The 108,951-nt window shown below is 51.2% G+C and overlaps 1 protein-coding gene across 2 annotated transcripts; it reads left to right on the forward strand.

Annotated features, from left to right (window-relative positions):
• The first annotated feature begins 36,546 nt into the window (after positions 1 to 36,546).
• tmtc4 (transmembrane O-mannosyltransferase targeting cadherins 4) lies at positions 36,547 to 108,701 on the forward strand. Of its 2 annotated transcripts, none has more exons than XM_072476059.1 (18): positions 36,547 to 36,614; positions 39,958 to 40,171; positions 77,755 to 77,870; positions 79,554 to 79,770; positions 80,389 to 80,476; positions 81,332 to 81,429; positions 81,678 to 81,770; positions 84,178 to 84,339; positions 86,532 to 86,734; positions 90,725 to 90,899; positions 91,001 to 91,132; positions 95,127 to 95,206; positions 95,333 to 95,440; positions 97,163 to 97,304; positions 98,612 to 98,726; positions 101,660 to 101,772; positions 103,300 to 103,369; positions 106,166 to 108,701. In XM_072476059.1, exons 2-18 carry the CDS (start codon positions 40,010 to 40,012, stop codon positions 106,306 to 106,308), a joined length of 2,217 nt encoding a protein of 738 aa, XP_072332160.1. In that variant the 5' UTR covers positions 36,547 to 36,614; positions 39,958 to 40,009; the 3' UTR covers positions 106,309 to 108,701. The 2 variants fall into 2 exon arrangements, with proteins under 2 accessions (XP_072332160.1, XP_072332161.1); XM_072476060.1 differs by lacking the exon at positions 36,547 to 36,614 and adding an exon at positions 39,558 to 39,650.
• Positions 108,702 to 108,951: the final 250 nt, after the last annotated feature.

Genomic DNA, 108,951 nt, shown 5'->3' on the forward strand with positions numbered 1-108,951 from the left:
TGGAAGAGCTTGCATTTCTAATGTGGCATTTCACACGCTTAGGACAACCCCCTGAACTACTCACAACCAGTCAGCAGTACACATCGCTGTTTCATCAGAAAGTGCAACCTCATTTTACAGTTGCGTGGTTGGTTCATTTGGTTTTTTTTTGGGGGGGGGGGGGGGGGTTTCCCCCTCCTTCATGTTTTCGGGGGATGTGCAAGTTGTCCAATCCTAATTGCCCTGGAGCTGAGTGTCTTGCCAGGCAATGTAGGGCAGATAAGAGCCAACTACATTACTGTAGATCTTGGGTCACATGTAGGCCAGACCAGGGGTGGGATTCTCCCCTACCCGGCGGGGCAGGGGGTCCCGGCGGGATGGAGAGGCGTGAACCACTCTGGCATCAGGCCGCCCCAAAGGTGTGGAATTCTCCGCACCTTTCGGGGCCAAGCCATCACCTTCATGGGCTAGGCCCGCGCCGGAGTGTTTGCCGTCCCGCCTGCTGGCATGGAAGGCCTTTGGCGCCACGGCAGCCGGGGCCGAAGGGACTCCGCCAGCAGGCGGAAGTCCGCGCATGCGCGGGAGCATCAGCAGCTGTTGACGTCATCCCCGCGCATGCGCAGGGGGAGGGGTGTCACCTCCGCGTCAGCCATCGCGGAGGCTATGGCCGATGCAGAGGGAAAAGAGTGCCCCCACGGTACAGGCCCACCTGCGGATCGGTGGGCCCAGATTGTGGGCCAGGCCACCTTGGGGGCACCCCCCGGGGCCAGATCGCCCCACGCCCCCCCCCCCCCAGGACCTTGGAGCCCGCCCGCGCCGCCTGATCCCGCCGGTAAGGGAGGTGGTTTAATTCACGCCGGCGGGACGGGCATTCCAGCAGCGGGACTTCGGCATATCGCAGGCCGGAGAATCGCGGGGGGGGGGGGGGGGGGGGGGTGGCGCCTGCCGACCGGCACGGCACGATTCCCCCCCCCCGCCGAATCTCTGGTGCCGGAGAATTCGTCGGCCGGCGGGGGTGGGATACACACAGCCCCCCGGCGATTCTCCGACCCGGCGGGGGGTCGGAGAATCCCGCCCCTGGTAAGGAGGGCAGATTTCCTTCCCTAAAGGGGCATTAGTGAACCACATGGCTTTTTTATGACAATCATGATAGTTTCATGAACACCATTACATTTTTAAAATAAATTTAGAGCACCCAATTATTTTTTTTCCCAATTAAAGGACAATTTAGCACGGCCAATCCACCTAACCTGCACATCTTTAGGTTGTGGGGGTGAAACCCACGCAGACACGGGGAAAATGTGCAAACTCCACATGGACAGTGAGCCAGGCCTGGGATTCGAACCCAGGTCCTCAGCGCCGTGGGGCAGCAGTGCTAACCACTGTGCCATCGTGCAGCCCATGAACACCATTACTGAGACTACCTTTGTATATTCCACATTATTACTTAATTGAATTCAAATTCAATTTGTTGATCCAAGCGAGAATTTATCAACATCAAGTTGAGGAGGGATGGCTGGCTCCATGTCTTTATTCAACCCCCCCTGCTGGTGGCAACAGGATTTAATCTACCAAGGTTCCCTTTCCCGCAGATACTATTTCCAGATCAATAGTTATGATTAAAAATGAGCCAATTTAATCAGACTTTCTTGAGTTAAGATAGATTGAGTTTATTAACTACTAAAAAGGTAAGGAGAAATATGGTAAACCACAGGCACATGTATATATATTCATACACATTAGAAGTGAGAATTGAGTCCAATAGTAAGTAAATATAACTATAAAGGTCTATGGAACAGTCCTTGATTTGTGAGGAATAGATGGTGAAGTGTGTGCAGCCATTATGATTTGATTCAAATAGAGTTGATTTTGGTCGGCAGAGAGTCAGCTTAGATCTTCCTGTGGAGTTGACCTCAGCAGGCGAATAGTTGGTTCTTACAATAATAATCTTTATTGGTGTCACAAGTAGGCTTCCATTGACACTGCAATGAAGTTACTGTGAAAATCCCCTCGTCGCCACACTCCGGCGCCTGTTCGGGTACACCGAGGGGGAATTCTAGTGTTCTGTGCTTTGGCTGGAAAACTCACCAGTTCCAAATTTCAACTGGGATCCTTTTGCTGCCTGAGCTGCCTTTCACATGCAGAGAGAGAGATTCGGGATGTATCGGCAAAAATTGATGTTTTGCAGGGGCACTGCCGGTACACACACACCCTCAGTGCGAAAAACCTCCAGCTGCCTATCCTCACAGAGCACACACACACAGATCCCGAGACAACTTTCTTTGCTGATTTTAAACCCAACCTTTGTATATTCCAAGTGGATAGTGAATCCACAATTCCGTCTAGGCATTGCACACAGGATTTCTTGAGGTGCGGTGGCCATTACGTGCGTTTGTCTTTACTGGAGATGGTAATCAGGCTCTGGTTCCTTATAGAATTACCTTGTCTGGAAACAGGAAGGGGTTCGATTGTCCCTTAGAGAATCACCCTGCAGCAGTCTTTTTGTCAGTGGCTGGCGGTACATTCTCAGCCACCTTTGGGGTTTGCGTCCATTTAAAAAAAATATCACGTCCAATCTTTCCGCACGTAATTCTGCGTTTTTCTTAATCCGTCACCGTGACACACTGCAGATTCCCCTTCTTCAGGTCCCACCTAATTCCCTTTTGAAAGCCTCAATTGAATCTGCCTCTCTCTTAACCATTCACTGCATTAAAAAAAGTAGTCCTCATGTCACCTTTGGTTCTTTTGCTAATCACCTGAAGTCTGTGTCCTCTGGTTCATGGTCCTTCATCCAATGGGAACCGTGTTTCCCCCAACCTGTTCTGTCCAAAACCTTCATGAATTTGAATGCCCCTATCAAATCTCTCAACCTTTTCAAGGATTACAGCCCAACTTTTCCAATCTATTCAGGTAACGCAAATCCCTCATCTCTGATCCATTCTCATCAATCCTTTCCACACAGTAACATCCTGCCTAAAGTAATTAGAAGAAGTCATTCGGTAGGGGCATCATCTTAAAATTGGAGCTCGCTGTTTTTTAAAATAAATTTAGAGTACCCAATTCATCTTTTCCAATTAAGGGGCAATTTAGCGTGGCCAATCCATCTACCCTGCACATCTTTGGGTTGTGGGGGCGAAACCCACGCAAACACGGGGAGAATGTGCAAACTCCACACGGCCAGTGACCCGAGGCCAGGATCGAACCCGGGACCTCGGCGCCGTGAGGCCGCAGTGCTAACCCACTGTGCCACCCTGGAGCTCGCTATTTTGATGGGTGTTGCCAGAAAGCATTTGTTTTTCCACACAAAGTGGAGATTTGAAACTCCGCCCGAAGGCTGTTGAAAATTGTACAATTGGTGTACTGCAGAGACGTGAGAGTGAGCATTTTCCTCTGTGGAATCAAAATTTCGCAGAACAGGAGGAGGCCGTTTAACTCCCTCATGTCCCTGGCAACACGTTGGTAAAGGAATTGAAACTAATCCCGCAACATTGTTCTCTTCTCACAGCCCTGTCCCTTACTCTGTGGTATTCAGTTCCCTCTATACATGCCGGGTGTATTTCCTGTGCATTCCCTTGTATCGTACTTCATTTGAAATCGGTTGTGATTGAATAGCTTTGTCACAGCTTGTGGTCTAGAAATTTCTGTTTAAATGTCCTGTCCAATCTACTTTGGGAGGCAGTATACTGCTGTTAATCCGAGAGAGAAAACCTCCGGGCAAGATAAGCCGTTTTTAAACAGATAACATTTGGATTCTGGGCCAAGCCATAGTAAACTGTAAATCGTATATCATTTTAAGCAGTCACTGAATCATCAGCCGCCTGAGGCAGTGGTTCATAGACAAGGCATTAAATCCTCCATGCTCGCCGTGTCTGAAATCGGATGGTGCGAAAATGGTGAACACGGTCTTTCTTTGCCTTCAGCTGCTCCGAGTACTCGGATTGAAATACTGTCCGAAGATCCCATACAGCACAGAAACAGGCCGTTCGGCCTAACTGGTCCATGCTGGTGTTCTTGCGCAACACCACCCACCTCCCACCCCCTCTTCACCTCACCCTATCAGCATAGCCATTGAAATCCTCTCTTCCTCGTGTGTTTATCCAGCTTCCCCTTAAAGCTATCGATACCATTCACCTTAACCACTCCCTGTGGGAGCAAGTTCCACCACTCTCTGGGTGAAGACATTCCTCGGTCGTACTGAACTTGAGTATTGCTGAAAAAGACAATTTTTGTCGAAGCTTTTCATCTTGCACTCATCAAGACATTTGCAAGAATACAATGCAAGGGAAATTGGCAAATTTATACTCTAATGGAAGAGAATGCTGATTGGTTGGCAAGTGGACTCTGATTGGTAGAACATCGTCATGGTGCATGCACCAGTTGATGGTAGCCGACAGTTAACTGTCAAGCATTGTTTCAAATTGAGCCACACTGCAACCAGTGAAGGTAGGCTTGAAGTAGATGGTGGTAGAGAACCCCTTTGCTGGTCAATTTAGGTTTCTTACAGTTCCACAAGGTATAAGATTGGCCTTATCGGCAACCTCGTAAATGGGGCCCCAAGCCATTTGCTCACTATGCAAGCTCGATGCTGAAATCATTCACACCAAAGGCCTCCTGGAGGGTAATGACTGCCCTGAGCAGATCATTTCACACTGTATATTGAGCAAACGCATGAATGGGCCTAAGGCCATCAATTTTGGTTTTGAAAAGTGGCCAGCCCACTTCAGATTACCCTGTAAGGACAAGGGGCGAGATTCTCCCCCAACGGCGCGATGTCCCCCGACTGGCGCCAAAAATGGCGCCAATCAGACGGGCATCGCGCCGGCCCAAAGTTGCGGAATGCTCCGCATCTTTGGGGGCCGAGCCCCAACATTGAGGGGCTAGGCCGGCGCCGGAGGGATTTCCGCCCCGCCAGCTGGCGGAAATGGCGTTTGTTGCCCCGCCAGCTGGCAGAAATGGCGTTTGGTGCCCCGCCAGCTAGCGCAGAAATGCGGCGCATGCGCGGGAGCGTTACCGGCCGCCGACAGTTTCCCGCGCATGCGCAGTGGGGAGAGTCTCATCCGCCTCCGCCATGGTGGAGGCCGTGGCGGAGGCGGAAGGGAAAGAGTGCCCCCACGGCACAGGCCCGCCCGCGGATCGGTGGGCCCCGATCGCGGGCCAGGCCACCGTGGGGGCACCCCCGGGGCCAGATCGCCACGCGCCCCCCCCCAGGACCCCGGAGCCCGCCCACGCCGCCTGGTCCCGCCGGTAAATACCAGCTTTGATTTACGCCGGCGGGACAGGCAATTTCTGGGCGGGACTTCGGCCCATTCGGGCTGGAGAATTGAGCGGGGGGGCGCGCCCGATTCCCGCCCCCGCCCAATCTCCGGCGGGGGCGGGATTCACGGCGGCCAACGGCCATTCTCCGACCCGGCGGGGGGTCGGAGAATGACGCCCCAGGATCTTAAAAATTTGATCAACGGGTGAAGCTTGCTTTTTCACACAGTTGCTGTGCAGCCGCAAGACCAGTGATATTTGCCACTGTCAGGCCAAAAAAGGTGTCCTATCTATCACATAAATGAGTAATGTGATATATGAATTTCAGTGCCAGTGTGAACAAAGAACAAAGAACAATACAGCACAGGAACAGGCCCTTCAATCCTCCAATCCTGCGCCGACCATGGTGCCTGCCTAAACTAAAGCCATCTGCACTTACGGAGTCCGTATCCTTCCATTCCCACCCTATTCATACATTTGTCTAGATGTCCCTTAAATGCCGCTATCGTACCTGCTCCCACCCCCTCCCCAGGCAGCGCGTTCCATATATTTACCACACTCTGTGTAAAAAAACTTGCCTCGCACATCTGTTCTAAACTTTTCCCCACGCACTAAATGTGTGATGCTGGGGGTGTGGACCGTAAGTCCCAAAGATCAACAGTATGTCCCAGCCGCTGTTCACAATGGGCAAATAACAGACCGTACCCAAACAGGCCGTGCTTGCAAAACTCAAAACATCGCAGCCAACATTAGATATGACTCTGCGATTGCCCAGCATTTACTAAATAATCCTGGGTGTGCTAAAAATTACACTGACAACCAATTTAAGATCGTCAGTTGGGCTCCACATGTGATGCATTTGTGTGCACTGGAAGGTACATATACACAGGACCCTGTTCTTTGCAGACAGAAAGAACGTGTACACACATTGTGACTGTTTTAGCTAAACAAAATAAGTGGCAGCCCACTGGTTCATTCCTCATGGCCAATCAGAGTGGAGCTGCATGGTTTAAATTTCAGACAATGCTTAGCAGTTAACTGTCAGTCATCATCAACTGGTACATTTTCCTTCGCAATGCCTCTACCAGTAAGAGGGTCCACTTGCCAACCAATCAGCACTCTCATACAGTATAAATTTGTTGATTTCCCTTGCACTGTATTCTTGTGAATATATTGATGAGCGCACAATGAAGAGCTTCCACAAAAAATGTATTTTTTACAGCGATAAAGAAGTTTCTCCTGAATTCCCTGTTGGATTACTCGGTCATTATCTTATATTTATATTACCAGAAATTGAAACAGCGGCCACAGTTCTCCCAAAGTCTGGTCTCCCCAGTGGGAAATGAGGTGCGATTCCCGCCGGTTGGATTAGCGTGATCTAGACCGCAATCCACCCGCACTTAGAAATTCTTTTGGACCCAGGAGTGATTTTCGCCGTGGGGCCCAAAGAGGCCAGCAAGGCCAGATCCACGGAGATCAGGGCACCATTTTGTAAGAGCACCCCAATCTCAGAATAACACTGCAGCCCCCTCCCCCTCCCACAATCACAGTCTGGAATTCGCTGCCCGAGTTGGTGGTGGAGGCAGAGACCCTGAACTCATTTTAAAAAGTACCTGAATCTGCACCTTAAGGGCTGTAAGCTGCAGGGCTAAGGACAGGGTGCAGGAAGGTGGGGTTAGAAAGGGCACCTGGGTGTCCTCGGGCTGGCATGGACAATATGGGCCGAATGGCCTCCTTCGGTGTAGCTTTTCTATGATTTTGTGGGAATCACTGATGGCCCCAACTTGGGACCACCTCCCCCAAGAGCTGCCGTGCCCCCACTTGGCCAAACTAAGATGAAGTTGCTGGCGCACAGCTACATATGGTGGTGTGGCATCGAGAAGGCTATTGAGGGCTTGGTAATGTAGTGCACCCCATGTCAGACCCAGCAGTCATTACCTCCATCAGCCAGCATCCACCCTGGGAATGGCCAGTTCATCCCTGGACCAGGGTCCCTGTAGACTATGCAGGACTTTTTCTGGGCCTAATGTCCAGGTCGATGCCCACTCCAAGTGGTTATTGGCTCAGCTGGTGGGCCGCACAATCTCGTCAGCAATGGTCGCCACCTTACATCATCTATTTGCAACTCATGGTATGTCAGAGTCCATCGTCTTGGATAATGGGACTCCGTTCACAGGGATCAAATTCCAATTTTGTCCCGGCTAATGGGATCCGGCACATAAGCTGGCGTCACACCACCCTTCCTCCAATCGGTTGGACGAAAAGGCTGTGCAGACTTGTAAAAACTCAATGTGCAGGCAATCAGATTGGCCGCTACGCCTGCGACTTTCCAGTATTTTACTGTCCTATAAACCACCCCCCATTCAACGACGGGCTTGACACCCTCCAAGCTCCTGATGGGCCGCAGTCTTCGGACTCACCTAAACTTGGCGGCGAGGGTGGAGGACGCCAGGCCTCCCAGACGGACCAGCATCCGGCTAGAAAGGAGACAGGTTGTTGTGGGTGGGGGACCCCGTTTCTCTCTGGAATCTTGCCTCGGGACCACCTTGGTCAGCCGGGTTCATCGTGGCCCGCTCAGGACCTGTTTTGCGTGTTGTTAAAGAGGTTGGTCGGACATTTAAAGAGCATGTGGACCGCATAAAGGGTCAGAGGTCGGCGGCACCTAGTCCAGAGAGGGGGAATCCTAATGTTGTGGCTGTCCCTGTACAAGAGGGGTGAAGGGTTCAGGAGGCTGCTTTGCCTGTTGTACCTACATCGAGGGGTGAACTTGCTGGTCTGCTTACTGGATGCTGAGAGAGGAACACCGCTCCTGCTTCGGAAGTTTCGACTGTTCCAGGGGTGAAAGACCATCTGTGTTGTTAAGGAGATCAAGTAGGATCCGGAGGTCCCCAGACCGATTGACTCATTAATGGACTGACCCTCTTTCCCTAAGTTGTTATCCCTAATGTGTATCATATTGTAAATAGTTATCATGTTGTTAAGTAAGGGACTAAAGGTGGGGAGAGATGTGGTAGCGTGGCCCTTTAAAGGGGTGGTCTCGTGGGCCCATGTGACAGGGTCTGAGCCAATTATACAGGAGCACACAATCCCCGGCAAATAGTGGCCAATAGGGAGGGTGGTTGCGTGGCCATTGTCTTTGGTGAATTATGCAGCGTTGCCATCTCCTCGCAATCCCATAGGGTTGGAATGTGAAATATACAGTCATGGTCGATTCATGGCAGCCATCTTGGAGCATGTTGGAATCACTTTAGACTGTTTTTTAAAAAATTGTCTCTTTAGAAGTTCAAGTCCTGTTTCCTACCAATTAATTAAAAATCAATATAATAAACGTCTTACTCAAAGAGGTCAATTAAATGCTCATGTTTATTGCAAGGGAAATGGAATACAAAAGCAGGAATGTTTTTCTGCAGCTGGACAGGGCTTTGCTGTGACCACATCTAGAGTATGGTGTATCATTTTGGTCTCCTTAGTTAAGTCAGGATTTAACTGTTTGAGAAGCAGTTGCAGGCAAGATGGGCTGAATGGCACGACCATAGCAATTATGTTATTCGGTGATTCAGTTCAGAAAAGGTTCACCCAACTGACTTCTTGCAAGGAGAGGTAGTCTTCCGAGGAAAGGTTTGGCCTGACTCCATTGGCGCTCAGAAGAATGTGGGGTGGTCATACTGAAACAGATGTGATTCTGAGGGGGGTCATCAGGCTGGATGTTGAGAGGATGTTTCCCTTCATGGGAAAGACGAGACCAATGCAGAGTCTCCCATTTAAGGCGCATTTGAGGAGATCTTTTTTATTTCAGAATGTCCTGAATCTGTGGAATTCTCTTCCCAGAGAGCAGTGGAGGCTCCGTCATTGAAGATCTCCAGGCCTGAGTTAGATTATTGATGGACAAGGGAGTCAAAGTTTATCAGGAGCAGGCAGGAAAGAAGAGTTGAAAGTAGATGCTGTAATCAGATCAGTGATAATCAGTCACAGGGGGCATAGTGGTTAGCACTGCTGCCTCACAGCAGCAGAGACCTGGGTTCAATTCCGGCCTTGTGTGACTGTGTGGAGTTTGCACTTTCTCCCCGTGTCTGTGTGGGTTTCCTCCCACAGTCCAAAAATGCACAGGTTAGGTGGATTGACCACGATAAATTGAATCTTGGTGTCCAAAGGTGTTCAGGTTAGGTGGAGTTATGGGGTTAACACAGGAGAGTGGGCCTCGGTGGGGCTCTTTCAGAGGGTCGGTGCGGGCTCAATGGGCCGAATGGCCTCCTTCTGCCCTGTAAGAATTCTATAAATGTACCAAATGTTGAGGCAGGCTCAAGGGGCTGAATTGTCTAATCCAGCTGTTTATATGTACTGCTTGGGGGAGTTGGTGATGATGATGATTTGGTGATGATTTGATTTATTGTCACATGTACCCAAGTACGGTGAAAAGTTTTTTTCTGCGGCCGAGGGAACCGTACACAGTACGTACACAGTAGACCCAAAAATAATCAACAGAGAACATTGACAAATGGTACATCGACAAACAGTGAGTGGTTACAGTGCGGAACAAGGGGCCAAACAAAGCAAATACATGAGCAAGAGCAGCATAGGGAGTCGTGAATAGTGTTCTTACAGGGAACAGATCAGTCCGAGGGGGAGTCGTTGAGGAGTCTGGTAGCTGTGGGGAAGAAGCTGTTCCTATGTCTGGATGTGCGGGTCTTCAGACTTCTGTACCTTCTGCCTGATGGAAGGGTCGGGAAGAAGGCAAAGCCTGGGTGGGGCCTTCCTGAGGCAGCGGGAGTTTGCAGTGCGTAGCTTAGCTGCCATGTTTGAAACATGACATTACTCACTGTTGTAGACTAGCAAATGCTTTGGAATGTTTCAAAGCCGTGGAAGGCACTACAGAAACTATTTTCTTTTTTCTTTTATTGAGACATTGCAATATACAATGAGAAACTGCTACAGTCTGTATGGTGTTGGGTCTGCCACCCTGCTGTTAGGGGGTGGGGGGGGGGGGATCGGGATCCCAGGGTTTTGACTCAGGGACAGTGAGTGATCGGCGATATATTTCCAAGTCAGGATGGTGAGTGGCTTGGAGGGGAACTTCCCAGCCACACGTCTTTGTACGCTCTTAGTAACGGTCAAGGGCTGGATTCTCCGCCGGCGTGATGGCCCCACAATGGGAAACCCCATTGACCAGCCAGCGTAACGGAGAACCCCGCCGGCGGGGTGAAACAGAAATGTGGCACGGTGGGGCGGAGAAACCAACCCCATGTTTCCGTTTGAGAAGTGTAGAGGAAGGGGAGATTTTCTTCACGCTGTGAACCTGATGTATGTTGCGTCAGCTTTTTGGGCAATTATTGAATTTGTGGTTCAAGAACAGAAATGTTCCTGTAATATTGTTTTTATGCCAGTAAATGGCACTGTTGCCCTTTATGAAACATATTGCAATTTTTTCAAAGTGTTCGGACAAATTTTAATTCCCAGTTTGATACTCAATGTGTGCCATCAATAGTTTATAGAATTACAGAGGAACACAAGAGGCCATTCAGCCCATCATTCTTGTGCTGTCCCTTTGAAAGCACAGCCAATTAGACTTGCTCACCTCTAATTTCAACATCACCCTCCAAATTGGTCCTGTTCAAATATTTGTCCAATTCCCTTTGGAAAGTGACTATTAAATCTGCTCCCACCGCCCTTTAGCACCGAGCATTCCATAACTCGCTCTGCTAAAATAAATTTTCCTCATCTCTCCCTCTGGTTCTTTTGTCAATTCGTATAGAGGAGGGGGAGGAGGCGGAGGGATATCCTGTTCTGCGGGGGCATCAGAGGACACCTTGTCCTCTCTCCTGTCTCTCCGCCTTAAATGTATTCAGCGATGGAGCATCCACAGCTCTCTGAGGTAGAGAATTCCAAAGATTCACCAGCCTTTGAGTGAAGAAATACCTGCTTATCTCAGTCCCAGCACAGCACTCGATCCCTGTAGATTGGTCTTGAGAGTATTTCCAGAATAAATGTTGGTGAAGTGTTGACAAGGTGTCTGGGAAACTCTCGTGGTGTGTTTTGAACGGTACGTGAACAGTAAAACTCAACTGGCCTGCCAGCAGCACATGAACCCCTCAGCTACCTGAGCAAAGATTAAGCTCAATCAGTTGGTCACTGTTTTTTTTTTAAAGAAATTTTAGAGTACTCAATTCATTTTTTCCAATTAAGGGGCAATTTAGCGCGGCCAATTCACCTACCCTGCACATCTTTGGGTTGTGGGGGCGAAACCCACGCAAACACGGGGAGAATGTGCAAACTCCACACGGACAGCGACCCGGAGCCGGGATCGAACCGTGAGGCAACAGGGCCAACCCCACTGCGCCACCGTGCTGCCCAGTTATTAAGAAGTCGCTGGGCCACTGTCCAGCAAACATGCTGTGCATCTCATCAATGAGCACCAGTACACAATGCAAGTGACAATCAATTACTTAATGATCCTTGGAGGAAGCAGCCCGAGGCAGCCCCTCTACCAAGGCGGCATCTTTAGACTAAATCAAGAGCTAAAGTGACGATTCTGCTCAAGACCCCAAATTGGCCACAGAGGTTCTTTAACACCTTAACCGGCTGTTGAAAATCCGCTTTTGTAACTCGCAACGGAACAATTCATTAGCAGGGAATTTCTATTGAAGAGCAAGGAATCATAAGTGTCTCACTGTCAGTGATCTGAGAAGCGCTTTGATTCTGCTTAATTGACTCCGAGAAACAAAAGCCATTGACGGCCGGAATCTCTTGCTGCTAAAACAAAACTGTGATGGCCTGGGTTTGACCACACGGTCAAAACAAACAAAGAAGTAACTCAGGCACGTAGGGCGGGATTCTCCGCCCGGCCACGCCACATTTCAGGTTCACCCCGCCGGCGGAGAATCCAGCCCCCAGAGTCTGGCCACATTCACTTTCACTGTCAGTCCTGATTGCGCCCATAACAGTCTCAGTATGAAAGAGATGACCACAAACTGCCTCTAAAAAGCTGAGGTAACCAAACATCTGTGGTATTATCATACATGAAGGTAATGCAAGAGTTAATGAAATATATACAGACAGCCACTAGAGGAAGCTCGTCGTTTGAGTATATAAGGGATGATGCTTAGTCTTGTGGGACAGAAGGTTGGAGAAGGTGGTAGCAGAAGGAGTGAGGAGTTAGCTAGACAGACTGAAGATAGTGAGAGAGAACAGATAGTCGTTTAAACTGGTAGTGAGTTTAGTTGTCGATGAGAGTAGTTTATTAGTTATTTATCTACGGGATAAGTGTTGAATCCAGTTAGTAGTGTTAAATAAAGTAGTTTTTTTTTAACAAAGCTTGCTGCTCTTTGATCAACACTACGCAGCAAAACACATGACGGCGGTGAGGATGAGCAAGTTTTTCGGGGTAGAAGATAGATGTGCGAGGTGCGCGGGAACCCCGGCAAACCATGCCCACATGTTCTGGGCATGCCTGAAGCTCAGGGGTTTGCGAAGGCAATGTCCACGGTGCTAGAAACACGGGCGGTGCCGGGTCCTTAAGTAGCGATCTTTGGAGTGTCAGAAGATCCGGGAGTTCAGGGAGTGACAGAGGCCGACGACCTGGCCTTTGCCTGTAGCCATCTGGGATGGCCACGTCCCGATTACAAAATGGACACTTGGGGAAATTGGACAATACCGAAAAAGCAAGCAGGTGCAAGGTCTGTCTGTTGATTAGAGCTGTAGCTCTCAGACAGGACCGGTACTGCAGAACCATCTACATACTAATGAGCCATCCCCGGGAACAAAAGGCAACATTTAGGTAAACAATGCTAAGACAGACATCCCGGCGCTAGAGGAGACTAAAACAAAGCAGACCAACGGCCACCTAGGACACGCCCAGCAACCAGGGAATCCACCCCTCCATTGGAGGAAAATCTCTAGGAATGATTGGGAAACGGCCCAATTAATTGGGGCCAAGTTCAAGGCTCGCCCAAAAGCGCGCGAAGCCCTTTTGGGTATAAGAAGGATTCCCCAAGACAGAATCGCTCTCTTGGCCTTGGCTCTCAGCGAGGAGAGACCTGCCAAAGCTGCTCCAGACCAAGTAAGCCCCAAGTCAACGCACATTACGAGATAGACACTCCTAGTTGCTACCCCTGTAAACAGCTCAACCCAGCAGCCTCAGAACCAAACAACGGCCATTGTTCCTCTGACTGAGTGGGCACCCGAAGCTAAGTATAGGCTTTTAGCAATAGTGATAGTTTAGGTTGCAGTGTTTTATGCATGAGTATATTTGACTGTGTGTAAATAAATGAGCATTGCTTTTGAACTTACTAACTGGTGTATCGAGCCTTTGATCAGTATTCGGTTCTGAACCTTGTGGCGGTGTCGAAAGATACCTGGCGACTCTTGAGCAAACATAATTAAACAGAGCAAAGTTAAGAGACAACAGCAAGTTAACAACATGCCTGCCTGGTAGCCCGGAGACGGATCCTTTTAATGTGGAGGGACTCGAAGCCCCCGAGCGTGGAGACCTGGGTCAGTGACATGGCTGGGTTTCTCAGACTTGAGGAAATAAAGTTTGCCTTAAGAGGGTCAATGTTGGGGTTCTCTCGGAGGTGGCAGCCGTTCCTCGACTTTCTCGGGGAAAATTTAACTGTTGGCAGAAGCAGCATTCTGAAGGGGGGGGGGGGGGGGGGTGGTGCACGAGGATCGGTGTTAGATGGTTGAGGTGTGAGAGGATTGGGTCGGGTGGGGAAATGTTTATTTTACCGTGTTAATGTTATTGTTTTTGTTATTGTTATAAACATTTTTGCAAATACCTTAATAAAAATATTTTTTTTTCAAAAACACTACGCAGCAAAGCCATCGGGGTAAAGTAAAGCAAAGAACAAGACAATACCCTCCATTCTGACAGGGCGTTTTGTGAAGTCTATGAAGGTAGCTTCAACTGACTCCAGAACCATGTACCTTTTCCGGATAGCCTAAAATAACTGCACAGAGTGTTTTCTCCTGCTGTCTAACGTGGTGACCAGGTGCATGTCGAGGCCGCCATGGAATATTAATCAAGGCTATTTTATTTTCTGCTCCATTTTTCACAGGAAACAAATGGAGTTTATCGAATTATAAGGTGAGAATGCTTACACTAAAAAAACCCGAAAGACCAGCACATTTCAAGAGTTGAAGATTTCCCAAAATGCTTTATAACCATTATAATAATTTTCTCATAATCTGTATTAGTGTCACAAGTAGGCTTACATTAACACTGCAATGAAGTTACTGTGAAAATCCCCCCGTCGCAACATTCCGGCACCTGTTCAGGTACACAGAGGGAGAATTCAGAATGTCCAAATTACCTAACAGCACGTCTTTCAGGACTTGTGGAAGGAAACCGGAGCACCCGGAGGAAACCCACGCAGACACGGGGAGAACGTGCAGACTCCGCATACAATTAAAATGTATGTTCAATTCCCGGCTGGGTCACTGTCTGTGCGGAGTCTGCACGCTCTCCCAGTGTCTGCATGGGTTTCCTCCGGGTGCTCCGGTTTCCTCCCACAGGTCCCGAAAGATGTGCTTGTTAGGTGAATTGGACATTCTGAATTCTCCCTCTGTGTACCCGAACAGGCGCCGGAATGTGGCGACGAGGGGATTTTCACAGTAACTTCATTGCAGTGTCAATGTAAGCCTACTTGTGACAATAAAAATTAATATTATTGTCATTATGTGGCTGAGCATCTAATTGTGTTTGATTACACGCCTGTGAAACATCATGGGAAATTTTATTAACTTAAAGGCACAATCAATGCATTATATTTTGAAAGGACGAAAGAGGGGCTGCATAAAATAAATCGTACGATTGTGAAGGAGGTACATGAGCAGAGAGACACTGGAGACGTAGGCATACAAACCTCTAAAGGGGGCAGCACAGGTGGGAAAATGTGTTAAAAAGTACATGGGATCTTGAGTTTATGAATAGAGGCATCGCATACAAATCAAGGAAGATACTGTCATGATATTCAAACACACACATCATGATGGACACACTAACAGGCAAATCAGAGTACACAACACCACAACCAATCACAGACAAGAACACCAACCATATAAAAAGCACGAGCACGACACCTGGTGGTCAGTAGGTCTGGGGAGAAGGGAACAAGAAAGAGCTGTTAAAACACCACAAGCAGGGAACCCCCCACGTGCAGAGTGCAAAGACCAAACTGTAAATAGTAAGTTTAAATAAAGAAGCGTTGTACCATATGCAACTGTGTTGGCTCATCTGTGTGTCAGAACACCCAACACCACATGGTACAGGAGTGGATCGATACCTGCCTACTAACCTGCCATTCTGGACATGGACCACACCGGCAAACCGCAGCCGATGCAAGTCACGGGGAACCTAGGTACCAACTGGAAGCTCTACAGGCAGCGATTTGACCTGTACATCCGTGCCACCGAAAAACAGAATGTCTCGGATGACTCGAAGATTGCAATGCTCCTCTTCTACGCAGGTCCACACGCAACCGACGTTTTCAACTCGCTGGTGTTTGAAGAAGGCGAAAACCAAGCCAAATATGACACGGTCATCCTCAAACTGGACCAGCACTTTCAAGTTGAAGTAAATGAAAGTTTTGAAAGATACCTCTTTCAGCAACGCCTGCAAGGTAAGGAGGAGCTTTTTCAACCCTTTTTGACGCACCTCCGGATTCTAGCGCAGTCCTGCGGTTACGGCACCACCACAGAGTCCATGATCAGGGACCAGATTGTTTTTGGCGTTGCCTCGAGTGGCCTACGCCAGCAGCTTCTTAAAATGAAAAGCCTCACCTTAGCGTCTGCTGTGGAAGCCTGTGTCCTCCACGAAAATGCTACCTGCCGTTTTGCCCGATTTCAGGCGTCCGAGTTGGCACGGAGGGGGTCCCCAGCCGTCGAATCGGCAAGCCAGGCCGCCCACGACGTCGAACGCATCCAGGCCGTCGATTACTTCCCGACCCACGGCCCGGACGACAGCGGCCGCTTCCCGCGCTTTTCGCGGTCTCCCGCGCAGGTGCGCGCCAAAAATAACGGCCACAACGAGGGACGCACTGCGCAGGCACGCCCACCGCAAGATCGCACTGCGCATGCGCAGTGGCGCAACGAACGCCGTGACGTCATGACGTGCGGCAATTGTGGAGCTCTACATTTAAAAGGGCAATGTCCTGCAAAAAACCGACAGTGCCACAGATGTGCCACGATGGGCCACTACGCAGCCCACTGTCGTTCGGCTCAACCCATGGATCCGGCGCATCCTCGACAACCTCGCAGGCGAGTCAGGACCGTCCAGCCCACGCATCAAGACTTCCAGTTAAGTGATGCAGATGACCAGGATGCCTTCCGAGTTTCCGTCATTGATGTCAACAAGGTCAATGCCATCAATCCAGCCGATGAGTGGTGTGCCACCCTGACGGTCAACCTGAACTCGTCGCAAGCCCATTAGACTGGACTTATAATACCGTTCATATGTTTAACAAGTTGCACAATTTTACATGATAACCTGTTGTTGTTTATCGTTCCAGAGGTCGTCTGACTGGACAACTGTTCAAGTTTTTTTTTCTTCTTCTCTCGTTCGCATTTATGTTATGTTATGGTACAACTTGGCTCATGTGACGCACCCGACATCGCCCCATGTACATAGTTCCGTCATATGCACATGCTGCACACGACACACACACACTCCTAGATGCACTCACGACACGATCATATTTATCACCACGTAGGCACATATCTTTGTAAAAAGGGGGGATGTCATGATATTCAAACACACACATCATGATGGACACACTAACAGGCAAATCAGAGTACACAACACCACAACCAATCACAGACAAGAACACCAACCATATAAAAAGCACGAGCACGACACCTGGTGGTCAGTAGGTCTGGGGAGAAGGGAACAAGAAAGAGCTGTTAAAACACCACAAGCAGGGAACCCCCCACGTGCAGAGTGCAAAGACCAAACTGTAAATAGTAAGTTTAAATAAAGAAGCGTTGTACCATATGCAACTGTGTTGGCTCATCTGTGTGTCAGAACACCCAACACCACAGATACTATCCTTTATTGCACAATGCGTAAGTCTGAGTTGGGGTAATGGGTCTGATTCTGAGCAGCAACTTTAAGAAGATATTAAAACCTGGCGCCTATGGAAAGGCCCTAGGGTAACATTAATCACCGATGAACAGATATCAGGAAATGCTCCCCTGACTCTATGAGCGTTGTGATCACACCCCCCTTTCCCATTCCTCACTCTGATCATCCCTCTCCCAGGACTTGCCTGGGAGCCTTGTCTGGGAAGGTAAGGGCAAACCCTCAGTTGGAATTGTTCCTGAATGTTGCCCCCCCCCTTCCTCCAACAACACTGGATAGTCAAAGAATCTAACCTTCAATATTTCTATCAGAAACAAAAATGTCCAAAGTGAAAAAATAAAACACATACGTTCATTCCTCCTTCCTGCAGACTGACTCCCCCGACACCTGACCCCTGCCGTCCAGTTAGGTATCATCAGCCTCAGCTGCCCTGCGTCGGATAATGGACAACGTCTGACCCATTCATCCATCAAAAAAAAACGTTTCTCAAACTACCCTACTGGTTTCAAAACCCAGTATTAAACAAACGTACTTGAAACATAACACGCAAAACAGGGGAAATATGATTTACCCAACCAGCATAAGTTTGATTCCAGTCTGTTTCCCAGCTTCCGTCCCAGCTGTATCTCTTGTGTGAGCATCTTGGCCCAATCCCCAACTCTGGACCTTCTGGAATCAGGAACTCCTTTTCAACTTTTGGAAAGTTTCCTTTGCTTTGATTTCCTCAAGTACACCAGGAGAAAAAGGAGGCTGCAGTCTCTGTAAACTTCAGCTCATCCAAACAGTACTGGTCTGTATCAGGAGGCCAATCAGCCCTTCAACCTGTTCCACATTTCAATGAGATCATGGGTGACCTGTATTGTAGCTCCGTTTACCTGCCTTTGTTCTGTATCCTTAATCCCCTTTGTTAGGAAATTGAGTTATTTTAAATAATTTATATTTTCATTGTGTGTTAGGAGTAAGGTATGAGTTTAAATCTAAGCTTAATTTGTGTTTCTGTACTTGTGTGCTAAGAAAGAGCCGAAACCTTAGTGTAACTTCATGTTAAGCAAAGGTGCCTGCATGGCTATAGGTTTTAGTTTCACTTTAAACTTTGCCTGTAATCAGGTTTTATGACCCTTAAAGCAAACACAGGGCTTAAAACAAAAACAGGCTGTTGCTCAGCAACCAAAGGCCATAGAAAAGCAGAAGCATTTGAGTTCAGTCTGGAATCAGGTAACCCAAAAGCAATAAACTTTCCACAGAATTTGACTGCACAGGCAGGATAATGGAGTAAGGGGCAGAAAGCAAGTCCCAGAATCTAAAGACCAGAAAGTTGCAGAATGAATATCGAAGTCCCAGGATACTGAAGTCCAAGGGACAAGGAACCAGAATCTGAACAGGGTACTGTTCACTGAAGATAAAAAAAGGGACAGAGAGAGACCTCCAGTTAAAGACAGAGCTGAAAGGGGCAAACCTGGAAAGGTGTGACGGCTCATAAGGCCGCGCTGCTCCCCCCCACCCGACTGCAACACCCGACTGGATGGCTGGCCGCCGCTCAGCCCCGAGGTTCGAGTCACGGGATGTGGAGGCGCTCCCGGACGCGGTGGAGCAGAGGAGGGACGCCCTGTATCCCGGGCACGGCCGCAGAGTTGCCCCACGCCACAGCCAGCGTCTGTGGAGGGAAGTGGCAGAGGCCGTCACCGCTGCGGCCCTGACATCACGGACAGGCACCCAGTGCCACAAGAAGGTGAACGACCTCGTCAGAGCAGGCAGGGTGAGCCTCCCCATATCCCCCCTCCCCATATCCCCCATATCCCCCCTCCCACATATCCCCCATAATCCCCCCTCCCCCATATCCCCCCTCCCCCATATCCCCCCTCCCCCATATCCCCCCCTCCCCCATAACTCCCCTCACCCATATCCCCCCTCCCACATATCCCCCCTCTCCCATATCCCCCCTCCACAATATCCCCCATATCCCCCCTCCCCCATATCCCCCCTCCCCCATATACCCCCTCCCCATATCCCCCCTCCCCCATATACCCACTCCCCCATATCCCCCCTCCCCCATATCCCCCCTCCCCCATATCCCCCATATCCTCCCTCCCCATATCCCCCCTCCCCCATATCCCCCCTCCCCCATATCCCCCCTCCCCCATATCCCCCCTCCCCCATATCCCCCTCCGCAATATCCCCCATATCCCCCCTCCCCCATATCCCCCCTCCCCCATATATCCCCTCCCCCATATCACCCCTCCCCCATATACCCCCTCCCCCATATCCCCCTCCCCCATATACCCCCTCCCCCATATCCCCACTCCCCCATATCCCCCCTTACCCATATCCCCCCTCCCCCATATCCCCCCTCCCCATATCCACCATATCCCCCCTTCCCCATATCCCCCCTTCCCCATATCCCCCATATCCCCCCTCCCCCATATCCCCCCTCCCCCATATCCCCCCTCCCCCATATCCCCCCTCTCCCATATCCCCCCTCCACAATATCCCCCATATCCCCCCTCCCCCATATCCCCCCTCCCCCATATACCCGCTCCCCATATCCCCCCTCCCCCATATCCCCCTCCCCCAAATCCCCCTCCCCCATATCCCCCATATCCCCCCTCCCCCATATCCCCAAGTGAATCCAGCCCTAACCTTAACCTCTGCAATGCACGCGCAACCGATGGCGTGCATTCATATACCTGCCTAACAGTGTTGCCTTTTACCCCTGCCACCCCCCCCCCCCACAGGAGAAGCGCGCACACAACAATAGGGAGCATGTGAGGACTGGAGGAGGCCCCGCTGATGAGAGGCCACTGACCGAACACGAGGAAAGGGCCCTGGAACTGGCTGGCGGACCTGACGACCGGGAGGTTGCTGATGCAGAGGTCGGGGGCGGAGTAGCAAGTGAGCCACCGACAGCCCGTCCCCATATCCCCCCTCCCCTATATCCCCCTCCCCCGTATCACCTGATCACTGCCTGATGTCTAACCATGCATGCTTCATTGTGTATCGCAGGACCAAACGTCCAGGCACCCATCCCCGCAGATGCAGACCGCCCGCAGGATGCCCCTCGGAGGCCACGGGAGACGGAGAGACATGAACCCTCCAGCATGCGACGCCCGCAGGATGCCCCTCGGAGGCCACGGGAGACGGAGAGACCTGGAGCAACAGGGAGACGACACCCCCGTCACGTGCGGGAGCGACCACCCAGCGACGAGGGGGGCAGCCACAGGCCCCCGTCACATCCGAGCCAGGACACCACTACCCAGGACACCACTACCCAGGACACCACTACCCGGGACACCACTACCCGGGACACCACTACCCAGGACACCACTACCCAGGACACCACTACCCAGGACACCACTACCCGGGACACCACTACCCGGGACACCACTACCCGGGACACCACGACCCGGGACAGCACTGCCCAGGACACCCCTACCCGGGACAGCACTACCCAGGAAGACGAAATACCAGACAGTGACTCAGAGTGGATGGGTGGAGACGAACCCCCACCCCAAAGTGCCATGGACTCAGAGTGGGACGAAGAGCACGACACAACGCCACTGCTGTCACCAACACCCTCCACCATCGCAGAAACACTCACCTCGGTTGGGCACTTTAGTGATGAGGCGTCTGGTACACTCACTGGTGCGCACAACACAGCCGTCCCGGTACAGCAGGTGGAGGTAGGAGCAGCAGAGGGGCCGGGCGGTCGGAGGGCAGCCCAGCCCAAGCGAACATCTGCCGCCCAGATGGATCCCGGGTTCCTGGAGTTACCACACCCACACATAGATCTGATGCAACCACCGACCCGGAGACGAGCGAAGAGGGTGACGGGCGGCTTGCGGCGGCTGCAGTCGCAGGTGGAGGAGCCAACCCGCGTCCAGGAGCTGGGAGTGGTGCCGGTCATGCGTGCCACCCAAGCTGACACCGCACGGGTGGCGTCCGCGGTGGAGGCAATGGGTGCGACGGTGTCAGACATGGGGAACGGTTTGCGAGGCCTGGGGCTTTCCGTGCAGGCGGCGTCTGTGGCCCAGGAAATGGCTGCCCTCTCACAGGAGGCCATGAGCCAGTGCCAGCGCCAGATGGCAGAGGCGCTCAACGCCATAGCCCAGTCTCTGCAGGCCATGGCCCAGTCTCAGCAGGCCATGGCCCAGTCTCTGCAGGCCATCGCTGAGGGCATCGGCGCCAGTGGCCATGTGCGAGCCGGCGTCGCACTGTCACAGACAGGGTTTGCCAGCCCCCTGGGCTCCATGGCTGCAAACCTGCAGACCCCTGTCGATACCAGCACGGGCCTCCAGGACTGGCAGCGCCAGATGTCGGGGGGGCGTCGAATGGCCAGTCCGTTCGCATCCCCCACCCATGTAGAGGCCTGGGGGCCATCGGGCACCCCGAGGGAGGAGGAGGTGGTGTGGTCCGTCCCGGCTCCCCCTGTAGGGGAGGTCCCGGTACACCGCGACACCTCGGACTCCCCCCCTTCCGTCCCAGGTGCATCGGGTGGGCAACGGGCAGGACAGGCTGGCAGCTCGCCATCCCATTCGCCCGGGCCGCAGCCTGGCCCATCTAGGCCAGGACGCCCCAGGAAACGGCCGCCAAAGGGATCCAGTGTCAGAGGGCAGGAATCACAGGAGTCCACCTCCAGTTCTGCTGTACCATCTGGGGAACCACGTAGACGTAGTCAAAGGGCCCGTAAGGCCAAACAATTAGACACTGAGTAAGTTGGCACGGGTGCAGGGCACAGATGAGTTTTAGGGGCTAGGGCACGTGCATGAACGCCTTTGGTTATTAAAGTCAATGTTACACCTACCGAAGCTGCCTTTGTGCTCTGTCCAAAGCGTGCGGGGGTGTCATGTACGTTGAGTGCAACTGTGTGTGTGAGGGGTGGTCTTACCTCAGCCCCAGGTGAGTCTGCCCCCTTCCCCCTGGGCCGCCATCAACATCCCCCGGGCAGAGGACGGGACCGTGCGCTGCAGTGTCACAGCCGCATGCAGGGATGGTCCGGATGGATGGTGGTACTGTGGCCATGGGTCAGACATAGTCCAACGATGTAGAGCCAGGAGCTCACCGCAGGGCGGGTTGTCATCATCCTCCATGGCCTGCAATAGACACGCGTCCGCCCGCAACTGTGTGAGCCCGGCCCGTTGTGCCGCAGGTGGATCGGCAATGGGGGGGTGGTGTGCATGCGGGTGGGGTGGGTAGGGTTGGGGAGGGGGGTGAGGGTGCTGGGTGGGTGGATGGGTGGGGGATGGGGGTGGTCGGCTGTTGCCATGGTGTGCGGTCTGTGGCCATACTACCCGATTCCCATGCCCATCTAGTCAGTGAAGCGGGCGTCTATCAGTCTGTCCCGTGCCCGCTGGGCCAGCCGGTAACGGTGGACAGCCACCCGCCTGTGTCTACCCCGTCTGCCCTGACCATTACCCCCATCCCCCTCATCTGGGGAGGACTGCGCCTCTTCCTCCTGCTCCTCCACTCCGCCCTCCTCTGCCTGCGGCACATCGCCCCTCTGCTGGGCTATGTTGTGCAGGACGCAGCACACCACAATGATGCGGCCGACCCTATCTGACCGATACTGAAGGGCGCCCCCAGAGAGGTCCAGGCACCTGAAACGCATCTTCAGCACGCCAAAGCACCTCTCTATCACTCCCCTTGTCGCTACATGGGCATCATTGTAGCGGTTCTCCGCCTCATTGCGTGGCCTCCGTATAGGCGTCTTCAGCCACGATCACAATGGGTAGCCCCTGTCGCCCAGCAACCAGCCCCTCAGCCGGGGATGGCGTCCCTCGTACATGCCGGGGATGGATGACCGCGACAACACGTATGAGTCGTGTACACTGCCTGGGTAACGGGCGCAGACGTGCAGTATCATCATGCGGTGGTCGCAGACCACCTGTATGTTCATCGAATAGGTCCCCTTCCTATTGGTGAACACGGCCCTGTTATCTGCAGGTGGCCGCACAGCGACGTGCATCCCATCGATCGCGCCCTGGACCATGGGGAACCCGGCCACGGCAGAGAAGCCCACGGCCCGGGCATCTTGGCTGGCCCGGTCCACGGGGAAGTGGATGTAGTGGTGCGCCATGGCATATAGGGCATCTGTCACTGCCCGGATGCACCGATGCACCAATGTCTGCGATATGCCGGACAGGTCCCCACTCGGTGCCTGGAATGACCCCGTTGCATAAAAGTTCAGGGCCACCGTAACCTTGACGGACACGGGGAGAGGGTGTCCCCCACCAGTGCCACGCGGTGACAGGTGTGCCAGCAGGTGGCAGATGTGTGCCACGGTTTCCCGCCTCATCCGGAGTCTCCTCCTGCATTCCCGGTCCGTGAGGTCCTGGTATGACTGCCAGGGCCGGTACACACGGGGCGCCCTCGGGTGCCTCCGTTGCCGTGGGGCCGCGACGTCCTCCTCCCCCTCCTCGTCCTGTCGGTCAGGTGTCCCTCCAGCCTGGGCGGCTGCCGCCTGTCCCTCTGCGGCAGCCTGCGCCGCCTCTCTGGCACGCTCCTCCTCCTCCTCCTCCTCCTCATCCGGGGCAACATAGACATGAGCAGCTGCCGCCACGGCGGCCAACATCGCTGGATGATCGGAAAACATGACGGCCTGGTGGGGGGGAGGGGAACGACGACATGTCATCATTGCCCATATCCCCTCCTCCCCCCAGCCAGGTGGCATGGACCGCATGGGTCCAACTGTTGGAGGCTGGCACCTGGCCAGGTGGACCAACTCACTTGCCCTCGCATCCCCCTCCCCGGCACGGACCCCCCATCCCCCTCCCCGGCACGACCCCCCCCAACCTCCACCCCGGCACGGATCCCCCCCCAACCTCCACCCCGGCACGGACCCCGCCCAACCTCCACCCCGGCACGGACCCCCCATCCCCCTCCCCGGCACGGACCCCCCCCAACCTCCACCCCGGCACGGACCCCCCCCCCCAACCTCCACCCCGGCACGGACCCCCCCATCCCCCTCCCCGGCACGGACCCCCCCCCAAATCTCCACCCCGGCACGGACCCCCCATCCCCCTCCCCGGCACGGACCCGCCCCAACCTCCACCCCGGCACGAACCCCCCATCACCCTCCCCGGCACGGACCCCCCCCCAACCTCCACCCCGGCACGGACCCCCCATCCCCCTCCCCGGCACGGACCCCCCCCAAGCTCCACCCCGGCACGGACCCCCCCCAACCTCCACCCCGGCACGGACCCCCTCCCGGCACTCCCCCGGAGCCCAGCCTACTCTAACCACCCCCCCCCCCCCCCGCCGCACACACACACACACAACCCGAGACACACCTCTCCTCACGCAATCAGACTGCGGCCACGCCATCGCCTGCCCAGAGCCAACCCCCCAGGCCGTCACTCACCTCCACGCTGGTCGGCGTGATCCTGGAGCACAGGGTCACGCCGATGAAAAGGAGGTTTAATTTACGTCGACGTGAACAGTCATCACGTCGACGGGACTTCGGCCCATCCAGAAGGGAGAATATCGGCAGGCCGAAAATCGGCTGCCTTGCGCAGACCCGTGATATTCTCCGACGGCAGCGGCGACATTAACGCCCCGCCGACTTTTCTCCCTTCGGAGACTTCGGCAACCGGCGGGGGCGGGATTCACGGCGGCCAACGGCCATTCTCCGACCCTCTGGGGGGTCGGAGAATGACGCCCCAGGTCTCTGAAGTTGTTGACACCTTAATACAGCCTGTGATGCAGTGGTGCTCTGTTGGTGTGGCTGAATACCTGAGAGATTGTGTGGAAGCTTGAATGCGCGTGGCAATCGAGGACAGAGGAATACTGAAAGGAGAGTTTGAAATCCAGGAAGTGGCTCCTTGGTGAAGACGTCCTTGTGCGGGAGAAGGTTTCAAAGTATGTTCTTCGAGAGTGGAGTTTGGAAACCCTAGTGTGAAAGTCAGAGTTCCAGTGAGACAAGTTGGTTCACAATGTAGAAAGCACCTGGGAGAGGGGGGTGCCTGACCACATTTCCCTTGTTGGTTTATTACGACTGTGTATGTATTTTGAGAGCATGAAAGCATAAGATGTACATTTTATAATTTCTGTTTTCCTTACAAATCTGTATATATCTGGAATGGTGTAGCTGGGGTGAAGGAGTAGTGAATTCTAGTTAATCGTTTCATGTTTAGTACATGAGCCAGGGTTCTATTCTGGGACCTGGCTGTCCAGTAGTAACATCAGCTGGGATCAGGACCCTTACCCGACAAAAATCTGTCAATTTCAGTTTTGATGTTTTCCATTGTACCCCCAGATTCAACAGCTTTTTGGGGGGGAAGGCAGTTCCAGATTTCAATGACCCTACCACTGTCACACATCAAGCCCCGCTTGCCCATCACCCCATCCTGTGGGCCCCGTGATCTACATGATTTCCTAACGTCGTAAATCATACAAAACAAATCGTGCCGGCTCTTTGAAAGAAATATCCAATTAGCCCCACTCCCCCTGTGCGTCCGCACATAGCCCTGTGAAGTTTCATCCTTTTAAGTACTGTTCCAATTCGCTTTTGGAAGTTATTATTGGAGCTGTTTCCACCACCCTTGCTGGCAATGCCTTCCAGGTCACAACAACTCGCTGTGTAAAAACAAGTTTCCTCATCTCCCCCTCTGGTTGTTCTGGCATGTGGCTTAATCTGCGTCCCTCTGCTTACCAACTCTCCAGCCACTGGAAACAGTTTTTCCTCATGTGAAGGTGGCCACGACAGACATGGGAGATCATCAGTAGATCTCCCCGTGGGCTTTGTAGGGTACTAATTTTGCTATTGAGTGGGCAGGAGCTCGCCCAATGGGAAACGAGCAGCGGGAGTCTCAAACCCGCTGCTTCAACCCTGGCCGGTATTCTTTCGGACCCCGGGCTTGGATTTGTTCGTGACTGTGGCCAGGAGTATGGTGTTGAGAGACGGGCCTTGGCGAGATTACTACTCCTTATTTGACCTCCATAATGTTGAACGCTCCATTGAATATCACTTTAACTTTAAATCCTCTAAAGAGAAAAATCCCAGTCTCTCCATGTGACTGAATTGCCACATCGCTGGTCCCATTCTGGTAAATCTCCCTCTATACCCTCTCTGAGGTCTTGACGTCCTTCCTAAAATGCAGTGTCCGGAACTGGACGCAATCCTCCAGCTGGGGCCCGACCAGGTGTTTTATTTTAATATACATTTGGCATAATCTTTTAATTGAAAGAAAATCTTACCGTTTATTTTATTTTGCTTCCTCTCATTCTTCATTCCAAAATGTATCAATTCACATTTCTTTGCAGTAATTGTCATCTGTCATGTGTACACTCATGTCACCAGCCAGTCTGTCTAGGACCTGCTGGGGGTCCGTTACCATCCTGACTACTTATTCTCTGTTCTCAGTTTCGTGCCACCTGACAGTTTTGAACTGATCCCCTACCCAAAGCAAGGTTGAAATTGATCTCTCGCTATCTTTCGTTCTGTTTTTAATTCCGAAAAAAATTCTTCTATTTTCTTCAAGAATCATTCTGGCCATAAGTTCTTTCTTTTTAGTCAAACCTTGCTGGAGAAAGGTAGCAGCGTGCCAATTGTTAATGCAATGCCAATCAATCTCCCTGGCCCAGAAAGGGAGTGGACAATTTATACTGTTTCTCCAGGTAGTTCAGTCTTTTGTTGGAGGTGATTTTAACGCTTTCAAATTTTAGAATTTTTCATTTTTCCTTTCTGTCCCTTTTTTTCTCCCTCTCAATTGAACCTTTCTTTTCCTCTCTCTGTCCTTCCTGATGCACAGTGCACAGAACTGAGCACAGAGCTCTGCACAGCTGTAACATTTACTCCAATGTATTCCTACTCCCTTGACACAAAGGCCAACATTCCATCCAGATTTTTAATCTTATTTCGTGCCTGTCCATCAGCTCTGCTTTTTTATTCTTCCATGGGAAGTGGGTGTCGCTGGTTAGATCAGCATTTATTACCCATCCCTAGTTGCCCTTCAGAAGATGATGGTGAGCTGCCTTCTTGAACCCCTGCAGTCCATGTGGTGTAGGTACACCCACAGTGCTGTTAGGGAGGGGGTTCCAGGATTTTGACCCAGCGACAATGAAGGAACGGCCGATATAGTTTCAGGTCAGGGTGATGAGTGACTCAGAGAGGAACTTGCACGCGATGGTGTTCCCATGCATCTGCCGCCCTTGTACTTCTGCACGGTAGAGGTCGTGGGTTTGGAAGAGGCTGTTGAAGGAACCTTGGCGAGTTGCTGCAGTGAATATTGTAGATGGTACACACCGCTGCCATTGTGCATCGGGGATGGGTGGATTGAATGTTGGAGGTGGTGGGAGGGGTACCAATCAAGCGGGGCTGCTTTGTCCTGGATGCTGTCGAGCTTCCCGAGTGTTTTTGGAGCTGCACTCACCCAGGCAACGAGAGAGTATTCCATCACACTCCTAATTTGTGCCTGTAGATGGTGGGCAGGCTTAAGGGAGTCAGGAAGTGAGTTACTCACTGCAGGACTCGCCGCCTCTGACCCACTCTAGGAGTCACTGTATTTATGTGGCTAGTCGAGTTCAGTTTCTGGTCAATAGTTACCCCCAGGATATTGAGAGTGGGGGATTCCGTGATGGTTATGCCATTGAATGTCACAGGAGGTGACTGAATTCTCTATTGTTGGACATGTGTTGTTTTTCATCAACTTATGGGATGTGGGCATTGCTGGCCTGTATTAATACCCATCCTGAGGTGCCCTTGAGAGGGTTCTTAGTGAACTGCCTTGTGCAGCATGAAGGTTACTTGCCACTTACCAGCCCAAGTCTGAATGCTGTCCAGGTCCTGCTGCATATGGACACAGACAGCTTTTAGCGATTTCTGTACACAGCGCTAAATCTCCCTGCTCCTGGCTTCTCATCGTAGAGAATGTGTTCCTTCAATCTTTCCGAGGTATAAAGTGGATGATCTTGCAGTTCCCACATAAACTCTATCTACCACAGTTTTACCCCTTCACGTAAACTATCAATGATCCTTTCCAACTTCAGGCCATTCTGACACTAACAATTTATTCCCCCGTATTGGGGTAAGCTCCTGATTGTGTGTAATTAAACCGAGTTTCCCTTTTCCCAGGTTTTATCCCTGAATGGTCGAGAGCCGGAAATCGAGCGGACTTTTACCCAGCGGGTGCTTAATCGCATTCTGATGGCACCATCATTATAAGGTGCCTGGCAAATTGGGTTGGATTTACCTGGCCCTGCTGGGGTGTTTTTGGCAAGTAAATAGGGCGAATGGCAACCCCATCAGGTTCCCCCTCAGCCCAAACTCACCCCCTTAGCATGATAAGTGGGAAGGGGCAGCACGGTAGCATTGTGGATAGCACAATTGCTTCACAGCTCCAGGGTCCCAGGTTCGATTCCGGCTTGGGTCACTGTCTGTGCGGGGTCTGCACGTCCTCCCCGTGTCTGGGTGGGTTTCCTCCGGGTGCTCCGGTTTCCTCCCACAGTCCAAAGATGTGCAGGTTAGGTGGATTGGCCAGGCTAAATTGCCTTTAGTGTCCAAAACTGCCCTTAGTGTTGGGTGGGGTTACTGGGTTATGGGGATAGGGTGAAGGTGTTGACCTTGGGTAGGGTGCTCTTTTCAAGAGCCGGTGCAGACTCGATGGGCTGAATGGCCTCCTCCTGCACTGTAAATTCTGTGATAATCTATAAGGGGCCGCCGAAATCAGCAGCCTGCCCGCCCTATTCAAATAAATAATCAATGGTCAATTAAGCTTGTTAGTAAGTCAATTGACCCCAATAATGTGGGCAGCACGGTAGCATTGTGGATAGCACAATTGCTTCACAGCTCCAGGGTCCCAGGTTCGATTCCGGCTTGGGTCACCGTCTGTGCGGAGTCTGCACGTCCTCCCCGTGTGTGCGTGGGTTTCCTCCGGGTGCTCCGGTTTCCTCCCACAGTCCAAAGGTGTGCAGGTTAGGTGGATTGGCCATGATAAATTGCCCTTAGTGTCCAAAATTGCCCTTAGTGTTGGGTGGGTTTACTGGGTTATGGGGATAGTGTGGAGGTGTTAACCTTGGCTAGGGTGCTCTTTCCAAGAGCCGGTGCAGACTCGATGGGCCGAATGGCCTCCTTCTGCACTGTAAATTCTATGATGTGCTCCCCATTCCCTAGCGTGGTTGGCATCGGCAATGTATGGCTGGAAGGAAACTATCGTCGGAGGGGGTGTCCTTTGCACATCAGGGGACAGTAATCCCTCTTTCTGCCTACTTGCCTGATTGCCAACACCCATCCCCCCCCCCCCATCCCCTCATCCCCCGGCCATCTCCCTGAACTAGCCAAACCCTCCCCGCCAATATTGTGGACTTCCCTTGCTCCAGGGGACAATTGGTCCTATTTCTTGGCAGTGCCCACCATTACACTCCTGGAGCCGCTGCCCAATCCAATTGGCTGGATGCTCTGGAAGGCAGGACTTCCTTTCCAGCAGGCTATTGTGTCCAGCTGCGGGGGCAGGCTGGCGTGGAGCGAGTCGGCGTCTCACCTACTTAGCTGTTGATTAAGACTGACGGGTTCGCGTCAACCAAAGCTGGGCTCCTCCTCAACCTCTTGGCTCAACATCGGATTGGCTTTGATTGGATTTGTTTATTGTCACGTGTACCAAGGTACAGTGAAAAGTATTTTTCTGCGAGCAGCTCAAACAGATCATGTAGTAAATGAAAAGAAGAGAAAATAAAAAGAAAATACATAATAGGGCAACACAAGGTACACAATGTAACTACCTAACACGGGCATCGGATGAAGCATACAGGGTGTAGTGTTAATCAGGTCAGTCCATAAGAGGGTCATTTAGGAATCTGGTAACAGTGGGGAAGAAGCTGTTTTTGAGTCTGTTCGTGCGTGTTCTCAGACTTCTGTATCTCCTGCCCGATGGAAGAAGTTGGAAGAGTGAGTAAGCCGGGTGGGAGGGGTCTTTGATTATGCTGCCCGCTTTCCCCGGGCAGCGGGAGGTGTAGACGGAGTCAATGGATGGGAGGCAGGTTTGTGTGATGGACTGGGCGGTGTTCACGACTCTCTGAAGTTTCATGCGGTCCTGGGCCGAGCAGTTGCCATACCAGGCTGTGACGCAGCCCGATAGGATGCTTTCTATGGTGCATCTGTAAAAGTTGGTAAGGGTTAATGTGGACATGCCGAATTTCCTTAGTTTCCTGAGGAAGTATAGGCGCTGTTGCGCTTTCTTGGTGGTAGCGTCGACGTGGGTGGACCAGGACAGACCTCTGATTTGTGTGTTTTATTTTGGTGGAAAAATGGATGGTACTGTGCTTCCCAAAAAGCACGAGAAAAGATCCTCTGCTGGTGGATTGCAGGTCACTCAGGGAGTATGAGTTGCTGTGGTAACAAGCATGTTTGTAGTCTGGAGCTGTGGATAGTAATGATCGAGGCTCAAACGTTTTTGTCCCCTCAAGCGACGGACCAGGAAGCGCTCCCGTTTTTCCTGCCTGCCATTGGTGTGTGCTGGTGGGATATGCCGGTTGATACTCAATTGTTTGCCCACATTACGGACGCACCTTCCACGGTCATCATAGGAAGCAAGGGGAGGCGGGGAGGGAGGGGGGAAGGGAGGGACACGAACCCAGCACTCCTGCCTCAGAGGCAAGGACACACCTGGCTGCCCCACAAGACCTCCAGAGACCCTGTAATTCCTCATGGTAAAAACACGGTTTGACTCATTGGGTTGTCCTCCAAGCGGTGGGCTTGCATATCACTCGCTTACCCACTGCGAACTCACCCCCACTGTTTTATTTGGTGTGGCCGTTTTAAATGGCTACAAGTTGTGAGCGCTACCCTGCCTTGAATCTCCCCGCTCTCCCTGCTCCAGCAAGTCTGACCTCCTTTTGCTCATTCCTGACTGCGGATGACTTCTCCCAGACAGCCCAAATCCTTCCCTTGTGAGACTTTCATTGAGAACCTGTCAAAATAAAGATAAGTGAATGTCATTCATCAGGTAAGCTGGCTGCATAATAACCGTACATTACTGTAAACCTGGGGTCCTCCTTTTACGCTGAGCATTATGTGGCAGAATCAGAGAATTGGGCTGAAAAACACTCGCTTCACGGTGTGAGACGGGGTGGGGGAAACCAGGCTTGAATGACATTCCTGGCTGGGAATAAAACTTCTTCCCTCTGGTGGGTGTCAGTAATTGTCAGGAAGGCATCTCCAACCAAGTTCATTACTGTTGCTTGCCCTGAGATAAGACAGGCTCCACTGCCACTCAATGGTTTCATCAGCAGACGAGTGGGTGGTTTAACCGCTCGAATGCCAGCTGCCTATTCCAGTTTTTACGCTTTTTTTGTGTGAGGAAAGGTTTTCTGCTTTCGCATGCAGTTAAAACCCTGACCTATTGGAATATCTGTGTCAAATGGTGCTCGCTGCTTCAAAGCCAAAATTGGCCGGAGCATTGAGTATAAAAATTGACAAGTCATGTTGCAGAACGTTAGTTAGGCCACACTTGATGTATAGTGTTAAATTCTGGTTGACACATTACCAGAAGGATGTGGAGGCTTTAGAGAGGGTGCAGAAGAGATTTACCAGGATGTTGCCTGGTATGGAGGGCATTAGCTATGAGGAGAGGTTCAAAAAACTTGGTTTGTTCTCACTGGAACGAAGGAGGTTGAGGGGCGACCTGATAGAGGTCTACAAAATGAAGAGGGGCATAGACAGAGTGGATAGTCAGAGGCTTTTCTCCGGGGTAGAGGGGTCAATTACTAGGGGGCATAGGTTTAAGGTGAGAGGGGCAAGGTTTAGAGTAGATGTACGAGGCAAGTTTTTTACACAGAGGGTAGTGGGTGCCTGGAACTCGCTACCGGAGGAGGTGGTGGAAGCAGGGACGATAGTGACATTTAAGGGGCATCTTGACAAATACATGAATAGGATGGGAATAGAGGGATACGGACCCAGGAAGTGTAGAAGATTGTAGTTTAGACGGGCAGCATGGTCGGTGCATGCTTGGAGGGCCGAAGGGCCTGTTCCTGTGCTGTAGGCAGATTCACACAGCAAGTGGTTAGGGTCTGGAATGCGCTGTCTGATAGTGTGGTGGAGGCAGATTCTGTTATATCTTTAGACTAACAGTACAAAAGAAATAGATTGCCGTACCTTATGGGTTTGATGCAAGAATAACAGTGATTATCGAATAGGTCTTCACCGTTAAAGCTTTGGTATTAGACACCCTAAAATCCCGTGAAGTAGCCGATGATGTTGCATAAGTCACGTGACTCCATTCTTAAATAGACATTTCGCACAGCTTCAATAACCTAAATATATAACAGATTCAATCGAGGCTTTCAAAACTAAATTAGATGATTATGTGATGATAACAAAGTGCAGGGCTACAGGGGAATAGACAGGGGAGTGGGTCTGAGTGAGTTGCTCTTGCTGAAGCCAGCACAGACATGATGGAGAGAATGGCCTCCTTCACTACTGTAACAATTCAACAATTCTTTTCCATGATGCTGTCCAATATAGTCTGTGGGACTGCACTCACCTGGATCCATCCTGTCCATTCTGACTCCATCCCTGTACCTGGCAGCTGGCTGGCATTGAACCTGACTGTTTGCAACTTTGGTGTCATATTCGATGCTCAGATGATCCTCCAACCAGGTATTCGTGCAAACACTAAGACTGCCTATTTCCACCTCCATAACATCGTCTGACTTCACCCTCAGCTCGTCTGCTGCTGCAACCCTCACCTAAGATTCTGTTTATTCGAGAATTGATTATTCCAACGCACTCCTCTAACATTTTTCCAGTTCTAAAAGTAGGCACTTGGATAAGAAATTAGCTGAGAGACAGGAAACAGAGAGTACATGGTTGTTTCTCGGACTGGAGGAAGGTTTGCAGTGGAGTTCTCCAGGGTCAGTGTTGGGAACGTTGCTCTTCCTGATACATAACAATGACCTAGACTGTGGTGTACAGGGCATGATTTCAAAATAGGAAAATAGGTGGGTGATGTGAAGATTGGAAGCATTGTCAACTGTGATGGGGAAAGTCTTGAACTTCAAAAGGACATAGACATACTGGTAGATTGGGCAGACAAGTGGCAGATGAAGTTCAACGCAGACAAATGTGAGGTGATTCATTTTGTCAGGAAGAATGTGGAGCGACAATAAAAAATACAGTGAGTGACTCTAAAGGAGGTGCAGGAACAGAGGGACCTTAGTCATTGTTGAGAGAGCAGTTAATAAAGCATATAATATCCTCGGCTTTATCAATAAGGACATTGAGTACAGGAGTAAGGAGGTCATGTTGAACTTGTGTAAGACACGAGTTAGGCTTCATCTGGAGACTGCATCCAGCTCTGGGCACCGACTTGTGGAAGGAGGTGAAAGCATTGGAGAGAGTGCAGAGGAGATTCACAAGAATTATTCCTGGGATAAAGAACCGTAGCTATGAGGATAGATTGGAGAGGCAAGGTCTGTTTTCCCTGGAGAAATGAAAGCTGAGAGGAGATTTGATAGAGTTACTCAAGGTCCTGAAGGATATGGAGAAGGTTAATAGTGAGAAACCGCTCCCACTCAAGAGAGCATCAAAAACTAGAGACCCTGATTCAACATGATGGGCAAAAGGAATAGAAGTGATGTGGAAAAGAATTGTTTTCTAAATGGGGAAATGCTTAGGAAATCAGAAGCACAAAGGGACTTGGGAGTCCTTGTTCATGATTCCCTTAAGGTTAATGTGCAAGTTGAGAAGTGCCCAAGCGACCATGGCGTAGGTGGTCACGTATTTGGTGGTTCCCACACGAGGAGTTTGCAAAAACATATACTAATGTGACCTTCTACAAAGTGGATGTGGATGATGCTGGGGATGTAGCTGAAAAATGTAACGTCTCGTCCATGCCAACATTTGTTTTCTTCAAGAATGGACAGCAGGTCGGGAAAATTATTGGAGGAAATAAGAACAAATTGGAGACAATGATCAAAACACTTCAGTGATCTTTTGACGTCCAATTCTTAATGTCTCCAGTCAGTGAAAGGAGTAAAATGCAAATTTTAAGTGATAATTCCACATATCAAATGTGTGTGTATACATGTATAGATATAAAACAATAAACGTGCTTCTCTAAAAAAAAAGGTTAATGTGCAGGTTCAGTCAGCAGTTAGGAAGGCAAATGCAATGTCGAGAGGGCTAGAATACAAGATCAGGGATGTACTTCTGAGGCTGTATAAGGCTCTGGTCAGACCCCATTTGGAGTATTGTGAGCAGAATTGGGCCCTGTATCTAAGGAAGGATGTGCTGGCCTTGGAAAGGGTCCAGAGGAGGTTCACAAGAATGATCCCTGGAATGAAGAGCTTGTCGTATGAGGAACGGTTGAGGATTCTGGGTCTGTACTCGTTGGAGTTTAGAAGGATGAGGGGGATCTTATTGAAACTTACAGAATACAGAAAGGCCTGGATAGAGTGGACGTGGAGAGGATGTTTCCATGCGTAGGAAAATCTAGAACCAGAGGACACAATCTCAGACTAAAGGAACAATCCTTTAAAACAGAACTGAGGAGGAATTTCTTCAGCCAGAGGGTGGTGAATCTGTGGAACTCTTTGCCGCAGAAGGCTGTGGAGGCCAAATCACTGAGTGTCTTTAAGACAGAGATAGATAGGTTCTTCATTAATAAGGGGATCGGGGGTTATGGTGTAGCCACTTGAAATGGCCAACTCCCGATTCAAAATGGCGAACGGCAAAGGCTGATGGGAAAGTCAGCCAACAAGACAAAAACGAGCAGGTGCAGGTTGGCTGTGTATTTACCTCTGGAAAGGCCAGACACTATCGATACCAGCAACCATCAGCATAACAAAACAACAGCCATCTGCATACTAATGAGCAATCCCCGGGAACAATAAGCAACATTTAGACACACAAAGCAAAACCAGATTCTTCGGCGCCAGCAGGAGCCTACACAAAGGAGGTGAACGAGCACCTCAAGACCGCCCATCGATCAGGGAACTGCTCCAGCATTGGAGAAAATCGAACCAAGCGATTGGGACAAAGTCCAATCACTTGGAACCAGGTACAGGGTCCGCCCCGAAAGGTGGGAAGCCCCTGGGGACGATAAGAATTGAGCCCCAAGTTCAATTTGCTCTCTTCTCCAGCTCTTCACTCTTCAGCAGCTCCTCTTCAGCTATTCTTCCTGCCCGGGTCACCCAGCAACAACGAACCAACATTGACCATGACTGGAGCAGTGAAGGTCGAACACGTAAGTCTTAATTCAACACTCGCTACGAGATAGGCGCTCCCAGCTACCAATCTGTACCAACAAGAGCAAAGGTAATAAAACAGAGCAATTGAACTAAGGCAAAGTTAGCAACAATGGGGAGAAGGCAGGAGAATGGGGCTGAGAAAAATATCAGCCATGATTGAATGGCGGAGCAGACTCGATGGGCCGAGTGGCCTAATTTTACTCCAATGTCTTATGGTCTTATGTTTCACCCATAGGTGGTTGGAGTCTGGAATGAACATCCTGATACGTGATGATGGAGGCCGGTTGGATTGAGGTGTTCAAAAGGGAATTAGAAAGCGATCTGAAAAGAATGTGCAGGGTTATGGGGGTAAGGCAGGGGTGTGGTACTGGGTAGAATGCCCCTTAATTGGGAAAAAAATTGGGTACTCTAACATTTTTTAAAAAAATACGGAGCCAGAAGGAGGCCATTCTGCCTTTCGCATCGATGCCAGCTCTCTGCGGATAGCAATTCAGTCGGTCCCATTCATTCCCCCCTCTATTCCCGCAGCTCTGCACGTTTATTTCCCTCGGGTACCCCCAATTTTGTTTTGAAACCATTGATCATCGCCACCCCGGTAGACAAGGGAGCTCCTGGTCAGTACCACTCACTGTGGAAAAATGCTCCTCTTCACAAACCCACCCTGCCACCCTCGCCCAAAACCTTAAATTCCCATCCCGCCAGTCCTGTCCCTCCTGCAGACAGGTTGCAGTTTTTGGGTCTTGTCTTAACCTGTGCCTCAGCGGTCCAAATGGGAAAAAAATAAATGTACTTTTTCAAGATGCTTCAAAAGGCAACTCTTTTTATTGTTTTGCATTTTTAACCTCTGTGCTTTGCCCCTTTATGCTTGTCTGGAGCCTCCCCCTCCCGCTTGCACCCAGGCCTCCGGCTGCCTGCAGCTCTGTGCCAGGCGCTGCAGCGCTGGCTGCACCTGGAGGGTTTGATTGACAGCTCCGGCCCTCCCGGGACCCGCGCATGCGCGCCTGCCCCATCTCCTCGCCCGCCCCACCTCCCGCGCCGGAAGTGGGTCCCACACCGGAAGCTGGCCCCCCGGCCGCGGACCCGCCTTTCGGTTCCGATGGGTGGACAGCCGCTTCCGGGGCCGCGGACACTTTGGGAGGTAAAATGAAAACCACAAATTACCCCAAAAAACATCAATAATAAACCAGCTTTCCCGCTGACTCTGTCCTGAGGCCGAGGGGCAGACAGCATTCCACTGCAGCGCTGGGAAAAACACTTCTGTGGGTCTATTTGGGGTTTAAAGGGATTTATTTCCAGTTTAAATGGATTATTTTCACTGGAGTGAAGATATTTACCATCCAGAGTCCTTTTCTATTGAAGTAGGTCAATCCTAACCTGAGAGGGTGGCACAGTGGTCAGCGCTGCGGCCGTACAGTGCCAGGGACCCCGGTCAGCACGGTGGCACAGTGGTCAGCGCTGCGGCCGTACAGTGCCAGGGACCCTGGTCAGCACGGTGGCACAGTGGTCAGCGCTGCGGCCGTACAGTGCCAGGGACCCTGGTCCGCACAGTGGTCAGCGCTGCGGCCGTACAGTGCCAGGGACCCTGGTCAGCACGGTGGCACAGTGGTCAGCGCTGCGGCCGTACAGTGCCAGGGACCCTGGTCCGCACAGTGGTCAGCGCTGCGGCCGTACAGTGCCAGGGACCCTGGTCAGCACAGTGGTCAGTGCTGCGGCCTTACAGTGCCAGGGACCCTGGTCAGCACAGTGGTCAGTGCTGCGGCCTTACAGTACCAGGGACCCCGGTCAGCACGGTGGCACAGTGGTCAGTGCTGCGGCCTTACAGTGCCAGGGACCCTGGTCAGCACAGTGGTCAGTGCTGCGGCCTTACAGTGCCAGGGACCCTGGTCAGCACAGTGGTCAGTGCTGCGGCCTTACAGTACCAGGGACCCCGGTCAGCACGGTGGCACAGTGGTCAGTGCTGCGGCCGTACAGTACCAGGGACCCGGTCAGCACGGTGGTCAGTGCTGCGGCCTTACAGTGCCAGGGACCCTGGTCAGCACAGTGGTCAGCGCTGCGGCCTTACAGTACCAGGGACCCCGGTCAGCACGGTGGCACAGTGGTCAGTGCTGCGGCCTTACAGTGCCAGGGACCCTGGTCAGCACGGTGGTCAGTGCTGCGGCCTTACAGTGCCAGGGACCCTGGTCAGCACGGTGGTCAGTGCTGCGGCCTTACAGTGCCAGGGACCCCGGTCAGCACGGTGGTCAGTGCTGCGGCCTTACAGTGCCAGGGACCCCGGTCAGCACGGTGGTCAGTGCTGCGGCCTTACAGTGCCAGGGACCCTGGTCAGCACGGTGGTCAGCGCTGCGGCCTTACAGTACCAGGGACCCCGGTCAGCACGGTGGCACAGTGGTCAGTGCTGCGGCCGTACAGTACCAGGGACCCGGTCAGCACGGTGGCACAGTGGTCAGTGCTGCGGCCTTACAGTGCCAGGGACCCTGGTCAGCACGGTGGCACAGTGGTCAGTGCTGCGGCCTTACAGTGCCAGGGACCCTGGTCAGCACAGTGGTCAGCGCTGCGGCCTTACAGTACCAGGGACCCTGGTCAGCACGGTGGCACAGTGGTTAGCACTGCGGCCTCACAGCGCCAGGGACCCAGATGCGATTCCGGTCCGGGTGACAGTGTGTGGAGTTTGCACGTCATCCCCACGTCTGCGTGGGGTGCTCCTGGTAGGGTCAGTGCAGACTCAATGGGCCGAACGGCCGCCTCCTGCCATGTAGGGATTCTATTCTTTGAAGGGGGTCAATTCCAATGAGATTGGTGTGGAAATTAAACAGCAAAGTCTTGTGTTTCTCTAACGGCTTTCAACACCCTAGGTTGTCTTGCGTTGCATTGCCACTTTGCAGCCACATTTGAAAGGTAGTCACTGCTGTAAGGTAAAGAAATCTGAGGGGGACGTAATAGAGGTGTACAGAATTATGAGGGGAAGAGATAGAGTGGACAGGATAAAATTGTTTGCCTTGGTGGAGAATTCTAGAACCAGGGTCATAGATTGAAGATAAGTGGCAGAAGTGTAAGGGGGACGTGAGGAAGAACGTTTTTACGTGGAGGGCAGTGGGAGTCTGGAATTCGCTGCCCGAGTTGGTGGTGGAGGCAGAGACCCTAAACTCTCTAAAATGTACCTGAATCTGCACCTTAAGCGCTGTAAGCTACAGGGCTAAGGACCGGGTGCAGGAAGGTGGGGTTAGAAAGGGCACCTGGGGGCCTCGGGCTGTCATGGACAAGATGGGTCAAATGGCCTCCTTCTGTGCTGAAACTTTTCTAGGATTCAAGATGGAAATGTGGCAGGCAATTTACACAGAGCAAACTACCAAATGCAGCAAAATGATAACCGCCAGATAATAATATCTTTAGTGTCACAAGTAGGTTTACATTAACACTGCAATGAAGTTACTGTGAAAATCCCCTAGTTGCCACATTCCGGCGCCTGTTCGGGTACACGGAGGGAGAATTCAGAATGTCAAATTCACCTAATGGCACGTCTTTCGGGACTTGTGGGAGGAAACCGGAGCACCCGGAGGAAACCCACGCAGACACGGGGAGAACGTGCAGACTCCGTAAAAGACAATGACCCAAGCCAGGAATCGAACTGGGACCGTGGGCTGTGAATCAGCAGTGCTAACCACTGTGCTACCATGTCGCCCATTTGGTGATGTCTACTGGGGGCTAAATCTTGGCCCAGTGAATTTCCCTTTGCTTTTTTTGAACGGCGCCGTGGGATCTTTGTCCGCCTAGCCTCAGTCTAACATCTCATGTGGAAGACGGCACCTCCAACAGTGCAACACTCACTCCGAACTGCGCTGGGAGTGTCATCCGGGATTTGGTGCTCAAATATCCGGAGTGGAACTTGAAATGCAATTCCCCCCCCCCGCCCCCCCCCCCCCCCCCCCCCCCCGAAAGAGGGGACCTCTTGGAGTGAAGCTCGTGTTGCCACGCTTAATAAACTGTCCAATTTTCATGTATGTGCGAGCCCAGATATTTGACGATTGGAATGCTTTCATTGTGTCAGGACCTGAAGGCAAAGACTGATCATCGGAGTTGACAACCCTCCGGGGTTGTCCTGGAGTTTACACCAATTGAAGGCCAATCGCCAGGGCACCGATGTGAGCAAGAAATCCCAGAGAAAAATCATCCCGAAGTAAAATATTTTCATTTACGTTTTCATTGAACATTTCCCGTTATCATTTATAAAAATATTGCCAATGGAAGAACGGAAGGCAGTTTGACCGACAGTCAGAAATCATCCACTCGGGTGGGAAGGAGTTGTGTTGTGAAGACTGACAACGTTTCAAGTCATAAAACCCCCAGGATAACCAGAGGTGGCAGCTGTGCACATCTGTTAAATGGTGCAATCGGCCCACGGTTTTTATTTTTTGTCCCATAAAAATGATATTCCTGAAGTTTTCCAAAGATGTATTATCTTGATCTTGTGCTTCTCTTCCTAGGTTATGGATAGGAGAATCCCAGAGTTCCGGGTATGGTGCGAGGTTTAACACAATGTTGCAGTCTGATTGGAGTTTGGACAACACCTTACCAGTGCCCCAGCTCCCCCAGCATTGGGCAAGGACGATCATTGGTGCACTGGCCCTTCTGTGCTTTGGCATTAGTTACGATGGAGATTTTGTCTTTGATGACTCAGAAGCCATTATCAACAACAAGGTGTGTGGTTTTGCATTTCACATTGGCAGGCACTTAATTTCTGGATTATTATGAAATGAAATGAAAATCGCTTATTGTCACAAGTAGGCTTCAAAATGAAGTTACTGTGAAAAGCTCCTAGTCGCCACATTCCGGCGCCTGTTCGGGGAGGCTGGTAAGGGAATTGAACCGTGCTGCTGGCCTGCCTTGGTCTGCTTTCAAAGCCAGCGATTTAGCCCAGTGTGCTAAACCAGCAATTTATAGTAAATTGAACATGGCTAATGTAAAATGCTGTTGAGATTAACATTTGGATTTGCTCCAGGTTCACTCTAGAGAAGTTATACTAAAATTGTATTGACCAGTTGGAATACTCTGGTTGCCGTGTTACGAAAAGGTTAAAGAGACACTGGAAAAGTTGCAAAACAATTTTGCAAGGGTGGTACCAGAAATGTGAGGTTCTCCCTATCAGGAGAAGACAGAGAGGCAGAGCCTCTTTTCTCTTGAAAGAAGAAAGCTGACGGATGTCGGACATATTTAAAATGACAAACGGTTTAGATTGAGTGGAGACAGAGAGAATCTTTCCAGTTGTGGGGAAGAGCAAAGCGAGAGACCTTCAATGAAAGACAGTCACCAAATCCAGAAAGGTGTTCAGGAGAAAATTCTTCACCCAGAGAGTGGTCAGGGTGTGGAACTCGCTGTTAGGGAGTGGTGAGGGTGTGGAACTCGCTGTTACAGAGAGTGGTGAGGGTGTGGAACTCGCTGTTATAGAGAGTGGTGAGGGTGTGGAACTCGCTGTTAGGGAGTGGTGAGGATGTGGAACTCGCTGTTATAGAGAGTGGTGAGGGTGTGGAACTCGCTGTTAGGGAGTGGTGAGGATGTGGAACTCGTTGTTATAGAGAGTGGCGAGGGTGTGGAACTCGCTGTTAGGGAGTGGTGAGGGTGTGGAACTCGCTGTTAGGGAGTGGTGATGGTATGGAACTCGCTGTTATAGAGAGTGGTGAGGGTGTGGAACTCGCTGTTAGGGAGTGGTGAGGGTGTGGAACTCGCTGTTATAGAGAGTGGTGAGGGTGTGGAACTCGCTGTTATAGAGAGTGGTGAGGGTGTGGAACCCGCTGTTAGGGAGTGGTGAGGGTGTGGAACTCGCTGTTATAGAGTGGTGAGGGTGTGGAACTCGCCGTTAGGGAGTGGTGAGGGTGTGGAACTCGCTGTTATAGAGAGTGGTGAGGGTGTGGAACTCGCTGTTAGGGAGTGGTGAGGGTGTGGAACTCGCTGTTATAGAGAGTGGTGAGGATGTGGAACTCGCTGTTATAGAGAGTGGTGATGGTGTGGAACTCGCTGTTAGGGAGTGGTGAGGGTGTGGAACTCGCTGTTACAGAGAGTGGTGAGGGTGTGGAACTCGCTGTTATAGAGAGTGGTGAGGGTGTGGAACTCGCTGTTAGGGAGTGGTGAGGATGTGGAACTCGCTGTTATAGAGAGTGGTGAGGGTGTGGAACTCGCTGTTAGGGAGTGGTGAGGATGTGGAACTCGCTGTTATAGAGAGTGGCGAGGGTGTGGAACTCGCTGTTAGGGAGTGGTGAGGGTGTGGAACTCGCTGTTAGGGAGTGGTGATGGTGTGGAACTCGCTGTTATAGAGAGTGGTGAGGGTGTGGAACTCGCTGTTGGGGAGTGGTGAGGGTGTGGAACTCGCTGTTATAGAGAGTGGTGAGGGTGTGGAACTCGCTGTTATAGAGAGTGGTGAGGGTGTGGAACTCGCTGTTAGGGAGTGGTGAGGGTGTGGAACTCGCTGTTATAGAGTGGTGAGGGTGTGGAACTCGCTGTTAGGGAGTGGTGAGGGTGTGGAACTCGCTGTTATAGAGAGTGGTGAGGGTGTGGAACTCGCTGTTAGGGAGTGGTGAGGGTGTGGAACTCGCTGTTATAGAGAGTGGTGAGGGTGTGGAACTCGCTGTTATAGAGAGTGGTGAGGGTGTGGAACTCGCTGTTATAGAGAGTGGTGAGGGTGTTGAACTCGCTGTTATAGAGAGTGGTGAGGGTGTGGAACTCGCTGTTAGGGAGTGGTGAGGGTGTGGAACTCGCTGTTACAGTGAGTGGTGAGGGTGTGGAACTCGCTGTTATAGAGAGTGGTGAGGGTGTGGAACTCGCTGTTGTAGTGAGTGGTGAGGGTGTGGAACTCGCTGTTAGAGAGAGTGGTGAGGGTGTGGAACTCGCTGTTAGGGAGTGGTGAGGGTGTGGAACTCGCTGTTAGGGAGTGGTATGGGTGTGGAACTCGCTGTTATAGAGAGTGGTGAGGGTGTGGAACTCGCTGTTATAGAGAGTGGTGAGGGTGTGGAACTCGCTGTTATAGAGAGTGGTGAGGGTGTGGAACTCGCTGTTAGGGAGTGGTGAGGGTGTGGAACTCGCTGTTATAGAGAGTGGTGAGGGTGTGGAACTCGCTGTTATAGAGAGTGGTGAGGGTGTGGAACTCGCTGTTGTCGAGAGTGGTGAGGGTGTGGAACTCGCTGTTATAGAGAGTGGTGAGGGTGTGGAACTCGCTGTTATAGAGAGTGGTGAGGGTGTGGAACTCGCTGTTATAGAGAGTGGTGAGGGTGTGGAACTCGCTGTTATAGAGAGTGGTGAGGGTGTGGAACTCGCTGTTACAGAGAGTGGTGTGGGTGTGGAACTCGCTGTTATAGAGAGTGGTGAGGGTGTGGAACTCTCTGTTATAGAGAGTGGTGAGGGTGTGGAACTCGCTGTTGTAGGGAGTGGTGAGGGTGTGGAACTCGCTGTTACAGAGAGTGGTGAGTGTGTGGAACTCGCTGTTAGGGAGTGGTGAGGGTGTGGAACTCGCTGTTATAGAGAGTGGTGAGGGTGTGGAACTCGCTGTTATAGAGAGTGGTGAGGGTGTGGAACTCGCTGTTAGAGAGAGTGGTGTGGGTGTGGAACACGCTGTTAGGGAGTGGCGAGGGTGTGGAACTCGCTGTTATCGAGAGTGGTGAGGGTGTGGAACTCCCTGTTCGGGAGAGTGGTGAGGGTGTGGAACTCGCTGTTATAGAGAGTGGTGAGGGTGTGGAACTCGCTGTTAGGGAGAGTGGTGAGGGTGTGGAACTCGCTGTTAGGGAGAGTGGTGAGGGTGTGGAACTCGCTGTTATAGAGAGTGGTGAGGGTGTGGAACACGCTGTTATAGAGAGTGGTGAGGGTGTGGAACTCGCTGTTAGGGAGAGTGGTGAGGGTGTGGAACTCGCTGTTATAGAGAGTGGTGAGGGTGTGGAACTCGCTGTTATAGAGAGTGGTGTGGGTGTGGAACTCGCTGTTACAGAGAGTGGTGAGGGTGTGGAACTCGCTGTATAGAGAGTGGTGAGGGTGTGGAACTCGCTGTTATAGAGAGTGGTGAGGGTGTGGAACTCGCTGTTATAGAGAGTGGTGAGGGTGTGGAACTCGCTGTTATAGAGAGTGGTGAGGGTGTGGAACTCGCTGTTAGAGAGAGTGGTGAGGGTGTGGAACTCGCTGTTAGGGAGTGGTGAGGGTGTGGAACTCGCTGTTAGGGAGTGGTGAGGGTGTGGAACTCGCTGTTATAGAGAGTGGTGAGGGTGTGGAACTCGCTGTTATAGAGAGTGGTGAGGGTGTGGAACTCGCTGTTAGGGACTGGTGAGGGTGTGGAACTCGCTGTTACAGAGAGTGGTGAGGGTGTGGAACTCGCTGTTAGAGAGAGTGGTGAGGTTGTGGAACTCGCTGTTAGAGAGAGTGGTGAGGGTGTGGAACTCGCTGTTAGGGAGTGGTGAGGGTGTGGAACTCGCTGTTAGGGAGTGGTGAGGGTGTGGAACTCGCTGTTATAGAGAGTGGTGAGGGTGTGGAACTCGCTGTTAGGGAGAGTGGTGAGGGTGTGGAACTCGCTATTATAGAGAGTGGTGAGGGTGTGGAACTCGCTGTTATAGAGAGTGGTGAGGGTGTGGAACTCGCTGTTAGGGAGTGGTGAGGGTGTGGAACTCGCTGTTATAGAGAGTGGTGAGGGTGTGGAACTCGCTGTTAGGGAGTGGTGAGGGTGTGGAACTCGCTGTTATAGAGAGCGGTGAGGGTGTGGAACTCGCTGTTATAGAGAGTGGTGAGGGTGTGGAACTCGCTGTTAGGGAGTGGTGAGGGTGTGGAACTCGCTGTTATAGAGAGTGGTGAGGGTGTGGAACTCGCTGTTATAGAGAGTGGTGAGGGTGTGGAACTCGCTGTTAGGGAGTGGTGAGGGTGTGGAACCCGCTGTTAGAGAGAGTGGTGAGGGTGTGGAACTCGCTGTTATAGAGAGTGGTGAGGGTGTGGAACTCGCTGTTAGGGAGTGGTGAGGGTGTGGAACTCGCTGTTATAGAGAGTGGTGAGGGTGTGGAACCCGCTGTTAGGGAGTGGTGAGGGTGTGGAACTCGCTGTTGGAGGGAGTGGTGAGGGTGTGGAACCCACTGTTAGAGAGTGGTGAGGGTGTGGAACTCGCTGTTATAGAGAGTGGTGAGGGTGTGGAACTCGCTGTTGGAGGGAGTGGTGAGGGTGTGGAACCCACTGTTAGAGAGTGGTGAGGGTGTGGAACTCGCTGTTATAGAGAGTGGTGAGGGTGTGGAACTCGCTGTTATAGAGAATGGTGAGGGTGTGGAACTCGCTGTTATAGAGAGTGGTGAGGGTGTGGAACTCGCTGTTATAGAGAGTGGTGAGGGTGTGGAACTCGCTGTTATAGAGAGTGGTGAGGGTGTGGAACTCGCTGTTATAGAGAGTGGTGAGGGTGTGGAACTCGCTGTTGTAGTGAGTGGTGAGGGTGTGGAACTCGCTGTTAGAGAGAGTGGTGAGGGTGTGGAACTCGCTGTTAGGGAGTGGTGAGGGTGTGGAACTCGCTGTTAGGGAGTGGTATGGGTGTGGAACTCGCTGTTATAGAGAGTGGTGAGGGTGTGGAACTCGCTGTTATAGAGAGTGGTGAGGGTGTGGAACTCGCTGTTGTCGAGAGTGGTGAGGGTGTGGAACTCGCTGTTATAGAGAGTGGTGAGGGTGTGGAACTCGCTGTTATAGAGAGTGGTGAGGGTGTGGAACTCGCTGTTATAGAGAGTGGTGAGGGTGTGGAACTCGCTGTTATAGAGAGTGGTGAGGGTGTGGAACTCGCTGTTACAGAGAGTGGTGAGGGTGTGGAACTCGCTGTTATAGAGAGTGGTGAGGGTGTGGAACTCGCTGTTACAGAGAGTGGTGTGGGTGTGGAACTCGCTGTTATAGAGAGTGGTGAGGGTGTGGAACTCTCTGTTATAGAGAGTGGTGAGGGTGTGGAACTCGCTGTTGTAGGGAGTGGTGAGGGTGTGGAACTCGCTGTTACAGAGAGTGTTGAGGGTGTGGAACTCGCTGTTAGGGAGTGGTGAGGGTGTGGAACTCGCTGTTATAGAGAGTGGTGAGGGTGTGGAACTCGCTGTTATAGAGAGTGGTGAGGGTGTGGAACTCGCTGTTAGAGAGAGTGGTGTGGGTGTGGAACACGCTGTTAGGGAGTGGCGAGGGTGTGGAACTCGCTGTTATCGAGAGTGGTGAGGGTGTGGAACTCGCTGTTAGGGAGAGTGGTGAGGGTGTGGAACTCGCTGTTATAGAGAGTGGTGAGGGTGTGGAACTCGCTGTTAGGGAGAGTGGTGAGGGTGTGGAACTCGCTGTTAGGGAGAGTGGTGAGGGTGTGGAACTCGCTGTTATAGAGAGTGGTGAGGGTGTGGAACACGCTGTTATAGAGAGTGGTGAGGGTGTGGAACTCGCTGTTAGGGAGAGTGGTGAGGGTGTGGAACTCGCTGTTATTGAGAGTGGTGAGGGTGTGGAACTCGCTGTTATAGAGAGTGGTGAGGGTGTGGAACTCGCTGTTATAGAGAGTGGTGTGGGTGTGGAACTCGCTGTTACAGAGAGTGGTGAGGGTGTGGAACTCGCTGTATAGAGAGTGGTGAGGGTGTGGAACTCGCTGTTATAGAGAGTGGTGAGGGTGTGGAACTCGCTGTTATAGAGAGTGGTGAGGGTGTGGAACTCGCTGTTATAGAGAGTGGTGAGGGTGTGGAACTCGCTGTTAGAGAGAGTGGTGAGGGTGTGGAACTCGCTGTTAGAGAGAGTGGTGAGGGTGTGGAACTCGCTGTTAGGGAGTGGTGAGGGTGTGGAACTCGCTGTTAGGGAGTGGTGAGGGTGTGGAACTCGCTGTTATAGAGAGTGGTGAGGGTGTGGAACTCGCTGTTATAGAGAGTGGTGAGGGTGTGGAACTCGCTGTTAGGGAGTGGTGAGGGTGTGGAACTCGCTGTTACAGAGAGTGGTGAGGGTGTGGAACTCGCTGTTAGAGAGAGTGGTGAGGTTGTGGAACTCGCTGTTAGAGAGAGTGGTGAGGGTGTGGAACTCGCTGTTAGGGAGTGGTGAGGGTGTGGAACTCGCTGTTAGGGAGTGGTGAGGGTGTGGAACTCGCTGTTGGAGGGAGTGGTGAGGGTGTGGAACCCACTGTTATAGAGAGTGGTGAGGGTGTGGAACTCGCTGTTATAGAGTGTGGTGAGGGTGTGGAACTCGCTGTTATAGAGAGTGGTGAGGGTGTGGAACTCGCTGTTATGGAGAGTGGTGATGGTGTGGAACTCGCTGTTATAGAGAGTGGTGAGGGTGTGGAACTCGCTGTTATAGAGAGTGGTGAGGGTGTGGAACTCGCTGTTATAGAGAGCGGTGAGGGTGTGGAACTCACTGTTCTAGAGAGTGGTGAGGGTGTGGAACTCGCTGTTATAGAGAGTGGTGAGGGTGTGGAACTCGCTGTTAGGGAGTGGTGAGGGTGTGGAACTCGCTGTTATAGAGAGTGGTGAGGGTGTGGAACTCGCTGTTATAGAGAGTGGTGAGGGTGTGGAACTCGCTGTTATAGAGAGTGGTGAGGGTGTGGAACTCGCTGTTAGGGAGTGGTGAGGGTGTGGAACTCGCTGTTATAGAGAGTGGTGAGGGTGTGGAACTCGCTGTTATAGAGAGTGGTGAGGGTGTGGAACTCGCTGTTAGGGAGTGGTGAGGGTGTGGAACTCGCTGTTATAGAGAGTGGTGAGGGTGTGGAACTCGCTGTTATAGAGAGTGGTGAGGGTGTGGAACTCGCTGTTAGGGAGTGGTGAGGGTGTGGAACCCGCTGTTAGAGAGAGTGGTGAGGGTGTGGAACTCGCTGTTATAGAGAGTGGTGAGGGTGTGGAACTCGCTGTTAGGGAGTGGTGAGGGTGTGGAACTCGCTGTTATAGAGAGTGGTGAGGGTGTGGAACCCGCTGTTAGGGAGTGGTGAGGGTGTGGAACTCGCTGTTGGAGGGAGTGGTGAGGGTGTGGAACCCACTGTTAGAGAGTGGTGAGGGTGTGGAACTCGCTGTTATAGAGAGTGGTGAGGGTGTGGAACTCGCTGTTGGAGGGAGTGGTGAGGGTGTGGAACCCACTGTTAGAGAGTGGTGAGGGTGTGGAACTCGCTGTTATAGAGAGTGGTGAGGGTGTGGAACTCGCTGTTATAGAGAATGGTGAGGGTGTGGAACTCGCTGTTATAGAGAGTGGTGAGGGTGTGGAACTCGCTGTTATAGAGAGTGGTGAGGGTGTGGAACTCGCTGTTATAGAGAGTGGTGAGGGTGTGGAACTCGCTGTTATAGAGAGTGGTGAGGGTGTGGAACTCGCTGTTGTAGTGAGTGGTGAGGGTGTGGAACTCGCTGTTAGAGAGAGTGGTGAGGGTGTGGAACTCGCTGTTAGGGAGTGGTGAGGGTGTGGAACTCGCTGTTAGGGAGTGGTATGGGTGTGGAACTCGCTGTTATAGAGAGTGGTGAGGGTGTGGAACTCGCTGTTATAGAGAGTGGTGAGGGTGTGGAACTCGCTGTTGTCGAGAGTGGTGAGGGTGTGGAACTCGCTGTTATAGAGAGTGGTGAGGGTGTGGAACTCGCTGTTATAGAGAGTGGTGAGGGTGTGGAACTCGCTGTTATAGAGAGTGGTGAGGGTGTGGAACTCGCTGTTATAGAGAGTGGTGAGGGTGTGGAACTCGCTGTTACAGAGAGTGGTGAGGGTGTGGAACTCGCTGTTATAGAGAGTGGTGAGGGTGTGGAACTCGCTGTTACAGAGAGTGGTGTGGGTGTGGAACTCGCTGTTATAGAGAGTGGTGAGGGTGTGGAACTCTCTGTTATAGAGAGTGGTGAGGGTGTGGAACTCGCTGTTGTAGGGAGTGGTGAGGGTGTGGAACTCGCTGTTACAGAGAGTGTTGAGGGTGTGGAACTCGCTGTTAGGGAGTGGTGAGGGTGTGGAACTCGCTGTTATAGAGAGTGGTGAGGGTGTGGAACTCGCTGTTATAGAGAGTGGTGAGGGTGTGGAACTCGCTGTTAGAGAGAGTGGTGTGGGTGTGGAACACGCTGTTAGGGAGTGGCGAGGGTGTGGAACTCGCTGTTATCGAGAGTGGTGAGGGTGTGGAACTCGCTGTTAGGGAGAGTGGTGAGGGTGTGGAACTCGCTGTTATAGAGAGTGGTGAGGGTGTGGAACTCGCTGTTAGGGAGAGTGGTGAGGGTGTGGAACTCGCTGTTAGGGAGAGTGGTGAGGGTGTGGAACTCGCTGTTATAGAGAGTGGTGAGGGTGTGGAACACGCTGTTATAGAGAGTGGTGAGGGTGTGGAACTCGCTGTTAGGGAGAGTGGTGAGGGTGTGGAACTCGCTGTTATAGAGAGTGGTGAGGGTGTGGAACTCGCTGTTATAGAGAGTGGTGAGGGTGTGGAACTCGCTGTTATAGAGAGTGGTGTGGGTGTGGAACTCGCTGTTACAGAGAGTGGTGAGGGTGTGGAACTCGCTGTTAGGGAGTGGCGAGGGTGTGGAACTCGCTGTTATCGAGGGTGGTGAGGGTGTGGAACTCCCTGTTAGGGAGAGTGGTGAGGGTGTGGAACTCGCTGTTATAGAGAGTGGTGAGGGTGTGGAACTCGCTGTTAGGGAGAGTGGTGAGGGTGTGGAACTCGCTGTTACAGAGAGTGGTGAGGGTGTGGAACTCGCTGTATAGAGAGTGGTGAGGGTGTGGAACTCGCTGTTATAGAGAGTGGTGAGGGTGTGGAACTCGCTGTTATAGAGAGTGGTGAGGGTGTGGAACTCGCTGTTATAGAGAGTGGTGAGGGTGTGGAACTCGCTGTTAGAGAGAGTGGTGAGGGTGTGGAACTCGCTGTTAGGGAGTGGTGAGGGTGTGGAACTCGCTGTTAGGGAGTGGTGAGGGTGTGGAACTCGCTGTTATAGAGAGTGGTGAGGGTGTGGAACTCGCTGTTATAGAGAGTGGTGAGGGTGTGGAACTCGCTGTTAGGGACTGGTGAGGGTGTGGAACTCGCTGTTACAGAGAGTGGTGAGGGTGTGGAACTCGCTGTTAGAGAGAGTGGTGAGGTTGTGGAACTCGCTGTTAGAGAGAGTGGTGAGGGTGTGGAACTCGCTGTTAGGGAGTGGTGAGGGTGTGGAACTCGCTGTTAGGGAGTGGTGAGGGTGTGGAACTCGCTGTTATAGAGAGTGGTGAGGGTGTGGAACTCGCTGTTAGGGAGAGTGGTGAGGGTGTGGAACTCGCTATTATAGAGAGTGGTGAGGGTGTGGAACTCGCTGTTATAGAGAGTGGTGAGGGTGTGGAACTCGCTGTTAGGGAGTGGTGAGGGTGTGGAACTCGCTGTTATAGAGAGTGGTGAGGGTGTGGAACTCGCTGTTAGGGAGTGGTGAGGGTGTGGAACTCGCTGTTATAGAGAGCGGTGAGGGTGTGGAACTCGCTGTTATAGAGAGTGGTGAGGGTGTGGAACTCGCTGTTAGGGAGTGGTGAGGGTGTGGAACTCGCTGTTATAGAGAGTGGTGAGGGTGTGGAACTCGCTGTTATAGAGAGTGGTGAGGGTGTGGAACTCGCTGTTAGGGAGTGGTGAGGGTGTGGAACCCGCTGTTAGAGAGAGTGGTGAGGGTGTGGAACTCGCTGTTATAGAGAGTGGTGAGGGTGTGGAACTCGCTGTTAGGGAGTGGTGAGGGTGTGGAACTCGCTGTTATAGAGAGTGGTGAGGGTGTGGAACCCGCTGTTAGGGAGTGGTGAGGGTGTGGAACTCGCTGTTGGAGGGAGTGGTGAAGGTGTGGAACCCACTGTTAGAGAGTGGTGAGGGTGTGGAACTCGCTGTTATAGAGAGTGGTGAGGGTGTGGAACTCGCTGTTGGAGGGAGTGGTGAGGGTGTGGAACCCACTGTTAGAGAGTGGTGAGGGTGTGGAACTCGCTGTTATAGAGAGTGGTGAGGGTGTGGAACTCGCTGTTATAGAGAATGGTGAGGGTGTGGAACTCGCTGTTATAGAGAGTGGTGAGGGTGTGGAACTCGCTGTTATAGAGAGTGGTGAGGGTGTGGAACTCGCTGTTATAGAGAGTGGTGAGGGTGTGGAACTCGCTGTTATAGAGAGTGGTGAGGGTGTGGAACTCGCTGTTGTAGTGAGTGGTGAGGGTGTGGAACTCGCTGTTAGAGAGAGTGGTGAGGGTGTGGAACTCGCTGTTAGGGAGTGGTGAGGGTGTGGAACTCGCTGTTAGGGAGTGGTATGGGTGTGGAACTCGCTGTTATAGAGAGTGGTGAGGGTGTGGAACTCGCTGTTATAGAGAGTGGTGAGGGTGTGGAACTCGCTGTTGTCGAGAGTGGTGAGGGTGTGGAACTCGCTGTTATAGAGAGTGGTGAGGGTGTGGAACTCGCTGTTATAGAGAGTGGTGAGGGTGTGGAACTCGCTGTTATAGAGAGTGGTGAGGGTGTGGAACTCGCTGTTATAGAGAGTGGTGAGGGTGTGGAACTCGCTGTTACAGAGAGTGGTGAGGGTGTGGAACTCGCTGTTATAGAGAGTGGTGAGGGTGTGGAACTCGCTGTTACAGAGAGTGGTGTGGGTGTGGAACTCGCTGTTATAGAGAGTGGTGAGGGTGTGGAACTCTCTGTTAAAGAGAGTGGTGAGGGTGTGGAACTCGCTGTTGTAGGGAGTGGTGAGGGTGTGGAACTCGCTGTTTCAGAGAGTGTTGAGGGTGTGGAACTCGCTGTTAGGGAGTGGTGAGGGTGTGGAACTCGCTGTTATAGAGAGTGGTGAGGGTGTGGAACTCGCTGTTATAGAGAGTGGTGAGGGTGTGGAACTCGCTGTTAGAGAGAGTGGTGTGGGTGTGGAACACGCTGTTAGGGAGTGGCGAGGGTGTGGAACTCGCTGTTATCGAGAGTGGTGAGGGTGTGGAACTCGCTGTTAGGGAGAGTGGTGAGGGTGTGGAACTCGCTGTTATAGAGAGTGGTGAGGGTGTGGAACTCGCTGTTAGGGAGAGTGGTGAGGGTGTGGAACTCGCTGTTAGGGAGAGTGGTGAGGGTGTGGAACTCGCTGTTATAGAGAGTGGTGAGGGTGTGGAACACGCTGTTATAGAGAGTGGTGAGGGTGTGGAACTCGCTGTTAGGGAGAGTGGTGAGGGTGTGGAACTCGCTGTTATAGAGAGTGGTGAGGGTGTGGAACTCGCTGTTATAGAGAGTGGTGAGGGTGTGGAACTCGCTGTTATAGAGAGTGGTGTGGGTGTGGAACTCGCTGTTACAGAGAGTGGTGAGGGTGTGGAACTCGCTGTATAGAGAGTGGTGAGGGTGTGGAACTCGCTGTTATAGAGAGTGGTGAGGGTGTGGAACTCGCTGTTAGAGAGAGTGGTGAGGGTGTGGAACTCGCTGTTAGGGAGTGGTGAGGGTGTGGAACTCGCTGTTAGGGAGTGGTGAGGGTGTGGAACTCGCTGTTATAGAGAGTGGTGAGGGTGTGGAACTCGCTGTTATAGAGAGTGGTGAGGGTGTGGAACTCGCTGTTAGGGAGTGGTGAGGGTGTGGAACTCGCTGTTACAGAGAGTGGTGAGGGTGTGGAACTCGCTGTTATAGAGAGTGGTGATGGTGTGGAACTCGCTGTTAGGGAGTGGTGAGGGTGTGGAACTCGCTGTTAGGGAGTGGTGAGGGTGTGGAACTCGCTGTTGGAGGGAGTGGTGAGGGTGTGGAACCCACTGTTAGAGAGTGGTGAGGGTGTGGAACTCGCTGTTATAGAGAGTGGTGAGGGTGTGGAACTCGCTGTTATAGAGAGTGGTGAGGGTGTGGAACTCGCTGTTATAGAGAGAGGTGATGGTGTGGAACTCGCTGTTATAGAGAGTGGTGAGGGTGTGGAACTCGCTGTTATAGAGAGTGGTGAGGGTGTGGAACTCGCTGTTATAGAGAGCGGTGAGGGTGTGGAACTCACTGTTCTAGAGAGTGGTGAGGGTGTGGAACTCGCTGTTATAGAGAGTGGTGAGGGTGTGGAACTCGCTGTTAGGGAGTGGTGAGGGTGTGGAACTCGCTGTTATAGAGAGTGGTGAGGGTGTGGAACTCGCTGTTATAGAGAGTGGTGAGGGTGTGGAACTCGCTGTTATAGAGAGTGGTGAGGGTGTGGAACTCGCTGTTAGGGAGTGGTGAGGGTGTGGAACTCGCTGTTATAGAGAGTGGTGAGGGTGTGGAACTCGCTGTTATAGAGAGTGGTGAGGGTGTGGAACTCGCTGTTAGGGAGTGGTGAGGGTGTGGAACTCGCTGTTATAGAGAGTGGTGAGGGTGTGGAACTCGCTGTTAGGGAGTGGTGAGGGTGTGGAACTCGCTGTTATAGAGAGCGGTGAGGGTGTGGAACTCGCTGTTATAGAGAGTGGTGAGGGTGTGGAACTCGCTGTTAGGGAGTGGTGAGGGTGTGGAACTCGCTGTTATAGAGAGTGGTGAGGGTGTGGAACTCGCTGTTATAGAGAGTGGTGAGGGTGTGGAACTCGCTGTTAGGGAGTGGTGAGGGTGTGGAACCCGCTGTTAGAGAGAGTGGTGAGGGTGTGGAACTCGCTGTTATAGAGAGTGGTGAGGGTGTGGAACTCGCTGTTAGGGAGTGGTGAGGGTGTGGAACTCGCTGTTATAGAGAGCGGTGAGGGTGTGGAACTCGCTGTTATAGAGAGTGGTGAGGGTGTGGAACTCGCTGTTAGGGAGTGGTGAGGGTGTGGAACTCGCTGTTATAGAGAGTGGTGAGGGTGTGGAACTCGCTGTTATAGAGAGTGGTGAGGGTGTGGAACTCGCTGTTAGGGAGTGGTGAGGGTGTGGAACCCGCTGTTAGAGAGAGTGGTGAGGGTGTGGAACTCGCTGTTATAGAGAGTGGTGAGGGTGTGGAACTCGCTGTTAGGGAGTGGTGAGGGTGTGGAACTCGCTGTTATAGAGAGTGGTGAGGGTGTGGAACCCGCTGTTAGGGAGTGGTGAGGGTGTGGAACTCGCTGTTGGAGGGAGTGGTGAAGGTGTGGAACCCACTGTTAGAGAGTGGTGAGGGTGTGGAACTCGCTGTTATAGAGAGTGGTGAGGGTGTGGAACTCGCTGTTGGAGGGAGTGGTGAGGGTGTGGAACCCACTGTTAGAGAGTGGTGAGGGTGTGGAACTCGCTGTTATAGAGAGTGGTGAGGGTGTGGAACTCGCTGTTATAGAGAATGGTGAGGGTGTGGAACTCGCTGTTATAGAGAGTGGTGAGGGTGTGGAACTCGCTGTTATAGAGAGTGGTGAGGGTGTGGAACTCGCTGTTATAGAGAGTGGTGAGGGTGTGGAACTCGCTGTTATAGAGAGTGGTGAGGGTGTGGAACTCGCTGTTGTAGTGAGTGGTGAGGGTGTGGAACTCGCTGTTAGAGAGAGTGGTGAGGGTGTGGAACTCGCTGTTAGGGAGTGGTGAGGGTGTGGAACTCGCTGTTAGGGAGTGGTATGGGTGTGGAACTCGCTGTTATAGAGAGTGGTGAGGGTGTGGAACTCGCTGTTATAGAGAGTGGTGAGGGTGTGGAACTCGCTGTTGTCGAGAGTGGTGAGGGTGTGGAACTCGCTGTTATAGAGAGTGGTGAGGGTGTGGAACTCGCTGTTATAGAGAGTGGTGAGGGTGTGGAACTCGCTGTTATAGAGAGTGGTGAGGGTGTGGAACTCGCTGTTATAGAGAGTGGTGAGGGTGTGGAACTCGCTGTTACAGAGAGTGGTGAGGGTGTGGAACTCGCTGTTATAGAGAGTGGTGAGGGTGTGGAACTCGCTGTTACAGAGAGTGGTGTGGGTGTGGAACTCGCTGTTATAGAGAGTGGTGAGGGTGTGGAACTCTCTGTTATAGAGAGTGGTGAGGGTGTGGAACTCGCTGTTGTAGGGAGTGGTGAGGGTGTGGAACTCGCTGTTACAGAGAGTGTTGAGGGTGTGGAACTCGCTGTTAGGGAGTGGTGAGGGTGTGGAACTCGCTGTTATAGAGAGTGGTGAGGGTGTGGAACTCGCTGTTATAGAGAGTGGTGAGGGTGTGGAACTCGCTGTTAGAGAGAGTGGTGTGGGTGTGGAACACGCTGTTAGGGAGTGGCGAGGGTGTGGAACTCGCTGTTATCGAGAGTGGTGAGGGTGTGGAACTCGCTGTTAGGGAGAGTGGTGAGGGTGTGGAACTCGCTGTTATAGAGAGTGGTGAGGGTGTGGAACTCGCTGTTAGGGAGAGTGGTGAGGGTGTGGAACTCGCTGTTAGGGAGAGTGGTGAGGGTGTGGAACTCGCTGTTATAGAGAGTGGTGAGGGTGTGGAACACGCTGTTATAGAGAGTGGTGAGGGTGTGGAACTCGCTGTTAGGGAGAGTGGTGAGGGTGTGGAACTCGCTGTTATAGAGAGTGGTGAGGGTGTGGAACTCGCTGTTATAGAGAGTGGTGAGGGTGTGGAACTCGCTGTTATAGAGAGTGGTGTGGGTGTGGAACTCGCTGTTACAGAGAGTGGTGAGGGTGTGGAACTCGCTGTATAGAGAGTGGTGAGGGTGTGGAACTCGCTGTTATAGAGAGTGGTGAGGGTGTGGAACTCGCTGTTAGAGAGAGTGGTGAGGGTGTGGAACTCGCTGTTAGGGAGTGGTGAGGGTGTGGAACTCGCTGTTAGGGAGTGGTGAGGGTGTGGAACTCGCTGTTATAGAGAGTGGTGAGGGTGTGGAACTCGCTGTTATAGAGAGTGGTGAGGGTGTGGAACTCGCTGTTAGGGAGTGGTGAGGGTGTGGAACTCGCTGTTACAGAGAGTGGTGAGGGTGTGGAACTCGCTGTTATAGAGAGTGGTGATGGTGTGGAACTCGCTGTTAGGGAGTGGTGAGGGTGTGGAACTCGCTGTTAGGGAGTGGTGAGGGTGTGGAACTCGCTGTTGGAGGGAGTGGTGAGGGTGTGGAACCCACTGTTAGAGAGTGGTGAGGGTGTGGAACTCGCTGTTATAGAGAGTGGTGAGGGTGTGGAACTCGCTGTTATAGAGAGTGGTGAGGGTGTGGAACTCGCTGTTATAGAGAGTGGTGATGGTGTGGAACTCGCTGTTATAGAGAGTGGTGAGGGTGTGGAACTCGCTGTTATAGAGAGTGGTGAGGGTGTGGAACTCGCTGTTATAGAGAGCGGTGAGGGTGTGGAACTCACTGTTCTAGAGAGTGGTGAGGGTGTGGAACTCGCTGTTATAGAGAGTGGTGAGGGTGTGGAACTCGCTGTTAGGGAGTGGTGAGGGTGTGGAACTCGCTGTTATAGAGAGTGGTGAGGGTGTGGAACTCGCTGTTATAGAGAGTGGTGAGGGTGTGGAACTCGCTGTTATAGAGAGTGGTGAGGGTGTGGAACTCGCTGTTAGGGAGTGGTGAGGGTGTGGAACTCGCTGTTATAGAGAGTGGTGAGGGTGTGGAACTCGCTGTTATAGAGAGTGGTGAGGGTGTGGAACTCGCTGTTAGGGAGTGGTGAGGGTGTGGAACTCGCTGTTATAGAGAGTGGTGAGGGTGTGGAACTCGCTGTTAGGGAGTGGTGAGGGTGTGGAACTCGCTGTTATAGAGAGCGGTGAGGGTGTGGAACTCGCTGTTATAGAGAGTGGTGAGGGTGTGGAACTCGCTGTTAGGGAGTGGTGAGGGTGTGGAACTCGCTGTTATAGAGAGTGGTGAGGGTGTGGAACTCGCTGTTATAGAGAGTGGTGAGGGTGTGGAACTCGCTGTTAGGGAGTGGTGAGGGTGTGGAACCCGCTGTTAGAGAGAGTGGTGAGGGTGTGGAACTCGCTGTTATAGAGAGTGGTGAGGGTGTGGAACTCGCTGTTAGGGAGTGGTGAGGGTGTGGAACTCGCTGTTATAGAGAGTGGTGAGGGTGTGGAACCCGCTGTTAGGGAGTGGTGAGGGTGTGGAACTCGCTGTTGGAGGGAGTGGTGAGGGTGTGGAACCCACTGTTAGAGAGTGGTGAGGGTGTGGAACTCGCTGTTATAGAGAGTGGTGAGGGTGTGGAACTCGCTGTTGGAGGGAGTGGTGAGGGTGTGGAACCCACTGTTAGAGAGTGGTGAGGGTGTGGAACTCGCTGTTATAGAGAGTGGTGAGGGTGTGGAACTCGCTGTTATAGAGAATGGTGAGGGTGTGGAACTCGCTGTTATAGAGAGTGGTGAGGGTGTGGAACTCGCTGTTATAGAGAGTGGTGAGGGTGTGGAACTCGCTGTTATAGAGAGTGGTGAGGGTGTGGAACTCGCTGTTATAGAGAGTGGTGAGGGTGTGGAACTCGCTGTTGTAGTGAGTGGTGAGGGTGTGGAACTCGCTGTTAGAGAGAGTGGTGAGGGTGTGGAACTCGCTGTTAGGGAGTGGTGAGGGTGTGGAACTCGCTGTTAGGGAGTGGTATGGGTGTGGAACTCGCTGTTATAGAGAGTGGTGAGGGTGTGGAACTCGCTGTTATAGAGAGTGGTGAGGGTGTGGAACTCGCTGTTGTCGAGAGTGGTGAGGGTGTGGAACTCGCTGTTATAGAGAGTGGTGAGGGTGTGGAACTTGCTGTTATAGAGAGTGGTGAGGGTGTGGAACTCGCTGTTATAGAGAGTGGTGAGGGTGTGGAACTCGCTGTTATAGAGAGTGGTGAGGGTGTGGAACTCGCTGTTACAGAGAGTGGTGAGGGTGTGGAACTCGCTGTTATAGAGAGTGGTGAGGGTGTGGAACTCGCTGTTACAGAGAGTGGTGTGGGTGTGGAACTCGCTGTTATAGAGAGTGGTGAGGGTGTGGAACTCTCTGTTATAGAGAGTGGTGAGGGTGTGGAACTCGCTGTTGTAGGGAGTGGTGAGGGTGTGGAACTCGCTGTTACAGAGAGTGTTGAGGGTGTGGAACTCGCTGTTAGGGAGTGGTGAGGGTGTGGAACTCGCTGTTATAGAGAGTGGTGAGGGTGTGGAACTCGCTGTTATAGAGAGTGGTGAGGGTGTGGAACTCGCTGTTAGAGAGAGTGGTGTGGGTGTGGAACACGCTGTTAGGGAGTGGCGAGGGTGTGGAACTCGCTGTTATCGAGAGTGGTGAGGGTGTGGAACTCGCTGTTAGGGAGAGTGGTGAGGGTGTGGAACTCGCTGTTATAGAGAGTGGTGAGGGTGTGGAACTCGCTGTTAGGGAGAGTGGTGAGGGTGTGGAACTCGCTGTTAGGGAGAGTGGTGAGGGTGTGGAACTCGCTGTTATAGAGAGTGGTGAGGGTGTGGAACACGCTGTTATAGAGAGTGGTGAGGGTGTGGAACTCGCTGTTAGGGAGAGTGGTGAGGGTGTGGAACTCGCTGTTATAGAGAGTGGTGAGGGTGTGGAACTCGCTGTTATAGAGAGTGGTGAGGGTGTGGAACTCGCTGTTATAGAGAGTGGTGTGGGTGTGGAACTCGCTGTTACAGAGAGTGGTGAGGGTGTGGAACTCGCTGTATAGAGAGTGGTGAGGGTGTGGAACTCGCTGTTATAGAGAGTGGTGAGGGTGTGGAACTCGCTGTTATAGAGAGTGGTGAGGGTGTGGAACTCGCTGTTATAGAGAGTGGTGAGGGTGTGGAACTCGCTGTTAGAGAGAGTGGTGAGGGTGTGGAACTCGCTGTTAGAGAGAGTGGTGAGGGTGTGGAACTCGCTGTTAGGGAGTGGTGAGGGTGTGGAACTCGCTGTTAGGGAGTGGTGAGGGTGTGGAACTCGCTGTTATAGAGAGTGGTGAGGGTGTGGAACTCGCTGTTATAGAGAGTGGTGAGGGTGTGGAACTCGCTGTTAGGGAGTGGTGAGGGTGTGGAACTCGCTGTTACAGAGAGTGGTGAGGGTGTGGAACTCGCTGTTAGAGAGAGTGGTGAGGTTGTGGAACTCGCTGTTAGAGAGAGTGGTGAGGGTGTGGAACTCGCTGTTAGGGAGTGGTGAGGGTGTGGAACTCGCTGTTAGGGAGTGGTGAGGGTGTGGAACTCGCTGTTATAGAGAGTGGTGAGGGTGTGGAACTCGCTGTTAGGGAGTGGTGAGGGTGTGGAACTCGCTGTTATAGAGAGTGGTGAGGGTGTGGAACTCGCTGTTATAGAGAGTGGTGAGGGTGTGGAACTCGCTGTTAGGGAGTGGTGAGGGTGTGGAACTCGCTGTTATAGAGAGTGGTGAGGGTGTGGAACTCGCTGTTAGGGAGTGGTGAGGGTGTGGAACTCGCTGTTATAGAGAGTGGTGAGGGTGTGGAACTCGCTGTTATAGAGAGTGGTGAGGGTGTGGAACTCGCTGTTAGGGAGTGGTGAGGGTGTGGAACTCGCTGTTATAGAGAGTGGTGAGGGTGTGGAACTCGCTGTTATAGAGAGTGGTGAGGGTGTGGAACTCGCTGTTAGGGAGTGGTGAGGGTGTGGAACCCGCTGTTAGAGAGAGTGGTGAGGGTGTGGAACTCGCTGTTATAGAGAGTGGTGAGGGTGTGGAACTCGCTGTTAGGGAGTGGTGAGGGTGTGGAACTCGCTGTTATAGAGAGTGGTGAGGGTGTGGAACCCGCTGTTAGGGAGTGGTGAGGGTGTGGAACTCGCTGTTGGAGGGAGTGGTGAGGGTGTGGAACCCACTGTTAGAGAGTGGTGAGGGTGTGGAACTCGCTGTTATAGAGAGTGGTGAGGGTGTGGAACTCGCTGTTATAGAGAGTGGTGAGGGTGTGGAACTCGCTGTTATAGAGAGTGGTGATGGTGTGGAACTCGCTGTTATAGAGAGTGGTGAGGGTGTGGAACTCGCTGTTATAGAGAGTGGTGAGGGTGTGGAACTCGCTGTTATAGAGAGCGGTGAGGGTGTGGAACTCACTGTTCTAGAGAGTGGTGAGGGTGTGGAACTCGCTGTTATAGAGAGTGGTGAGGGTGTGGAACTCGCTGTTAGGGAGTGGTGAGGGTGTGGAACTCGCTGTTATAGAGAGTGGTGAGGGTGTGGAACTCGCTGTTATAGAGAGTGGTGAGGGTGTGGAACTCGCTGTTATAGAGAGTGGTGAGGGTGTGGAACTCGCTGTTAGGGAGTGGTGAGGGTGTGGAACTCGCTGTTATAGAGAGTGGTGAGGGTGTGGAACTCGCTGTTATAGAGAGTGGTGAGGGTGTGGAACTCGCTGTTAGGGAGTGGTGAGGGTGTGGAACTCGCTGTTATAGAGAGTGGTGAGGGTGTGGAACTCGCTGTTAGGGAGTGGTGAGGGTGTGGAACTCGCTGTTATAGAGAGCGGTGAGGGTGTGGAACTCGCTGTTATAGAGAGTGGTGAGGGTGTGGAACTCGCTGTTAGGGAGTGGTGAGGGTGTGGAACTCGCTGTTATAGAGAGTGGTGAGGGTGTGGAACTCGCTGTTATAGAGAGTGGTGAGGGTGTGGAACTCGCTGTTAGGGAGTGGTGAGGGTGTGGAACCCGCTGTTAGAGAGAGTGGTGAGGGTGTGGAACTCGCTGTTATAGAGAGTGGTGAGGGTGTGGAACTCGCTGTTAGGGAGTGGTGAGGGTGTGGAACTCGCTGTTATAGAGAGTGGTGAGGGTGTGGAACCCGCTGTTAGGGAGTGGTGAGGGTGTGGAACTCGCTGTTGGAGGGAGTGGTGAGGGTGTGGAACCCACTGTTAGAGAGTGGTGAGGGTGTGGAACTCGCTGTTATAGAGAGTGGTGAGGGTGTGGAACTCGCTGTTGGAGGGAGTGGTGAGGGTGTGGAACCCACTGTTAGAGAATGGTGAGGGTGTGGAACTCGCTGTTATAGAGAGTGGTGAGGGTGTGGAACTCGCTGTTATAGAGAATGGTGAGGGTGTGGAACTCGCTGTTATAGAGAGTGGTGAGGGTGTGGAACTCGCTGTTATAGAGAGTGGTGAGGGTGTGGAACTCGCTGTTATAGAGAGTGGTGAGGGTGTGGAACTCGCTGTTATAGAGAGTGGTGAGGGTGTGGAACTCGCTGTTGTAGTGAGTGGTGAGGGTGTGGAACTCGCTGTTAGAGAGAGTGGTGAGGGTGTGGAACTCGCTGTTAGGGAGTGGTGAGGGTGTGGAACTCGCTGTTAGGGAGTGGTATGGGTGTGGAACTCGCTGTTATAGAGAGTGGTGAGGGTGTGGAACTCGCTGTTATAGAGAGTGGTGAGGGTGTGGAACTCGCTGTTGTCGAGAGTGGTGAGGGTGTGGAACTCGCTGTTATAGAGAGTGGTGAGGGTGTGGAACTCGCTGTTATAGAGAGTGGTGAGGGTGTGGAACTCGCTGTTACAGAGAGTGGTGAGGGTGTGGAACTCGCTGTTATAGAGAGTGGTGAGGGTGTGGAACTCGCTGTTACAGAGAGTGGTGAGGGTGTGGAACTCGCTGTTATAGAGAGTGGTGAGGGTGTGGAACTCGCTGTTACAGAGAGTGGTGTGGGTGTGGAACTCGCTGTTATAGAGAGTGGTGAGGGTGTGGAACTCTCTGTTATAGAGAGTGGTGAGGGTGTGGAACTCGCTGTTGTAGGGAGTGGTGAGGGTGTGGAACTCGCTGTTACAGAGAGTGTTGAGGGTGTGGAACTCGCTGTTAGGGAGTGGTGAGGGTGTGGAACTCGCTGTTATAGAGAGTGGTGAGGGTGTGGAACTCGCTGTTATAGAGAGTGGTGAGGGTGTGGAACTCGCTGTTAGAGAGAGTGGTGTGGGTGTGGAACACGCTGTTAGGGAGTGGCGAGGGTGTGGAACTCGCTGTTATCGAGAGTGGTGAGGGTGTGGAACTCGCTGTTAGGGAGAGTGGTGAGGGTGTGGAACTCGCTGTTATAGAGAGTGGTGAGAGTGTGGAACTCGCTGTTAGGGAGAGTGGTGAGGGTGTGGAACTCGCTGTTAGGGAGAGTGGTGAGGGTGTGGAACTCGCTGTTATAGAGAGTGGTGAGGGTGTGGAACACGCTGTTATAGAGAGTGGTGAGGGTGTGGAACTCGCTGTTAGGGAGAGTGGTGAGGGTGTGGAACTCGCTGTTATAGAGAGTGGTGAGGGTGTGGAACTCGCTGTTATAGAGAGTGGTGAGGGTGTGGAACTCGCTGTTATAGAGAGTGGTGTGGGTGTGGAACTCGCTGTTACAGAGAGTGGTGAGGGTGTGGAACTCGCTGTATAGAGAGTGGTGAGGGTGTGGAACTCGCTGTTATAGAGAGTGGTGAGGGTGTGGAACTCGCTGTTATAGAGAGTGGTGAGGGTGTGGAACTCGCTGTTATAGAGAGTGGTGAGGGTGTGGAACTCGCTGTTAGAGAGAGTGGTGAGGGTGTGGAACTCGCTGTTAGAGAGAGTGGTGAGGGTGTGGAACTCGCTGTTAGGGAGTGGTGAGGGTGTGGAACTCGCTGTTACAGAGAGTGGTGAGGGTGTGGAACTCGCTGTTAGAGAGAGTGGTGAGGTTGTGGAACTCGCTGTTAGAGAGAGTGGTGAGGGTGTGGAACTCGCTGTTAGGGAGTGGTGAGGGTGTGGAACTCGCTGTTAGGGAGTGGTGAGGGTGTGGAACTCGCTGTTATAGAGAGTGGTGACGGTGTGGAACTCGCTGTTAGGGAGAGTGGTGAGGGTGTGGAACTCGCTATTATAGAGAGTGGTGAGGGTGTGGAACTCGCTGTTATAGAGAGTGGTGAGGGTGTGGAACTCGCTGTTAGGGAGTGGTGAGGGTGTGGAACTCGCTGTTATAGAGAGTGGTGAGGGTGTGGAACTCGCTGTTATAGAGAGTGGTGAGGGTGTGGAACTCGCTGTTATAGAGAGTGGTGAGGGTGTGGAACTCGCTGTTATAGAGAGTGGTGAGGGTGTGGAACTCGCTGTTAGGGAGTGGTGAGGGTGTGGAACTCGCTGTTATAGAGAGTGGTGAGGGTGTGGAACTCGCTGTTATAGAGAGTGGTGAGGGTGTGGAACTCGCTGTTAGGGAGTGGTGAGGGTGTGGAACTCGCTGTTATAGAGAGTGGTGAGGGTGTGGAACTCGCTGTTATAGAGAGTGGTGAGGGTGTGGAACTCGCTGTTAGGGAGTGGTGAGGGTGTGGAACCCGCTGTTAGAGAGAGTGGTGAGGGTGTGGAACTCGCTGTTATAGAGAGTGGTGAGGGTGTGGTACTCGCTGTTAGGGAGTGGTGAGGGTGTGGAACTCGCTGTTATAGAGAGTGGTGAGGGTGTGGAACCCGCTGTTAGGGAGTGGTGAGGGTGTGGAACTCGCTGTTGGAGGGAGTGGTGAGGGTGTGGAACCCACTGTTAGAGAGTGGTGAGGGTGTGGAACTCGCTGTTATAGAGAGTGGTGAGGGTGTGGAACTCGCTGTTATAGAGAGTGGTGAGGGTGTGGAACTCGCTGTTATAGAGAGTGGTGATGGTGTGGAACTCGCTGTTATAGAGAGTGGTGAGGGTGTGGAACTCGCTGTTATAGAGAGTGGTGAGGGTGTGGAACTCGCTGTTATAGAGAGCGGTGAGGGTGTGGAACTCACTGTTCTAGAGAGTGGTGAGGGTGTGGAACTCGCTGTTGTAGGGAGTGGTGAGGGTGTGGAACTCGCTGTTACAGAGAGTGTTGAGGGTGTGGAACTCGCTGTTAGGGAGTGGTGAGGGTGTGGAACTCGCTGTTATAGAGAGTGGTGAGGGTGTGGAACTCGCTGTTATAGAGAGTGGTGAGGGTGTGGAACTCGCTGTTAGAGAGAGTGGTGTGGGTGTGGAACACGCTGTTAGGGAGTGGCGAGGGTGTGGAACTCGCTGTTATCGAGAGTGGTGAGGGTGTGGAACTCGCTGTTAGGGAGAGTGGTGAGGGTGTGGAACTCGCTGTTATAGAGAGTGGTGAGGGTGTGGAACTCGCTGTTAGGGAGAGTGGTGAGGGTGTGGAACTCGCTGTTAGGGAGAGTGGTGAGGGTGTGGAACTCGCTGTTATAGAGAGTGGTGAGGGTGTGGAACACGCTGTTATAGAGAGTGGTGAGGGTGTGGAACTCGCTGTTAGGGAGAGTGGTGAGGGTGTGGAACTCGCTGTTATAGAGAGTGGTGAGGGTGTGGAACTCGCTGTTATAGAGAGTGGTGAGGGTGTGGAACTCGCTGTTATAGAGAGTGGTGTGGGTGTGGAACTCGCTGTTACAGAGAGTGGTGAGGGTCTGGAACTCGCTGTATAGAGAGTGGTGAGGGTGTGGAACTCGCTGTTATAGAGAGTGGTGAGGGTGTGGAACTCGCTGTTAGAGAGAGTGGTGAGGGTGTGGAACTCGCTGTTAGGGAGTGGTGAGGGTGTGGAACTCGCTGTTATAGAGAGTGGTGAGGGTGTGGAACCCGCTGTTAGGGAGTGGTGAGGGTGTGGAACTCGCTGTTGGAGGGAGTGGTGAGGGTGTGGAACCCACTGTTAGAGAGTGGTGAGGGTGTGGAACTCGCTGTTATAGAGAGTGGTGAGGGTGTGGAACTCGCTGTTATAGAGAGTGGTGAGGGTGTGGAACTCGCTGTTATAGAGAGTGGTGATGGTGTGGAACTCGCTGTTATAGAGAGTGGTGAGGGTGTGGAACTCGCTGTTATAGAGAGTGGTGAGGGTGTGGAACTCGCTGTTATAGAGAGCGGTGAGGGTGTGGAACTCACTGTTCTAGAGAGTGGTGAGGGTGTGGAACTCGCTGTTGTAGGGAGTGGTGAGGGTGTGGAACTCGCTGTTACAGAGAGTGTTGAGGGTGTGGAACTCGCTGTTAGGGAGTGGTGAGGGTGTGGAACTCGCTGTTATAGAGAGTGGTGAGGGTGTGGAACTCGCTGTTATAGAGAGTGGTGAGGGTGTGGAACTCGCTGTTAGAGAGAGTGGTGTGGGTGTGGAACACGCTGTTAGGGAGTGGCGAGGGTGTGGAACTCGCTGTTATCGAGAGTGGTGAGGGTGTGGAACTCGCTGTTAGGGAGAGTGGTGAGGGTGTGGAACTCGCTGTTATAGAGAGTGGTGAGGGTGTGGAACTCGCTGTTAGGGAGAGTGGTGAGGGTGTGGAACTCGCTGTTAGGGAGAGTGGTGAGGGTGTGGAACTCGCTGTTATAGAGAGTGGTGAGGGTGTGGAACACGCTGTTATAGAGAGTGGTGAGGGTGTGGAACTCGCTGTTAGGGAGAGTGGTGAGGGTGTGGAACTCGCTGTTATAGAGAGTGGTGAGGGTGTGGAACTCGCTGTTATAGAGAGTGGTGAGGGTGTGGAACTCGCTGTTATAGAGAGTGGTGTGGGTGTGGAACTCGCTGTTACAGAGAGTGGTGAGGGTCTGGAACTCGCTGTATAGAGAGTGGTGAGGGTGTGGAACTCGCTGTTATAGAGAGTGGTGAGGGTGTGGAACTCGCTGTTAGAGAGAGTGGTGAGGGTGTGGAACTCGCTGTTAGGGAGTGGTGAGGGTGTGGAACTCGCTGTTAGGGAGTGGTGAGGGTGTGGAACTCGCTGTTATAGAGAGTGGTGAGGGTGTGGAACTCGCTGTTATAGAGAGTGGTGAGGGTGTGGAACTCGCTGTTAGGGAGTGGTGAGGGTGTGGAACTCGCTGTTACAGAGAGTGGTGAGGGTGTGGAACTCGCTGTTATAGAGAGTGGTGATGGTGTGGAACTCGCTGTTAGGGAGTGGTGAGGGTGTGGAACTCGCTGTTAGGGAGTGGTGAGGGTGTGGAACTCGCTGTTGGAGGGAGTGGTGAGGGTGTGGAACCCACTGTTAGAGAGTGGTGAGGGTGTGGAACTCGCTGTTATAGAGAGTGGCGAGGGTGTGGAACTCGCTGTTATAGAGAGTGGTGAGGGTGTGGAACTCGCTGTTATAGAGAGTGGTGATGGTGTGGAACTCGCTGTTATAGAGAGTGGTGAGGGTGTGGAACTCGCTGTTATAGAGAGTGGTGAGGGTGTGGAACTCGCTGTTATAGAGAGCGGTGAGGGTGTGGAACTCACTGTTCTAGAGAGTGGTGAGGGTGTGGAACTCGCTGTTATAGAGAGTGGTGAGGGTGTGGAACTCGCTGTTAGGGAGTGGTGAGGGTGTGGAACTCGCTGTTATAGAGAGTGGTGAGGGTGTGGAACTCGCTGTTATAGAGAGTGGTGAGGGTGTGGAACTCGCTGTTATAGAGAGTGGTGAGGGTGTGGAACTCGCTGTTAGGGAGTGGTGAGGGTGTGGAACTCGCTGTTATAGAGAGTGGTGAGGGTGTGGAACTCGCTGTTATAGAGAGTGGTGAGGGTGTGGAACTCGCTGTTAGGGAGTGGTGAGGGTGTGGAACTCGCTGTTATAGAGAGTGGTGAGGGTGTGGAACTCGCTGTTAGGGAGTGGTGAGGGTGTGGAACTCGCTGTTATAGAGAGCGGTGAGGGTGTGGAACTCGCTGTTATAGAGAGTGGTGAGGGTGTGGAACTCGCTGTTAGGGAGTGGTGAGGGTGTGGAACTCGCTGTTATAGAGAGTGGGGAGGGTGTGGAACTCGCTGTTATAGAGAGTGGTGAGGGTGTGGAACTCGCTGTTAGGGAGTGGTGAGGGTGTGGAACCCGCTGTTAGAGAGAGTGGTGAGGGTGTGGAACTCGCTGTTATAGAGAGTGGTGAGGGTGTGGAACTCGCTGTTAGGGAGTGGTGAGGGTGTGGAACTCGCTGTTATAGAGAGCGGTGAGGGTGTGGAACTCGCTGTTATAGAGAGTGGTGAGGGTGTGGAACTCGCTGTTAGGGAGTGGTGAGGGTGTGGAACTCGCTGTTATAGAGAGTGGTGAGGGTGTGGAACTCGCTGTTATAGAGAGTGGTGAGGGTGTGGAACTCGCTGTTAGGGAGTGGTGAGGGTGTGGAACCCGCTGTTAGAGAGAGTGGTGAGGGTGTGGAACTCGCTGTTATAGAGAGTGGTGAGGGTGTGGAACTCGCTGTTAGGGAGTGGTGAGGGTGTGGAACTCGCTGTTATAGAGAGTGGTGAGGGTGTGGAACCCGCTGTTAGGGAGTGGTGAGGGTGTGGAACTCGCTGTTGGAGGGAGTGGTGAAGGTGTGGAACCCACTGTTAGAGAGTGGTGAGGGTGTGGAACTCGCTGTTATAGAGAGTGGTGAGGGTGTGGAACTCGCTGTTGGAGGGAGTGGTGAGGGTGTGGAACCCACTGTTAGAGAGTGGTGAGGGTGTGGAACTCGCTGTTATAGAGAGTGGTGAGGGTGTGGAACTCGCTGTTATAGAGAATGGTGAGGGTGTGGAACTCGCTGTTATAGAGAGTGGTGAGGGTGTGGAACTCGCTGTTATAGAGAGTGGTGAGGGTGTGGAACTCGCTGTTATAGAGAGTGGTGAGGGTGTGGAACTCGCTGTTATAGAGAGTGGTGAGGGTGTGGAACTCGCTGTTGTAGTGAGTGGTGAGGGTGTGGAACTCGCTGTTAGAGAGAGTGGTGAGGGTGTGGAACTCGCTGTTAGGGAGTGGTGAGGGTGTGGAACTCGCTGTTAGGGAGTGGTATGGGTGTGGAACTCGCTGTTATAGAGAGTGGTGAGGGTGTGGAACTCGCTGTTATAGAGAGTGGTGAGGGTGTGGAACTCGCTGTTGTCGAGAGTGGTGAGGGTGTGGAACTCGCTGTTATAGAGAGTGGTGAGGGTGTGGAACTCGCTGTTATAGAGAGTGGTGAGGGTGTGGAACTCGCTGTTATAGAGAGTGGTGAGGGTGTGGAACTCGCTGTTATAGAGAGTGGTGAGGGTGTGGAACTCGCTGTTACAGAGAGTGGTGAGGGTGTGGAACTCGCTGTTATAGAGAGTGGTGAGGGTGTGGAACTCGCTGTTACAGAGAGTGGTGTGGGTGTGGAACTCGCTGTTATAGAGAGTGGTGAGGGTGTGGAACTCTCTGTTATAGAGAGTGGTGAGGGTGTGGAACTCGCTGTTGTAGGGAGTGGTGAGGGTGTGGAACTCGCTGTTACAGAGAGTGTTGAGGGTGTGGAACTCGCTGTTAGGGTGTGGTGAGGGTGTGGAACTCGCTGTTATAGAGAGTGGTGAGGGTGTGGAACTCGCTGTTATAGAGAGTGGTGAGGGTGTGGAACTCGCTGTTAGAGAGAGTGGTGTGGGTGTGGAACACGCTGTTAGGGAGTGGCGAGGGTGTGGAACTCGCTGTTATCGAGAGTGGTGAGGGTGTGGAACTCGCTGTTAGGGAGAGTGGTGAGGGTGTGGAACTCGCTGTTATAGAGAGTGGTGAGGGTGTGGAACTCGCTGTTAGGGAGAGTGGTGAGGGTGTGGAACTCGCTGTTAGGGAGAGTGGTGAGGGTGTGGAACTCGCTGTTATAGAGAGTGGTGAGGGTGTGGAACACGCTGTTATAGAGAGTGGTGAGGGTGTGGAACTCGCTGTTAGGGAGAGTGGTGAGGGTGTGGAACTCGCTGTTATAGAGAGTGGTGAGGGTGTGGAACTCGCTGTTATAGAGAGTGGTGAGGGTGTGGAACTCGCTGTTATAGAGAGTGGTGTGGGTGTGGAACTCGCTGTTACAGAGAGTGGTGAGGGTGTGGAACTCGCTGTACAGAGAGTGGTGAGGGTGTGGAACTCGCTGTTATAGAGAGTGGTGAGGGTGTGGAACTCGCTGTTAGAGAGAGTGGTGAGGGTGTGGAACTCGCTGTTAGGGAGTGGTGAGGGTGTGGAACTCGCTGTTAGGGAGTGGTGAGGGTGTGGAACTCGCTGTTATAGAGAGTGGTGAGGGTGTGGAACTCGCTGTTATAGAGAGTGGTGAGGGTGTGGAACTCGCTGTTAGGGAGTGGTGAGGGTGTGGAACTCGCTGTTACAGAGAGTGGTGAGGGTGTGGAACTCGCTGTTATAGAGAGTGGTGATGGTGTGGAACTCGCTGTTAGGGAGTGGTGAGGGTGTGGAACTCGCTGTTAGGGAGTGGTGAGGGTGTGGAACTCGCTGTTGGAGGGAGTGGTGAGGGTGTGGAACCCACTGTTAGAGAGTGGTGAGGGTGTGGAACTCGCTGTTATAGAGAGTGGTGAGGGTGTGGAACTCGCTGTTATAGAGAGTGGTGAGGGTGTGGAACTCGCTGTTATAGAGAGTGGTGATGGTGTGGAACTCGCTGTTATAGAGAGTGGTGAGGGTGTGGAACTCGCTGTTATAGAGAGTGGTGAGGGTGTGGAACTCGCTGTTATAGAGAGCGGTGAGGGTGTGGAACTCACTGTTCTAGAGAGTGGTGAGGGTGTGGAACTCGCTGTTATAGAGAGTGGTGAGGGTGTGGAACTCGCTGTTAGGGAGTGGTGAGGGTGTGGAACTCGCTGTTATAGAGAGTGGTGAGGGTGTGGAACTCGCTGTTATAGAGAGTGGTGAGGGTGTGGAACTCGCTGTTATAGAGAGTGGTGAGGGTGTGGAACTCGCTGTTAGGGAGTGGTGAGGGTGTGGAACTCGCTGTTATAGAGAGTGGTGAGGGTGTGGAACTCGCTGTTATAGAGAGTGGTGAGGGTGTGGAACTCGCTGTTAGGGAGTGGTGAGGGTGTGGAACTCGCTGTTATAGAGAGTGGTGAGGGTGTGGAACTCGCTGTTAGGGAGTGGTGAGGGTGTGGAACTCGCTGTTATAGAGAGCGGTGAGGGTGTGGAACTCGCTGTTATAGAGAGTGGTGAGGGTGTGGAACTCGCTGTTAGGGAGTGGTGAGGGTGTGGAACTCGCTGTTATAGAGAGTGGTGAGGGTGTGGAACTCGCTGTTATAGAGAGTGGTGAGGGTGTGGAACTCGCTGTTAGGGAGTGGTGAGGGTGTGGAACCCGCTGTTAGAGAGAGTGGTGAGGGTGTGGAACTCGCTGTTATAGAGAGTGGTGAGGGTGTGGAACTCGCTGTTAGGGAGTGGTGAGGGTGTGGAACTCGCTGTTATAGAGAGTGGTGAGGGTGTGGAACCCGCTGTTAGGGAGTGGTGAGGGTGTGGAACTCGCTGTTGGAGGGAGTGGTGAGGGTGTGGAACCCACTGTTAGAGAGTGGTGAGGGTGTGGAACTCGCTGTTATAGAGAGTGGTGAGGGTGTGGAACTCGCTGTTGGAGGGAGTGGTGAGGGTGTGGAACCCACTGTTAGAGAGTGGTGAGGGTGTGGAACTCGCTGTTATAGAGAGTGGTGAGGGTGTGGAACTCGCTGTTATAGAGAATGGTGAGGGTGTGGAACTCGCTGTTATAGAGAGTGGTGAGGGTGTGGAACTCGCTGTTATAGAGAGTGGTGAGGGTGTGGAACTCGCTGTTATAGAGAGTGGTGAGGGTGTGGAACTCGCTGTTATAGAGAGTGGTGAGGGTGTGGAACTCGCTGTTGTAGTGAGTGGTGAGGGTGTGGAACTCGCTGTTAGAGAGAGTGGTGAGGGTGTGGAACTCGCTGTTAGGGAGTGGTGAGGGTGTGGAACTCGCTGTTAGGGAGTGGTATGGGTGTGGAACTCGCTGTTATAGAGAGTGGTGAGGGTGTGGAACTCGCTGTTATAGAGAGTGGTGAGGGTGTGGAACTCGCTGTTGTCGAGAGTGGTGAGGGTGTGGAACTCGCTGTTATAGAGAGTGGTGAGGGTGTGGAACTTGCTGTTATAGAGAGTGGTGAGGGTGTGGAACTCGCTGTTATAGAGAGTGGTGAGGGTGTGGAACTCGCTGTTATAGAGAGTGGTGAGGGTGTGGAACTCGCTGTTACAGAGAGTGGTGAGGGTGTGGAACTCGCTGTTATAGAGAGTGGTGAGGGTGTGGAACTCGCTGTTACAGAGAGTGGTGTGGGTGTGGAACTCGCTGTTATAGAGAGTGGTGAGGGTGTGGAACTCTCTGTTATAGAGAGTGGTGAGGGTGTGGAACTCGCTGTTGTAGGGAGTGGTGAGGGTGTGGAACTCGCTGTTACAGAGAGTGTTGAGGGTGTGGAACTCGCTGTTAGGGAGTGGTGAGGGTGTGGAACTCGCTGTTATAGAGAGTGGTGAGGGTGTGGAACTCGCTGTTATAGAGAGTGGTGAGGGTGTGGAACTCGCTGTTAGAGAGAGTGGTGTGGGTGTGGAACACGCTGTTAGGGAGTGGCGAGGGTGTGGAACTCGCTGTTATCGAGAGTGGTGAGGGTGTGGAACTCGCTGTTAGGGAGAGTGGTGAGGGTGTGGAACTCGCTGTTATAGAGAGTGGTGAGGGTGTGGAACTCGCTGTTAGGGAGAGTGGTGAGGGTGTGGAACTCGCTGTTAGGGAGAGTGGTGAGGGTGTGGAACTCGCTGTTATAGAGAGTGGTGAGGGTGTGGAACACGCTGTTATAGAGAGTGGTGAGGGTGTGGAACTCGCTGTTAGGGAGAGTGGTGAGGGTGTGGAACTCGCTGTTATAGAGAGTGGTGAGGGTGTGGAACTCGCTGTTATAGAGAGTGGTGAGGGTGTGGAACTCGCTGTTATAGAGAGTGGTGTGGGTGTGGAACTCGCTGTTACAGAGAGTGGTGAGGGTGTGGAACTCGCTGTATAGAGAGTGGTGAGGGTGTGGAACTCGCTGTTATAGAGAGTGGTGAGGGTGTGGAACTCGCTGTTATAGAGAGTGGTGAGGGTGTGGAACTCGCTGTTATAGAGAGTGGTGAGGGTGTGGAACTCGCTGTTAGAGAGAGTGGTGAGGGTGTGGAACTCGCTGTTAGAGAGAGTGGTGAGGGTGTGGAACTCGCTGTTAGGGAGTGGTGAGGGTGTGGAACTCGCTGTTAGGGAGTGGTGAGGGTGTGGAACTCGCTGTTATAGAGAGTGGTGAGGGTGTGGAACTCGCTGTTATAGAGAGTGGTGAGGGTGTGGAACTCGCTGTTAGGGAGTGGTGAGGGTGTGGAACTCGCTGTTACAGAGAGTGGTGAGGGTGTGGAACTCGCTGTTAGAGAGAGTGGTGAGGTTGTGGAACTCGCTGTTAGAGAGAGTGGTGAGGGTGTGGAACTCGCTGTTAGGGAGTGGTGAGGGTGTGGAACTCGCTGTTAGGGAGTGGTGAGGGTGTGGAACTCGCTGTTATAGAGAGTGGTGAGGGTGTGGAACTCGCTGTTAGGGAGTGGTGAGGGTGTGGAACTCGCTGTTATAGAGAGTGGTGAGGGTGTGGAACTCGCCGTTATAGAGAGTGGTGAGGGTGTGGAACTCGCTGTTAGGGAGTGGTGAGGGTGTGGAACTCGCTGTTATAGAGAGTGGTGAGGGTGTGGAACTCGCTGTTAGGGAGTGGTGAGGGTGTGGAACTCGCTGTTATAGAGAGTGGTGAGGGTGTGGAACTCGCTGTTATAGAGAGTGGTGAGGGTGTGGAACTCGCTGTTAGGGAGTGGTGAGGGTGTGGAACTCGCTGTTATAGAGAGTGGTGAGGGTGTGGAACTCGCTGTTATAGAGAGTGGTGAGGGTGTGGAACTCGCTGTTAGGGAGTGGTGAGGGTGTGGAACCCGCTGTTAGAGAGAGTGGTGAGGGTGTGGAACTCGCTGTTATAGAGAGTGGTGAGGGTGTGGAACTCGCTGTTAGGGAGTGGTGAGGGTGTGGAACTCGCTGTTATAGAGAGTGGTGAGGGTGTGGAACCCGCTGTTAGGGAGTGGTGAGGGTGTGGAACTCGCTGTTGGAGGGAGTGGTGAGGGTGTGGAACCCACTGTTAGAGAGTGGTGAGGGTGTGGAACTCGCTGTTATAGAGAGTGGTGAGGGTGTGGAACTCGCTGTTATAGAGAGTGGTGAGGGTGTGGAACTCGCTGTTATAGAGAGTGGTGATGGTGTGGAACTCGCTGTTATAGAGAGTGGTGAGGGTGTGGAACTCGCTGTTATAGAGAGTGGTGAGGGTGTGGAACTCGCTGTTATAGAGAGCGGTGAGGGTGTGGAACTCACTGTTCTAGAGAGTGGTGAGGGTGTGGAACTCGCTGTTATAGAGAGTGGTGAGGGTGTGGAACTCGCTGTTAGGGAGTGGTGAGGGTGTGGAACTCGCTGTTATAGAGAGTGGTGAGGGTGTGGAACTCGCTGTTATAGAGAGTGGTGAGGGTGTGGAACTCGCTGTTATAGAGAGTGGTGAGGGTGTGGAACTCGCTGTTAGGGAGTGGTGAGGGTGTGGAACTCGCTGTTATAGAGAGTGGTGAGGGTGTGGAACTCGCTGTTATAGAGAGTGGTGAGGGTGTGGAACTCGCTGTTAGGGAGTGGTGAGGGTGTGGAACTCGCTGTTATAGAGAGTGGTGAGGGTGTGGAACTCGCTGTTAGGGAGTGGTGAGGGTGTGGAACTCGCTGTTATAGAGAGCGGTGAGGGTGTGGAACTCGCTGTTATAGAGAGTGGTGAGGGTGTGGAACTCGCTGTTAGGGAGTGGTGAGGGTGTGGAACTCGCTGTTATAGAGAGTGGTGAGGGTGTGGAACTCGCTGTTATAGAGAGTGGTGAGGGTGTGGAACTCGCTGTTAGGGAGTGGTGAGGGTGTGGAACCCGCTGTTAGAGAGAGTGGTGAGGGTGTGGAACTCGCTGTTATAGAGAGTGGTGAGGGTGTGGAACTCGCTGTTAGGGAGTGGTGAGGGTGTGGAACTCGCTGTTATAGAGAGTGGTGAGGGTGTGGAACCCGCTGTTAGGGAGTGGTGAGGGTGTGGAACTCGCTGTTGGAGGGAGTGGTGAGGGTGTGGAACCCACTGTTAGAGAGTGGTGAGGGTGTGGAACTCGCTGTTATAGAGAGTGGTGAGGGTGTGGAACTCGCTGTTGGAGGGAGTGGTGAGGGTGTGGAACCCACTGTTAGAGAGTGGTGAGGGTGTGGAACTCGCTGTTATAGAGAGTGGTGAGGGTGTGGAACTCGCTGTTATAGAGAATGGTGAGGGTGTGGAACTCGCTGTTATAGAGAGTGGTGAGGGTGTGGAACTCGCTGTTATAGAGAGTGGTGAGGGTGTGGAACTCGCTGTTATAGAGAGTGGTGAGGGTGTGGAACTCGCTGTTATAGAGAGTGGTGAGGGTGTGGAACTCGCTGTTGTAGTGAGTGGTGAGGGTGTGGAACTCGCTGTTAGAGAGAGTGGTGAGGGTGTGGAACTCGCTGTTAGGGAGTGGTGAGGGTGTGGAACTCGCTGTTAGGGAGTGGTATGGGTGTGGAACTCGCTGTTATAGAGAGTGGTGAGGGTGTGGAACTCGCTGTTATAGAGAGTGGTGAGGGTGTGGAACTCGCTGTTGTCGAGAGTGGTGAGGGTGTGGAACTCGCTGTTATAGAGAGTGGTGAGGGTGTGGAACTCGCTGTTATAGAGAGTGGTGAGGGTGTGGAACTCGCTGTTATAGAGAGTGGTGAGGGTGTGGAACTCGCTGTTATAGAGAGTGGTGAGGGTGTGGAACTCGCTGTTACAGAGAGTGGTGAGGGTGTGGAACTCGCTGTTATAGAGAGTGGTGAGGGTGTGGAACTCGCTGTTACAGAGAGTGGTGTGGGTGTGGAACTCGCTGTTATAGAGAGTGGTGAGGGTGTGGAACTCTCTGTTATAGAGAGTGGTGAGGGTGTGGAACTCGCTGTTGTAGGGAGTGGTGAGGGTGTGGAACTCGCTGTTACAGAGAGTGTTGAGGGTGTGGAACTCGCTGTTAGGGAGTGGTGAGGGTGTGGAACTCGCTGTTATAGAGAGTGGTGAGGGTGTGGAACTCGCTGTTATAGAGAGTGGTGAGGGTGTGGAACTCGCTGTTAGAGAGAGTGGTGTGGGTGTGGAACACGCTGTTAGGGAGTGGCGAGGGTGTGGAACTCGCTGTTATCGAGAGTGGTGAGGGTGTGGAACTCGCTGTTAGGGAGAGTGGTGAGGGTGTGGAACTCGCTGTTATAGAGAGTGGTGAGAGTGTGGAACTCGCTGTTAGGGAGAGTGGTGAGGGTGTGGAACTCGCTGTTAGGGAGAGTGGTGAGGGTGTGGAACTCGCTGTTATAGAGAGTGGTGAGGGTGTGGAACACGCTGTTATAGAGAGTGGTGAGGGTGTGGAACTCGCTGTTAGGGAGAGTGGTGAGGGTGTGGAACTCGCTGTTATAGAGAGTGGTGAGGGTGTGGAACTCGCTGTTATAGAGAGTGGTGAGGGTGTGGAACTCGCTGTTATAGAGAGTGGTGTGGGTGTGGAACTCGCTGTTACAGAGAGTGGTGAGGGTGTGGAACTCGCTGTATAGAGAGTGGTGAGGGTGTGGAACTCGCTGTTATAGAGAGTGGTGAGGGTGTGGAACTCGCTGTTATAGAGAGTGGTGAGGGTGTGGAACTCGCTGTTATAGAGAGTGGTGAGGGTGTGGAACTCGCTGTTAGAGAGAGTGGTGAGGGTGTGGAACTCGCTGTTAGAGAGAGTGGTGAGGGTGTGGAACTCGCTGTTAGGGAGTGGTGAGGGTGTGGAACTCGCTGTTAGGGAGTGGTGAGGGTGTGGAACTCGCTGTTATAGAGAGTGGTGAGGGTGTGGAACTCGCTGTTATAGAGAGTGGTGAGGGTGTGGAACTCGCTGTTAGGGAGTGGTGAGGGTGTGGAACTCGCTGTTACAGAGAGTGGTGAGGGTGTGGAACTCGCTGTTAGAGAGAGTGGTGAGGTTGTGGAACTCGCTGTTAGAGAGAGTGGTGAGGGTGTGGAACTCGCTGTTAGGGAGTGGTGAGGGTGTGGAACTCGCTGTTAGGGAGTGGTGAGGGTGTGGAACTCGCTGTTATAGAGAGTGGTGACGGTGTGGAACTCGCTGTTAGGGAGAGTGGTGAGGGTGTGGAACTCGCTATTATAGAGAGTGGTGAGGGTGTGGAACTCGCTGTTATAGAGAGTGGTGAGGGTGTGGAACTCGCTGTTAGGGAGTGGTGAGGGTGTGGAACTCGCTGTTATAGAGAGTGGTGAGGGTGTGGAACTCGCTGTTATAGAGAGTGGTGAGGGTGTGGAACTCGCTGTTAGGGAGTGGTGAGGGTGTGGAACTCGCTGTTATAGAGAGTGGTGAGGGTGTGGAACTCGCTGTTATAGAGAGTGGTGAGGGTGTGGAACTCGCTGTTAGGGAGTGGTGAGGGTGTGGAACTCGCTGTTATAGAGAGTGGTGAGGGTGTGGAACTCGCTGTTAGGGAGTGGTGAGGGTGTGGAACTCGCTGTTATAGAGAGTGGTGAGGGTGTGGAACTCGCTGTTATAGAGAGTGGTGAGGGTGTGGAACTCGCTGTTAGGGAGTGGTGAGGGTGTGGAACTCGCTGTTATAGAGAGTGGTGAGGGTGTGGAACTCGCTGTTATAGAGAGTGGTGAGGGTGTGGAACTCGCTGTTAGGGAGTGGTGAGGGTGTGGAACCCGCTGTTAGAGAGAGTGGTGAGGGTGTGGAACTCGCTGTTATAGAGAGTGGTGAGGGTGTGGTACTCGCTGTTAGGGAGTGGTGAGGGTGTGGAACTCGCTGTTATAGAGAGTGGTGAGGGTGTGGAACCCGCTGTTAGGGAGTGGTGAGGGTGTGGAACTCGCTGTTGGAGGGAGTGGTGAGGGTGTGGAACCCACTGTTAGAGAGTGGTGAGGGTGTGGAACTCGCTGTTATAGAGAGTGGTGAGGGTGTGGAACTCGCTGTTATAGAGAGTGGTGAGGGTGTGGAACTCGCTGTTATAGAGAGTGGTGATGGTGTGGAACTCGCTGTTATAGAGAGTGGTGAGGGTGTGGAACTCGCTGTTATAGAGAGTGGTGAGGGTGTGGAACTCGCTGTTATAGAGAGCGGTGAGGGTGTGGAACTCACTGTTCTAGAGAGTGGTGAGGGTGTGGAACTCGCTGTTATAGAGAGTGGTGAGGGTGTGGAACTCGCTGTTAGGGAGTGGTGAGGGTGTGGAACTCGCTGTTATAGAGAGTGGTGAGGGTGTGGAACTCGCTGTTATAGAGAGTGGTGAGGGTGTGGAACTCGCTGTTGTAGGGAGTGGTGAGGGTGTGGAACCCGCTGTTAGGGAGTGGTGAGGGTGTGGAACTCGCTGTTATAGAGAGTGGTGAGGGTGTGGAACTCGCTGTTAGGGAGTGGTGAGGTTGTGGAACTCGCTGTTATAGAGAGTGGTGAGGGTGTGGAACTCGCTGTTATGGAGAGTGGTTAGGGTGTGGAACTCGCTGTTAGGGAGTGGTGAGGGTGTGGAACTCGCTGTTCGAGAGTGGTGAGGGTGTGGAACTCGCTGTTAGGGAGTGGTGACGGTGTGGAACTCGCTGTTATAGAGAGTGGTGAGGGTGTGGAACTCGCTGTTATAGAGAGTGGTGAGGGTGTGGAACTCGCTGTTACAGAGAGTGGTGAGGGTGTGGAACTCGCTGTTATAGAGAGTGGTGAGGGTGTGGAACTCGCTGTTGTAGGGAGTGGTGAGGGTGTGGAACCCGCTGTTAGGGAGTGGTGAGGGTGTGGAACTCGCTGTTATAGAGAGTGGTGAGGGTGTGGAACTCGCTGTTATAGAGAGTGGTGAGGGTGTGGAACTCGCTGTTATAGAGAGTGGTGAGGGTGTGGAACTCGCTGTTATAGAGAGTGGTGTGGGTGTGGAACTCGCTGTTAAGAGAGAGTGGTGAGGGTGTGGAACTCGCTGTTATAGAGAGTGGTGAGGGTGTGGAACTCGCTGTTATAGAGAGTGGTGAGGGTGTGGAACTTGCTGTTATAGAGAGTGGTGAGGGTGTGGAACTCGCTGTTATAGAGAGTGGTGAGGGTGTGGAACCCGCTGTTAGCGAGTGGTGAGGGTGTGGAACTCGCTGTTATAGAGAGTGGTGAGGGTGTGGAACTCGCTGTTAGGGAGTGGTGAGGGTGTGGAACTCGCTGTTATAGAGAGTGGTGAGGTTGTGGAACTCGCTGTTATAGAGAGTGGTGAGGGTGTGGAACTCGCTGTTATAGAGAGTGGTGAGGGTGTGGAACTCGCTGTTAGGGAGTGGTGAGGGTGTGGAACTCGCTGTTAGGGAGTGGTGAGGGTGTGGAACTCGCTGTTACAGAGAGTGGTGAGGGTGTGGAACTCGCTGTTCTAGAGAGTGGTGAGGGTGTGGAACTCGCTGTTAGGGAGTGGTGAGGGTGTGGAACTCGCTGTTATAGAGGGTGGTGATGTGAATGGTGTAGGTGCATTTAGGGGAAGTTGGATTAACACCGGAGCAAGAAAGAAGTAGAAAAGTAAGTGGGTTTGTCATCTTGTCATGTCGTTACACCTTCCCGCAGTGTTGTTCCACGCAGGCCCATCAGTTGGGCGGCACGGTAGCATGGTGGTTAGCACTGTTGCTTCACAGCGCCAGGGTCCCAGGTTCGATTCGTGGCTTGGGTCACTGTCTGTGCGGAGTCTGCACGTTCTCCCCGTGTCTGTGTGGGTTTCCTCCGGGTGCTCCGGTTTCCTCCCACAGTCCTGGAAGACGTGCTAGTTAGGTGAATTGAACATTGTGAATTCTCCCTCTGTGTACCCGAACAGGCGCCTGAGTGTGGCGACTCGGGGCTTTTCACAGTAACTTCATTGCAGTGCGAATGTTGGCCTCCTTGTGACAATAAAGATTATTATATTATTGGTAGAGGCAGGTGAAGCAAGAGAGAGAGGTTTTGGAGATCTGTAGGCAGCATCCAGCTGAAGGCACAGCCCCCTGTAGTGGAACGATTAAAATCGGCGAGGTGCGAGGGTCCAGAATTGAAGCAGCATTGAGATCTCGGAGGATGGCGGGGCTGGAGAAGGTCACAGAAATAGGGATAAGCAGGTCCTTGGAATGAGCGCGGTGGAGAATCAGGTCAAGCATTTATTTATTTTTTAAAACTTGCATCAATTAACTTGTGGTATTTCCTTCATGTGTCAGGATCTTCGGCCGGAGACGTCACTTCGCATCCTTTGGGAACACGACTTCTGGGGTTCTAACCTGATCAGCAACACCAGTCACAAGTCCTACCGACCATTCACAGTGCTTACGTTCCGGTGAGACTGCGTGTTAGTGTTGAAAGGGTTCCGTTCATTTTTATACTGTAATGTTTACATGTTATTTGCAACATGTAATAAGTACCTACGTACCAGGCAAGCACAGCTTTATTTAAAGGCAGTTATATTGGCTTTCTGTACATTTAAATTGATGGAAATTAACCAATTCTCTCTTGCATGAATTCTGATGTTTGGAAGGCACAGATTATTATTCGTGTCTTGGGTAAACGTGGGGGTGGGGGCACGGTGGCGCAGTGGTTAGCACTGCTGACTCCCGCCGCCGAGAACCCCGGTTCGACCCCGGCCGGGTCACTGTCCGTGAGGACAGGTCGGCAGCACCACCGGGGGTCATGGCGTGGGGGGTGGGGGGGGGGGGGGGGGGGGGGGGGGACCTATACGGGGTCCTCAGGTTGGAGAGAATGAAGTTTCCCCCCAGGGGATCGGAGGAGGGGTGTGTAGTGCGGTGGAGGCTGCTTCTATCCCTGTTTGAGGATTTGTTTGTGGTTGGGGGGGGCGGTTATCAGAGAGGCGAAGGCCATGACATCGGCCCCCTTCCTCCAGCACCTCCTACACCCCAAAACCGCCACCGTAGAGTCCGGCTGCACCCTCACAATCCCCGACAGACTCTCGAACACCGCCCCTCAGAAACTCTCCAATTCTGTACACCCCCAGAACATGTGGGAATGGTTCGCCGGCCCCTCCCACACAAATTGCCACTCCCGGGAAGAACCCACTCAGCCGGGCCCGAGTCATATGGGCCCTCTGCTCCCACCTTGAACTGTATGAGGCTCATCCTTGCGCAGGAGGAGGTTGAGTTGAACTGACGCGTTGCTTCACTCCAAATCCCCCACCCCATCTCCAACCGCAACTCCTCCTCCCATTTCCGCTTAATCTCTTTCACTAACCATCCATATAGTACATTCACTGGTTTGGAGAATTTGGCTGCCTGTCAGGTTCCATAAAAAGCAGATTTAAATTTTGATTACTACTTGCCAACACATCATTAAGATTGTTTGGTCGGGCTGCATGGTAGCAGAGTGGGTTAGCACGGCTGCCTCACGGCACCGAGGTCCCAGGTTCGATCCCGGCTCTGGGTCACTGCCCGTGTAGAGTTTGCACATTCTCCCCGTGTCTGCGTGGGTTTCGCCCCCACAACCCAAAGATGTGCAGGGTAGGTGGATTGAACACGCTAAATTGCCTCTTAATTGGAAAAGATGAATTGGGTACTCTAAATTTATATTAAAAAAAAGATTGTTTGGTTTAATTAAAATAATTCCGTGAATGGATGGGTTAATATCTCAACAAGCAAAATTAATTGAGCAAAAATCCTAATTTTTAGTGTGAAGGCAGCTAAAAACTATCGTCCTAGCAGTACTGTCTGAACAAGTGCCATCTCATAGTGTGCATAACCTCTGTCGTTATAGTGCAGAGTGTGGAATAAATAAGGATGTTCTTATGCAGTTGAAGACTTCCATTCTGATGGTGTGGACAATGACATTGTTTTTCTATGCTGCGGTAGTGTCCGGAATATTGCCACTGTGTGGAGTATTATAGGATTACCACGCATCGTTTACCTCTCCTATCGTACAAGAGCGCAGTGTAAAATACAGGGCAGTACGCAATTTGTACCTTCATTAAGTTCATGTTTAATTTATGATCTGCCCGCATATCCATCTCTCTCAGGTTGAACTACTTGATAGCTGGAGGATTGCACCCGGTTGGATTTCACGTGGTCAACATTGTACTTCACAGCGTGATTTCTGTCATGACCCTCGATGTGTTCTCAGTGCTTCTAGGTGGTCTCGAGCATGATGAGAAAGGGAGGCAGCGCAACAGGGCACCAAAAGCATCATTTCTAGCTGCCCTGCTCTTTGCTGTGCATCCGATACACACAGAGAGCGTAAGTAAATTATTTCAAGGTGGGCTTAAGACTGATTGAAAGTTTGTGGACGTTCAAGAGTGTCATCACTTTAAATCAGCGGTCCAGTACAATTTTTCCACCTCCACCTTTCGTATTGCGTGTTTCAGGCAAGCAGTTGGGTGATTTGAGTTGGAGGAGAGTCTAAATCTCCTATGCCGTCCAACAGGATCGCTAATTTTACATTTACAACAACAACTTGCTTTTATATAGCACCTCTAACATGGTAAAATATCCAAAGGTGCTTTGCAGGAGCGTCATCAGCCATATTTCGACACCGAGCGAGAGGAGTGTAGAAGTCACGGGGGGATTGTAAGGTGGGGAGGGGAGGAGGTTACACTGACAGGGAGGTAACAAGGCCACATACGAATATGAACACCAAGGTGAGAATTTTAAAATCGAGGCATTGCTGGACTGGGAGGTTCTGTTGGCCAGCAAGAGCAGGGCGATGGGTTAACTTGTTGTGAGTTAGGATTTGGGTCAGTTTCTTTTTGGGGGACAGGAGGTGGAAGGCTGGCCAGGAGAGCAGGAACTGTGCATTAATTACCATAAAATAATGTTAGCACTCACTAGACTTTGTGCTTTTTATTTGTTTTGCAGGTTGCTGGGATTGTTGGCAGGGCAGATCTCCTCTGTGCTCTGTTCTTTCTGTTGTCTTTCATCAGCTATTGTAACGCATTCAGAAAATGTACGTATGACTGTTTAGAGCTGTGTGTGTTCTGGAATATGCGCACTGCCTAACACCCCCCCCCCCGTTAGCAGAGGTACCAGTGAAGGAAACACTGGCGACAACTTCAACAATAATGTCAGGCAGAAAGCTCATGGGACTGGATGGAAATGCTGCCTTTTGCAGCCCTTCCAGTATTAATATCTGTTAATAGAGATAAGATTGGACAGGCAGCAAATTGCAACATTTTACTCTGTTAAAGAGGTCGGTGTGTATTACAGCCATGCTCTTTATTTATTTCTTCATGGGATGGTGACATTACTGATTAGGCCATTTATTACCTGTCCCTAATTGCCCTCGAAAAGATGGTGCTGCCCCTCCTGTTGGTACTGTTCGGGATTGAGTTCCAGGGTTTTGACCCAGCGACAGTGAAAGAAATGACAATATATTTCCAAGTCAGGATGGTAAGTGGCTTGGAGGGGTATTTCCAGGGAGTGGTGTTCCCATATGCCTACTGCCCTTGCCCTTTTTAGATGTAGTGGTCGTGGGTTTGGAAGGCGCCCTCCGTGGGGTCTTTGTGAGTTCCTGCGGTGCAACTTGTGGACGATACAAACGGCTGCCACTGTGCATCGGGGGTGGAGGGAGTGAATGTTTGTGGATGGGCTACCAATCAAGCTGGCTGTTTTGTCCTGGATGGTGTCGAGCATCTTGTGTGCAGTTGGAGCTGCGCTCACCCAGGCCTGTGGAGAGTATGCCATCACACTCCTGACTTGTGCCTTGTCGCGAGGTCGCTGTATCAGTAAGGGTGTACCTTTGCGGTGGTGTTACCAACTACTATCAGAATTAAGACCAGTTATTGCATTGTCTCTTTTTCAGATGATGCAGAAGGAGAGTTCTCCTTTCACTGGATTTTTGCCAGCTTGTTGCTTTGTGCCGTAGCGATGCTTTGCAAGGAACAGGGTATCACAGTGCTGGTGAGACACGTCATCATTACGAAGTTGGGAAGATACAGTTTTGTGCTTTGGTGGCCTTCAATGTGTTTGGTAGTTTACTGGCTGAATGTGGATTTACCGGTAGTTATATAAAACTCGATGTTAAATCGGTTTCTCTCACCACAGATGCTGCCAGAGTTTTTCCAGCACTTTGCTTTTAGTTCAGAATTACTGCATTTATAGTATTTTGCTATTATTTATTATTTACAGTCTCATTTGTCTACGCTTAGGGTGTGAATGCAGTCTTTGATGCCCTTGTGATCTGCAAAATGGATATCCTGCAACTAGGCGCTGATCTGTTGCGAAAAGATACAAGGTCTGAGGTACAACTATGGCTGTGGAATATTACCCCCTTAGATTTATTTCCTATTTGACCCTAAGCTAAACTTTTTTAATATAAATTTATAGAGTACCCAATTATTTTTTTCCAATTGAGGGGCAATTTAGCGTGGCTAATCCACCTACCCTGCACACCTTTGGGTTGTGGGGGCAAAACCCACGCAGTGGGGAGAATGTGCAAACTCTACACAGATAGTGACCCGGGGCCATGATCGAACCCAGGTCCTCAGCGCCGTAGGCAACAGTGCTAACCACTGCACCACCGCGCTGCCCGACCCTAAGTGAAAGTTTGCCCCCATTGGTGAACCTGTAGAACTCTTTGCCGCAGAAGGCTGTGGAGGCCAAATCACTGAGTGTCTTTAAGACAGAGATAGATAGGTTCTTGATTAATAAGGGGATCAGGGGTTATGGGGAGAAGGCAGGAAAATGGGGTTGAGAAATATATCAGCCATGATTGAATGGCGGAGCAGACTCGATGGGCCGAGTGGCCTAATTCTGCTCCTATGTCTTATGGTCTTATTTGATTCCAACTGCCTCCGTGACCCCACTGCTCCCTAAACCTGTAATCTCCAGTCGCACAACCCTCTGCATTCCTCCCGTTCTGGTTGTTTGAGCGTCCCCAATTTTATTTGTTCTGCCGTTGACAGCCGCGCCTTCCGTTGCATGGACTCTAGGCTGAGTACGTCCCCCTCTAAACCTCACCCCTTATCTATGCTATAAATTCTATGACGCAATGTTAATACTTTATATTTAAGAAAAGAATCATGTTATGAAAGCATATTTTGTGAGGCGTGGTTTATGTGGAAAGAAAATGCAGAATATTTGGAATGCTTCATCAGCTGTCATTGATGTTTTTGTTACCTCTGGACTCAATTATTTCAAAAGGCTCGTCCCCCACATTTTACCCTCGGAAACTTGAGGTGATCCAAAACCCGCTGCCACTGTTTTAATTCACAGCAAGTCCCATCCACCTCTCACTCCGGTCTTCGAATCATTTACAGTGCAGAAGGAGGCCATTCGGTCCATCGAGTCTGCACCGGCCCTTGCAAAGAGCACCCAACTTAAGACCATGCCTCCACCCTCTCCCCACACCATAGTAACCCCACCCAACCTTTTTGGACGCTAAGGGCAATTTATCATGGCCAATCCACCTAACCTGCACGTCTTTGGACTGTGGGAGGAAACCGGAGCACCCGGAGGAAACCCATGCAGACACGGGGAGAACGCGCAGACTCCGCACAGACAGTGACCCGGGCCGGGAATCGAACCTGGGACCCTGGAGCTGTGAAGCAACCTTGCTAACCACTGTGCTACCGTGCTGCCCTTGGCCTCCGTTGCCTGTCTTAACCTCCATTGGCCCCTAGTCAAGCAATGTCTTGAGTTTAAAGTTCTCACCCTTGTGTTACAGTCCCAGACCAGACCCCAGTATACGTTAGGCAACTGGACCAGAGGCCCCAACAATTTTTCAATTTGTAAACTGGGAGGAAAGGATACTTCACCCCCCCCCAGGAGTAATTCCACTGACAAACAGGGTTTTGAAAAAAATTTAAAACAAATTTCATCCTTAACACAGGACCAAATGCATTAACATCACAGATAATAACTTACACTTAAAGTTAAACAAATCCATAACAGTAAAAGGAAACACTTTTAACTTTTAATTCTCTATCTCCAATTAAGCAAAGCCCATTTCAGGGCAAAAGCCACTTGGAAATAAAGTTAGCAAACACAGGGATACCCATGTCCTCTTGAGTTGCTTTCACCAAAAGAAATACACCCTTTCCAGGCACAACCTGCAAGTCCTTCTTTCTTTTTCAGACTAAAAAAAAACTGCCTGCTACAGACCTGGTTCCTCCCGTTAATTACATCATCTCTATCCCATTTCACTTAAGGTGAAACACAACCCATCAATTATCTAAATGCTAGGAAACCTTATTTCTATAAGCAAAAGTCCATAAGCCCTACAGAGGCAAACAACTAAATGGTTATAATCAATGATTATCCCACTTTTCCAACATCTTAATTGCATCCTTTGCAGACGCACCATCTTTGCATCCTTTGCAGACACCCCAATTTACAAAGCTGCACTATACATGATGGTGTCTTCAGCTGCTTAGCCCTCCCCCCCCCCCCCAAAGCTCTGGAATATCGCTCCCTCAACCCCACTTTAAGACACTGCTTAAAACCTACCTCTTTGACCAAGCTTTTAGTCATCTGACCTAACCCCACCTTGTGTGGCTTGGTGTTACACATTGTTTTATCATTTTCCTGTGAAGTGCCTTGGGACATTTTGTTATATGAAAGGCGCTATATAAAGATAACTTGTTGAAATATTTGCTGCGCTGGTTTCTCTTTCTGTTTTTATCTGTTTCCTTTCTGCCTGATCCTCAGACATCCCTACCGTGGAAAAGAGGATTTTTCACCCGAATTCTGCTGGTGGCATCTGGCGGGATTGCCCTGCTGTATGGCCGTTGGCGGATCATGGGCACGGGACCCCCGGCTTTCACTGAAGTGGATAACCCAGCATCGTTTGCAGACAGCGCTCTCGTGCGGGTAAGCTGCTAGTGCTGCTTACAGTGGGAACTCTCAGCATTTTTATAATCCAAAGTTAAATGGTTCACAAACCTCTGCCGTTAAATTTTAAGAATGATTTTTGTTCGGAATATGTAATTGTATTATACAGTGCGGGAACGCTGGGGGGGGCGGCCTGCAGCGGGGGGGGGGGGGATTCTGCACCGGGGGGGGGCCTGAAATGGGGTCTGGCCCGCGATCGGTGCCCACCGATCGTCAGGCCGGCCTCTCTGAAGGAGGACCTCCTTTCTTCCGCAGCCCCGCAAGATCCGTCTGACCACTTCTTGCGGGACGGACTTGGAGAGGACGGCAACCGCGCATGCGCGGGTGACGCCAGTTATGCGGCGCCATCCGCGTCATGTATGCCGCGGCGCCAAGGCCTGGCGCACGTAAATGACGCGGCACCGCTCCTAGCCCATTATCGGGCCCTGAATCGGTCGGGATAGGGTTTGTTTCGCGCCGCCGTGAATCTCGACGGCGTTCACGACGGCGCAAACACTCTGCCTCCATTTCGGAGAATCCCGCCCCCTGTATATTAAAACAAATTTTATCATTAACACAATATTAAACTACCTTTATCAGCACCGAAATACAGATTACAATTACCAGTTAAACAATGCTTAACAATAAAATGAAACATTTTTAACTCCTAATTGCTACCTTTATCTCCAATCTAGCAAAACCCATCATAGGTCAAAACCCACTTTTAAATAAAGTTAGCAAACACAGGATTACTTGCCAGCTTCTGGTTAAAAAGATCTTTTGAAAGACAGCTTGGAGAGAGGGAGAGAGAGATCTGTCGGATTTATGGTGAATTTCTGACAGCCTTCTGAAGAAACTGTTGTTCAGCTCACAACGTCCAGAGAACTAACTGCCACAGACCTGGCCCCTCCATAATTACCTCAGTTTAAACACAATGGACGCGATCCAATGGCCACCTGCGCCGATAAAGCAGCTCGCCGCAGTGCAGCGTGGCTGATAGAAGCCGGGAGACCCTGCTCCCAGGATCCAACCTGGCTCGCACCGCCTCGCGAGACGAGATCCAACGCGATCTCGCGAGACGATGCGGTGTAACTCCTGCCCATTGTGGGCGGGATCACTTTTTGGCAAATCTGCATATTCATAGAATCATCATAGAATTTACAATGCAGAAGGAGGCCATTCAGCCCATCGAGTCTGCACCGGCTCCTGGAAAGAGCACCCTACCCAAGGTCAACACCTCCACCCCATCCCCACAACCCAGTAACCCCACCCAACACCAAGGGCAATTTTGGACACTAAGGGCAATTTATCATGGCCAATCCACCTAACCTGCACATCTTTGGACTGTGGGAGGAAACCGGAGCACCCGGAGGAAACCCACGCACACACGGGGAGGATGTGCAGACACCGCACAGACAGCGACCCAAGCTGGAATCGAACCTGGGACCCTGGAGCTGTGAAGCAATTGTGCTGTCCACAATGCTACCATGCTGCCCACATATTAAAGCGAGACAGCTCGTCTCACCTTAATGTGCATCCTTTGCAGAGTGAAAAAGGAGAACCTATATCTGCTGGCAGGAGAGACACAGATTGAAGAAAAGTGACAAAAAAACATGGGGTAAATGTTTACATGCAGCGGGTTGCTATGATCTGGAGGATGCTGCCTGACCGGGCAGGAGATGAAGTAAATTTCAAAATGGGGAATTGGGTATAAACTAGACCAGGAAAATATTTGCAGGGCTTTGGGGAAAGAGCAGGGTTAGTGGAACCAACATGGCTAATCTGACTTTGGCCTCAACCCGACAGACCACCTACCCCCCCCGATAGCCTTTGACCTCCTGACATAGAAGATAGGAGCGGCAGGAGGCCTTTTGGCCCTTCATGGGGCGAAGGGCCTCCTCTTGTGCTGTTCGCATCTGTGGTCGGTGTTGCTTATGGGTATCAATTGTCTGGATTTCCTTCACTCCCGACCACCATCGGTACCAAGATCATGAGATGTTGCAGGTTTTTCCAGTGTCATCCAATATATAAAACGCCGAGGAATGGCTTCAGACTTTACTCTGGTTGAGGTGGTCCTGTTTCTGCTGCGAATCATCGCTCTGTTATACAACTGAGGTTAATTAGCACCTCTTTTGTCGAAGTGGATTAATATTTTTATGAACTGATTTTCTTGTTTAATTTTGTTTTATCAGGCTATTAATTATAATTACTACTACTCTCTGAACACATGGCTATTAGTCTATCCCTGGTGGCTGTGCTTTGATTGGTCAATGGGCTGTTTACCTCTGATTAAATCGATCGGTGACATTAGAATATTTGCCCCTCTCGTACTTTGGTTCTTCCTCATCGGCATCATATGTCAAGCTTTATGCTCCACAAACACAGATGAAAGAAGGTAAAGCTTTTGGTTTTGATTCGCCATACCAAATGCAGATGAAGGGAAAACTCCTTTAAAGGGATCTGAACGGGTCGATGTTGGGAGGATGTTAATACCTGACTGGGGGGGGGGGGGGGGGGGGGGGCGCACGGTGTGTTGCTCTTTTTGACCTTAGTCTATTTGCTCTGTTTAGGTCACCTTTGTTCATGAGTCGCCAGGTATCTTTATGATACCGCCACGTGGTTCAAGTTCAGGTTATGATTAATAACACAGCACACCGCTTAGTAAGGATTAAAACAACGGTCATTTATTATATACAACAAGCAATATTAATACCCTAATACTACTTTCTATATAACAAACCTATCACTACTGGCCAATACTTAACTTAGGAAGAGCCCACCAGGTCAGGGAAACGAATGACTTGTCCAATCAAATCTGGCCCGTGGGATTCAAAAGGCTGCTACAGGTCGGTGGCTAGGTGTCTCTACCGGATAGCGATCGTTGGATTCAAACTTACGGTGGCCGGTGGCTGGTCTTGCGAAGGTCTCGAGCAGGCGAAGATGAGAGAGAGAGAGATCTGAACTTGGACCTTTACTTTTATAGGGCCCAGGGGCTTCCCGCCTCCCGGGGCGGCCCTTGACCCTGAGTCCCAAGTGATTGGATTCTGTCCCCAGTCTCTGGGGTCGATGTGTCCAATGGTGAGGCGATTCCTCGATCGGGGGGTGGTCGCTCACCTGTCTTTGTTTCGGCCACTGCAGGCGCCGACAGGTCTGGCCCGGTAATCAATTGCTAATATATTGCAATTGTTCCCGGGGATAGCCGATTTAACTGTGGATGTCTGAGTAGATTAGGTGTAAACAGTCCTGAATGCAACTGCGGATACCTGGGTTGATGTGCTGTTGATAGCCCCGAGTATCGATCTGGGCTACGTTCCCAGTGCTGAATATGCAAACCTGTCTGCAGCTGCCTGCTTGTGTATTCTTGGCTGCTTTTCCCAGCAGTCTTTCGGGTTAGCCGTTTTAAACTGGGTTTTAGCCAGATTAATCGGAACGCAGCCATTTTACATGGCTGCAGGTGACACAGTGGTTAGCACTGCTGCCTCACATAGCCAGGGACCCGGGTTCAATTCCAGCCTTATAGAATTTACAGTGCACTAGCAGGCCGGTCGGCCCATCGAGTCTGCACCGGCCCTTGGAAAGAGCACCCTACTCAAGCCTCTGCCTCCACCCTAACCCAGTAACCCCACTTCACCTTTTTGGACACTAAGGGCAATTTAGCATGGCCAGTCCTCCTAACCTGCACATCTTTGGACTTGCAGGAGGAAACCGGAGCACCCGGAGGAAACCCACGCACACACGGGGAGGATGTGCAGACTCTGCACACAGACAGTGACCCACGGGAATCGAACCTGGGACCCTGGAGCTGTGAAGCAGCTGTGCTAACCACTGTGCTGCCCAGCCTCGGGTGACTGTCTGTGTGGAGTTTGTATTTTCTCCCCGTGTCTGCGTGGGTTTCCTCCGGGTGCTCCGGTTTCCTCCCACAGTCCAAAGATGTGCAGGTTAGGTGGGGTTATGGGATAGGGTGGTCCTAGGTCAGGTGTTCCTCAGAGGGTTGGTGCAGACTTGATGAGCCCAATGGTCTCCTTCTGCACCTTAGTGATTCTATGGTTCCAAAATGCTTTTCTTATTTTAGTTCCCTTTTTAAAAATTATTTTAGAAGAAAAAATCCCAGATGGTGTGACTAGAGAAGGTGGGATTAATCTCTTTATGGAGAGATTTGATAGAGGTTTGGAAATTTATGAAAGGCTTTGATAAGAGCAAATTCGGGGAAACTTTCCAATGGCAGGAGACTTGGTAACCAGAGAGACACAGATTGAGGATAATTGACTCAAGAACCAGAGCGGGGGGATGGGGGTGGGGGGAGGAGAGGAGAGGGGGAGATATGGATTTCTATTTGTAATGCACCCAGTCATTGTGACCTGGTATGTGCTTCCTTAAGGACATTGGAAACAGATTCAGTAGGAACTTTCAAAGGGGCAGTTGGATGGTTCGCAGGTCTGGGGTGAGAGAGCGCTCAAGTGAGACTAATTGAATAGCTCATTGAAGGAAGCGGCACAGGGATGATGGGCTGAATGGCCCTCTGTTTGATATCCAGAGGAAGGGAGGGCCGGGTGGCTGCTTTTAAGACAAATGTTGGTGATGTTCCTCAGCTAGTTACTGGGTAGCAGCATCCTGTATCAATTCATAATTCAACCTTCGTTATGGCTTGAGTGACTCTTTCAGTGAATGTGTTTGAATGAAGAAATGCTTTGGGGGCAGGAGGAGGCAACATTATTATCTTTCATTTGGTCCAAATGTTATCCGATACACGATCCACCACATTGGATTTCACAGCCAGAGAACATCCATTCGGATGACATATCTAACGTGTCCATTCCTGGTAGACGTCCATTGATTTGAATAGGAATCTATATCTGTTTGAAGAAATAATTGCATAAAACGTCCAGCACAGAAACAGGCCATTCGACCCAACTAGCCCATGATGGTCCTTATGCTCCATGCAAGACACCTCCTGCATCTCTTCATTCCACCCTCTTAACATTTCCACCTATTCCTATCTCCCTCACGTTTATCCCATTTCCCCTTAAATATTCTGTTGTTCACTTCGACCACTGTCTCTGGTCGTGAGCCCCACATTCTCACTTCTCAGTCATGCCATTTCTCCCGAATACCAATCCAATAATCTTTTTTTCTCTTCATGTGTTTATCTCACCTGATTAACACTACACCCCTGTATGCTTCACCCGTTGCCGGTGTTAGAACATAGAACAGTACAGCACAGAACAGGCCCTTCGGCCCTCGATGTTGTGCCGAGCATCGTCCGAAACCAAGATCAAGCTATCCCACTCCCTGTCATTCTGGTGTGCTCCATGTGCCGATCCAATAACCGCTTGAAAGTTCCTAAAGTGTCCAACTCTACTATCACAGCAGGCAGTCCATTCCACACCCTAACCATGCATGTATGTTTATGTAGTTATATTGTGTACCTTGTGTTGCCCTATTATGTATTTTCTTTTCTTTTCATGTATTTAATGATCTGTTTGAGCTGCTAGCAGAAAAATACTTTTCACTGTACCTCGGTACACGTGACAATAAACAAATCCGTATCCAATCAGCTGTCTCTTTAAATGCATTCATGCTATTTGCCTCAAGTGTTATTTGTGGTAGAGCCCCTTATTGGATTTGTTGGTGACTGTCTTGTATTTATGCCCTGGTCATAACCTTGCCATTGATGTACAATTCATTGAGCTGAGCTTGGCCAATATCGCAATGATGGGGTGTCGAGAGTGTGACGCTGTTAGATATGTATCTAAAGAGGAATTCTCTGGCTGGGAATAAAACATTATTTTCTGTAAGGCTGCATTTTGATTATGAATCAAAACTTCTGAACTTTGGATAAAGGGAGCTGATAGATGTTTTGGGAGCAGCTGATGTCTTTATCTTTTGATATCATTTAGCTCCAGGGTCCCGGGTTCAATTCCGGCCTCGGGTGACTGTCTGTGTGGAGTTTGCACTTTCTCCCCGTATCTGTGTGGGTTTCCTCCGGATGCTCCGGTTTCCTCCCACAGTCCAAAGATGTGCAGGTTAGGTGGATTGGCTATGCTAAATTGCCCCTTAGTGTCCAAAAGGTTAGGCTGGGTTACGGCGATAGGGTGGGGCGTGGTCCTAAGTAGGGTGCTCTTTCCAAGGGCCGGTGCAGACTCGATGGGCCAAAAGACGTCCTGCATTGTAGGAATTCTGATTCTATGAAAGGTTCTATTGTGTGCACTCGTGTATGTATGAGAGATGAGCAACTACTTCTAAGGTAACTTGTATCTCTCTCCAAAGAGCTTATTAACAGATTACTTTGAATGTAACCAAAGTCCATACTGCCATGTCTATCTGCTATTAGTTTTCTAAGCTGCAAACATATTGTGTGAACAGATGTATTTGGATACGTCCACAGAATCCTCGCCTCTGGAGTCACTCTTGTGATCATCCCGTTCCTTCCTGCATCGAACGTTTTCTTCCGAGTAGGGTTTGTGATTGCGGAGAGAGTGATCTACCTCTCCAGCGCTGGTTACTGCATGCTGCTGTCTTACGGCATTTGCACTTTGTCGAGGCAAGGCAGGAGATTCAAGGTAGGGGCGCACGTTTATTTACCTTTTCACCCTTGTCAGCTTTGCAACCTGCAGGTTTGAAATGGGTTCCGAATCTCAATTTTTAACGTGATTTTCTTTAGAGCATCACCTCCATTGCTGTGACAGGCTTGGTAATTCTGAACATTCTGCAGTGCGTCAGGCGCAGTCACCATTGGAGGACAGAGGAAGATCTTTTCACAAGTGCTTTGTCAGTGTGTCCCTTCAATGCCAAAGTAAGAAAATACATTTATTTGGGGGGGGAAAAATAACTTAATGCAAATGTTCTTAAATATTCATTGAGAAAAATCATAATGGAAAATGATGCTCTGACTGACAAATACATGAATGAAATGTATTGTCCAGCAACTTGCATTTAATTTTCTCAGCATTATGATTTTGACATGCAATAAAGGACTCGTATTTCCATAGTGTCTTGTACAAACGCAGGGCAACCTGGTACCTGGGACTTTGATATTGTGGCCATTTCAGAGACATGGATAGAGCAGGGACAGGAATGGTTGTTGCAGGTGCCAGGGTTCAGATATTTCAGTAAGCTCAGGGAAGGTGGTAAAAGAGGGGGAGGGGTGGCATTGTTAGTCAAGGACAGTATTACGGTGGCAGAAAGGACGTTTGATGAGGACTGGTCTACCGAGGTAGTATGGGCTGAGGTTAGAAACAGGAAAGGAGAGGTCACACTGTTAGGGGTTTTCTATAGGCCTCCGAAAAGTTCCAGAGATGTAGAGGAAAGGATTGCAAAGATGATTCTGGATAGGAGCGAAAGCAACAGAGTAGTTGTTATGGGCGACTTTAACTTTCCAAATATTGACTGGAAACGCTATAGTTTGAGTACTTTAGATGGGTCCGTTTTTGTCCAATGTGTGCAGGAGGGTTTCCTGACACAGTATGTAGATAGGCCAACGAGAGGCGAGGCTATATTGGATTTGGTACTGGGTAATGAACCAGGACAGGTGTTAGATTTGGAGGTAGGTGAGCACTTTGGTGATAGTGACCACAATTCGATTACGTTTACTTTAGTGATGGAAAGGGATAGGTATATACCGCAGGGCAAGAGTTATATCTGGGGGAAAGGCAATTATGATGTGATGAGGCATGACTTAGGATGCATCGGATGGAGAGGAAAACTGCAGGGGATGGGCACAATGGAAATGTGGAGCTTGTTCAAGGAACAGCTACTGCGTGTCCTTGATAAGTATGTACCTGTCAGGCAGGGAGGAAGTGGTCGAGCAAGGGAACCATGGTTTACTAAAGCAGTCAAAACACTTGTCAAGAGGAAGAAGGAGGCTTATGTAAAGATGAGACATGAAGGTTCGATTAGGGCGCTCGAGAGTTACAAGTTAGCTAGGAAGGACCTAAAGAGAGAGCTAAGAAGAGCCAGGAGAGGACATGAGAAGTCTTTGGCAGGTAGGATCAAGGATAACACTCAAGCTTTCGAGAGATAGGTCAGGAATAAACGAATGACTAGGGTAAGAGTAGCGCCAGTCAAGGACAGTAGTGGGAAGTTGTGCTTGGAGTCCGAGGAGTTAGGAAAGGTGCTAAATGAATATTTTTCATCAGTATTCACACAGGAAAAAGACAATGTTGTCGAGGAGAATACTGAGATTCAGGCAACTAGACTAGAAGGGCTTGAGGTTCATAAGGGAAGGTGTTAGCAATTCTGGAAAGTGTGAAAATAGATAAGTCTTTGGCTTTGATCTTTAAGTCATCTTTGTCTGCAGGAATAGTGCCAGAAGACTGGAGGATAGCAAATGTTGTCCCCTTGTTCAAGAAGGGGAGTAGAGACAACCCCGTTAACTATAGACCAGTGAGCCTTACTTCTGTTGTGGGCAAAATCTTGGAAAGGTTTATAAGAGATAGGATGTATAATCATCTGGAAAGGAATAATTTGATTAGAGATAGTCAACACGGTTTTGTGAAGGGTAGGTCGTGCCTCACAAACCTTATTGAGTTCTTTGAGAAGGTGACCAAACAAGTGGATGAGGGTAAAGCAGTTGATGTGGTGTATATGGATTTCAGTAAAGCGTTTGATAAGGTTCCCCATGGTAGGCTACTGCAGAAAATACAGAGGCATGGGATTCAGGGTGATTTAGCAGTTTGGATCAGAAATTGGCTAGCTGGAAGAAGACAAAGGGTGGTGGTTGATGGGAAATGTTCAGACTGGAGTCCAGGTACTAGTGGTGTACCACATGGATCTGTTTTGGGGCCACTGCTGTTTGTCATTTTTATAAATGACCTGGAGGAGGGCGTAGAAGGATGGGTGAGTGAATTTGCAGATGACACTAAAGTCGGTGGAATTGTGGACAGTGCGGAAGGATGTTACAAGTTACAGAGGGACATAGATAACCTGCAGCGCTGGGCTGAGAGGTGGCAAATGGAGTTTAATGCAGAAAAGTGTGAGGTGATTCATTTTGGAAGGAATAACAGGAAGACAGAGTACTGGGCTAATGGTAAGATTCTTGGCAGTGTGCATGAGCAGAGAGATCTCGGTGTCCTTGTACATAGATCCCTGAAAGTTGCCACCCAGGTTGAGAGGGTTGTTAAGAAGGCGTACGGTGTGTTAGCTTTTATTGGTAGAGGGATTGAGTTTCGGAGCCATGAGATCATGTTGCAGCTGTACAAAACTCTGGTGTGGCCGCATTTGGAGTATTGCGTGCAATTCTGGTCGCTGCATTATAGGAAGGATGTGGAAGCATTGGAAAGGGTGCAGAGGAGATTTACCAGAATGTTGCCTGGTATGGAGGGAAGATCTTATGAGGGAAGGCTGAGGGACTTGAGGCTGTTTTCGTTAGAGAGAAGGAGGTTAAGAGGTGACTTGATTGAGGCATACAAGATGATCAGAGGATTAGATAGGGTGGACAGTGAGAGCCTTTTTCCTCGGATGGTGATGTCTAGCACGAGTGGACATAGCTCTAAATTGAGGGGAGATAGATATAAGACAGATGTCAGAGGTAGGTTCTTTACTCAGAGAGTAGTAAGGGCGTGGACTGCACTGCCTGCAACAGTAGTGGACTCGCCAATACTAAGGGCATTCAAATGGTCATTGGATAGACATATGGACGATAAGGGAATAGTGTAGATGGGCTTTAGAGTGGTTTCACAGGTCGGCGCAACATCGAGGGCCAAAGGGCCTGTACTGCGCTGTAAGGTTCTATGTTCTAACCCAAATGTTTTACAGCTAATGAAATGCTTTTCAAAGTGTAGCCCATGTTGTCACTGCTGCCTGACGGCGCCGAGGTCCCAGGTTCGATCCCGGCCCTGGGTCACTGTCCTTGTGGAGTTTGCACATTCTCCCCGTGTCTGCAAGGGCCTTACCCCACAACACAAAGATGCGCAGGGTAGGTGGATTGGCCACGCTAAATTGCCCCTTAATTGGGAAAAAAAAAGAATTGGGTACTCTAAATTTGTAAAAAGAAAAGGGGGAAAAAATGAATAGCCTGGGTTGTGATGTTGGAAACACAGTATCCGCGTTGTGCACACCCAGCTCCTGTAAACAGCAGCGTGGTAATGACCAGACGATCTGTTTATTCGTGATGTTGGGTCGGTCCCGGCACCCTTCCCGAGCAAGATCAACAGCAGGCGTTCTCTGGATCAAGAAACCAGGAACGTGGGAAGTCACCAACAAGTTTCTTGTGACGACTCCACCGGTCAAAGAGCAGGCTTTGAATGACCCCGGAGGGAGCAGTCCTGGCTAAACAGGTTGAGGACAGGCCAGGCCCCCCATGCAGCCAGCCTCCACTGCTGCGGCCTCGAGCACAAAACTCCATATGCACTTGCGGAAAGATACAACAAAAAATGCCGAGGAGTAAGACTTAAGTGGCGGACTAATCACCTTAAACTCAGCAAATTGCAGGGAGGGGGGGGTGTGTGCTAACGCTTGGCTTTGACGATTTGCATTCACTAAGTAATAAATAAATGGGTTGAGGGATAAATGTTGGTCCGGACGCCAGAGTGAACGCCCCCGCTCTTCGAATAGTGCCGGGGATCTTTTCCATGCAGCTGAGAGGGCAGCTGGCTCCCCGGTTTAAGCATCTCAACTAAAAGATGGCATCGCTGGCAGTGCTGCACTGGAGTGCCGGGCCACAACCTTGTGACTCGCCGGTGCGAAGCTGTCAACTGAGCTGCGGCTGATACTGATCGTTGCCGTATACTAGAGCGCATTATTTAACCCTTGCCGTTCAGTGCTGACGAAGCCTTTTTCTTTCCTTGTAGGTACATTACAATGTTGGTAAAAATCTCGCTGACCGAGGTAAAGAAACCTCTGCAATCCAGTATTACCGAGAAGCAGTGAGGTATTCGCACACCTTGCTTTATCAGTTAGTAATTAAATGATGGAAGGTTCAAAGTTCACTCTTCAAATAGAAATGACTTTACCCGGGAGGAAAATTTCAGACTCCCCCTTTTTTTCTATTTTTCAGGCTCAATCCAAAGTATGTCCATGCGATGAACAATCTGGGAAATATCTTCAAGGAAAGGAAGGAGCTACACGAAGCGGAGAAGTTACTCTCCAGAGCTGTGGCCATTCAGTACGTCTCAATTTAAGCTTAATATTACTGAGTTCACTTGTCAGGTGAAGACCAAAACTGATGGTCACAAGTGTAAGAGAGTCACTAAGAAACGTCTTCACCGAGAGACCGCGGCAAAGATCAAAACGCGAAACAACCTCCTCCTCCAACCTGCTGGCTCTTCATGGAGTGTAGATGCTCAAACCGAAGGGACCTCGGCTCGTGCCACTGTCTACTCGACTGCTGAGTACTGTGTACCAGCCTGGTACAACTCATCCCACACCAGTCTGGGAGATAGCCAGCTCAACACAACAAAGTGCATCATCTCGGGTCCCCTTCGATCAACCCAACTCCCCTGGCTCCCAGTCCCGAACAAAATCCCGCCTCCTCACATAAGGAGGGAGATCGCAACAAGGAAGCTCCTGGAGAAGGTCTACATCAACCCAAGCCTGAGGCTGCACAAGGATCTTACCAATCCACCTGCTGCTCACCTAGCACGCAAGCCTGTACGACTAAGACCACCGTGCCAGGGATTAACAGCAGAGGCCGCGTGGCTGCAGGATTGGAACCAACACACATCCTCATCACAGATCCCACAGCCTACCCAGCCAGTCTCAATCTGCCATGCCAACTTAGAATCCCTACAGGGCAGAAGAAGCTATTCGGCACATCGAGCCTGCACCGACCCTCTGAAAGAGCACCTTACATCGGCCCCATCCCCGTTACCCCACCCAAACTTTGGACACTTAAGGGGCAATTTATCATGGCCAATCCACCTAACCTGCACACCTTTGGGCTGTGGGAGGAAACCGGAGCACCCGGAGGAAACCCACGCAGACACGGGGAGAACGTGCAGACCTCCGCACAGACAGTGACCCGAGGTCGGAATCGAACCCGGTGTCACAGCAGCAGTGCTAACTACTGTACCACCCGATCTAGCACTCTCGTTTCCTTGTGACCAAGGCCTTTGTGCAGCAAATCGGCACAGGTGGGGCCTTGCAGGGAACCCGGGCTGTAGCTGCAGTGCCTACCTAACATTGTAGACTGCCCCCTGACAGAATTCAGCAGAGGGCCCACAGAGCTCCCTTTAGCCACTCCGGAAGCTGCTGCCTTGCTTGGTGATTACTGCACACGCTCAAATAAAACATCAGAGTGGTAAGAATGTGGGACTCACTCACTCACTGCTACCAAAGAGAACAGTTGATGCACGTAACATAGATGTCTATAAAGTGAAGCTCGATAAACACTCATAGGAGATAGGAGCAGAAGGTCATGCCTGAGTATGGGAGTACCACCTGGATCACTGTGTGGGGCGCAGCAAAGGTTCACTGGGCTGAATGATGGAAGTTGTCCCACAAGAAGAGATTGAACAGACTATTGGAATTCTCTACCCCGGGGGGCTGCGTGTATTCAAACGATGAGTGTACGCGAGTCAGGGTGGACAGACTTTGGGGGGGACTAAGGGAATTGGGGATAATGCGGGAAGGTGTAGCTGGGTAGATGATCTTACTGAACAGTAGTTCAAGGGGCTGAACGGCCTCCTTCAGCCCTTATTTCTTATATTCTACACAGGGTGAAGTGCCAAGATGTTGGCAGAGACTGATGTGGAGCACAAACACCGGCATAGACCGTCTGGGACGAATGGCCTGCCTGTGTGCTCTAACTCTGTGTCATTGTGCTTGGCAGTACCTTGTTACAAAAGCATGAGGATCTCATTTCTCCCTCTTGCTTCCTGGTGCACAGACCTGATTTTGCTGCCGCCTGGATGAATCTCGGGATTGTCCAGAACAGTTTGAGGAAATTTGATGAGGCAGAAAGGAGTTACTGGACAGCAATAAAATACAGAAAAAAGTATCCAGACTGCTACTACAATTTAGGCCGTCTGGTAGGTCTGCATGAAGCCTGGTGTCAGTCTGAATGAATTTGAAAATTGTAAAACGCCCTTATGTTTGCTGGAAATGCGGGGAGGGGGCACGGTGGCGGGGTGGTTAGCACTGCTGCCTCGTGGCGTTGAGGACCCAGGTTCGATCCCGTGTCCGTGAGGAGTCTGCATATTCTCCCCGTGTTTGCGTGGGTTCCGCCCCCACAACCCAAAGATGTGCGGGTTAGGTGGATTGGCCACGCTAAATTGCCCCTTAATTGGAAAAAAATGAATTGGGTACTCTGAATTTACAAACAAATGTTTGCTGGAAATGGAAACTGAAATTATTCACACGGGAGAGAAGTTCTTTGCCTGTGGGGAGTCATTAATACAACAAGCAAAATACTGCAGATGCTGGAAATGTGAAACACAGAAAGAGGCCACTATTTTCCGCCCCTCTCCACTGCGTGTTTTCCAGTGGCGGAAGCGGCTCCTTGTTGGCGACTGCTGGAGCTTCCAGTCCCGCTGAGGTCCGCGACGTTTTGTATGGTTCACCCGCCCAGCTGCCGGGGGTCACCTTTGGCAGGACTGAAAGATCCCGCTGCCGGGAAAGGCTGGGAAATCTCGCTCACGAAATGCTAGAAATACTCAGCAGTTCAGGGAATATCTGTGGGGAGAGAAATCAGGTTAAAACCTGCAACATGTACCCTGTTTTTTCCTTCAAGGTTCTGCCTGGCATGCTGAACATTTCCTGTCCATAAATATAAGATGGTCGCTCGAGAATCCAGTGGAAAATGTGGGAGAGGGTAGAGTGGTGACAATGTGATACTCACAGTCACAGGGTGTGGTTAAGGCAAATAGACAAGCGGCTTTAAGGGGAAGCTAGATAAACACAGGGCTGAGAAAGTGACAGAAGGACAGATTGATAAGCTGCGATGAAGTAGGGTGGGGGAGGTTTGTGTGGAGCATAAACGCCACAGAGAGCAAATGGCCTGTTTCTGCGCTGTGAAATTCAGTGTGGAGAAGGTGCGACTTGGCCACACATGGGGCAGATGGTGCCCAGGGTCGGGTAGTCATGTTGTCTGGACGTTCTGAACCGAGTTCCGAAGTAGGGCAGTTGCTTTGGGAGTCTGGCGTCAGGCAGAACGACATGTCCCGCCCGGCAGAGCTGGTTTGTGTGATCAGGTTAACTTGGGAGAGGACTCTGCTGTTGAACTGTCTAGAGATAATACTCCAGTGGTGAAACATTACACGACCATGGACTTTAGGCAAATATCAGATTATGAGGTGACTATATTTGCCGCCATTTCTTGTCAACTCTTTTCTTTCAGTATGCAGACCTGCACCGTACGGTAGATGCTCTCAATGCTTGGCGGAATGCGACCCTTCTCAAACCCAGCCACAGCCTGGCTTGGAATAATTTGATCATATTGCTTGATAACACAGGTAACAGTCCATTTTTAATACTTATTCATTACAAACACCTCTCCCAGGCTAATCGGAAAGGAAGAATTTGCATTTATATAGCACCGTTTACAATGATAGTATGCAATGCAGTTTGTACAATGCAAGCAAAACATTTGATTATAAAATGTACATTTTTTTGGTACATTCTGATGCCAATGAATCACACGACACAGAAGAAGGCCCATTATGCCTGTGCTCGCTCTTTGAAAGAACTATTTAATTTGTCCCAAACCATCCGCTCTTTCCCCACAGACCTGCAATTTTTCCGTTTCAACTATTTAGCCAATTCTCTTTTTTACAAATAAATTTGAAGTACCCAATTAGTTTTTTTCCAATTATGGGGCAATTTACAGACATAGAATCCCTACAGTGCAGAAGGCGGCCATTCGACCCATTGAGTCTTCACCGACCCTCCGAAAGAGCCCCACCCTATCCCCATAACCCAGTAACCCCACCTAACTTTTTGGACACTAAGGGGTAATTTAGCATGGCCAATCCACCTAACTGGCACATGTTTGGACTGTGGGAGGAAACCGGAGCGCCCGGAGGAAACCCATGCAGACACAGGGAGAAAGTGAAAACGCGACACAGACAGTCACCCGAGGCTGGAATTGAACCCGATCCCTGGCGCTGTGGGGCAGCAGTGCTAACCACTGTGCTACAATTCACCTGCCCTACACATCTTTGGGTTGTGGGGGTGAGACCCACGTAGACACAGGGAGAACGTGTAAACTTCACACGGACAGTGATCCGGGCCCGAGATCGAACCCGGGTCCTCAGCACCGTGAGGCAGCGGTGCTAACCACTGTGCCATCGTGCCCCTTACCCAATTCCCTTTTGAAAGTTATTTTTTCGTCCTCCCCGTGTCTGCGTGGGTTTCCTCCGGGTGCTCCGGTTTCCTCCCACAGTCCAACAATGTGCAGGTTAGATGGATTGGCCATGATAAATTGCCCTTGGTGTCCAAAATGGTTAGGTGGGGTTACTGGGTTTTTTTTTTAATATATATTTATCCAAATTTTTCAACAACTTTTCAACAAACGAAAAGAAAGAAACAAGAAAACAACAATCAGAAATTGTACATTGGATTTCCCCCATGTACAATAACCCCCCATATAACATTTAAAAGCCCAAATAGGGAGAAAAAAAACACCTTCACCCAAACGCCACCCCAAGAGAAAGGGGTTACTGGGTTATAGGGATAGGGTGGAAGTGTGGGGTTCAGTAAGTCGCTCTTTCCGAGGGCCGGTGCAGACTCGACGGGCCGAATGGCCTCCTTCTGCACTGTAAATTCTATGATCTATGAAACTGCTTCCACTGCCCAGATCTCAATAACTCACTGCGTAAAAACATTCCTCATCTCAGCTCTGGATTTTTAAAATAGTTACTGTAATTCTGTGTCCTTTGGAAACGTTTTTTTCCTGGTTTAGTCTATCGGGAGCTTTCAGGGGCTGTAAACTCCATATAGGTATGGGATAGAGTTTCTGTTTGGGCCACAGTCAGGAATCTGGGTCACAAATTGTTCCCATTTCGAGAAATGTTTTATTTCTCAAGTCGCATTTACATTTCTGCCAAATGCAAAAATCTGCCCGGAACCCACACAATTTAATTTAATGTTCAAGAGCGGTAGCTTTAAGTAGTTTGATTAATGCATCTGAAAATGGGTTTACTCACAATGAATAAGCTGTTGAATTTCAGTATCCTGGGAATAACCTGATTTGAGATGACCAAAGTGACTTGTAGAATATATGCAGAACGCATCTCCGGTTGGATTGGGATACAGTCGTGAGTTTAATAAAACATTAGCTCAGAATCTTTCCCAGGACGAAGTTCTGCCAAAAAATGACTGAGTGTCATTTCGGGCAGATAAACAGGTGAGAATCCCGCCAGCTACACCATTCCCATCGCAATTCACCCACACTTTGTCATTTTTTTGGAACTTGGGGATATTCTCACTGAAGTGTCTCACGTTTTTCTGCAGTGAGGAATTAAAAACACCGGCAAGACCAGCTCCTCAGAGATCAGGGCACCCTTCTTAACTTTGAGATCTGAGCACCCGTTAAGTTGAAGGCTCCCTCACACTCCCAACCCACGGACATTGCTGCCCCCCCCCCTTCAGGCCCCCCCCCCATTTCATGCACCCCCTTCACCACCGTCCCCTTTCATGGCCATGGTCCCCCTCCGGCCCCGTCCCTTGGAAGTGCCCCTTGGCAGGCTGGCAGTGCGGACCTGGTGCCTGGGCTGTGCCAGCCTAGTACCCTGATGCTGCCCTGCCCCGTCCCCGACCACCCGGGATCCCAATGGCCTCCAAGCCCCCCCCCCCCCCCCAGCATGGTCATCATATCCGGTTTCTGTTTATGGAAACCAGTACTGATTCCCGCTGGCCTCATGGTGCGCCGCTGAATCCCGGGAGACTACGGCTTCGTACAGGCTGAGCGTGTTCACATTTGTTGGAAGACTAATTTAAATATGCGAGGTCGAGTCACGTTCAGCGAGGGTGTGGACCAGATTGCGTCGAGCACCGCTGTTTAGGAGCATCGCGATCGGTTCGGCTCCCGACGCGAACCATGGTTAGGGACTCTCCCACTATTCTCCGGGAATAGCGTAAAGTGTGCCAGGTGCAACGTGTGGGGAGAACCTCACCTAATGTTCCGATTGGTTTGCTGTCAAAAAATCCAGTTTAAATTTTGAAAAAGCGATTAATTCACCCTGGGCACACTGAACATCGCAGGATTTGGATTTGTGCTGAATGTAATTGTCCTTAAAATTCCACAATCCTTTGTGGCGGTTATGCTAGTTTTTTGTGAGTTGCACTGAAAAAAAGCCGATGTAACCAAGCGGGTATCTACCCCAGTTACAACTGCTGTCAATGGCTGTGAGTTTGATATCTAAACCCGTGTTGTTTCAAAAACTAGGCAATTTAGCACAAGCTGAAGCAGTTGGAAAAGAAGCTCTGAAATTACTACCCAATGATCACACCATCATGTTTTCATTCGCAAATGTGCTCGGCAAATTGAAAAAGTACAAGGTGAGTTGCCACAAGTTGGAAACACCTCTCTCTCGTGGCTTCTTTCGTTTTACGTGGCTTTTATTGTGTACCAAGATGTGTTGGTCAATGTTTCATCACCTTTCAGTCGAGACAATATGTTTTAATCCTCGTTGAATCGTGGTGACTGGAGGGGGTTGGGGTGGGGGCCTAGTCTTGTGGCGCCGCTGCCTTTGAGAGGTTTCCTGCCCTGCCGATACAGTTCACACCGACTGATGAAGGTGATCCATCTGATAGTCTTGTCCCCGCTGAATAGGACGTTAAAGCCCAATTTTATGAGTTGCAAAGCATCTTTATGGAGGCTGTGGAGGTGCACAAGGAGGTTCCTGTAGCAGAGAGGGAACTATCTCTGATGGAAGCCTGCCTCCGCACGGTCGGGTTCCTGTTGCATGGCCTGTCATCCATCCTATGGGGGTTCGGGTGAAGATGAAGGGGAGCCGGTGAGGAACCTGGTCATGCCGCGTGTCTCTGGTGAGGTGGTGGAGAAATTCCCAGCCGAGTTTGAGAATTGGCTGCCGTGTTTCAGGAACTGCGATCTGGAGGCCGGGCAGCTCAAATTCGATGGAGCACATTTAATCCTTTCTCCGAGGCCTGGGGTTCGGTTGGCCTGCCCCCGCTGGAGCCTATGTAACAGTTGAGTCGGCATTTTGGAAGTAATGAGGTTCGTGTTCTGATTGATGGAATTCTTGGAAGGTCCCGGAGACTGCTCTCAGTCTCCGATCCTCCATTATCCTAAATGTCTACTTGCTCCATGCACCAGCGGAGTGGTCTTTATCCTGGTGACTGTCTCGTTCCTCAGTTGTTATCCTGAACTTTGCTGCCCGATAATCCTGTTGTCTGTCAATTTATCTGTTCGCAGGGAAGTAAATATTTTGGGTGTGATGTCCTGCACTGTGGGTTGTCCTGATTCAATAAGGTTTTATCATGTTAAGCTGAATGTTGATTTCTGGAATATTTTGCACACGCTCTTTATCCGAGTATATCCTTATGGGGAGAATGAGCAGAACTGGAGTTGGTCGATTCCTCCTCAGCCCTGGGGATCTTGGGATTTTGTTGTCTTCTTACGTCATTCTGTTTTGTAGCGATGGGCGGGATGTAGGTCTTTAATGTTGCCCGTCTCTTGTTTGGGAGCAGACAGGGTCCTGTATCCGTGGGAGGAACATGTTGGGGATTTTGCCACTGATTCATCGGGTCGTATTTGTTCCCAGCTATGCAATGACTATCGTTTTGTGCTGTAGCTGTTATACATTGATAAACCTATAGCTATCTTTCTACGTTTGTTTGATGCGGTAATTTGGAAAAACATAAATCCCAACAAATAGAAAAAGCACAAAAACGCAGACTTCAACCGATGGGAACAGCTGAAGGAGCCCATAGGCATGTTGTCACTTTGTTCTTGATGAATCATTTGATTTAGGGCCTCACCCTGCAGTTTGTCTTTTAAGTTAATAATAATGTTAAGATTTTACTTAAAAATATGTAAACTGTTAACTGCTTTTGTTTATACAGGAGTCTGAAAATCTGTTTCTGAAAGCACTTCACATTAATCCTACCATTGCAAGTTATCATGGAAATTTAGGTAGGTATCACTTTTAAGCAACTAAAGCCTTGTCTAACTAACACGCCTTACACTTTAATGAACAATAGCCAAACTATATAAAATGCGATTGCTATAATATATCAGATAAAGTAACGTTTAGAAGTACAAATTCAGTGATTGCTATAAGCAAATACATTTTCTAATTAAAATTTGACTCTACATCCAAAAAATAGTTGGTGCAAAACTAGGACTTTGCTGTTTCCTCTTAAGAACCAAACTGAGGCTACAATCCTAATTTGCAGCAAGGCCTGAAGACACGTAATCCCTGTGCGCACTGACCTACATTGTCTCCTGGCCCAACAATGTCCCAATGTTAAAATTCAATTAACTCACCTCTCCCAGTGGGTCGGCATGGTGGCACAGTGGTTAGCACTGCTGCCTCACGGCGCCGAGGTCCCAGGTTCGATCCCGGCCCCGGTCACTGTCCGTGTGGGGTTTGTACATTCTCCCCGTGTTTGCGTGGGTTTCACCCCCACAACCCAAAAAGATGTGCCGGGTAGGTGGATTGGCCACGCTAAATTGCCCCTTAATTGGAAAAAATATAATTGGGTACTCTGAATTTATTTTTAAAAACACACCCCTCCCTGTGTCAGTCACCTCCTCCAACCCCACAATCCTCTGAGACCTCTACCCTCCATTACTGGCCTCTTGTGCATCGCTGATTTTAATTGCTCCCCCATTAGTGACTGTGTTTTCAGCTGCCTGGGCCCCTGATCTGGAAACCTCCCTATAATCTCTCTATCCTCCAAAGATGCCCCTTAAAACCCATCTCACTGACCAAGTGTTTGGTAATCACCCCTGATGCCTCCTTGCGTGACTCATTGTCAAATCTTGTTCGATAATTCTCCTATGAAACAGTTTGGGGCGTTTTACTATGTTTTTTAAAAATAAATTTAGAGTACCCAATTTTTTTTTTCCAATTAAGGGGCAATTTAGCGTTGTCAATCAACTTGACCTGCACATCTTTTGGGTTGTGGGGGTGAAACCCACGCACACATGGGGAGAATGTGCAAACTCCACACGGACAGTGACCCAGGGCCGGGATTTGAACCCGGGTCCTCAGCGCCGTAGGCAGCAGTGCTAACCACTGCGCCGCATGCCGCACCCCGTTTTACTATGTTAAAGGCATTGTATAAATGCAAATCGGTGTGGTGCAATGAGAGAGAGATGTTAAGTGAAAACCATATTTTTGTTTAACACCTCACATTGCACAATAACACCTAATTTTATGGTTGCATTTATTACCAGTGCCGCAATTGTGCTGCTCGAGTGTTTCACTCTGTGATGTTATTTCGAGCAACAGAGTAGGTGGCGGCCAGAACCAAAGATGGTGTTGCTCATTTCATTATGGCTGCGTTTTAGGTACCGTCCTTTAGTTCCTCATTGAAAGGACGGCACGGTGGTTAGCATTGCTGTCTCACGGCGCTGAGGACCCAGGTTCAATCCTGGCCCCGGGTCACTGTCTGAGTGGAGTTTGCACATTCTCCTTGCGTCTGCGTGGGTCTCGCCCCCACAACCCAAAGATGTGCCACGCTAAATTGCCCCTTAATTGGTAAGAAAAGAATTGGGTACTCTGAATTCACAAAGAAAATAAATAATTCCTCGTTGAAGCAGATTGGCCGGGAACGCTCATCACTCATTGGGAGAGAGTCAGTTTTCCGGGTCGGGGCCCCAGCCGGACTTGGACTTGGGCAGTGAGTTTGGTCCGAGTGGGAGTCAAGCGGAGGACTTACAGAGGAGAGGTGTTGGGCGGGAGAGTTGGGGGGGTGGAAATCATGAAATGTCTTACGGAGCTTCCCTGTGCCTTCTACTGACGTCACCACGCACAATACATCCGAACTTCTGCACATGTGCACTAATGACGTCGCAGCGTCTGTGCGTGGTGACATCGTTGGTTCATGTGCAGAGGGATGCTGACAGGCTGGGCGTGGCGGACCTGCGGCATTGGATCGCCACGCATGTGGAGACCAATCCGCGTGTGCAGACGGCTGTCGGTGGCCACCCTGTGTTGACGTGAGAGACAGTGTACATTTAGATAGCACCTATAACATAGTGAAATATCCCAAGCTGCTTCACAAGGACTTTAGCAAAGACATCAGGAGGTTATCCTGTATATTCTAAAGATAACTTGATTATTGGACGGCCAAATGGCTTTTCCATTTTGTATAAAGGTCAAGTAATGTGACAGAGCATCCGTAGACCCATCAACATTAAACAGATATCGGTGGAGGTGCTAAATACACAATAAAGCTCACTCTGTATTTACCCCAGAGTGCACCTTAAGCACAATTCCTTACTGAATCATAGAATCATAAACACAAGAGGCCATTTGGCCTGTCATGCTTGTACTAGCTCTTTGAAAGAGCTTTCCAATTAACCTCACTTCCCCTTGCTCTCTTCCCTTAACCCTGCAGTTTGTTTTCCTTTTTTGACCATTTAATCCATTTTCTTTCGAAAGTTCCTATTGAATCTGCTTCCGCCGCCCTTTCAGGCAACACCTTCTGGATCACAACAACTCGCTGTGTGAGTGAAGCTCTCCTCATCAGCTACATTTTTTCCCCCAGTTCTGTAAAATTTGTCATCCTTGGCTAGCGACCCACCGAACAGAGAAACAAGATTCTCTTTGTTTATTCTATCAAAACTCCACGTAACTTTGAGCAATTCTATTAAATCTCCTCAGCACTCAGAACAAGCTCAGCTTCTGCACGCATTAGTAATCACGTACCCAGATACGTTTTAACCGTGTTTGGCTAATAGTTTGTCCTTCTTCCACAGCCGTGCTCTACCATCGCTGGGGGAGACTCAGTCTGGCCGGTGAACGGTACAAGCTCGCTCTGAAGCTCGACCCAGCCTCTCCGGGGATTGCGGAGAACTACAATTTGCTGAAGAAAAAACTTGAGCAAGTGAAGGAAGGCTGACGGCGCGGGAGAAAGTTAAAGGACTTAAAAGAGCTCGCTGTTGGAAAATGGCGAAGTGCAGCACTGGTGAATGGGACTCGCTCGTCAATCTCAGCACAAGGCAGTTGTCCCATTGTGTTTACGCTGTGACGCTGCTACTTAGTCCTGTTTCTCTGGGACCTCCCTTGCTAAATTGCCTCCTGAATGTGGAGAGTTGTCTCGGCTCTTGCAGCTATTTTCACAGACGTACCGGTTTGGGAAACCTGATCTGATTCAGCCCATTAACCAACTCGCCGTGTCTTGCAGCTGGGATGTCATTGTCAGAATCTGTTATAAATCCCTTGATCCAATATTGCAAGTTGCAGAGTGGCATGACACAGGAACAGGAGGAGGCCATTCAGCCTCTCGAACCTGTTCCGTCTTTCAACCATTTCATCATGGCTAATCTGTCTCTTAACCCCATCTACCGAGCTTGGTTCCGCAACCAGCACGGTAGCACAGTGGATAGCACAATTGCTTCACAGCTCCAGGGTCCCAGGTTTGATGCCCGGCTTGGGTCACTGTGAGGAGTCTGCACGTTCTCCCCGTGTGTGCGTGGGTTTCCTCCGGGTGCTCTGGTTTCCTCCCACAGTCCAAAGATGTGCAGGTTAGGTGGATTGGCCATGGTAAATTGCCCTTAGTGTTGGGTGGGGTTACTGGGTTGTGGGGATAGGGTGGAGGTGTTGACCTTGGGTAGGATGCTCTTTCCAAGAGCCGGTGCAGACTCGATGGGCCGAATGGCCTCCTTTTGCACTGTAAATTCTATGAACCCTCAAGCCCCTTACCCAACAAAAATCTTAACGATCTCAGCTTTGAAATTGGCAGCCTATTGGTTCGGGGGGGGGGGGGGTTCCAGATTTCCACTCCTCTGTGTGAAGAAGTGCTTCCTTACATAACCTTCTCCAGGGCAATCGGGGATGGGTAATAAATGCTAGCCTTGCCAGCGACGCCTACATCACATCAATTAATGTTTTTAAACCCCGAATAGTCTGGCTCGAATTGTTCTGGACTCTCCCCCACCCCACCCCCTCCACCAGAGGAAATAGTCTCTCTCTCTCTCTCCATCTCCCTCTCTCTCTCTTTCTACCTCTCTCTCGCTCTCTCCCTCTCTCTCTCTCTCCCTCTCCCTCTCCCTTGCTCTCTCTCCCCTCTCCCTCTCCCTCCCTCTCCCTCTCTCTCTCCCTCTCTCTCTCTCTCTCTGTCTCTCTCTCTCTATCTCTCTCTCCCTCTTCTCTCCCGCTCTCTCTCCCTCCCTCTCTGTCTCTCTTCCTCCCTCTGTGTGTCTCTCTCTCTCTCTCCCTCTCCCTCCCTCTCTTTCTCTCTCTCTCCCCCTCTCTGCTCTACAATTCCACAAACACCTCCATTAGATCTCCCCTTCATCTTCTAAACTGGAGGGAATATAAACCAATCCATGCAAACCTGCTCGTAATTTGATTGTTTTATCCTTTGGTGAATCTACACTGCGTCCCCTCCTGCAAGGCCAGTGCATCCTTTCTGAAAGGGTTCATTTAGCTCAGATGGCTGGACGGCTGGCTCGTGATGCGGAGCGATGGCGAGAGCGCGGGTTCGATTCCTGTCCCGGATGAGGTTATCCGTGAAGGTCCCGCCTTCTCAACCTTGCCCCTCACCTGATGTGTGGTGGCCCTCGGGTTAAATCACCACCGGTCAGCTGTCCCTCAAAAGGGGGTCCTCTGAGACTGTGGAGACACTTATTTACATTTATCCTTTCTGAGGTGCAGTGCCCAAAACTGCATGGAGTCCGACCAAAGCTTTACACAACAGTAGCATTGTATTCCTGACCACTTTACATTAGTGACCAATGTTCCTTTAGCCCCCATCAATTTCTTTTTGTATCTGTCCACAAGCTTTTGTGATTTCTACAGTCGGACCCCAAAATCTCTCTGCTCCTCCACAATTCCCAGATTCTCACCAACACTCCAATCTACCTTTCCTGGGGTCCGAATCGGATGGCGTTTGTGAGAGGTGGGAGTTGGGATCCAGCTGGCTCCTGATAAGTTTTCCGAGTTTGGAACCTGTTCCTTGTGGTCATTGGAGAGAGATGCGGAGAAGTCCCAGCACGGAGAGGTCCCAGCACGGAGAGGTCCCAGCACGATACCTCTGCGCCTGAAAGACACTGAGTGAAGACCTGTATTCTTTTCAATTTGCGGCAAAATATTTTGCATTGTTTATAAATGTGCCTTCATTGGGGTCACCTTGAGAATTCTCAAAATTAGGAACGAACATTTGAGCAAACTGAGTTTATATCGACACACAGATTGTCCAATGCGTACACGAATGGCATATTTTGAATTGTACATACTTGGAGGTGTAAAGCATTTATATTGCCATTAAAGACAAGCGATTATTATTATTAATATGCTTTTACATCAAACCTTTATTCTATTTTGTTACATTAAATGTTTATAATGTGACAGATTCTGAGAGTGATGACTGGGCATCAGGGGTTATGGGGAGAAGACAGGAGAATGGGGATGAGAAAATATCAGCCATGATTGAATGGCGGAGCAGACTCGATGGGCCGAGTGGCCTAATTCTGCTCCTATGTCTTACGGTGTCTACCTCACCCATGACTGAATGCAAATGCATCAATCTCCTGTGTTAAAA

This window comes from Scyliorhinus torazame, chromosome 15 (assembly GCF_047496885.1).
Source record: "Scyliorhinus torazame isolate Kashiwa2021f chromosome 15, sScyTor2.1, whole genome shotgun sequence".
Lineage (NCBI taxonomy): Eukaryota > Metazoa > Chordata > Chondrichthyes > Carcharhiniformes > Scyliorhinidae > Scyliorhinus > Scyliorhinus torazame.

What these genes read in the sequence shown, in the direction of transcription:
- tmtc4 (XM_072476059.1), top strand. Translation starts at nt 40,010, where the DNA reads ATGTTGCAGTCTGATTGGAGTTTGGACAACACCTTACCAGTGCCCCAG. An exon ending in ATCCGATACACACAGAGAGC is followed by an intron (nt 79,771 to 80,388) that starts GTAAGTAAATTA and finishes TTTGTTTTGCAG; the next exon opens with GTTGCTGGGATTGTTGGCAG. An exon ending in GCAAATTGAAAAAGTACAAG is followed by an intron (nt 101,773 to 103,299) that starts GTGAGTTGCCAC and finishes TTGTTTATACAG; the next exon opens with GAGTCTGAAAATCTGTTTCT.